Source organism: Passer montanus, unplaced genomic scaffold (genome assembly GCF_014805655.1).
Source record: "Passer montanus isolate IOZ18808 unplaced genomic scaffold, ASM1480565v1 scaffold2, whole genome shotgun sequence".
Classification (NCBI taxonomy): domain Eukaryota; kingdom Metazoa; phylum Chordata; class Aves; order Passeriformes; family Passeridae; genus Passer; species Passer montanus.
The window spans coordinates 3,274,243-3,380,921 of NW_024366591.1; the positions used below are offsets into that span (position 1 = coordinate 3,274,243).

At 40.1% G+C, this 106,679-nt stretch overlaps 2 protein-coding genes and 1 long non-coding RNA gene across 3 annotated transcripts; 1 reads left to right on the plus strand and 2 right to left on the minus strand.

The window, feature by feature from the left end:
* Positions 1 to 8,082: 8,082 nt before the first annotated feature.
* Positions 8,083 to 10,008, minus strand: KCNJ11 (potassium inwardly rectifying channel subfamily J member 11). The gene has a single exon (XM_039707420.1). It carries the CDS (start codon positions 9,946 to 9,948, stop codon positions 8,758 to 8,760), a length of 1,191 nt encoding a protein of 396 aa, XP_039563354.1. The 5' UTR covers positions 9,949 to 10,008; the 3' UTR covers positions 8,083 to 8,757.
* Positions 10,009 to 14,701: 4,693 nt separating this feature from the next.
* On the minus strand, positions 14,702 to 91,439 carry ABCC8 (ATP binding cassette subfamily C member 8). Its single transcript, XM_039707421.1, has 39 exons — positions 91,177 to 91,439; positions 89,753 to 89,894; positions 87,003 to 87,124; positions 81,078 to 81,244; positions 79,498 to 79,740; positions 78,468 to 78,656; positions 73,430 to 73,594; positions 71,330 to 71,485; positions 65,511 to 65,645; positions 64,351 to 64,513; positions 60,541 to 60,581; positions 60,098 to 60,243; positions 55,878 to 55,983; positions 55,546 to 55,656; positions 51,570 to 51,645; positions 51,375 to 51,480; positions 47,090 to 47,125; positions 45,564 to 45,599; positions 42,203 to 42,301; positions 41,320 to 41,404; positions 40,585 to 40,665; positions 38,401 to 38,538; positions 35,907 to 36,032; positions 35,115 to 35,214; positions 34,280 to 34,527; positions 33,555 to 33,715; positions 32,320 to 32,389; positions 31,494 to 31,651; positions 30,307 to 30,399; positions 26,191 to 26,293; positions 24,746 to 24,859; positions 23,999 to 24,119; positions 23,707 to 23,837; positions 23,070 to 23,148; positions 22,089 to 22,197; positions 20,385 to 20,488; positions 19,477 to 19,610; positions 18,110 to 18,172; positions 14,702 to 15,621 (listed from the first exon to the last, which is right to left on the minus strand). The coding sequence occupies exons 1-39, from the start codon at positions 91,370 to 91,372 to the stop codon at positions 15,484 to 15,486; spliced, it is 4,791 nt and encodes a 1,596-aa protein (XP_039563355.1). The 5' UTR covers positions 91,373 to 91,439; the 3' UTR covers positions 14,702 to 15,483.
* On the plus strand, positions 15,520 to 19,463 carry LOC120501317. Its single transcript, XR_005627258.1, has 3 exons — positions 15,520 to 15,648; positions 16,271 to 16,410; positions 18,673 to 19,463. It is a non-coding gene; the product is annotated as an uncharacterized LOC120501317 (long non-coding RNA).
* Positions 91,440 to 106,679: the final 15,240 nt, after the last annotated feature.

A 106,679-nucleotide genomic window follows, 5' to 3' on the forward strand; every position in this document is an offset into this window, starting at 1 on the left:
GTGTCCCAGCAGCCTTTTGCTGCAGCAGCTTTTAGAGAAAGACTTTCTCTCCCGTTTTAGCAAAGCCTTCTGGTGTCTGTGAGATGAGAAATTTCTACACAAACACAATCAACAGGACTGTGTGTCTTACACTTTCCACATCAAACTTTGTGCCTGATATAATCAAAAATGTTTAGGACAAGCCTGTCAACTCACTCTTGCAGGCAAACTGTATTATTTTATAATTATTTGTTACCTCTTAGAAGTTTGTTTAAATTTGGGTACTAGTTTTGCAAACACTCAAGCTTCTTTTACTGTAGCTGGATAAAGGAGTAAGGGACTCCACAAAGTTATTAAAGGTATTGAAGTCTTACCTAAAGGACGTCATGTCTTTAAAGTAATTTTGTCAGAAAATTGTGGAAATTTTCAAAATATTCTACCACCCCCTGCAGCAATGAATGAGCTGTAGCCACAAAGTAAAGTCTAAAAACAAACTAACAAAACTTTGCACCAACTCACTAAGGATCAAGAGAAACCTCTCAACAATTGCTGCTCAGTATTTTTCATTTATTCAAACTGTTTCAGGCAAATGAATGAAATGTGAGTGCCAGCACACCATTTTAGCCAGGCACTCTCTGAACCACGTCCAGACTTTTTTAAGCCAGTGAGATGACATCTGTTGAATTTAGCACACTTTGGAGCAGCTTCCCTGAGAGTCAATGTGAAAAGCAGCGAGCACTGGATACTCAGTAATGAGAGCAATATTACTGAAAAGGTTTGTGGACTGGTGTAAATTGGGAAATACTTTAAAATGTGAGACTGGGGATTTTTCTATGGACATACGAACTCCCTTGACAACAGGTCAGTGTAAGAACATTGCTATTGCAATTAGCTTCTTCTACAAAGCAGGCAGGAATTAAGTTAACAGGGCTGCTAATAAACTGCATCTACTAAACAGCAAATCAAGGGCACATGAAGTCTTCATAATTTTAGAACAGAACAAAACTGTAAAGGCCATTCTGATAATATCACCCCTGAGCATGATCCTCATCTCAGCAGGCAAACCCCTGGAACATAGGAGAAGTGAGAGGATTCAGCAGCTGCTTGGCCCTGTATTGGCTACAGAACTGCAGGTTGGGGACCAGCAACATGCACGTGGAATGGGAAGAAAGAGGCAGAATCTATATTATCCATCAGCACCACAAGCTCTCTCCAGGTTAATAGAATAGTTTTTAAACCAACGTTTTGTTGGTTTTTTTTTTTTTGAATAAGAAATTCAGCTGAAGGTAAGGATCTCTGGCAGTCCAGAGAGGTGCAGAGATAAAGAGAAGGGTTTTGAGCACACAAGTTTCACACCTGGCCTGCTCAAGGCCAAGTCCAAACAATGGGAACAAGGTAGCAGAGAGTCTTATATTTAGAGTTGTCTCTTCAAGTAATTATTTAACATTACAGGACACTGGTGAAAGTAGAAATTACAGTTTTAATAGTAAAACACAAACCACTCAGCCATAATGTGACACATTTATGGAGTGGCTTTGCTGCCAAAACATTTATTCGCTTCCCTCAGAAAAAAGAAAATAAACAATCCTGGTCCATCCAGCCAAGAAGCAGTTCCCACTTTGGAGATAAAGGTGCACTGCTGCACATCCAAAAGCTACTGTGGTGTGACACTCCAGTTCTGAGTGTGTGGAAGGAATAGAAAATGGGTGAGTTTAAATATCTGGTTTAAGGGACTATTCCCATTTGAGAAAAAAAAGATAGAAAATAAGGACTGGATAGGGATAGATCTGGTTTAATCTCCTATATAACTTACAAAAAGGAAATAGAGTGAAGAATGTAGGTTCAGATGTTTCTACTGAAGACAAGACTTTTGAGGAAACACAAATTTTAGAATTTGACTTAGCTCCACTTAGAAGAGAAAACAGATACTTCAGTGAACACAGAGCTCCACAGAGTAGAAATACTTGTAATACCATTGAAATACCTTGAGTGGTAGTATTGGAACTCAAGAGTTCTGACCACGTGTCACAGGGCTATGGCATGCTGGGGAACTTTTAATTCTATTTTTCCCCTTAAACAAGAGCACAACAGAAAGTGACACACTTTTCAGGCTCCATACAATAATGTGCAAAGACAGCAGGGAAAAAAGAGTAAATTAAATTAATAACAACTTTGGTGTAATTTAAAAAAGGAAACATGAAAGAACAACCTTTCAAACCAAATAATCAAAATCACTGTCAAAAAAAACCATTTAGCAAAGCAGGTGGCTTCTAAATGTAGAATAACCAGGCAACACTTGATAGAAAAAAAATCTGTGAGAAAGTAACAGCTACTTCCTACAAATTAACTTCTAAAGACAGATGCTGACTTTGGGAAAATATTTGTTTACTGCTTATTATTTAGATAAGAATTTGCCATAATTTTACACAAAGAAGCTGCTCTCTGTGCACTCTGTTCCACCAAAATCCATACAACTTTAAGAGCATCACTCTGATCTTCCTGCTCACCTCACTGCTTCTTTTCTCCACCTATCCCAAGAAAGAAACTTCACCTTGCTAATTTTAATTCTTCAGGTTGTAAAGCCAAAGTTGTTGGAACTAACAACTTTATTGAGCCCATGACTTTAGGCAGACACTCACCAGAAGACAGTGAGAACTTATGATCAAAGAAGAGTTTAGGCTGGAAAAGACTCAAGATCAGCAAGTCCAATTGTCAGCCCAGCACTGGCAACTCTAAACCAGGTCAGTCAGCAGCACATGCACACAGCTCTTAAACACTTCCCTGGGCAGCCTGTTCAAATGCCTGAGCACCCTGTCAGGGAAGAAGCTTTCCCTAATATCCAACCTAAACCACCCCTGGCACACCTTGAGCCCATTTGCTCTCGTCCTGTTCCTTGCTACTTGGGAAAAGACCAACACCATCACCTCACTACAACCACCTTTCATGCACATGGAAGACTGTGACATAAATATTCAACGAAGTCAAATGCCTTAGCAAAAAGGATTATAAAATCTGCACAAAGGCCATTCTCTCAAGCTTGAGAAAAGGAAAGAAAGCAAGATCTTTACTCACAAGGCAGAAGAACAAGTTCCCAGGGGATGCTGGAGCTGAGAAACATCACTGCTACAGCAAAGGCCCCCTCAAAGGCTATTTGAATCAGCTGCCCACCCCATTAACCTAATAGTGCCCAGCCCTAAGAGGGAAATCCTGGTGCTAATGAACTGCCTGGCAATCTTTCTTGGATTTGAAGGGCCAGGATTTAAAATGAGAGCTGGAGTTGAAGTTCATTGAAGTTAAGGGTTCCTGTTACTGGCACTGATGCTCACTGCCAATTTCAGTGCTTCAGCTCCACTCAGGAATAACATTATGGTGAATATAACAACAATAATGGTATTTACATCCTGTGCCTCCCCTCTCTTGGGCAGAGAGAAAAAGGCAAAACTTATGAGCAAGTATTGGGCTACTTGAATGAAGAAGGAACAGCTAGAGGAGGAAAAGGGAGGCAGCCCTACTCCCAGTGAGGCAAGGGAACAAGGAGGGGACAAGTTTCTGTGTGGGGCCACTGCCATGAGGCAACCCCTAGATTCCCCTGTTTTGATGGGATTGCCATTTAATGCTGCTCAGCCCTGCAGGGAGGGGGCTGGTTAGGAAACCTCACGGGGTGCTGTCATCTGCATTTCATCTCCTGAGTGAGGCAGGCACAAAGGTCAGCAGGGGCAAGTGGCAGAGAGGGGCTGCAGCTTCTGATTTTTGAAAATTCTGTTCAAACAGAACAGAATTTCACAGAGTCATTGCCCTGTGATAACTCATTAAAGTCATGCAATAAATTAAAGCAGGAGTGTAAGCCAGAAGAACATACAGCATATTCTGCAGGCACCCCGCAGTGCTCAGAGCAGGACGGAGCAGCATCTGCAGCCTCTCAAGAATGTCTTCTGCTCTTTTAATAGTTCTCCTTAGTGGGGTGTGGAGGTTTGTATCACGTATCTTTCTCCCCTTGCTGAATCAAAAATAGTGCACTGAGTCAGTGGTGACAGGCAGTCCCTGGCCACGCTGAGCACGTGTCCCCCAGCTCCCCCAGGCCTCCTCCCCACCTCCAGCAGCACTCCTGCTCCAGGAAGGGCTGCAGGCAGGAGAAAATCCCTCTCCCTGCCACAGCACGTGCTTCCAGCAGCTTGGCAGATGATGTCTGTGCATCCAAAAATACACTGAAATGGGTGGGAAGCTTTCTGCTGCCTTCCAGGATGCTTGGAGATGTCCACCTTGGAATGGGGCAGGTGGCCCTGGGTGAATGAAGTTCCACATGGAACATGACCTGCAAAGAGCACTAATCCTGCCCATTTTTAGTGAGAATGCCAGTATGACACTGAGCAGAGGGAGAGGGAAAAGGTGTAACCAGGGAGACTTAAATGCACTGATTTTGAACCTTAATCTCTTCTCCTGAACCCTATTCTGAAGAGATAAAACGCTTCCCCTTCCACTCAGACCCGCAAAATGAACAACAGGAAGCATAAACCCATAGTGGTTCACCAATATCCTGGTCCTAAGAATAGATATTTCCATGCTTTGTACAAGTAATCACTGTGAAAATTGCAAGCTGGGCAATTTCACAGAAGTTTTTGGGTTTTTATTGTCTATTTTGAGTTTGTATTTTATTCCCCAAAACATGCATGTGCTTTGTCCCAAATCAAAACAATCTGTGCTAGCACACCTACAGTAATTACCTTCAGGGGTGACTGAGGTACCAAGAGTGGAAAAGGAAGGAAAACATGGAGAAACAAACTCAGCTTTCCAAGAGCTGTTAATTACTCATTAGTTTGATATTATTAATTATTAATACATAACTAACCACAAGGTTCAGACCCCCACAAGCCCTCCTAGCACTGCTTCCAGCAGGGCTCTGCTGTGGCTCCTACCTTGCTCAACAAGCAGCAATATTTACCCACGGGGTTGAGCAATGCTGGTCATGCCAGTCTCCTTTTCAGGACAGCCTGAATTTTGACACTGACCCTGCTGCTAATCTGTGCTAGCATGGAGACCTTGGCATTCTTAAAGACTCTCTTTCCAGCCTCCTATATCTGCTTTTTAGGGCTCTAATGTCTAATCTCAGCATTGTCACACCTTTGCTGGTGCTTCAAAATAAAATTGTTTATTACTGCTTGCCATCGTCTTCACACTGTGTAACTTTTGGATTTTAAATGTATTTATTTTGTATCCCTGACTCTCTTTTCCCTCATAATGCCGTTTCTTCAGTTCACTGCTGGCTTGTATCTATTTTACAGGGACATGTCCCACCGAAGTACCCCTAATTTTGTATACATATGTTTGGATTTCATTAGGAAATGCCACATGAACTGAGATGCCCAGTGGCTCACCAGCAGTCACTACAAGTGTTTTAAAGCTGTGACATCCAAGTGTTCTGCAGTCTCCCTTTCTGATTAGGCAGCTCTGTGATCCTTCTCCCCATCCAAGCAGCTCCACAAATGAAAGCAGTGAACAGAGCGACCCTGGCAGCACAAACTGACAATGGTCTCCTGAAGCACACAAAAGGCAACTCCATGCACTCAGCTGGCTCTGCCACAGCCAAAACTCATCACTGGCCTTCCTGCTTGTATCCATGTCCACACCTGAGCCAGGGCAAGCCTCCAGCTTCCCTCACAGCCCTCTCTGTGCCGAGGACACGTGGGAGCCACAGCTCTCCTGGCTGCTCAGCAGGATCCAAACTGTGACACCACCTCCCAAAAAGAGACGTAGGCTGAGAAAGAAAGTTCAGAAGCCCACTCACTTCTGAGTTCAACCATGGGAAACACAGTGCTTGCTCACTGCTAAGAACGAGGACTTTTCTGTGTAAAAACGATGGCACTGACGCCTTCTTCAGAGCCTTCCCACGGAGAATGGGGGTGGGCAGCAGCAGGAGAACTCTAAGCACAATTTCAGATACCTGTGCTCCCAAATGCTCATAAATGACTAATTGAAAGGATTCCCAAAAAGAAGTAATATCCCTAGTGCAAAATAAATACGCTCATCCTTCCTTGCTCTGCCCCCAAAATGCTTCTGAATATTTGAAATGGTGAAGGAACAGAAGGATTTTATATGACAACAATCAAAATCACCAGCACTTTGATTCAAATAATTCACGATGGTGATTTTAGCAGCACAAATCCTGCCTTTCTCATAAAATTATGATCCTTTTTGGTTTGCAAGACTTCAGAAAAATTAGGCACATTTTTAAAAAATAAGTGACATAAAAGATGCTCCTGACAGCAGCCCAATGAACAGAAGCTGTTTCTTCCCATCCTTCCCCTCCCATCTCACAGGGAACAAAGAGAATTTTCCACCTCTCAGCTTCACAGATTTCCCCGGGGCAAAAAAAAGCTTGCATCAGTTCCTGAAAATAGTTGCACATATATGCTGCTGAAACTGCCTCACATTTAGGTCAGATCTTGAGAAGATCTGCAGCCAGAGCAGAAATGGTTTCATGAGAGAACCTTGAGGTGCACCTTACACATTGAAATAAGGCACTAGGGAGACTTATGGACAGGCCAAAGATTTCAAGTCACTGGAAAGCCAACTAATATTTTGTGTACGAATCTTGTGAGAGCAGAGCAGTGATTTTGTGGCAAGTGATAAAGAACAATGAACTTTCAAAGGAACAAAGGTGCCTGGGAAGGGCAGGGAGCTCTACTGTAAGTGCCCTCTGACAGGCAGTGGGAAACAGGGGCAGTAAAAAAAGGAAAGCCAGAAAATAATGTGACAAATCAACTCAGTCTTAGAGAAGAAATTTCATCATGTAAGGTGTTTAATCATGTCCTATTTAAAAAAAAAAAAACAGGGGGAGGGGTATGATTATAATATAAAATGTGCCCTTCCAAATTCTCTTTGCTGACTACTTGCTAATGCTAATTTTACTGTCATTTTGTTGTGAAATTCATTTCACATTTCCAGAGCTGTTCACAGAATAATATAGGTGTACTGGGGATTTGGAAACTGAGCTGGCATTTATTCCTGTAACTGGCAGTCTGGTAATGCTTCATAAAAGCAAAATACATAAACACCAAAAACATAACAAATGTTTTTTCATTTTAACCCAATACTTGATTTCACCCAAACGTTGATTGTTCTATTATAGATGCCTGAAAATATTCCACAGTCACTGTGGAAGTTTTCTTACCCTTTGAATGAGTTTGTCATACAGTTACAGTGCCAAGGCATCAGAAATTTGCCATATTATTGCCAACACAAACGATCTTAGTGTCTGTTATGAACTACAGAACACACAAGTCCTGATACTAGATCCTCCTTGAATAATTATTTTTAAAGTGAGTCGGCTCTCTCTGCACTGTGTAACCAGGCGTGGGATCAGCTCTGTGATGTTTCTTTAGGTTTTATTTGGACATTGTGTGTTTTTTTTACCTGGGTGGCAGTTTGCTCTGCAGCTAATGCTGGTGCCATGTCCTAATAACCCTGTGTAGAAATAAACTTGCTGCTGTTACCAGGAGCTCCAGAGTGGATTTGCAGGAGTGGGCGAAGGGGAATTGTTCCTGTTGTCACCGTGGGACCGAGAGAGTGAACATGGCTCCTTCATGTTTGCTGGCAAATGACAGCTCCTGGATCCAGCTAAAAACCAAGGCAGGCACCAGCTGCCAGGGAGGTCAGGATGAGATGGGAAGGGGAATTGCTTCCTCAGCAGCAGTAATGTTTTTGACACAGCATCCCAGAAGTGAGCATGCCGTCCTACGCACCCTTCCTTCCCCTAAGCACAAAAAACCTTTGTTTCTTTTACGAAAGGGAAAGGAGTAAAAGGTTTTCCCTACTGCATGCAGATATGTTTTCAGCATTCAGCACTGTCCTTTCATTCAAAATATGTACTTCTATTTTTATTCCCTGATTATCTAGCAGAATTCACCGTGACCCAAGGGAGAGGTTAATTCTTGTACTGAATATCCTACTGCCATGCGGCTTGGAGAGAGGGAATGTTGCTTCTCTTCATTTTGAAATTAAAATGCAGAATTTTCCTATTTCTCATTGATTTCAACTGTATATTATCTGTTACTCCTTTTAAAGGCAAAGTATTGCTTACTCTCAGAAATGTACAGTACAAAAAGGTATTCCTGAATGTTTTATTTTGGAAGTGTAAAGGCTTTTAAAATAAACAAAAGTAAATATTCAAATACATTTCATACTGCATGTGGTAGGAGTGGCTCCATACAACACAATATGGATGATGCAAATCCAGCAGTTAATTTCTTTGAGACAAACAGTATAATATAGAGACACTTCCAGATCTGGTCTTGTGTCATTGCCTGACCCTTTTTTTATCATTTAAATCCAGCCTACTTTATTAATTATTAATGTTTTATTTTGCTATATTGATTGTTCAAGTTAGGAAAAAAAACCACCAGTTAAAAACTACTGACTTGCGAACACTGCAAGACCCTAAAAAAACTGCAATCTCTGAGGATAAATATACATTTATTTCTTGAGAAAATGTGTCATTACCTGCAGTTGAATCAACGCAGAATGATCGTGCGATTAAATAAGTCTGAATTGAAATTTAAAGCTGCAGACCATGATTTTCCCTACTCCCAGTTCTGCTCGAAAATCTCTCACACCTTTAAAAAAATATAATTAGCTTTAGATTTCCCCACAATAAATAACACCAGAACATACCTTGTGCTACCAACCTGAATTTAAAAAAAAAGTAAGAGGCCACCTCAGTGTTTTGAGTTCATGAGATCTTTCAGACACAAAGCCCTAACAGAGTTTCCCGGTCAGAAGGCATCAGGAAGGCTCTTCGCTTATGGCAAACTTGGGCTTTAGCTTGACAGACCTCCTCCTTATTGTGCCTTTCGGGGACAGTGGCATGGTGTCCATAATGCTCTTGTCCTCCTCCAGCTGCCTGGCGGTGCACGAGGGGGTGGGCACTTTCACCGTGTTGCCAAATTTGGAGTAGTCCACCGAGTATCGCCCATCTTCCTCTGCCACGATGGGCACAAACCTTTGGCCCCAGAGGATTTCGTCCGCCAGGTAGGAGGTTCTGGCCTGGGTGGTGATGCCGGTGGTCTCCACCACCCCTTCCAAGATGACGATGATCTCCAGGTCCTCGTGGTGGTGAAGGTTCATGGGCGAGATGTCGTAGAGGGGGCTGTTCTTGTCTATCACGTGGTAGATGATGAGCGGGGAGACGAGGAAGATGCTGTTGCCCCCCACGGGGTTCTCCATCTGGATGTCGATCTGGTTGAGGGGCACCACCTCGCCCTCCAGGCTGGCGGTCTTCTTCACCACCTGCATGCGGATGGTGGCACTGATGATCATGCTCTTGCGGAGGTCGCCCACGCGCAGCATGAAGCAGAGCCGGCCCTCCCGCAGCGCAATGACCGCGTGCTTGCTGAAGATGAGGGTCTCGGCCCGGCGGTGGGCCTGCGACGTCTTCATGAAGATGCAGCCCAGCATGATGGCGTTGATCACCAGCCCCACGATGTTCTGCACGATCAGCACCAGGATGGCGGCCGGGCACTCCTCCGTCACCATGCGCCCCCCGAAGCCGATGGTCACCTGCACCTCGATGGAGAAGAGGAAGGCAGAGGTGAAGGAGTGGATGCTGGTCACGCAGGGCACGAAGGCGGCCGCGCCCTCCGCGGGGTCCCGCTGCAGCCGGGTGCTGTGGTCCAGGTCCCCGTGCGCGAAGGCGATGAGCCACCAGACCATGCCGAAGAGCAGCCAGCTGCACAGGAAGGACATGGTGAAGATGAGCAGCGTGTGCGGCCACTTGAGGTCCACCAGGGTGGTGAAGACATCCTGCAGGAAGCGCCCCTGCTCGCGGATGTTCTTATGGGCCACGTTGCAGGCGCCGTTCTTGCCCACGAAGCGCGCCCGCCTCTCCCGCGCGCGGTACCGGGCGTGATCCGGCACATCCTCGGCCAGCCGGGTCAGCACGTACTCCTCGGGGATGATGCCCTTCCTGGAGAGCATGGCTCCGCCGCGGGCAGCGGGGGCGGGCGGAGCGGCCGAGCGGCGCTGCGGGCTCCGCGCTGCCGCGGAGCGGAGCGGAGCCGCAGCCCCCGCCGCGCAGCCGGCCCCGGAGCGCTCCCCGCCGCGGCTGGGGGCGTTTCTGTGCCTTTTCACCCTCCTTTCTCTCTCTCTCTCTCTCTCTCTTTTTTTTTTTTTTAATTTCCCTCCGGAGGGAGGGTTTCGGGCCGCGGTTTGTATGTAAACATTTGATACAGGACGGATTTGCCGCCTGCCATTAAGAGGGGCTCCTCTGTGGGATGCCGTGGCCTCGTGTCGGGTGATTATTCCGTGAGATGGGGGCGGGGGGGAAAAGGGTACTGGCTAATTTTAAGAAAAGAATTTGTAATAACAGTAATGGTGACATTGCTAATAATAATAATAATAACAAAACAACAACAATAAAATAAAATAAAATAAAATAAAATAAAATAAAATAAAATAAAATAAAATAAAATAAAATAACATAAAATGAAAATCAGCAATAATAATAATAATTATTATTATTATTGTTATTATTATTATTATTATTTTAAAATGTATGTATATACTGAAATTCGCCTGCATGTCTTTCGGTAAGTAGGAGGAAAGCATTCATCTGATAAATCGCCAGGCAGTGGTAGGAAATTTGCTTGAATATGCTGAATCCAAAGATATAATGGCTAAACAGAGACCTGGAACTAAAGGGGCTCAATCCCACTGAAAATTTCGCCAGTAATTTAGAATAAACAAGATTTTTTGTTGGTTTTTTTTTTTTCCTTACTGCAGAGAGGAGACTGTGAAATGATGTGAGCTGTGGCTTCTCAGGAAAATGTCTACAGTACAAACAGCAGCAAAACTTGCAAAAAAAAAAAAAAAAAAAAATCTGGCCAGAAAAGGTTAACCACCAGTGACATGAGCTTCCACACAGGCATCAAAATCCTAGAAGAGGCAACAAAGGGAAGCAGGAAGCTAGAACCTGTTTGGGACACTGGGATGTCTGTGGGTATAAATACATACATGGGCATGCCTGTGAGGATGTGTCCTCCTGACAAGATGCATTATGTAAAAACATTCTGATGTGGCTTTGCTGCTGTATAAACAGCAATATTCTCATTGATGTGTTTATTTCCTCTGGTTTCAATTTTCTGTTTCTATTTCAGTTTAGACACCAACATTGTGGAGTTTTTACAGCATCCCAGGATATTCTGGATAAGAGCTTTTTCTTTAGTACCGATGGATTTGCGATTATTTATTTTTTAGTTGCATGACGTGTGTCCATGGACTTTCCCTTTAGTTTTGGCTCTAAGTGCTTTGGTACACACTGTAAACAGCTCTTGGCACTGATTCCCTGGGCAAGGCAATTGTCCAGTTGTTGTCTGGGAATCAGCCAGTTGGGGCTGAAAGTAACTTCCACCACCTACAGTTTAGACAGCCCACCTCGGGATTTTGGAGTAGCAGTTTGAAGCAATCACCCTGAGCTCTCTGAGCAGTTGTTAGAGGTCTTGTAATTAATTGTTTACTATTACTTTGGACTATTTGTCCTTTTTATGTATGAATAGTGGCATGTCCTTGCACACATTGATTCCTTTTGGAGAGGTCAGTTCCCCAGTCTGGTTCATCATTCTTGCTGCTTTGATAAATAAAGCTAGAATAGCAACAAGGTGCCCTGGCACGTGGCTGCCAGGCCACTGAGTTAGCCAAAGGTGGCTCAGCCCTTTCTGTAGTGGCTAAGCCCTTTCTCTCTAGCCCATTCTCTTCTACATGCCTTCATCTAATCACCTTGTAGACATTTTTGTGCCCTTGCTGTGCATGTCACCTGCACCTACATTTTAGTTTGTTAACTACATGATTTATATGACAATTAAATTTTTTTAAAAGTTTGGGTTTGGTTTTTTTTTTTTTAAAGCCCATTTTTCTTTCTAAACCCATGAAAAAGAAAACCCATGAAAAAGAAAACCCATAACCCAAAAGGATCAAGTAGGTTGAAGTCTTACTTGTCAGATGTGTAGTTCTGTATCTGATGGCAGGTCCTACTTCCAGAATTTTGCAGTGGCATAAACAGGCTGTACAACACCAGGCAACTCATGGGCAGCATTTTACACCCTTGCAGACACGGACACAGTGATTCCAGAGCCAATCCTGACTTTTGTGCCGTTTTTCCTGTCTCTTTTCTAAGCGTGGTCTTTATTCTGTACCTTTTCCTCCAGAGGGCAGTACCTCCATAAACGTGGAATAGATAAAAGCCTGTGTCACTCTAAAGGGTTTTAGAATGAATTTCTGCATGGCCTGGTGCTAGGAATGACCCAGGGTGGGATGATTTATGGGCAAACTCACCACGCTGCTTTTAGGAATCCTGAACTCTCTAGAGCAGTGCTTCCTTGTTTCCACTTCTGCAATGGGACTGTCATTTGCCACTTCTTTTTCTTGAGCACTTAGGGGCTTAGATGGGATAGCAAAGCCAGTGGCTTCTGCTGAAGAATTTCTAGAGCTGTCTTTGTGGATCAAGTGACAGATACTTAAAAGAAAAAAGTGACAGATCTTCTGAGTGAGCCAACATATTTGTGTTAAGAGCTGCTGAAAACAATTGGGCTCACAGGAATGAACAATCCCACTCTGTAGTATTGAATCATGAGGGGTAAGTTCTTCCACCCACAAAATAGGTTTTACACTTCAAAACTCCCCCCTCCATTTACTCTAATTTTAATGGCTATCAAACAAGATCTTATGATAACTGTCAAATTAAAATTTAGTTTTTGCCATGTTATTGCTTTGCCTTAGAAGCTGAGTAAAGCTTCAGAGGCTACACAGTGTTAGTCTGACAGAAATGAAGGCTTATAAATCACCTTGCAATATGAGTAAGTAGGCAGAAAAGAGATCAGAGCTGGTTATGCAAATCCCCAAGGGGAGGAATGAGCAGAGCTGGGAAGAGCATTGGTGAAACAGCCATGCTGTGTTTCCTGGGCACACTAAGACAAGGGAATAAACCCTATAAAGCTTTTGTATAGTGGAATCACTTATACAAAGCAACAAGATGGGCATCCTATCCCCTAACACCTTTAGGACTGAGACAAGTCCCATCCCTCAGGAAAACTGAAAGCCTGGCTTGGCTTGCGCTGTCTTGCAGCCATTGCAGTACAGCCCTTTGCTTAGTGATGCCTCCCTGCCACACAAACACATTTGTGAGCCTGGTTAACAGGGACTCCTGGGCTGCCCATCTCATGGCAATGAGGTCTATTGACCTGAATAATGTCAGTGAGCCTCACACCACAGAATAATGTTCTTGGGAACTGAGACTCTTAATCCTTTGGGAGTTAGGGGCAGGAACTCCCTGGCCCCACATAAACAAGACCAGCTGAAAGGTGCTGAGGAAATGTCCTCTCCCAGTGGCAGCCAAGAGCCTCCCTGTTCACAGATTCAGCAGTGTGGTGCCATTAAAAATTGGTAATTGTTGGACATGAATGAGCTCTCCCTACTCTCCTGCAATGCTACTTTGGGAATTACAAGCCCCATTTAAAATGGAAATGTGACATGTGCAGTTTTGATTTCTAATTTCTTACTGCTGCAGGATAAAGCACAGCCTCCTGTCCTTTCCTCCCTGCATTCTCTTCTGGGTGAGGCTGTCAGAAGCTTGTGGAATAGGAGCAAACCCAAATCTCAGGCACTTCATTAAAAGCACATGAAACCTCACTTCCCTGCATCTCTCCCTTGCCATTAGAATCTCTAAGAGCTTCCACAGAGGGCTGCAGAGCCTCTGCAGTGTGAGTTTGATGAGTCCTGCAGAGTGGTGCTGCCCTAAGCCTGTTCAGGATGAGATCCTGCTGTAGACCAGTAATGGGAAGGCAGGAGACAGCATGCCCAGGAGCTGTGGCACAAACCTGCTCTGTGCCCTTCTGCTTCCACTTTTCCTCTCTCAGCCCTAATGGAAGCCTGGTATTGCAGGGTGAAAACTCACCAATTATTCTGCAGCCATTCTTTCCTGGACACTGCCCAGCAAACAATTCCCTGGAGGAGGAGAAAGCTCCCAACTGCACTTTTTCTGTCTTGAAGGGTGGTAGGCAATGACAGAGCTCATGCCTTTCATCTGTATCACCACATCCTGACTTTCACCACTGCTCATTCTACACTCTTCTCTGGTGCCACTTACCTGCCCTCCATTACTGCCCAAGTGACAGCAGGGATGTGCTGCAAATACTCTGCTCTGGAACTGGTAACACAAACAGCAACAGCAGTTCTTCATGTTCCCTGGCTCTCTGCTGCAGTGCTAGAAGTAATGCCTTAAAATATCACATATCCCGTGAGAACACTGAGGTGTCTTCTTCTACAAAATAAAGCTTTTAAAAACAGCTTCCAAACTAATTCAGCAGGCTAAAGAGAGAAGAAAAAAAAACCCCAAAAAGATAAAGAGCTCTCCTAAGCACCAGAAATCCTTCAAATAGGGGAAGTAATGAAACAAAAATGGATGTAAAAGGCAAACTTGCTGTAAAAAATAAGTGAAAAACTCATTGTAGCCTTTATTGACATTCTAACCCTCCATTAATGAAAAAGTCCTGGAATGACTGTCACAGGGCAGAGATATGTAGCTGTCTGACTGAATTAGGATAATTTCAGTGGTTAAAATTTATCTTAAGTGTACAGAATCTATTGGTAAGGGTCACATTAAATCTAGAGACAGCACGACAGTGGGTGAAATATGTGAAACTAGGAGATGATGAGTCAAGCTCTCATGGCCCTGAGCTGCACTGAAAGGTTTAATGCTGTTTATTTACCAGACTTGGAGGGATAATTTCCAGATGAACTGGTACATCTGCACTGGTCTGGAAGCAGTGTACATTAAACTCTGATACTTTATCACAGCCTGCCTCCTCTCAGCTTCTTCACAGTTTGGGAGGGAGTCAGCCTCCATCCTGCTTGGAATCAGTGTAATAGTATTCAGTGGGCAGAAAGATGGAATCAGATTGTAATTTATTTCTAGACAGTATTAAAGGAGAGTCTAAGGCACAACTCAGGCACTATCAATAAACCACAGTATAAAAAATGCTTTATAGATTTTGTATTTAGATATTAAAGCTTTACAGAGTAATTTGATTAAAAGAGATACAAGCTTTTGAGAGATACCTTTGGTATATAATTTTTCCTTCTGCATTTAGTCAGTCATGAACATACGCACAGTAGGGCTATGACACATAAAAACAACATGTTAATAAATGATGGGGGGGGTTGAGAGTGACATAACTCCATGCTGGTTATGTTTGTTTGATGTGTATCCTGTAGTAGCTCACCCATGTGTTTTTTTTCAACTGTATTTCATGATTCTTTGGCAGCAAATAAAAAGAAAAGTAGTAGTACACCAAAAAGTAAAGTACACAGATAATTCATTAATACTTCAGATGGAAAAAAATGGCTCATTTTATTAAAAAAGGAATAGCTCAATTTATTATGAAATAATATTTATTTACAGGTATTTTACATTTTTAGAAAATAATAAAATTGTATTCTAAAATGCTTTATTTATTTTTATTACTTATCTGCTTGTACAAAAGAAGCAAAGACACTGTCTTCTTGTTCTAGCAGAACCTCAGGCTTGTCATATTCCAAAATAACCCCTCTCTTCATGACAATAACCAAATCTGAATTGAGGATTGTGTGCACACGGTGCTGAAAAGCAAACAAACAAAATGCCAGGTCAGTGTATCTCTCTATTCGATATATTCCAGGATAAGATAGGCTTCTACAAATTAATCTTCCTATGAAGTTCAAGTTTCATTAAGGCTACTTATCCTACTTTTCCCTCCTCATTTCTGTGTAAATACTGCAGATAAGTATACAGACCAAGAGCCAGGTGGAGACTCAAGTACCTAAAAAGCACACAGGGACATGAGTACGAGGAGTGCTACAAATTCCCTTTAGAATGTCCCCAGCCCAGAGTCCTGCTCCCAAGTGCAGCCAAAAGAAGGCAGCCAGGCAGAGTAGGAACTGGGCAGCTGAGTGTGGAGCTGCCTGTGGAAAGTTGGGAATTATCCCACTCCTGGATTGTATCTGGGTCTGGGGTGGTTCCTGGGCTTGGTGTAGTTTGTTTATTTAGAAAGCTGATCTAGTCAGTTTTACAAGACTTGGGCCATGTCTTCTTTTAAGCTTTCCCAATAATTTTGCATCCACATCCTTTGGAAAAGCGTTTTCCATGCTTCCTCCCCACTACATGAACAAGTACTCCCTCTTCTGTGTGCTCAGAGTTTGACCTGGTGCCCCTTGCCTGTGACTTTGCAGACCTCTCTCAATGTCCTTACATTGTCCTTCTTCCTCACAGAAGAGCCCCAGCCTGCCCAGCTGCTCCCTTCCAGGAGCAAATCCAACACCTCCAAAATCATCCTGTGCTTCTCAGCATTTTTCAGTTGTAATGTGTTGTTCTGGGCATAAAGGAGACACGAACTGCACACAATATTCAAGGTATGTGTGAACTATGGAGTTCAGCATTCTTGTTTCTAACCATCTTTTTATTTCCTTATCCATACCACATTTTTCTATCCTAACTCAAGTATTAACTAAATAAATAGCATGCATTGTTTCCATCTTTTTAAATAAAATACTTCAGTAATTTCCATAACCCCCTGTCAGATTCAATTTCCTTTGCTGCTGCTTTTAGCTTTTTTCCCCCTACCATTTATTTTTGGGTTTGGTTTTTTGCAATCCTCTACATATTGACAGAATTCCACTGTTTCATGTTAACTGTAACTGCATGGGATTTTTTTGGGATCTGCATCACTCCCACAGGGATATTTAATCTCAGAATATTATGGTTGCTGTTACACAGTTGCTCTTCATCCACAAGGTTCCTAATCAAGTTTTGGGCATCCTCAGTATCAAAACAACTGTTGTATTTCCTTCTCTGGCTTTCCTACCAAAATTTTCCTTAAAATAACCACTGATGGCATCTACAAATCTCATATATTCTGTAGTTTCTATGACATTTATTCAGTCCACAGACAGGGGACTGAAATATCAAATTCCAGTTGAATTTGCTGCCCTTGTCTGATCTCTTTCAGCGTAAAACAACCAGTGCTGCCACCCTGGCAGTTGTGAGTAACATAGAAGATAACAGAGAGCCAGTACTATAACTCCTACTATCCCTATTCTTCCTAAACAGAAATTAGGAATATATGGCTTTTTCTGGGAAAAACCCACCAAAACCAAGACAGAACAAAACCACAGCTGAAAATGAACAACACAAACAAAACAAACAAACAAACGACCAACAGACCCAAATAACCCAAACCAAAACAAACCCCCCAAAAAAGAGAAAAAAAACCCCACATCCCCAAAATTACTACCCATCCCACAAACCCCTGTGTTATGTTTCTACTACAGAATGTTTTGAATACAAACCCACCTGCTGTAAACCACATTTACAATTGGAAGTAAGCAAAAATATTCAAAGTAAGTTTATTCCAAGATGTTTGTTTGAACTGTGCAGTTTAAAACTCACTAAGAGTGAAAAAAGAATAATAAAGCTTTTTCAGCCTGTCCCCAAACAAAGTGAAAAAGATACAGCTGCAGAATATAGTGCAAATCTGAATTTTCATGCAGAGAAATCAGGAAATGTCATGGTTGTGATTCCTTTGCTTTTTTATAATGACACACTGGATGGACACCATAAGATAAATCAAGTCTTTTATTACATATTTTCTAGGTGAAAATAATTGATACTCAGAGATTCCTGAGCACAGATTTCTTGTGTTGAATTTTTAAATGTTAAGAAGCATACTGACTTAGTTTCTCCTCCCTGAAATGTGTATTTACTTGTCCTTAGTTAAATGATTACTTTAGCTTGATGAAATTTATGTTTTGCAGCAAAGTATATGGCATTTTAAATTAGCTTAAAATGGGAAACAAAAGATAGAGAGCATACTCTAATTATGTACCTTTACAGGTAATTTGACTTAGCATCATGCAACACATTTAACAAGCCACTCTTATGAATTTAAGTAAGAAATTTAAAATGGAAAAGAAAGCTTACATTTAAACACCATATAAAAAAAGAAAAAGATGACTGGCCTAATTAACACATTTATTAAGAATGAGAAGAAGAGACTAATGGGACATTTCAGATCCTGGTTAGCATTAGGATGGCAGCAGGGACTGTACTTACTGCTATTGTAACCACAGTCCGGTCAGCAAATGCAGTCATTACCACCTTCTGGAGAATGTTCTCCTAGGGAAGGAAGAACATTTGGTGCTTTTCAAACAACAGAAGTTGCATGATAGACACAGAGAAGATAAAGGCTTCAGTAAGTAACCACTGACTATTCCATGCTGTATTTATCATCCATTAAGGATATGAAAAATGAGCTACATGTCCAAACTAAGCCAGATCCTGGTCTCTCCTGCCATTGCCTCTGGGGTTCAGCAGACACCAGAGCTGTGCTCTGGCCCCAAATTCCTGCTGTCCTGGCCTTGGTTTGACACTGAGGAAATCCAAGGTGAATTTTGGGTGCTGCCAGGCTGCCCATGCTGGCGCCTCTGTGGCACGTCCTTCACCCCACTGCAAGGCCAGGAATGTTCCAGCACAATGGGAACATCTAACACCAAGGGGTGGCAGGGACACGCAAGGGACTGTGCTGTACCTGGCATATTTAACAGTGGAGATGATATTTAAGATGGCCTTAACATACATAGCTCTCACTCAACAAGTACTCATCCTTTGCTATTTAGGAGAGACTGTCTTTGCGTTCCAAACTGCCGGGAAGTGTCACGAGCACAGAGACCTTTGTTTGTTATTAGCTGCTCTTCAGAGAGGTATTTCAAAGGAGGAACTCTATCCTCAATGCATCAAAATTCAAAATGTGTTTTACCTGGGCTGTGTGCACTGTGGTTTCCTTGCTGAAGCTCAAACACTAACATTTTACTGAGCTAAAAATTGTAGCTGTTCTAACCAACCCCTCCAATTATGTTCTTTACTTACAGCAGAAAGAAAACTGAAATATTTCCTGTAACAGATGAAAAGAATGTACTATTTTATTTGGTTAAAACCCAGTCACTGCACTATTACTGAGTGCTTAAGCATCTGCCTAGAAATTCCAGGCAATTAATGCAATAATCCAGTATGTCTTTTCTGTATCTGTGTTTATTTCCTTGCCTCTACTTTCAAGTCTTCTAACTTCCCAACTTGTCCTGCCAGTCATGCTGGGAAAACTTGTCACTTGGCAATTCACCCTTCACTGACCATCCCAGCCAACCTTCCCCAGCTTTGTTTACTTTGTTACAGTGAAACCCCACTGCCAATTAAAATAACATGCTTCATTTTCCTAATGCAATCAGTCCTGAAATAACTATTCAATCCCTAGTAAAATGGTTTGAAAGCTCTCTAGATTTGTTAGCAGTGACTGACAACTACCTGGGCTTGTAAAAATGTCTGCAACTAAATATGGTGTAAGCATATTACAGAATAGACAGAATTGCTTTCTACCTTTTACTTCAAATATTAAGTAAAAGAAATCAGAAGCACTCCAAACTCACTGTTGCCATGTCAATAGATGCTGTGGCTTCATCCATGATGAAGATGCTGGTCTTCCTCACAAACGCCCTTGCCAAGCAGAACAGCTGCCTTTGGCCCTGGCTGAAGTTTTCACCCCCTTCTGTGACTATTGCATCTGGAAGTGATACAGCAAAATCAGAAAGGTCAGATCAGAATAGAGCACATGCTTGGAAAACAGAATCTCACTTTCAGTGTGAAGTGATATTTCCTAGGCTTACAGCTGCTGGTGACACATTTTTGCCTGCTTATTCCCAGTGTTCAACACAATCAGTACTTTTGTCTCACTATATTCTCTGTATCTGTTAGACATCAAAGCAGCTGAGGATGTTCAAGAGTGAGCTTCTCTGAAACGTGCAGTCGAGGACACTGCACCCCCAGTCAAACCAGCATCCATCATTTCTTTACCCTAGGGCTGTAAAACTTACCATTTTAAGGGGGTTTATTGGTGGTTTTTGTTTTTTTGTTAGGTGTTTGGTGGGGGTTTTTTGTTTTTTTTTTTCCTGCATGGCCAAATGATTCACACCTTGAAGCTTTAGAAATCTTCCTCCTTGGACATGACAATTGGAAAATACAAAAGAACATGTGCTACGTAACACCTGACTTGTTGGCAGCTTATTTAATTTAACAAGACCCATAAATCTCAATGCTTCATAACAAAGACATACTGAAATAAAACAATTTTACCATTGATTTGAAATGAAAGATGATTCTGCCCCCCAGGTAAAGGAGTTATGAAGATATTGGACATTTGTCTGCAGGCACTTTTTGTCACCTTCCACAAACTTTAAAAGCTCCTTCTTCATCAACTGCCCTTCTAATAAATAAGTGTGAAACAGGAAGGAAAATTATGAATGCTGGAAACAATATTCTCCAAAAGAAGTCTCATTACCCAGGCCCCCAGGCAGTGCCTTCACCACATGCTTGAGCTGTGCTATTTCCAGTGCTTCCCAGAGCATGCTGTCCGTGCACTTCTTCTCAGGGTCCAAGTTAAACCTGCAGTGTGGGTAATTCAAGAACATCAGTCAACAGAAACTGCTGCAATGGATTTCTTCTTTTAGTGTGCTTAGGAAAAAAACTTGCAGATAATCAGAATCATACACTGAAGGTCTGGGCCAGATTCTGATCTATCATTGGTATAAATCCACTGAATTTTCCAGACTTGGTCAATGTTTATGCCAATGTGATTAAGATGAAAATTTGACTGTCAGTTGAGCAGAAAGGGAAAAGCTTCCTATTTTGTATTCAAGAACATCAGTCAACAGAAACTGCTGCAATGGATTTCTTCTTTCAACTGTCAGTTGAGCAGAAAGGGAAAAGCTCCCTATTTTGTGGCTATCTTTATGGTTTTGGGATTTCTTTTGTTCTGTATAAACTAAATAAATCTCATGTTTTACTAGAAAAATCTGTGACTATATTCAGTCTAAATTAACATTCAATTTTAACATAGGCCAAAATTCTACCTTGCCTCCTTTTAAATACAATGTCTCTTTGTTCTTCACTGCTGCAGAAATGTTAACAGAATAATCAAGCTTCATGCTGCACTATGAAATTGAAGTCTTCACTACAATTCAAAAAATCTTGGATTTATGAACAGATGAATGTTATTTTAGCTTGCTGTGGCCTAGAAGTGACAGCAACAAATGTGAATCTCACATCATATTACATTAGCATGTAGAATGACAGTAAAAGATTTAATGGTGCATGACACTATTTTTATGTTTTACTCCTGCTGTATGAGTTGTGAAGGATTGATGCTGGCCTAAGTGCATTTTTAATAGATTGATTTACAAAACAAAGGCATACAATCACATAATCTTCTGATGTGAATGAACCATGGTCTGTTCAGGCTTGTCCTTAAGCATGTATTCTTTTCAGCAAACTCCAATCACTTATGTGGAAACTAAAACTGCAGGTGATTCTTCCTAAGGTAAACAACACAGACGCATTTGTTGAAAACGGTAACTTTTGGCCATTGTTTCAACTGCATAATCTGCTCAGAGAAGTAGGAGGAGAACACAAAAAACAAAAACAAAACAAACAAACAAAAAAAAAGAGAAAGAGCTAACCTATTTGGTGCCACAGATGAAATGGCTCAGAAGAAACACAGACAGAGGCTCCAGAATAAAATAGCCCAGTATCCCAGTAGTTCTCATGTTGCTCTTTTGCTTTCTCCCTGTCTACAGCAGTTTTTTAGTCTGCGTTTTTTACATCTCATATTTTATGGCAGACAGATGTAAAGAGATGTAGGAGAAAGAAGTTCCAAGAAATACTGGGGGGTTATGGGTATTTGATCAGCTAAACTTATTACTGGATCCTGGAGGAATAAACATTTGCTTTCCCTGCTTCCCAGGCATGGGATGTCTTCTGCCAACAGTGTTCTGTCCAGGCTCAGGCACAGGGAAAGGTTAGTCTGGCAGGGGCGAATTAAAGCACAGACAGAAGGCAGTGATCCTCCCTATTTCAGCTGAGGAGACTGGAATTGAGCAGCTTGGTATAAAAGTCATGATATAGTACAATTATAACATATAATTCATATTGTATGACATAGAAGCAATTACATGGTTTTTATTGATTGCTGGTGCTTAATACTTACCGGATTGTTCCACTGAATAAAATAGGATCTTGGAGGATGATTGACAGCCTGGATCTCAGTGTCTGCAAGGGCAGCTTTGCAATATCTATACCATCAATGATAATCCTCCCTATTCAAAAGAAAGGGGACAGTGTGTTTATTGTGCCACACAGCTGCTGGCAAAGACATGGCTCACTTCCAGGCTGAAAGGCAATACAGCAGGAACAGGCCTAGGATCACATAGCCCCTTCTTTACTAAAGAAACATGCTTTGACTAAAAAGCCAGCACAGCCTTCTTGAGACTAAGCTCAGCTGGAAAGCATACAGAGCGGACCTGAAGAACCTTCTGAATGATTAGATACACTGCTTAACTGCTTGGCCAGTATAGATCTGTCAAACAACAGCACCAGACATTACTTCAATCAGGGATTAATTACCAGGGGTAACAAGCCTTTCAGAAAGCCAAATTACTGTTGAGCACTATGAAATCTTATCTCTGAGTACGACTGTCTGTCTCTGCATAGGGGCTCTGGGTGATGTGGCTGGGAAACAGGCTGACATCTTTTTGAGATGCACCCTGTGAGGCATATGGACACGGCACACAGAGCAGGAAATATGGCAGGAAATTCCAGGGCAGCAGGCCAAGCTGCAACCCCCAAGTGCTGAGTTTTTTGGGCCTAGTGGATCCTATCTGTGCCTTGAGCACAGATTACCCTTGAACACCTTGCCCTTTATGCTTTGCTCCTACTGTTGTGATTTAACTGCACAAAAGGCTGTCATCTGTCACTCTTGGACTTTAGCTTCTATCAAGCAGAATTTTTATTGATCTGGCTTATAAATGGCACAGCTGTTAGGTGACAGATGATATCAGCTTTAAATAGGGCCAGAGAGTGTGTCCTGCAGATTAAAAAATCACACTTCAGAGCTGCTGCTATTAAGGAAAAGACTACCAAAGAACCTTCAGGAGCTAAGCTTGAGTGGCACACAAAAGTGTTATCTTACCCTCAAAGGTGTCAACCATTCTGAAAAATGCAAGAGAGAAGGAGGATTTTCCACTGCCTGTTCGGCCGCAGATCCCAATCTGTGACACAGCAAGCAGATGAACATCAGGCAATGAAAACACAGGAAATGGATAACATCTGTACTTGACACTTCAGATGAGAGGGTGGAGGAGCTGTTCTGATTCACAGGATCCTCTTCTCCTCCTGACAGATCAGTCACACTGAACCAGCCATTACAGAATTGCTGTGTTCACTTTTTGTCTTTTAGGGGTCTGAGCATTTAAGGATAAATTAAGTCAGCCCTATAACAGGTACAATAGGAGAATGGTAATGATAGTAATAAAGACAAGAGAGTCATATTACAAGGATGAAAAGTAGGTCTAGCACTGTAAGGGCTCTCTGTCACTTTTTTTGGCACTGTGTGCTGGCAGGAGGGCACTGGGATACTGAGGGGGGGGCGTGTTTGCCTCAATACACCAAGCTAAGAACCCCCCAGACTCCTTTCCTGTGCTCTACATTGTCTGAGAGAAAAAAATAATCTGCAATTCATTCATCAAAGCATTCTGTGCTATGTTTTAACTCTGATTTATGTGATGTGCTAGTCTGCAGAGCTCCTGAGAACCACTGCAGTTCTTTACCTTTTGTCCTGGTGAGATGTGGGCATTGACATGTTTTAGCACTGGCTTCAGGTTGCTGTCATATCGGACACTGAGGTTCTGGATTTGGATCTCCCCTCTGTCTGGCCAGTTCTGGGGAATCTGTGATGAAGCTGTACCACAGGCACAGGTGGGGAAAAAGCCCAACATCAACCCTCTTATAACAAATTAGTTGGTTCATTAGGTGATTTACAACATTTTTCATGGCAATACCCTGCAAAGTCATTAAAATTTCAGCAAGCTCTTTCTGCAAGCTGCACAAAACTGCACTTACAAAGAAGCCCTTCATAATTTTCAGCTTCTGTTTTGAGAAGGCCGTTGATTCTTTTCACTGCCCCCAGCTGGATCTCCATGTCAGCCAGGTTACGAACCATCCAATTCAGATAGTTAGACACCTGATGTAAAGCAAAGACATGACTGAATCCCAGATTTTTAGTAGTTTGCATCATTTGACCAGCATGCAGTTTATATTCCTACACAGGAACACCTCAGTAAGTGGAAGCTGTGAACACACTGGATGGTACAACACCAACAGGGAGGCAACAGTGACTAAAGGTTACATTTCCTAACTGCAGTGCACAGATACTTTGGTACTGTGGAGATCTGATCTACACCAACAGAAAAGAGGGTGGGGGAACAATAAAGACACATGAAAAGACATAATTTTGGTAACTCAACTTTGGACAATCTAGAATGACATACCAGGGCATAATTACAACTGAAACACTGAAAATGTATTCTTCACAATGCAAGACGATATAAAAAATTATGATGCAACTTGTTCATGTCTTGTTGACATATTTGAACTAACACCTTGATGAGATTTATCTCAAAGCTGAAGAAAGCATACACTCAAATATGTCAACCATCACATGTGAACTGAAGTAAACACATGGTTTCTGTGATGTTACAGTACCCACTATAGATGTACAGACACCTTCAATCTTCCTGTTCATCTTTGTGCCCTGAGGAATTACAAAAAAATGTTTGGGAGAGACAGAAAGGATCCTGAGATTCTTACCATAAGAGCATAGGTTAGTCCCAAGCCTACAAGTCCTGAAGTGATTTTATTATACAGGCAACTGGTAATAGAAGTGACAGCTGCTATGAGTACCACACATGCTCCAATGTACTCCTGAAGGAATATGAATAAGCTCCATCATTATAAGTCTACAAAGGATTAAAACGTTCTCATAACTTTGCACACCAAATAACAAACCCATTGCACAATTTTGAGACACAGGCAGAAACCCCATGGAACTCCATCCAGACTCTACCAGGAACCCAATCTCACTGCTTTCAGCAGGGCTGTGCTGGGGAAATCAACACAGATGCCTTAAGCATGTAATGGAAGTGGCTGAAGTCATGCAGCTGTGTTACCTGGGATAGGAGGGAAGTGCTCATGCATCCCATCTCTGTGGCTGATGGTGAACTGCTGGGAGGCTCTGCTTTTGCTGCTGAGTTACCATCCATAACTGTTCAAGCAACCCTTCTTGCACAGCACACACCTATTACCTTAAGGGTTTTTTTCTGCTTTAATTTAAATAATTTGATTTGACTTCCCACAGACAATTCTTTGAGTAAAATTGTGTAGCAGACTAGAAAACAAACTCTGTGGGAGGATAACTATCATTTGTCTGTGTTTGAACTGTTTAGTGATATAGGCATTGATCAGAATTGGGGTCTTAGGTGATCTAGCCCTGAATATATAATAGGATAATAATATTGTATTCAAGTCATACCCAATACCTGAACTAAATTAGCAAAAGGTACCAGTCAAGGAGTCCAAAATGAAGCCATAGAGTGTGACATGAAAAATGAATTAACATACATTTAGCACATCTAAAAAAACCCCATATTACTAGAACAGCATTAGCACACCTGCATTTAAAATTGTGATATAACCTTCCACTATATAAAATTCCTTGACTTGCTTCTTAGAGAATTATTTTTAATAAACCATTTCTCATGCTAGGCAACTTCACTAAGCAGAAAACAGGCCACTGAGTATCTTTGGTTCTTCAGATGACCCCAAAACAGACTCAAACTTATCTACATCCTTCTGCTCATTATAAGAGCTTCCAAGATATTGAAATGTTCCTAGGAAGGCACGAGGCAGAAGCTGCTGATACTGACTGACATGGTCCCACAATGACATGCTGGCTGGTGGCACAGCTCACCTAGCTCTGATCAGTCTTCACACACAGAGGAGCCAATGTGACCCATGAAAACTATTCCTGTCTTGGAAAAACAGCTGCAGGCTACAGGGAAAATTCATATCCCATTTAGCGTCCAGGATGGGTTGGGCATATACTCGTTACAGCCAGAGAGACATAGAGGGCAAAGGTATAGCTTTGAGATGAAGCTGGAAAACCATTGGATGCCTCCTCAGATTACTTGGAACAAAGCTAAAAATTTCTTGCGTATAAATAATAACAACAATAACAATGATAATAATGTACTTGCCATGCGAACTTCCAGCCAGCGATTGGCTGCTGTGAGGAAAAGGGAGGCAATGTTGTTGGAATCTGTGTATTCAAGAAGTTTTTGTCGGAATTTGGCTTCGTACCTAAATAAAGGAAACAAAAAGAAAGGAAGGAAACAGGAAAGCAAGAGGAAAGGAGAAAAAAACTGAGTCAGGCATTTGGGTCACAGAAAAATACAATGTAAAATTTAATTTCTGGGGTATGTGATTATGGACAGCTTGGCACAGGGTATAAATCAGCCTATCAATAGTTCAGAGTGACATAATTTGTAGTTTTGTATTAGACACAGGTAAAGTGTATTTGTGCAGTATCTTGAGAAGTAATTTATGGATATTATTGCATTGATTATTGTATTGAAATTCTGTGGGACTCCCAGATCCCACTGGGCATTTTATAAATGTATTTTATGACATGATAACTGAGAGCGAGAGAGAAATCTAAAACTAAAATACTTAAAATATGTATGAGAAAAACAATGCATGCATGTACTTGTGAAAAGAAGCATTAATGCTGCAGAATTCAGTTTTTCTCAATCATATAAGCTCAGGCTTAAACTTATATTACCATAGTGTCTAGAAATGGTAACAATTTCAAAAGTATAAACTCAAAGAACTTTCCATTATAGTAGCACCCATATTAAACAAATTATTTGTCCTTACTATTAAACAAATAGGGCACTTTGTAAAATGCAAGTCCAAGAACATGGCACAACAAAAAGTATTAGCTTGGAAAGAACTATTTCCCTTCCCTCAAGGAATTCACCAAAAGACACAAAACAGGATTAATCACAAATAAGCCTGTTTAGAGTTTGTTATAGTGAATTTGCACACACCCATCTGAATAGCTGGGCCAATGAAGTCTGCCATGAATTCAGCAGGTATGGGAGGTAATTCCCTGCTGGGGTCTAGGCAAGTGTGCAAGTCAGCCAGTCACCCTTTTAGCTGGGAATATTTAATTGCATAGCTATAAATTAAAATGATGTCAATAATCAAGTGGATCAACAATTACAGCTAATAATGCACAAGCCTGCCACAAAAATCTTTTCCAGGGTAGTGATATAAAGCTCAAAGGCCTGAAGATTTAGTTTAAGAACGCAAATCTTGCCTTTTCCCCCCTTTTATTACATGATGAAGTTTAATACACTAGATCTCCCCCTTTGAAACTTTACCTTATCCTTTAGCTGTTATGGCTGTGACAAGCAATGATTATTTATAAACTCAGCTCTCCTAATACTGATATAGAAGAATGCCTATGTATGAAGTAGAGAAGCTTTCAAATTCATTCACTGCAGCATACCTTAATCCTTCTTCTGAGCACAGTACTGACTCTACATAAAAAGTTTATGATTTTGAGGAAAAGAAATAATTCAGCTGCCCACAACTTAGCGATATGCTAAAACATAAGAAACATGTCTGCTGTGTGCAGTGGGGAATAATGGAATGGCTTGGTTTGGAAGGAACTTTTATGGATCATCTCATTCCAACCCCCTACCATGGGCAGGGACACCTGTCACCAGACCAGGTTGCTCAGAGCCCCATCCAACCTGGCCTCATCATTTTCAGGGACGGGGCATCCACAGCTTCTCTGGGCAGCCTGTGCCAGAGCCTCACCACCCTCACAATAATGGATTTTTTCCTAACATCTAATCTAAACCTGCTCTCTTTCAGTCTGAAGACATTCACCTTGTCCTGTCATTACATGCCCTTGTAAATAGTCTCTCTCATCTTTCTCACAGGTTCTCTTCAGGTACTGGAAGGCCACAATTAGGTCACCCCAAAGCCTTCTCTTTTCCAGGCTGAACAAACCCAGCTCTCAGCCTTTGCTCACAGGAGAGGTGCTCCACCCCTCTGATCATCTTGGTGGCCTCTCCTCTGGACTCACCCAGCAGGTCCCTGTCCTTCCTGTGCTGGGCCCCAGAGCTGATGCAGCTGCAGGTGGGCTCTGAGCAGAGCAGAGGGGCAGAATCCCCTCCCTGCCCTGCTGCCCACGGGGCTCTGGTGCAGCCCAGGCTGTGAGCATGTTGGTGTTGCACAGCAGAATGGCTGTTTCTAAATCAGGCATTAGTGTCACCGTGTCAGGGCCATGACCATGCTGCTTCTGCAACCAGTTCAGCCACATTTCACATCCCTATCTCCATACCATGAGGAATTGTGTGAGGCAGATATCTTCAGAGAATGTGAGCTATGCATCATGAGTCAGTCATGCACATGCACGTGGAACAGGGAAGCAAAGTTACCACAGCTGCTGGATTGATGCAAAAATATCAGTTTCTCTTCAGAAAGTGTCTCCAAATTACCAGGTTTTTAAGAATACTGCCATGTCTCTGCAGAATCCTTCACATTTACATTTTGTTGATTGTTTAACACAAATGCTATGTGAAGTATCAAAATAAACTATAAATCAGGCCAGGGCATCTGCTGAAGGCATTTTTGTAGGTGCAGCAGTAGCTGTTTTTCTGAACTCCCCTAGATTTTTTTTTTGTACATTTCTTTCCATATGCAATCTGAATAAATCCAGGATGGAGAGTAACCAAGGGTAAGGACACTTCAGGAACAACAGGCACCTCCTAACAGAATGAATTCCTGAGTCAGTGTTATTTTTAGGGATGCTCACGCTAGCAAGTCTGAACTCCACTCCTGCTAATATGTTAGGCAGCTGAAAAGCTACACAGCCCTAAAAATAACTGGGTTAGCAGCTGAGGCAGGAGGCTGGCAGACAGATGGAACACAGAACTCACTGAACACACATGGCTGGCTGGGTCAGAGACACCAGGATTTAAGAAATACTGCAGGATTTAAGAAAAAGGAGGCACCAAACACAATTCTTTGACAGAGGAATTAATTCCAAAGTGACAGGAAGAATCAAGAGGGAATGCTCTGACAGACTGAAAATATTACCTAGATAACATAGAATATTGCTTTCTGTATCAACACCAGAAAATATACAGCCATAATGCTTCAAAGATACTCTTGATCAAGTAAAAGGATAGAGGAATGAGAAAAGCAGAAATTAAATGAAAAATTGATTTTCCTGCAAATTGAACATGGACATAACTACAAACCATAGAACATCGTTGGCACTTAATGAATTAAATATTCAGTAACAGCAATTAATAGAAAACATTAAGCTGCTCTACCACTCTTGGGTAAGCTACCTTCAGTCCAAGAGAAACAAACTCTTAAATTTGTTATTCTTTCTTTGATCTATTTATAACCAATTTAAAATAGTTTGTGCATTACTTCTATTACAAAATTACAATTATAGGTTAGCAAGAACAAATAAACCCTACTGTTTTAAGGATAGAAGTATAACAGTAATAATTAACTGACAAAATATGTAGACACCATCTAGATGAGAATCTAGTGGAAAAGTTGACCGTGTTTGACTCAACTGGGAAAAGACAAGAATAGCCCTGGTTCAGGGAAAGCAGCTGGTAAGCTCAGCAGTGGTTTTTCATTGGTACCTCTGAGGTATCAGCATGACTGCCAGTTTTCTAACACACATACAGAACCCAGGCACGTTATCAGGTATTCCTGGGCTGCCCTCCTGGGAGCTTATGTGGATGGAAAAACAAACCAAAACAGGCAAGGAAATACTTTGTGCCCAGCTTGTGTACTTCCAAAATCAGTGTAAACACCCACACTTTCAGCTAGAAAACCTGAAAAACCATGCAGGGTGCTCCTGTAGCCTCTGAAGTCAGCAGCACACACAGCTTATCTGCCCAGGACGTGGAATAGATGAGTCTGTACCAAGTTGGTGCATATTAGTTCTGCCATGGAAACTGTCCAAGCCCATCGTCTGCCACACCACAGGCTGTGGTAATTGCAGGCTAATTTAGTTTCTTAAATCACATTTGCCCTGAAGTTCTTTTTTCAGGCTGCATGCAAGTGTCTGGACAGCAACCACAAGGCAGATGACCCACATGTGCTTGTTCTTTTTGCAGTGACTCCTCTACATACAAAATGCTTAAAATTCTTCAAAGTTTGACATCCCCCCTTGCCCATGTTGTGAGGGCTCTGGATTTTCCAGGCAGAACAGTTCAAGACGTAACATTACCTTACTTTTGAATATCTATGTTTCTTAAAAAAAACTATACCTGAAGGCTCGGATGGTGGTAAGACCTTCAACAGTCTCTGAAAAATGGGACAGTAATGGTAGCTGCGTGCTGTCATCCAGCTGCTGCAGGTCCCTGGAGAGGATTATGAAAAGATTTTGTAAAAAAATAGGTTTGTTGTGCAGTTACTCTCTTGAATCAGGCCCAGGGAGTGAAAAGGAATAGCATCACCAGAGTCATATACATAAGGTTCAGACAGATTGCAAAACATTGCTGCAGGGGAATGAATTCCCCAGCAGGATTTTTCTTTCAACATTTAACTAGCTGGAGTTCTGAATGGGTCTTTTCCCTTCACTGACTTCCCTCCTTTCTCCTACATTCCTTTTTCTTGCACTCAATTTTTTATTGATTTAAACACTATTCTGTCTCTGTACTGAATATCAATTTAATGGAATGCTGCAAATAGGAGCTCAAGTTAAGCAGAAGACAAAGTGCACCCCCAGATAACAGCACAACTACTGAGCCAACAGTATCTCAAAACTCAGTAAATGAGAGTCGGCACTCATTATGAAGTTGCATTTCTCAATGTCATATTTTTTCCTAATATCAGTAAAAGCACATGTAGGGTGAAATCTATTTAGTCTCAATTTCTTCCAGCAGGAAGTAAATTGGTTGCAGACTCCCTCTCAATCTGTGCATATATGAGGGGACGTGCATATTTTTGCATTGCTGCAAACATTTCACAAGAGGGAAGCTATCATCTTAGAAAGAATAAGGTCTCAGATACAAGTAAAATTTTTATATTTTTAAAAACTAGAAGGCACCCAGAACAGGAGAGGAGGCTCATGCACACTGGATCATTAATGGCTAGCAGTACCACATTTCTGTTTTCATCTGCACAGGCAGACTTCAGTTTCCCTGTCCATATTTTCTTGCATGCACCCAGCACACAGCCCTTGGGGAAGGACAGAACCCACTTGTTTGGGGGTTTTTTTGTGTCCTGTGAACTCCAAAAACCTTTGATCATGCACAAAGACCCTGCTCATGCAGAGTCTGCTTCATCGCAGAAGCTCTGCTCGAAGAGCTGCCAACAAAAGCGCTTGTGAAATGACACAGTGGATTTGTCCCACTTGCAGACAGTGCCACAGCCTTGCCAAATTTAAACACGAAGCTCCCCTGCGCTGCGGGAACTGTCCCCACTGCCAGGGTGGTGATGGCGGTGCCCTTACCGGGAGGCGACTCGGAAGTACTTCTGGATGAAGTAGCACATGATGGCCAGGGGCACCAGGGCGATGAGGAACATGGGTGTGACGTAGGAGATCACTGCAAGGGCAGACACACACAGCAAGGTGGAGCGGCTCAAGCACTCCAGGGTAGCTGGAATGTGCTGTGCAGAGAAGAAAAGAGCACACAGAATCTTACATAACAAGCTTAAAACACTACTTCCTTTTCCTTTCTCCTGCTTCCTCCAAAATCTTATCCCTTGTGTATTTTAAGCACTTTAAGCATACACTTAAATTCTGTTCTTGAATTTACTACTAGGTTTTGGGGACATCTGAAGGGATTTCTGTGGGGCAGCTTCACATCTGCATTGTGGAGCACAATCCTCATGTCAGAGGATTACAGATGGGATGCAGTAGATTTTAGCATCTGCATAAATCCTGGCAGTGCAGTCTGGGGTAAGTAATAGTAATTTGAATTTCAGTCACTTCTATTCTGGGCAGTAGCATTTGCTTTTTTCTCATTTCATTTCCTCAAATGAATGTGTTTACCCACTTACAAAAGAAGTAGATACTCTTTAATTTGGGGATATTGCTCTTGATCTTATTTTGCTTCCCTTTTCTATACAGGACATTTTAGCAAAATAAATGTTTTTTCAATGTTCATGTCAGATGAAGAACTCATACAGAACCAAGAAAATCATGATGCAAATGGATACAGTCAAAATTATAGTTCATCTGTAAGCTTCAGCTAGATAAATCTGTAATAAGTAAAACCCCACTTTTTAAGATTAGGATAAGATAACTTGAGAGCTCGAAAATATTTAAACAGTACCTGGTCGATGGTATTGCAGTCAGCTGAAAATCTGTTCAAAATACTTCCCAGAGGGGTTGTTTCAAAAAACCTAAAGTGGTACAAGGAATGGCAAAGTTTACAATACTGATATTAGAACTGATTTGTGTTATTATTTTGTCTTACCTAAGACAGTTACCGTATCACAGAAACAAGCAAATAAATTGACAGCCGTAGTAAAATTTCTCATTTTTCCCAGTACCTATGGCTTTCCAAATCAATGGAAATGTCTTGAATTTACAATCACAAGCATGAACCTACAACCACTTAGAACCCTACGACTGCAAGCATGTCCTCAGCTCCCTCTACTGCCTAAGCCACGGACATCACATGATTGTACTCAAAAAAATTCTTTCAGATTTTAATTTGAAGCCACCTCAATTCAGGAAAAATTCAAAAGAAGTTGAATTGCAAAGTTTTGCATCTTTCTGGGAACAGAAAACTGTAACAAAAACAACTACTATTGGAATAATATATAAAAAGATATTTGGATATGAAAAATACACACTTTATTATTGTTCTGCAGCTATTAGCTATTCCAGAACTCATGTGGAACCTGAAGTCTAATTTTATCCTGGAAAAAAAATCTAAAAAGAGTCTGAGGTTTTTCATGTATGCGATTTTTCCATGTTTTTTGGGTCAAATATAGTTGGCTTAAAAATAAGGTTTTTTTTCCCCTAGAGCTGCAAGTTGAATCAAGCTACACCTTTACTTTCAAACACAGGAAAAAACCTTATGGAGGACAACCAAGGCTTCTGCTGGAACAAAGTACACCCCAGTATACTCTAATGTTGCCTGTAATGACACTTGTCTAAGCTCATTACCTTTCCTAGACTTGCACAATCACTGCCTGACAGTAAATATTTCCAGTGATTAAGATGATGAAGCATGCTATGAATTATCTGTACCACATATTGATCAATAATTGTGTTTTCTCTGTAATTAAAATCTGCCAAGAGAAATTAAACATGCAAGGAAGCAAATCTCTGAAGTCACAGTCAGGCAGGAGGCATTTGACTTGTGTCTAGAAACTCAAGTGGCCTGGGTACCATTTTCAAAAACTACCCAGAAACTTGACACCTGGTAATTTTTCACCGATATCTTAAAAATATGCAATGTACAATAATTTCTTAGTAAAAACTGCACTTAAGAGACTGTCTTGAAGTAAAGAAGACAAAATTACTATAATAAAACTTCTATTACAATCAAAGAAATACCTCATTGGAGCCAAAATAATTTTATTTAGTAAAGAAGAGTGTAGCTTTTTGGTGACTTTCAAGCCAGTCCACTCCACTGCTATTGATGTGACAAGGCATAATACGATGCCAAGGCAGCAAAGAATGCTGAAACCTTTTGAATATGGAGAATGGTCAAATTCCTAAGAAACAAAGAGCAACACAAATATTCATTTTAAATTACATTTAAAATATTATTGTAAATACAGAAGCACAAAAGTGAAAAAATATGAGAGAATATCCTTTTTGTTTCCCAAATTAAACTGTCCGTGATTTTCACCCATCTTAAATCATAATTTATTATCCTTTGGAGAGGGAAGTGTTTGCATGAAAATGAGTGATAAATCAGAAATTTAAACTCAAGGAACACCATAAAAAGCCCAGGTTGCTGTGAGACAGCAACAGTGCAGGGAAAACAAAAAAGAACTCTGATATCAAAATTATTTTAGAAACCCAGGTTTGAAAATACAATACATCAATACACTATATATCAATATACAATAAATCTAGCAAAAGGAGAAGACCACACCAAACTTAACTGCATTTTACTGTGCTGTGTATGCAAAAATGCATTGAGCTTCAAAATCCTCTGGATGGTTCTTTTATAGAAAAATAGCACATTGCATACAAATCCTGGGGCAGAGAATGACAGCAGGAGAACACCCCCAGTGAAGTCATAAGAGGAAGGTGAACAAGGCAGTGCCTACCATGCACTGGGAGCAGTTTTTTGTCTCGGGCTCCATCTTGATAGAAATGGCATGCTCGGTCCAGAGCGCCAGGCAGTAGTCGATGGCCACCATCACCGTGTGCTTCAGCAGCTGGGACAGGAGCAGCAGGGGCAGCAGGAGGATCCCTGCTGCACTCAGGTACTTGCCACAGGCTCTCCAGGGCATCTTGGCTCTCTGGTGCAGCACTGAAGACAGGTTGTCTTCGTCATCACTCTCTGTTACTTCTTCTGCGAGGTGCAAGAGAAAGGACAGCCATGCTGACATACACATCCAAGGGACTGGCAAGTGGTAGCTACAAACCAGGTCTTCCTATCCAGAATAAAGGGTGGCTTTAAGGTCATAGCACCTGCTCAGAACTGCATGTATTAACCTGCTAAACTTAATAGTAAGGCACACTAAAAAGATGCAAAATCCCTCAGCACTTGGTGATCAATTTCTTCAACCATGTTTTTGCACTGGTTGGATAAAAATCAATTGCAATTTCTTTCCTTTGTAAAACTTTAAGCAAATATCTTTCGCTATTGACAGATGAAGTTCACCCAGCATACTGTTTAATACTATTCTTCATTCATTATTAAATCATATTTGCATATAAGAAAAACCCTCAGAAGTTTGGAGGAAGCAATGACTTGTGGATGCTTGCAACCACTCTGGTGCAGAGGTCAAAGCAACGGAAACAAGCACTCCTATAAATCACAACCCACATGAAAAACGTTTTGTTCTCTTGCCATTTTGAATGGTGTTAATTCATTCTAATATAATTTAAGTGTGAAACAGTAATGTGCTGGCAGTGGGCTCAAAGGGTGCCCTTTACCTTCATCCTCTTCATCATCTTTCAGCAATGCTTCCCGGGAATACATTGTCCTCCGGAGGTTTGTTCTTTCCAAGACAGGGTTTTCCTCAATAGTTGTTTCCTGAAAAAGGGACAACTCATGTGTTTTCAACCAGAGAATTAATACTAAAAAATTGCTACTTGTGATAAAACTGTTTCCACTCAATGAAAAATAGGAATAGGAATCTCACAGCAGGCAGCCATAAGTGATTGATTTTCTAGGTCTGTGTAAAACCAAAGGACATAAATTAAATATCTAACATTCATTTCAGCTTGTCAGTCCCAGCCCTCCTGGAATCTTAACTTGGACAGTTATCCCAAATTAGTAAGAAGTAAGATTAATATCTCATTCTTCTCGTGTTATAAGTATGAAAGACAAAACATCTTCATCATTTAGGGAACTGGATATAGGCATATCTGAAAAGCTTCCACCCAAGGCAATGGGTAAATTCAGGCATATCTATAAAACCAGCTGTCAGTATTAGCGAAGCTTTTCCTAGAATGGCCATATTTATATTCCTTAGGTGACAATATTGGCTAGGGTTTCCTACCAAGAATGGATTAGAACAGTATCAAGGAAATATGAGAATGTCCAGATGAAGGAATTTATCTCAAGAGATAAATAATAATAATATTGGTAACACCAATACTACAATCATATCAAGTTAGACATCACACACAGCATGTCAATTCTTGTTAAACCTTGCAAACTAAGGCAAAAAAAAAAAAGACAAAATTTTCTAGCATATATTGATTGCCCTGCCCATCAAAAACCTTCTCCAGCTCTTGGTCTTGTCGATTCATTAATGTCTTCCAGTGTTCAAAGAGCTCAGTCTCTGATTTCTGAATGTCCTTGAGTGTTCCTTCTCTCTGGATGTTACCATCTTTCATTGCAATTATCTAAAAAGTCAGAAACACAAGTGCTGAGATAAATAGCCAGGTATGTCTATTTATTTTAAAGCTATATTGCTGTGCTTTGGCAGGATTTTCTCTTTTCTTAAATAAATAATATTTCCACAAACAAATCTGTCTTACAAAAAGACAGTGACATTATCTCTTGGCTCCATCCCCTTCATTCAACATGCTGAAAATCCAGAAACTTCCTGCACTCCATGTTTTCAGAAAAGACTGCTTTTAAGAAAGAAGAATGGAATCCCTGTTGGCAGATCCATGCCTAAATACAAGTCATTAGCAAGATAAGATTTTAGAGTTCTCTTACCGCCTAAAAGGAAAAAAGCTTTTAGCAAGACATTGAGTGCAGGAGGTTTTGCCCTCATTCAGGCAATTAGATAGGAGCATGCTGGCTCCTTCTCTGATACCATGGACTGATAAGAAAGAGCTAGGCAATTTGAATCCCTAAAGCTTTAAAAGCATAAAATAATGGGCATAGTTTGGAAAAGAAAAATATCTATGCAAGACAAAGTCTGCAGGGAGCAGTTTCCAGTTTGTGTCAGTGTAACTATGTTGTACACACAATGGAACTACCACCACTCTGGGTCTGATTGGCACAACTGGAAAATGAGGCATGCACATTGCAAACACCCATAATTACAAAAGAGTTAATGCACTATTTATTTTTCTCTCTCCCTGGAAACTCAGAAATTTCTACAGGCAGGGAGTGGGGAAATAAACAATTTCATTTATTGCTAAGAATTTACTTTCAATTATTGCTGTGAATTTGCACCGGAGAGAAGGTAAAAATAAAGAAAACAAGGATCTTTTTGTGATCAATTTATTCAGGAAACCTTCAGCTGGGGTGGACCTTGAATTCTTCTGAGAGTTTTATTGAAAAGATTTAGGGGGACCATGGCATAAACATCAAACTATATTTTTATTTAAAATTTCTTAATAAAATAAATATTTCCTCTTTACTCCATTTGGATAAGAATTGCTAAGGATTAATGAAACCTACACTTAGGGAAAAAACATGAACTATTTTTTTAAATTATATTTTTTTAAATTATAAAGTTCATACAAATCGCTACTGTTTCAAACAGCGTATTTCATAAAAATATCACACATCTAGAAGATAATAAAACTAGAGCAATTTCTGTACATCTCCTAAAACACCAACATCTAAAAATGGGTCTTACATTCACAAAGAAAATTAAAACAAGTACACTGATGAACAGCCACAGTCTTCATATCCTTTAAAAAAATTGCAGATATATAACAATAAAAAAGAAAAAGTTTTTTGAGATGGACTCATAGGGAGGGGAAGAAGGCAGAAAATTCCAGTATCCCAAGAGAGACTAATTTGAAAACCAGGACTATGTTGAGAACAGTGGTAGCTCTAAAGGTAAACAAACAACTGAGGGACAAGGTCACAGCAGAGACCATAAATAACAATTGCTGCCCACAAAATCCCGATCAGAACAAGATGAATGCCTATCTGCAACTTTATACCAAGCCAGCATGAAGCTTGGGAAGCAGCTGCAATATGATTATTTCTTGAGCCCAGGAAACTGCTGCTATAGCCTGTGCAAGAGGTGAAAGAGAGAAGTCCTGCTAGGAGGTATAACTGCAGTCATCAATCACTATGGGCCAGGAGACCTGGGAGGCTGGAAAACTGCAGGAATAAGTGCAAGGCCAATGGGAACTAATGAATTAAAAAAAAAATACAAACCCCCAAAAATGTCATCTTTGACATTTCCAATTAAAAACTGGTATGGAAAGCATACCTCCTTTTTTTTTTTCCCCTTGAAAGTAGAAAATATAAAAAAGAAACCTAACAGAACAATCAAATACTACACATTTCTTAAAATCTTGCCCATACACAAAGGGCAAAGATGTTATTAATATACTAATATATACTAGTACTAACCACAGGGATACACTAGGTTTTTTCCTTATATTTCCATACCAGCTTGCATAAATGAACCTTTTCCTGTGACAGCACAAATTCCTAGTAACATCCCAGCAGAGGCAAAGGTGTTACTCAAACATTTCACTGTTTTGAGGTCAAAAAATTAGCCAAAATTTCCAATGTAACTAATGTTTTGGGATACTCAATATATTTTAAATGTAACCTGCTTTCACAAGAGTATTAAGTAGCAGCTCTACAAAAATCCCATGTATTTAGGTGTTCCAAGATGAGAATCTCAAAATTATGGCTCCTCTAACTGGCTGATTTTCAAAAGATCTTTATTGTATATCTTCTCACTGAACTATTACTTGGTGGAGATATGAAGTGAAAGCACTGTTTGCAACAAGACATGTTCCTGCCATGTTTTTTCCTGCACAGAAAAACTGAGAAGAGGTTCCTTACCCAGTCAGCGTGGGGCAAGTACTGCAGCTTGTGAGTCACCAGCACAATGGTCCGCTTGTCCTCCCGCAGCATCTTCAGGATCCCTTCTTGCATGAGATGATCACTCAGGTGGATATCCAGGGCAGAAAAAGGATCATCCTGTCATGAGGAAAAGGGGTCAGCTTTTGGAGCCAGAACTTGTGGGATCCAAGGAAACTGACAGGTTTTAATACCAGTAAAGCCAGGTAGATCAACACAGACACACAAATGAGGCCATCAGATCAAAATTGTGGAATGGTTTCCTTAATTTACAGAACACCAAAACGTGAACTGTGTTTTTGCAGAGAGCACGGAGTAACACCAGCTGTGTCAATTCTACAATTCTGTGGGGTTTCTTGGGACCTGCCCCTCTCTCCAGATAAGTTCATGGCCCACACATCTGGAGAGCACGGCTTATGTCAGGCTCCCATTGTGGTTCTGTGGCAGATATTGCATTACTGCTCCAGGGATAGAGACAATGAGCATACTTCTGACTCCACTGAACATCACTGCCTTCAGTTGTTTTTTGGTTTTGTTTGGTTTTTTTTCTTGTTGTTATTGTTGATTTTGTTTTTGTTTTTTTTCATAAATCAATACTCTATTAACAAAGAATCACCAAAAAAAATCACAAAAGAAGCATATTGATCATTTTGTCGACTCAGCTCAGATGTTTGATTTGAGACCTACATTATCTTATTGAATCAATCGATTATATGCAATTCATTTAGGCATAAATTAATCTGTACCATCTTTTGGGAAACTTGTTTACCTGATCTTATTTATATGGACTCACAAACCTTGTGATTTGATTTGTTATTTCTGCTTGCAATAGTGATACTTGCTGTAGGATTTACTTAGTGTTACTATTTCACACTATAATATTACACTAAACCCAGGCTTCATTAGAAATCAAAAATATCTGAAATTAGCAGTAAGATAAAGATGGCCACTTAGATTCTAATAAACCAGAGCATCACGACATAAAGCACCTAGGAAGTACTTTTGAAACACAGTAACTTCATGATCCAGAATTTTATCTCAAAACTGTGTGTGCACTGTGCTCGCTGAGCAAGGATGTTGTCAGCTCTGCTGCTGCACTCTTCTGACCTGGCACAGACCTAAACATCAGCCACATGACATTTGTGCTTGTGAGAGTGAAGTTTCACAGGTATTTCTTTACAAAACCAGCCTTAAAAGAACTGAGTGCTTGCTAATACTAACATATAGGATTCCTGGTTATTTTCTAAATATTAATACTGGAAATAAAGTTTATTTGTAGGTGCTTTTCCATTGTCAAACCATAAGAGAACCTGTTGTTATTAGGAGGTTATTGAGTGTGCTTCACAGAAGGACAAAAAGGGCCAAACCAAGTTACAGACCAGTAGTGGATCAGCTGATTTGGAGCACCTGACCCAACTACTCCTGCACTCTGATCTTTGCCTGGAAATGCCCTACATGTGAAGCAAGCACAGATTGATCAGCCTAATTACAGGGAAAGGTCTAAATAGCTTCCCTTTCTTTTAGGGATGACAGCTAATGTGCACAGCTTTTCTAATTCTACATGATTTATATCTCACTGTCATAACAGCTGGATTCAAACCTTCTAGAATTTGAGCTCAAGAAGGAAGTCCTAAATGGGAAAGCCAGCCAGCTCACTACGAGTGAGTGTGTAGGATGCATCTGTTTTCCCACCTGGGAAGGTGTTAGAACCTGCTGTCACTCTCTTTCCATAGCTGAAGATGGGACAGGATATACAACAGGCAGTTCAGGGTGCAAGAGCAGCTTAGTTTGTTGCAGAAAAGAAACATCCCAGGCATGAGGCAGCATTAATTTCAGTCCTGAGACAGCTTAGGAATTTCATGAACACAGATGAAACTATTACATTTCTAAGACCCCAAAATAGAAGCAAGGGTCAAATTGAACTTTTGCTTACTCAGCATACTGAGAGGATAAGCATCAGCATTTAAATGTGCAATACCTACCTGTCTGCAGCCTTTACAAAATGCTTCCTACCTGCAGGCTAGCTGACAAGAGATATAAAACACACAATGCACATTTGGCTGGGCTCAGCGAAACACAATGTTCAGCATGTGACCCATGAAATACTCCAAATGAAAAAGCAGCTCCTTCTTCTGCATGGAGCATAAACAGAAGGGCACCACTCACCAGAAACACAACATTTGTCTGCTGGTAAAGTGCTCGTGCCACGCTGATCCGCTGGCGCTGCCCTCCAGACAGATTAATACCCTGGAGATAAGCAGGAGAGAAACAATCAGACAGCGAAAACATCAACTGAATATTCATATTCCTTATTCTCACTGGATTATCCATCGAAGACTTTTCTGGGCAGAGAAACATGAGAAATTTTTCTGATGTGTGGGCCTGTAATATATCCTTGTGGTGTTTTAGGGGGAATTTTTGGGGTTCTTTTGTTTGTACCAGTGCCAGTATAAACTAGAGTAAATTGTTTACAAATCTCTGGCTTCTGCTTCCTTTCTCATCACTCCCTAATCTTCCCTGATATGATAAAGCCATTGATTAAATACCTTCCCTTCTATAAATCAAAGGGCTCTAAAAATATATCTATGTATTATTATTTATTTTCCTGTTACTTCTAAAGAAACCAAAAAATATCCTGTTAAGTCAGGATACCTGCAATATCAGCTGCAGAATAGTCAAACATTCTGATAGCAGCACATTTAAATCATTGCACCTCACATAAATGACAGTGTTTCCATGTTCACTGAGCAATGAGCTTTCAGACTAATGACCCAAACATACACTTAACTAAAAGATTACCTTTGTTGCCAAATAACCTGTAAGATTTTAAGAACCAACAAAATAATAAACCCCCCTCTATATATCTAAACCAAAAATAGAAGCCTGTAGCTGTTTACTGACCCTCTCTCCAATCTGGGTTTGGTCTCCGTGAGGCAGAATGTCAATATCAGGCTGGAGGGAACAAGCATCAATTACTGCTTTGTACCTGTGGAAACAAAAAGGCAACAAAATCCACACAAATACTGCTGGAGAAGCACATTTCCCACCTGCAGAGGAACAAAAATTAACCAGCTGGAAAAAATCACACAGTGGAAAACATATTTGTTAGTCACTAATTGTTCTAATGGGATCTCTTTCAATCACAGGCAAGTAAGTAATGTTTCTGCTCAGAAAAAGGATCTTATGTCAGCTTCCCAAATAAAAATGTTGAATAGTTAAACCTAGGAAAAATAAACATAACTTCTTTCAAGGTATATTGCTATTTTTAGCAGCTGTTTTTCACACCCAGGGCCTTTGTTTCTTGTTTCAATATCCAAGGATGACAGAAAATAAATGAGTGTAGGATGCAAACACATAATCAACCACTTCTTTTAAGGTGGGGGAATGGAATACCAGCAACTGATTTCTAAGTATTTTACAATGTCTGGTGGGCATTTATACTGAATAAAAAGGCAGCCCACTAATTATTTACAAACAGTATTCCCACTCCCAAGCAGGTGATGTCCTTCCAGGAGAGGCTAACTAGTCAATCATGTGAGAGAACACTGCACGCTAAACAAACATGGTCCTTGGAAATGGAAACATTTGTACACCTGAGTTCAAGTGAGACAAACCCTGTCCCTTGTGTCACCCAGGAAAAACGTGGTCCAGGGGGGAGATTGTCACCTTCAGGCAGGAGCAGAAGGTTTGTTCCTACAAGGAGATGGGGCCCCATGTGTGACCCACATGACCCCAATATTTATGGAAAAGGGGAGTAAAACACAACAGTGCTGGAACCTGTTACCTCTGCTTGTTAAAAGAGCTTTCAAATGTGATGTTCTCTTCCACTGTGGCATTGAGCAGCCAAGGCTTCTGGGATGCATAAGCTACTGCACCTCTTTTCCTGGGAAAAAAACAAACACAGGAATTCCCAGCTTACCAGTGTAATTGCTGCTTTTGGAAACCATTTTCTTGTAAATGAAGAAACCAGTAATTAGTCTTCAAAAAGGTCTTCCTTTCTTTAGGATAATCAATAGCTTTTCCATCAAGGAAATACATAAGATGATACATTTCCAACAGAATACTGGAATTGTTTATCCAAGTAAATTTCACTTTGTTCCCTCTTCTCCTATTGTGAGGTGGGATTTGGAGAGTCCAGCTCAATAAAGCTGCCTCTTGAGCACAGTGGATGGCAGGAGGAAAATTATCAGAGACTGAATCCCAGCTCTGTTTGGACAGATTAATAAAAAATTAAATGTGTAGCAGATCACTAGTTAGGCAGCACGTTTCAGGAGGAACATTCTAGCAAGATAAAGTGTTTCAAAAAGATCCAAACAACTCCACACATGCACAAAGGCAGTTCCCTCTGCCATTATTTTCCCCATTCTTAGAAGAGAACTAGAGTTAGAAAGTAAATGACTAAGTCTTTTCTTGCCTTTACAGGCATAGAAATGAGAACACAGACAAAAAAATATTTGCTGAATTTCCCCCAGTGAAATGGCCCTCATAATGGATGATCAGAAGGGACAATTTACCAGGTACAGTCAACAGGATCTTATTCACTATGCACACATTATTTATCAGAAATTATTATTATTATTTAAAAAGGAAAGGGCCTGCTAGGGAATTTGTGCTTTTGTTGTCTGTGGTGCTTTAAAGATCCCAGTAAGGCAGAGCTGGGAGAAAGGCAACATCTTTTATCAGAGGAACTGATACTTTTGGAAAACTCATTGGCATATCATCCTTTCTACAGAAAAGGTAGATAGAGGGATCATATGCCTAAAAGCATATTTGTTTTCTTCCTAGCTCTATCAGCTAATCCAATAAAAAGACAGGACCTCTCACACCCAAATGTGGCCTTTGTCTGCCAGACAGCCATTATGGCAGCCTATTTCTAGTTAGACCTGAAAGCAATTCAAACCATGACTTGAAAAAGTACATTTTATTTATCTTCATAAGTTAAGGTCACTTGCCCTACTCATTTTTTTTCAAAGCTTTTATCAAGCTTGTTTAGAAACCAAGATAGGATCCAATTTTTGTTGATGACCTGAAAGAACACACAATTCCACTATTCTGCTAACATGCTTCCAAGTTGAAATTTATGATGGTTCTCTAGAATTTCATTATGCTTTATGCATTTTCTTTACTGGAAAATGAAAGAGAAATAGCTAAACAAAAGAAAGAAAAAAGACAGAAAATATCCCCTAGGCAGCCCAGCCTGCAGCCCCAAAATCTAATTCAAAGAACATTCAGGTCTACCTCAAGAAAGCAGTACTTTTTCAATTTGTATGAAATTTTCATCTCAATAATTGAGAAAAAATTGCTCTGAGCATTTCAAGATGAAGATGTATTCCCTTCCTTTTCATTGCTTAAACTGTGAATTTTGCAGCTCATAATTCTCAATGTGATCAAAAAGTTACTGCTAGTTTTTGAAAAATATCAGCAAAGTTTTGAGGAAAAACTTTTACAACTTTGGCAGAAAGTGTTCTTTGGCTGAGTGAAGATATGGCTCCTGCCATAGAGAGAACCAGCACAATGTCTGGGAATACCACTCACATTTGGATTACATTCTGCTTTTAGGACATCAGTGAAAATTCATTACTGCAAGAACTTGGCAACAGGCCAAAACTGATTATGGACTGAGGATTTCATAAATTCTTCTAAATTAATCCTAATTGCAAACTGACACTAGGATGGCATATCAGGACTGATCATGTTTTGACATAAACAAAAAGCCTGCAAGTGCTTGCAAGCTTCTTTTTCACATATATGAAATCTATTGCATGTCTACATTGCTGCTTACAGTAGAGACAAACAAACAATTCTTACTGAAACTGTGAGAAACACATGGCTGAAAATCCAGAGAACAAAATATTCTGCAATGGAGCGTGCAAGTCTTGCTCTGAAAGTCTGCCTTGAATACCCATAAGGTTTCACAGTTTTAGGACTGAATGCAAACCAATGGTTTAGGACATACAGGCCTTTCAGGGATTATTCTGTGGGTGGAAGTGATTGCTTCCTGTCCCCAGACTGCATAAATAACCATGTGTTTCAGCAATGCAGTGTGTTTTTTTCCCCTCTGATAACACAACAGACTAACCACAGCCTCTTAATTATCACAGAGGTGCAGACAGAAAAATTCAGCTTTGCAATAAAGAGGGAAAACCTTCCCTGAGCTCCCTGGAGACTATGAACTTTGTCTAACACAGAATCAAACCTGTTTACTAATTATGAGTCAGATTAATTCTTCAGAAACAACACTGTCAAAAGGAACAACATTCACTTCTTTAGAGTATGGGTGACTGCGTACTGGAACAGATTGTCCAGAGAGGGTGTGGAGTCTCCCTCAGTGGAGAGACTCCAGAACCATCTGGACACAATCCTGTGCCATGTGCTCTGGGATGGCCCTGCTGGAGCAGGGAGGTTGGACCAGATGACCCCCTGTGGTCCCTTCCAACTTACTCTTTCAGTGATTCTGTTGTGAAGATTGTTTGCTTAAATTTATTAATTTATCTCTACTTCCACATTTAACTTTGTTAAGTACAGGACGCACAGTAGATCTTCAAGATCAAACACAACTAGTTAAGGGACACTCATATATGAATCTCAGTGCCCCAATAAACCTACAAAGTCAGATGCTGGCAATTTTTAAAAGGAAATAGATGCACTTAAAATGCAATGGAGTTAGGATTATGATGATGGAGGAAATAATATATTGCAAAGCCTTTCCTGTGTGTTTTGGGATTGCTGACTCCAGTTTTGTCTTGATTATTTTGCACAATTCATTAACTTCTACTACAGTCAACTCAAATTCAAATGCTCTTCAGATATGAGAGAAATGTGTACTATTGTGAATTATAACTTCAAATGCAAAAAAATATGCTTCTTGTATTTTCAGCCTGATTGAAAGTATTGGAGCATTCTGGTATTGCCAGTCCTGAGCATGCAGGAAGAAATCTTTCTGCCATTATTAAACTTTAAGGGTCACCTGTTTGTTTTGTTTTAGATCTTGCAGTAGCTGCATACAAAGATATCCTTTTGTTTTCTAAGGGGGAATATTCAACTCATTAGGTGCAGAGACTGCTGAACAATGTTCACCAAGTCACAGAATGGCTGAGGTTGGAAGAGACCTCTGGAGCTTCCCATTAGTTTTTAAAATGTTGTACCTGACTTCCGTGTCAACAGGAGATTCTTTCTCTGGGCTGTAGAAAACAAACACAAGGGTTTTTATAAAAAAATTATTTCAGACAATGTAAATAACACCACAAAGTAATATAACTATACTATAATATAAAAAACCAGCAAAATGACTGCATAACAGAAATAAAGCTCTTTTTATGTTAAAATTCTGTGCTATGTGATAGTGACCTAAAAAGGGTAGAGTTAAAGCTTCAGTTTGGAGAGGTGCTAAACAACCTTGTAGGAAGCCTTCAACACTTTTGAGTAAAACTCAAGACCTCAAAAGATTTTGACCCAAAATACTTTTCTGAGAACACCAAAGATGTTCTACAGGATGTTAGTGCAACAAAACCATCAGAGGTATTCTTACAGCACTTAACCAACCAGGATTCCCAGAACATATGATAATGCAGGTAACTGTTTCATCCAGTCTAACAGTCTTTCCTACATTTTAATATTCTTGCCATATCACTGTGCATGTTATCTCACTCTTCCCCATCCATTTCCATACCAGTTTCAAACATGAGACTGATTCTGACCACACTTCTCTTGTATCTTAATGGGTTCAAATGGTTTCCCTTCAACTTGGCCTAGAAACTTCAGTCTCTGAACACAGAAAGGACTGTAAGGTTTCAAAGTATCCTTTACCATGAGGCTTAGACATGAGGTACATGAAAGTTCCTCTTATACTACACACAGATGGGAGCAGCAGTTTTGCAGGACTCAGCCTGACAGTCAGAAATAAAGTATATTGGAGAGAAGAAGCAGGCAAATCTAAAGAAAAGGCAGGGGAATAGTTGGAGAATCAGAGAAACTAGAAAATATTTTGGTCTGTAAAAGCCACACAATTTAGCCTAAGTCAAGGTAAGGGAGGCCATATGACACTGCTGATTTCAACAACAAAGTTCTCACTGAGTCCAGCAGGAAGAAGATCATCACTTTTACAAGATTCATCATTCTGGAGATTTGTGCCCCAAAGACAGAAAGCTTTGTTCTTAGTTGATTTGTTAAATATTCCCAAAATCTGGGAGCTATGTGAATCAGGTAAAAATAATTTCTGTACCAACAGATGGACTAATCTTTTACTCTCCAGACTTCACTGTGTGAAGAATGGTAGGTGAGAAAATAAACTTATGACAGGATGTGAAAAAAAATGAAGAGAAGGGTAATGGGGAGAATTTGCTTTAATAAATGAGACCTTTAAAGACTTAATACCATGTTTCAAAGTGTAGCATAAACTGGTTCAGATCTTTAGAGAAAGATTTTCAAATACGTATCAGGATCCAATTTTCTAAATCTCCAAATGGCAATGCTTTCACAAAAGAAATTCAGGTCTTATTAAAATAACTTGCATAAATGCTTTCAAAAATTGTATCCTGAGATAATGCAGTTAAAATTTCACTGATTTTCAGAATTCTGACTCTATATCTTAAGCACAGTTTTTAGAAACCTTTGTTTTTTATTTCTGCAATCAATTTAGCAGGGAAACCAATAACTGCATATAATATCATACCTGAAATCTTCCCCCGTCTCACTGTCAGAAGTGCAGCTGCATCACAAATAGAAAGCAAAGATTGTTTACTTAAGTGAGCACAAGCAATCTGCCCCAGAAAGAAAAACTATTAAATTCCACTTAGTGCACAGGCTGCAAACATTACTTATCACAGGGCTGCAGTGCAGCATCTGTTCCTTCTACACAAACTGACTTGATTTCATCAGGTGAAAAGATTTGGTGACCCTTTTTCACCTTATAAACATTAATTTGACTCAAATAAAACGACCTCCACCCTGTCCTGGAGGTGCTAGCAGAACTGAGAAGTCCTGCTGTGACAAGAATGCAGTTTCATTATAAAAAGTTCATTTTCTGGGAAAACAAAATAATAATTTGTGATACAGGTTTTTTTGTTTGTTTTCTTTTTTTTTTCTTTTTTTTTCCCCCCCATGAGAGTAACTGCATTTTACAGCATGTAACAGGTTACTGTGAACCCCAAATGCCACCTTCAATTGCCACATACTGTGTCCTGTGCCAGCCCTATCCTTGGGGTGATGTGCTTGTGTAAATGCAGGCAGGTCCAAAGGACAGACAGGTTTTGGTTTTGCTATTTTTGAATGTACACAAAGATGTTCAGAGTTGTTTTGACAGGATGACTGGGCATACTTATTACTGATGCTAAATTCAGTTCCATTCAAAAGAGTGAAAAATCTGTGTGTCAAATGATGTAAACAAAATCAAGGAGGAATAAAGTCTTTGATGCTTTAAAGAGGACAGTCTCATTAACTTTGTGCCAACACAATATGCTTACAAATATCCCGGAGAGAAAACTATACCTGCAGATTAAAAAGTTGGTTTGAGACACTTCCATAAAATTTATGCATAATAAGCAATGACCATATCTAAATCAAATTACTGTACAATTTGAGAGCACCAGCCAGCCACCATTTACCCCAAAGGTCTGTGTACTGAACAAAGCTTTTCCACAGTAAACTCACACTCCATTGGTCTTTAGTGACCATGTGAACTCAGTGGTCCAGAATCCAAAAAAACAGGAGCCTGTTGCATATCATGAACTAGAAACCCATTATTTACAGGATCTAGTGATAGGCTGAAACAGAAAATACCTTTTCCAGCCCTTCCCTGCACAACACAAAGACCCTGAACCAATTGTAATAAATTCCCTGAGCTCTGTTTTGCTCTGTAGCAGGGAAACAATTATTCTCCATTTGAAGTTTTAGCTCAAATTTCTCAACCAACTTTTCCACACTTGTCCTATCCCTTCCTTCCCCCTTTTCCTGCATGTTCTTGGCAATTAAGGATGCTGAAATGCCAAAGTAACATATGTTTGATAATGAGGTCTAGATCTAATTTGTCAAGGTGTTTTAGATGTCTAATGATGCAAAGATGAGCCTACTGAGATTTTCAAGCCTTCAGATTTTGATTTCCCACTTAAATTAGGTAATTGCATGTTTCTGAAAACTCCAGTAAACATGTATTTTCAAAAACCAATTTACTTTGTAGGCATAAAAACAACTTTCATTTTTTTTAATTAGTTGAAACCAGTCAACTCCACACTAAGATGAAAATCTACTGTTAACAACCTTATATCTCTATTTTCCTTCACATTATAAGGACTCAAGATTCACATGCAAGAATGTATGTCCTGTTTAAAACAAATTACATAATTATGTTTGAGGAACACATTTATTTGAGCAACATTAGGTCAGTTTTCTGGTATTATTTACTCCAACGAGACTTGAATTGGGACTATTAAAAGTGAGATACTGCCCAGAAGAAATTAGTATGGCATACACTCTAATTATTTAGTCAATAGCAGGTCAAATCATTACCATTTACCACCTGTACAGAAGGTAAATAATGATTCCTCTATTTTTGTTAAATCTCTAACCATATTAGAAAATATTTATACTGAGATGCTCGCAGGCTGCTTTGGACAAGAGGCATTAATCTGAGCTGAATCTTCTGGACACACATTGTAACATAACAAAAATATCACAAATGAGCCACGGCTCACTTCTGATAATCTCCCTCTTAGCCCAGGAATAAACTACATTACTTTTTAAGGGTTTGAAAGAATTTTTGTAGGAAACAAGAAGAATAATACACGGTTAGTCCTGTTTTATTCATAAAGCATGGAGGCAATGAGTAGGGAAATAACTTGTTATCCATTAGATCAAGGGAAGGGCCAGGAACAGCACCCAGATTTCCTGAGCACTGAGCGACATGTCAGCAGGATACATCCTTCATCTTCATAGCTATGACCTTGAAGGAAGGGAAGGGGAAGGAAATTTGGATGAACTAATTCAGGTCTATTCTGTAACATGAATGAGTGAAGCCAAGCATTCCCAAAGAAAGAGCTCTAACAAGGAACAGAAGTGATTCTGGTGACACTTTTGATTGCCTGAGCTGGGGCTATGAGCCCTGATGATTACTTGATAAGACTACTCTCCTTGAACCTGGGATAAGGTTGCATGTTCCCAGTCAGGCATTAGTATTTTCTTATCAAATTAAGGGAGCTTTCATCTGATAGCTTTACAACACAGGTGTGCAGCCCACACTGGCTGCATCCATCACTCTGAATAGACCAGTGCACACGGCAGCAGCTCTGAAAGATGAGACAACACCTAATCTGTCCCAGTGCAGCCAGCACTTTCAGTGCTCAGATTGTTTCAGCCACTAGTCCCTTTCTACATATCTGACAGATAGCACAGCAAATGTGATAACAACTGAATTGCACCCTGTGATACTTTGGCACATATAGAAGACATGCAAATGTTTTGACCTTTCCACTGTTGTGAAGAACATACTTCTAAACAAGGGCTATTTAAAAACACAGCACAGTTTCTGATCAGAAACATCATGTCATCTGTTTTAGTTCAGCATCAGACATTCAAATTACACTTCTTAATCATGTTATGCCATCTATAAAAAATTACAGCCTTGCTGAAATGAAATTAGTTCACCTAATAAGGCTGCAGAGATTGTGTGGTTCCTCACTACAGCCTGATTTTCTGCTTATGGAAGGATATTCTCATGGACAGATCACCACATTCTGGAACTTTAGCTGCTGTGCTTGTTTCCCCTCACTAGCTAAAAGGGTCATCTTCTTATGTTTCATTTTCCCAACCTGTAAAGTAGACAACCTTCCTTCCTCATACTGTTGCTATTAAAGCACGTGCAATTCTCAGTAGTGTGACTGGCTTACACATGAAGGCTGAATATAAATCATATCTCTTGACAAACACCCAAGGAATTTAGAGAACTCTTCCACAAAACTGCTGCAGAATTCAGTGCATAACAATGACCCTCTGTCCATCAGAGTGTGTGGATTTGATTTATAGGTAGCCTGGCTCTCCTTCATTCCAAATCAATTGGAAATAAAATTAATTGTTTCTCTAGGTACTTCTGCAATTTGTTGAGCTTCACCTACAAATAATCATAGCCCAAAGGGCAAAGCGCAGTCTGTATTGGTAGGAAGTCTGGTACTGTGAAATAAACAGGCCAAAAATGTTCACACACATTGATCAAACTGCGTATTAGAGATGGCAGGAATTTACCAGAAACCATATACAGGAGCTGCAATATATTTTACCATCTGTCACCTCACCTGAAGGTCAAGAGAAAAAGTCCCAACAGAAGCTGCTGGAGTTCAGAACAATTTTTTTTCCCTCCCTTCAAGGCCAATACCAAGTTAGACACGAGTGGAATCTCAAAGTGGCTATCAGAGGCCAGGTGCTGTGTGCCCTTGGGGAAGGAGGGAAGGACATGGCTGACTCACTCCTGTCAGATCAGGCAGGATGCACTGGGGATGACTCTGAGGTCACTGCCACTGGAAAGACACTCTTCAAATTCTCAGGCATTAGCCTGGTGCTGGGATAGAGCACACATCTGAGCCGGGCACTGCTCCCAGTGAGCCAGAACCTCTTCAGAGCTCCATGCAAAGACACCAGCTCAGGCCTGAAAGTGCAAACACCATCCTGTTGCTGCACAACACCTCAAGCTCATTAATTCTAATTCCAAATTAGTTACAGTTTCACTCAGATTATGTTCCTGGAGTGCAGCATGCACAAGAATGGTTGTCCTTTCCTATGAATGGAATAGGCAGCTTGTTTCACCCTGGCTGGGGATTCTTTCAGATTTTAGGATAAGGTTTTTATCTTCACTGGGTATCTAGAAAATCCCCAACTCCACAAGTTGCCAGGAGAGATTTTGGGCTTTTTCTGCATTGCCACTCTAGTCAAGCTGAATTTTTAAATTAGAAATTTACATTAAATGCCCCTACCTGGTCCAGGATATGTTCCCAGAGATCTTCTGCATCTCACCAAGTATGGCCAGCAAGAGAGATGACTTACCACAGCCCACCTGTCCTACAATCATTGTTAGCTGACCTGTGAGGATGGAAGGTAGACATAGGTTATGATTTACCAAATAACTATGGAAAAATGTCTTATTCTGTTTATCTGATGTAATTTTGTACCTTGAGGGATTCGGATATCAATATTGGACAATGCTGGAGGACCTTCAGGTGTCCAAGTGAAAAATCCATTTGTGATCTATAACAATATGGAGAAATAAGATAAACAGAAGCCCAGATTTAGATCTCACTTCCCAACCCCTTCCAACATCAGAGACACGTCTTTTTTCAGAGACACTGAGCACAGGAACAGAGCCTTTGCTCAACACAGGAAATGGATTCCTTGAGGGATTCGGATATCAATATTGGACAATGCTGGAGGACCTTCAGGTGTCCAAGTGAAAAATCCATTTGTGATCTATAACAATATGGAGAAATAAGATAAACAGAAGCCCAGATTTAGAGCTCACTTCCCACCCCCCCGAACATCAGAGACACGTCTTTTTTCATTACACTGAGCACAGGAACAGAGTTAGCCTTTGCCCAACACAGGAAATGGATCTTTAAGTGACTGACTTTGTAAAGGACTGTACTTTGATGGGCAGAAACCTCTGAACTCAAACAAGCACTATTAGACTATTAGAAAATTATTGAGAATTCATAAGGGCAAGAAAAGTTGCCATTTACAGTTTCTCTTGTTCTGTTGTCTGTAAGGTGGGTACATGTAATAAGTGAAATTATTATTGTAACACAATTAAATTACATCCAGGCCCAGTTTGCTCTCTGCAGAGCCCTGAATGTCACTTGAGACACAGTGCAGCTTTCACAGCAATTGCACCACCCAAATTCCAAGCAGACCTGCAGAACCTTCCATGAAATTAGATGTTGCTGCCCATTACAGCATTTTCCTTTGTATTTCTGACATGATTCTCAGATAATCTAATAATACAGAAATATTTTCATTGAAAAAGACTAAAACCAGGAAACAAAGCCTGTTCAGACTTTCCATGGAGATTTCCATGGATACTACGACAAACAAGGAAAGGGAGACAATTTTAAAAGGCCTACATTTATACAGGACCCTCTCCTCTCACTTCTTCAGAGCCACTAAAGCCTCCCAAGCCTTTCAGCTATGCAAGGTACAACAATTTTTCATCTAAGAAGCATGGAAGGGGACACTTTTATCACACACTTGAGAAAAGTTGATACTCCTATCTTGAGCAAAAGTGAGTGTGGTGTTCCTCCCTCTGGATTGCCAAAGGCTGCCAGAGGATCCTCTCTCAGCTAATTTCTCTTCCTGGACAATGAGCTGCAGACAGACAGTACCTGCACAAATTCTCTGACCTAGGGCTGCTGGAGACAGTGGTGTCAATAGATGGAGCCAAAAATTATCCCTGGGCCTGGCTTTCCATTCAAGCCTTACAGAGGTCACTGCACTGGCCTCTCCTTTGTGACATTGTTGTCACTCCACGCAGTCTTTTGTTTCAACATTGCCCCCAAAACACTCTTTCAAATATTCCTCTTATGTTCCTAGAAGTCTGTTCAAGAAGGATCCTGCACCAATTCAGCATGTATAAAAAAAACCCCTGAAAGCATTACCAGTTGTCCTACTTGATCCCATGAAACTGAATTATTCATCCTCTTTTGCTGGAAATGCAAATGTATTAGCAGGCTCCCTAAATAAACAGCTTCATCACTATAACAACCATCAGGATTTTTATTACTTCTGGCCATTTCCACAACAAATCAAGAGCATCAGTCCTCAAAGTGGGTAATTGTAATTTTTTTTTCTTCAGACAAGTTAGGTCTTTGGGAGTTAGTTTTTAATTTCATCTGGGGAAAGGAATTCCATTAGGAATTCCAAAACAGGGAGGGAAGACCCATGATGCCATTATTTTGGGAATATCTAGAACAAATTATTTTTGATTTTCTTCATCCTATTATTCTATACACACACTGGAACTGGAAGAAAGAGTCTGGAATACATAAAAGGTTGGGTCAGATGATCTTTTGAGGTTCCTTCTAACCTTGGCTGTTCTGAGTTAAAATTTTTGCACCTGAGAACAGGGCTAATGACTTAAACACTTGAAGTAGCAAATGGCTGGGTGAAATCTAGAGGAATAATTGCAACTAATCACAAGCTAGATATTAGTAGTTAATTCTTAAAAAGGAAGACAGATACAGGAAAGGTGGAGGTTAATCTCTGACAAGTGCACAAGTGTCTGACAGTAAGCCCAGATTTAGATCTCACTTCCCAACCCCTTCCAACATCAGAGACACGTCTTTTTTCAGAGACACTGAGCACAGGAACAGAGCCTTTGCTCAACACAGGAAATGGATTTTTAAGTGACTGACTTTGTAAAGGACTGTACTTTGATGGGCAGAAACCTCTGAACTCAAACAAGCACTATTAGACTATTAGAAAATTATTGAGAATTCATAAGGGCAAGAAAAGTTGCCATTTACAGTTTCTCTTGTTCTGTTGTCTGTAAGGTGGGTACATGTAATAAGTGAAATTATTATAACACAATTAAATTACATCCAGGCCCAGTTTGCTCTCTGCAGAGCCCTGAATGTCACTTGAGACACAGTGCAGCTTTCACAGCAATTGCACCACCCAAATTCCAAGCAGACCTGCAGAACCTTCCATGAAATTAGATGTTGCTGCCCATTACAGCATTTTCCTTTGTATTTCTGACATGATTCTCAGATAATCTAATAATACAGAAATATTTTCATTGAAAAAGACTAAAACCAGGAAACAAAGCCTGTTCAGACTTTCCATGGAGATTTCCATGGATACTACGACAAACAAGGAAAGGGAGACAATTTTAAAAGGCCTACATTTATACAGGACCCTCTCCTCTCACTTCTTCAGAGCCACTAAAGCCTCCCAAGCCTTTCAGCTATGCAAGGTACAACAATTTTTCATCTAAGAAGCATGGAAGGGGACACTTTTATCACACACTTGAGAAAAGTTGATACTCCTATCTTGAGCAAAAGTGAGTGTGGTGTTCCTCCCTCTGGATTGCCAAAGGCTGCCAGAGGATCCTCTCTCAGCTAATTTTCCTTCCTGGACAATGAGCTGCAGACAGACAGTACCTGCACAAATTCCCTGACCTAGGGCTGCTGGAGACAGTGGTGTCAATAGATGGAGCCAAAAATTATCCCTGGGCCTGGCTTTCCATTCAAGCCTTACAGAGGTCACTGCACTGGCCTCTCCTTTGTGACATTGTTGTCACTCCACGCAGTCTTTTGACCCAACATTGCCCCCAAAACACTCTTTCCTCTTACGTTCCTAGAAGTCTGTTCAAGAAGGATCCTGCACCAATTCAGCATGTATAAAAAAAACCCCTGAAAGCATTACCAGTTGTCCTACTTGATCCCATGAAACTGAATTATTCATCCTCTTTTGCTGGAAATGCAAATGTATTAGCAGGCTCCCTAAATAAACAGCTTCATCACTATAACAACCATCAGGATTTTTATTACTTCTGGCCATTTCCACAACAAATCAAGAGCATCAGTCCTCAAAGTGGGTAATTGTAATTTTTTTTTCTTCAGACAAGTTAGGTCTTTGGGAGTTAGTTTTTAATTTCATCTGGGGAAAGGAATTCCATTAGGAATTCCAAAACAGGGAGGGAAGACCCATGATGCCATTATTTTGGGAATATCTAGAACAAATTATTTTTTATTTTCTTCATCCTATTATTCTATACACACACTGGAACTGGAAGAAAGAGTCTGGAATACATAAAAGGTTGGGTCAGATGATCTTTTGAGGTTCCTTCTAACCTTGGCTGTTCTGAGTTAAAATTTTTGCACCTGAGAACAGGGCTAATGACTTAAACACTTGAAATAGCAAATGGCTGGGTGAAATCTAGAGGAATAATTGCAACTAATCACAAGCTTGATATTAGTAGTTAATTCTTAAAAAGGCAGACAGATACAGGAAAGGTGGAGGTTAATCTCTGACAAGTGCACAAGTGTCTGACAGTTCACAGCAAATGCTGGGTTTTAAACTTGAAACTGCCATGAGAACACAAAAATTACTATTAGTGAGCTAATATAAGTGTTATTAGAGTGACCTTCATATCACCTTTACACAAAAATCATCTGCTTCTGTGATGTTAATGGGTCTTCTCATGTGAGAGCTGTAATTGTTCCAGTCCTCCCTGGCAGGCCTCTTGCGGTTCACAACCTTGAGTGGCTGTGCAAAATCAGAGAGACAGAAATAAGCACTAATGGGTGGCAGCATCAGCAAAATGTCCCAAACTCTAGCAACCATCATGTGAATGACACAGTTCAGGGTATTAAAAGAGAGGTTTTGCAATTGCAAGAAATAATCAGTAGGAAATGGAGAAGTGAAAAATTTATTCTGGGTACAAATGACTGCAGCCACTTCACCAGCAATGAGACAGCTTTACTCACCACTGCTTGGTACTTGCTCTGATTATCTGCACTTCTTAGCTCTGAAGATTTATCATGCTCTTCTCCAATTTCTTCACTTGACAGGAATTCACTCAATTTCTGCACACTGAAAGGGAAAAAACCCACAATGACACCCCAACCTTTGAAGCAAAACTTTTGTTCAGTGCAATGTTTGTTACAGAGCATCCCTTCTTGTACTTCAGCTGCTGTGTGCTGCACAGTTTGTTTGCTCTTGTTTTGTTACAGGTGTATGAAAACATGCAATGGGAAGTTACTCAAGGAAGCTTTCAAAACCTGTCCTATTGCCCATTAACAGTGATATTTTAACAGCTTGTGCAGATGTTCCTCAAGTTGTGCCTCTCCTGGCACCACCAGAGAGATCTCACACAAAGGTTTTTTCAGGCATTTGGTGGGACACAGAAGAGCTGCAACAGGGGCTTGTTTTGAAGCCACCCACCCAAGCAGAATTGTTGTCATTTATGCTGATCAAGCTTGGCCCAGTCAGTCCTACTGAACAGTTTTATAAAAGCTGTACTCCATGAGCCAAATTCTACCAGCTATGGTGAAATATGATGTGCATAAGGTAACTAGATAAAGGAATATACCATAACAGAATAGTATTCAACAGATGGGATATAAAAGGAATCCTGACAGCCAGCAATGAAGATGAAGACATACAATTTTCACTAGCTGCTTCAAGATTCAATTAGCTAAGAGATAATGTGCCTTTATTAAGACATTTAACAGATCAGGGCATCAATTTTATCTCTGTACCTGACTTTATAAAATGTATGTCTAATCTACTCACAGGAACAGCAAATGAAATTAGTGAAAGAATTGGATTGAATCATGAACTCAACATCAAAGGAGCTCAATTAGCTGGAAATAAGTCTTGAAAATTATGAAGTGCCAGAAGGCCTAAAAATAAATTTATGGACAAGAGCGGAAAAAAGTTGATTTCAGTGTTTAGCCTTAGGCTTACTGGAGAGATAGAGGAAAAACAATGCCACTGAAGCATTGTGGTATGTGGTAATGTGTTAAGATGCCAATCTTATAAAATAAGAATTCACCTGCCAAGATTTCTTTTGCATTTCACTACCAAGGATTTCTTCTTTTGACAGAGACTTAGTTTCTTCTAAGAACCTTGTGAGATTCCCCCACTGATGCCAAAACATTGTTTGGTCCAGGCATTGCAGCACTGCCTGAGGCAAATTCCCTGCACAGCTAACCCTTGGCCTGCAAGCAGAGATCAAAGTCACCTTGGGACTCCCTAGGAGAGAACTGGTTCTAGAGTTTTTCTGTCAACCTGCCTGATTGCTAATGGCAGCTGGGGACTGAGATCAATGGACCTCTTAGTGGATTCAGTGGAGAGAATTTAGCTAGAGCAGGTTCTACAATCTAAACAAAAAGGGGGAGAATAACTATTTGGGATGTGCCGAGAGGAATAATAATTAATTCGGGATAATTTTTGATCCCTTAATGGGAAGGTCTTTTATCTCAAAGGAAGTGATTAGAAGCTCATTGCTAGAGATCTTAATATCTATTTGCACAAAGCACTAGAAAACAGGGCTAGGAATCTTACCCTTTTTGTTCAGTGAGCCAAACATTTAAAAGAAAATTTCAAATGTCTTTCAATGGACTAAATGATGGTTTAGATGCTGCCTATATGGATTTGATATGCAGCTGCACCTATATTATCAGCATGAAAATTACATTGATATTTGAGAAATTGCTGTGAAGATAGAAGGAACAGACAGAGAAGTCCCCCGTGTATCTGCTCCAGGGTCTAGAGAGGTAAGAAGAGAAGACAGCAAACATTCTCAGAGCATGCATATCCAAACAAGAGTATGTCTCTATTAAGCCATCCAACAATTGATTTTATTTTCTACTTGTGTATCCAGGTGTTTGTATACTCTGCAAACCCCTGTCCAATGCTCTGCATAATTCTGGAATTACTCCTCCTGAGGCAATTATTGAAGAAACACAGTAGAGCTGTGGGAAAATCTTGTGTTAAGAGGCAACAGCTCTTACTTAGGATGCCAGACTGTCCCGAACTCTTAAAGAACAGAAAAAGGACGTCCTTGCAGAGCTCTTGCTGACAGCACAATTTGAGTATTCCAATATCTCCAGAGGGGAACTTATTTTTAAGCCACAGAAAGGACATATTGATTAAAACACAGTTATTTGCACAGCTGACTGGAAAGATGGTTTGATATTAAACCCAGTAGGAGACATAATACCACTCTTGCTGCTTAACCTTTGCTGATTGAAAATGGTACATTGCACTTTTTGTCCCTGAAGACTCACATTGAAGAAATGCATCCATTGCCTCCTCAGTTTTAGTTTTCAGTGGCAGAAACGCCCCACCAAAGCACCACTGTACAAAGAGGTATCAGATTTGTCACCTTCCTAAAGTCTTTGGACAGTGCCTTTCTCAGAAGCAGACACCCAAGCCCATAGCTTGGAACATTTTTAGGGGTCCTACATGGAACAGAAGCTTTAAATCCGTCAGTCACACAGTAGTTCTGAGTGTGTCTGTCCATGGGGATGCTTTGCAATTGGGCAATGTGTAACAATTAAAGATACTGACAAGGTTATTGATCAATATTATCGTCCTTGATAGCAATAGGCATCAAAGACTGCAGCCAGCACTAACAGAGCAGGGTTTGTGGAGTGCCTGGGAGGAAAAGCAGTAATACTCTCTCTTACTGTCCTTTACATGCTGGTTTCACTTCACTGCTGGATCATCTTCTGCACCACTTAGTCCCTTTCTGTCACTCCAGGAGAAGCTGTCTTTGCACACATGCTAAAATCAGTTACACTATCTCAGCCTAAAAGATCTGAAATAAAATTTGCCAAGTTAGGTCACCTTTGCCTGAGCAGCTACTTATAAGCAGGAAGCTGTAACAGTAGGACACAGTTGCAGCAAGCAAACAATAACTGTGCTCAATTGGTGCAAACTCAACAGTCTGCTTTTTAACATTTGCTAAACTATTTCAGCAACCACATCTTTGTATGGCTTGAAAATATTTGGCAAATGCTTCTAAAATATTATTCTGAAGGGTGAGGCACTCTAGAGAAGGCAGCATCACCAGCACTATGAGCAATGCACTCTGGAACACTACCTGGGTGATACAGACAGCCAGCAAGGATGAGGTCAGCTTTGTTACAGAGCTTGATTCTTGTCTGCACCACAAATGGCAGGGCAACAACCTGCCAACAACAAGATATCTCCAGAATAACCATGAAGGACTCCCAGCTAGCAACACTTAATACTTGGCTGATACTAATAGCTCTCAAGTTGTTCCTGCGGCATTAGCAGGCACAATTCATTTGCAAAGAAATCCTTAGACAAGCCAAAATAAATGCCTGCTGGTCAGTGTCAGTGTGGGCTCCCAGGCACTTTGCTGGCTGTAATCTTTGCATGACAATTTGCCATGGCTCTAGGGACTACCACAGTGGCTGCAAAACACTTCCTGCCAGCTGCTGATGCTCTCAGATTTCACACTTCTTAGGAGAGAGGACACAGCTGTGACTTTGCACTGTCAGGGAATTTTCAAACACTGAAGGCAATCTCAGCCTTGTGATGCAGTCTCCCATCTCCAAAGCAACACAAAGACAATTAAGCAAGGGCTGGTGGCCAGTATCAGTCCCATAGCTTAAATAAACTTGTCAGACAGCTTCACTGGAGGTCAAAGTTGTCCTAATAAAGAAGGAAGCCCAAACTCTGTTTCCCCTATCACTTAGGTAGAGTTATGCTGCTTATGAAAAAGCATGAGGAGGTTTTTCCACTAATCTGTTGATACTCAAAATCTCCAGTGAAACAGCAATTCTACTGGCTGTTATTTGGTCAGCTTTTGAACACTCAAACTAATGTGTTCATCAGAAAGTAAAAATTCATCAAGGCTGGATTTCATCAAGACATCTAGTCATTAACTTACTGTGACTTTTAGAAGTGATTTTTAAGGTTTTTTGTTTGCTTGTTTCAGTCTAACTCTACCCCAGCAGGCAAAACCAAGAGATACATGCTGCAACATGTCCTTCTGTGATTACCTTTATCTCTTCTACATGCTTGACGGAGGAGAAAGCAAGTTGGGAAGCAGTTTACAAGAACAGATAAATAATTACCATGCTATTTCTAAACTTGAAATTGTCAAACGAGCAATGGACACATTCTCAGAAACGGGGTAGGTGGTAGATATTAATTTTACAGTTCTCACCTTACTAATGCTTTGACAGTGGATCTAACCACACTTGAGAGCAGGAACAAAGGAGACACAAGGATATGAAACAAGGAGAGGGAGGCAAATGCCACTGACGGGGAGAAGTCAGCCTTTCTTGTCAGATGAGCATGGACAACAAACGTCTACAAAGAGACAAACATCACCGTCAGTGCTTTGCCATAAAGAAGGAAACAGACTTCATATTTCACAAGCATTTCATTTACAGAACCTGAATTCATATTCTCTTATCAGTCTGGGGGAGTGCTGCACACTCTGGCTGCTTCCAGTCCCAGAAGGCAAGCAAGCATTTTCCATTCCCTCCCAGAGGCAGTGCAAATGTGCAGCAGGTTTGCATCCTGTTCTGCTCCTTCCCCAATTCCACATCACTTACACTTGAAAATGCAGTCATAATTAACACTATTTACAAAGTCCATACTTACTATAAGCACAGCTGCAATTGGTATTGCTGCATTCATAAAGACTGTGAAGGAAAACACATAGGAACATTTAGAAACAATTTTCATTCAGACATGCTAAATGCTAAAATGCTACTAGCACTGCTTTGCAATTTCTATGCTCATGTCCTGTATGTCTGTTCCCTCTACCACAACCTGAAGATATTATTTAATCACCACCTTTTTATTTTGACCTTCAATCAACTTTATTTCATATAAGTAAACTACATAGAGAAAGAATATAGACTCTAGACTAAAAGAGATCTCGGGTATCAGTACAGGTGTAACAGGAAAAGGCTAGACACTTTTTTTGTGTTTAAAATGTACTTGTCCTTTTCTTCTCTCAGATATAACCACGTTCAAACAGTAAAAGCTCTCTCCAGTTACTTAATCGAAAATGAACTGTCATTGACTCCTCTGGTCGACTGATTTGTCATCCTTTTCTTGGCATAAACCCCTGAAGGACTCTGTATAGTGTCAGACATTTCTCTCGCCTACGTTTAAATGAGCTTTAATGAATTCTCTAACATATTCCTGAATTCTATGCTCACGCTTATATAAAATAGTCAAGTTATTAAACATATCTCTAATTCATTGTCAGAAAGGAGAATTTAAAAATAGAAGTATGTTAGAGTGTGTAATCACAAATTAAAAACTTCAGCTTTGAAAGACTAACATGCACTAAAGTCTAGAAATGCACAGTTTACACCTCACCCCCAGAAAAAAAAAAAAAACCCAATGTATTTTTCTGATTAAAATGTTCTTTCTGTGTTGGAACACAAAGCAGCCTCTCATGTCTCTTTAATGGTTCTACTTCCTGACCAGTTTCCACACTTTGTATCAACTCAAGATAGTTACAAGCACAGAAGTTGTAAGGAAGGGAAGCTTGCTGCCTGCATCTCTGTCCTCCTGAATGCCATTAAATCCTTGCCTTTGCAATGTGCCTTTGAGACTGCTGCAGTACATGGGTTTGCTTTTAGGGACAAATCTGATGAGAGAATCTAGCAAAGCTGATCAGCTTCTCAGAGATGGATCTTGCTCTACTCCTGTCCCCAGTACAAGATCATACCTGTCAAACAGGAAGCTGGATGGAATAAATATCCTGTAGGGTTGGCAAAGCTTGCTGCAGTTAAGACATAATCAGCTTCTCAGAGATGGATCTTGCTCTACTCCTGTCCCCAGTACAAGATCATACCTGTCAAACAGAAGCTGGATGGAATAAATGTCCTGTAGAGTTGGCAAAGCTTGCTGCAGTTAAGACATCTAAACTACTTGGTGACTCCCAAGAAGCTGAGCTGAATTATGAGCTATTATATGAGATCACCAATACATACAAGGACTTCAAACTTCTTTCAACCAAACAAATATGAGCCATTGGAATTTGGGGGTTGTGTTCCTTTTTTTAAAATATTTTTTCCCAACTATGTGAGTGTCCAGAATAATAAGATGTTTTCTAAAATAACTGTATTTTGCAGCTAAGACTTTATGTTTAATTAGTTTTAGTCAAAAGGACTTTGTTACTGGGAAAAGGTGGATTAATAACTGAGAAAAATGTTCAGTTGGTCTGGATATTTTAGTAACAGTAACCATTGGTTTTTTTTATTTTCCTGTAAGAAAGTCTGGAGTTATTTTGCTTCTGATAGATTAGGCAAAAAATTATAGAAGTAGGAAAATGATTCCTTCCTTTCTCTGTCTTTCCTGAATTTCAGTGTACATTAAATTCCATAAAGATGTCACCCAACTGTGATTCTGGTGGGGGCCTTTCATTAAAAGACAGGAAGAGGTAATTTCTACAGTAGCTCTTTTAGCATACATGAACAATTCCATATACATATAGCCTGGATCCTGGCACAGGGGTGAGGCACACCAGATCCAGTTTCCATGTGGTCTTGGAATGGAATTTTCTTGTAGTCTAGCCAACACTGCCCTGAAATTCGTAGGTATATTTTCTGCAATCCAATGCAAATCTATTCCTTATGAATAAAATAGCTCCAACCCATTCTTTATTTCTGTTTAATAGCTATGTGCACTTAGTGTTCCAGAGTCTATTCAACACTCTGTTAAAAGAACTATATATAAAAATCTCTTTCTGATTAGTGCTCTAGCCTTAGTGTTCTGTCTGCCTTTCTCTAGATCACAAATACAAAAAATTGCAGTCCTCTAATGCCTTTTAATTTTTTTCCCAAATAAATTAAATAATGTGTTCACTACAATATTAGCCAATGTGTTTTGGGCTGATTATGCCTCTCATTCTAATTATATTTAAGGTAAAAGAGCAAATTCCCCTGTATTTATTATATTCCCTTTTTAGTCTGCAGAAGTACAAGTTTGCAAAGACAAGTGTAATTTCTACTAAAGTCTGAAGGTGTAAGGAACTCCTAGGCTGAAACTTTAAGAACCTTTATAAGCCAAAATTATAATCACCATCAACATAAAGCTGCACTGCTTTACCCAACTGAGAAGTTATCTTTTGTATCCTGCCCATACCTAAATATCAAATATAACATAAAATAAGAATGCAACTGCAAACTTGGAATATTTCAAGAAGCATCAGTAAATATTTAAAGTTTTTCTAATAAAACAGATTCTTATGTCATTGCATCACAGAACAATCAGTACCCCTGGGATGAATACACCTTTTCCTAGCTGTTGCAAATCACTCTGTGAGGATTTAAAATACAGTAAGCCCTCACAGCCCTACAGCTGAACCCTTGGCCCTGACTATAAATAGATTTTAATGCCACATGAAGCACTGCAGGCAAAGGGAACCATCTATGTTGATCTGGGAGTAAGACAGAGTTTCTGGTCTCACAGTCCGCAGCTAAATTCTGTTTTATGTCAAAACAGAAACTCCTCTCCAAGCACACAGTTCTTAGGATTGCCAGAGAGACATTCTGGTCTCAGAAGACAAGGAATATCTCAATTTAATGTCAGTTAAATTCAGTGGGATCATGATCTTTCTCTTAGAGTACATTACCTATGTGATCCTAAGAACTAGGCCTCCTTATTATCCCAGGAGATATTTGTACAGGTACCTAGTAGTGCTCAAAAGCTTCTTGATAAAATTTTCCATTTCATTAATATCTCACAGATTATATATTCTTCAGTGCGACTCTACTAATTATTTCTAAAATATTACCATAGCAATTATATAGGTATTGTATATAATCTCCTCAAACACAGAGTTCAATTTGCTGTAGGTCTTTTTAAAAACACAATAAAGTCTTAAAGCAGCTTGAAAAATAACAGGAGAGGAAAGAATCTGGATACTGAATGATGAAATTGCCAGAATGCTCATATTTTTCTTTCCAAGATATAGAAATGGTTTTAATAATCACTTATTTTAACAAGAAATCCAAGTTTTGAGTAAGAACATGTAAATATTGTCTGTTGGAGCTTCACTGCAAAGACAATGGCGGTCACATGTTATTTGTATGCTCTGAATTGTGCAAAATGCAGAAAAAAAGCCTCAACAAATAAATTTCAACATCAGCTTCCTCTTGAATGCTGTGTTCTAGAAGAGAATATCATCTGTAAAACATTTGCCCCTTGAAAGCTTTAGCCCAGAAAATGTAAATTCTTTGCAGCACTCATTTTTTCTTTTAGGCATATTTCCCGTACAAGCAAAGTTCTACTGAATTAAATGCGGGGTCTGACTAGATGGAAAGTGAGAAGTACAGATCAGAGCCTAAAGCAACTGAAATAATCTCAACAGAGAAATGGTAAACTCATTAGTAGCTAATAATTCAGTAGCACTTAGCTGAGCAGTGGATTACTGTGAAGGAACAGACTTACTGGATATGGAGGTGTAAAGGGCAAAAGACTTGAGGCTAGTCATTTCTTTTTGCCTGGTTTCCTCCACGCTGCTGTGAAATATGTGCTCCCAAGCATAGAGTTTCAGGAGCTTAATGCCCCGCAGCATCTCATTTGTCTTCTTCAGTCTCTCATTGGAGTACTCCTGCAACATTTACACACACATTTACCTGAAGAGTACAAAAACAACTAATAAAAACTAACTACCTGATGAGTACAATAAAGCATAACGATGACACAAAAATTACAAGCAGCCCCCTTGCACAGTGCAGACATTTCCATCACAAACAGCACTGCTCCCATCTGCAGGAATTTCTAGGTGACACTGACTGTATGATTGGATGCTGCAAGAATGAATGCTGTCCATGTTTCTGGAAGGGTGCCTACTGTTGATGGGAAGGGATTCCTCTACACACAGGAAGATGCACAAATAACTCTGATCGCTACCCATGATCTGTGGTGGAAGAGATTTCAGCAAGCTCTGGCTCCATTACAAGTTCCTGTGGCTTCCTTGGCAGTGCAACAGTTGTTGAAAGGGGGAAAAAGGTTCAGAACAGCTGGGCATGGGAATGCCAATGAAGCAAGGTAACATTTTCAGCAGTGATGCAGGTGGTTCAAATTATAGACAAGCCAAATGAGGGATCAAGGAACAGCTTGTGACTTAGCAGACCTCTAAGCTCCTCAGCTGAGCCACCCACTCAGTGGGAGTTAGGACTGCATGGAGCTTGTTTAAATAAATCTGTTTGATAGATTTCCACATCTGGGGTCTGAGTTTGGACACAGCATCCCTACTTCCTTTCCCCTTGGACAGCTTGCCCTGCACAACTCATTTATTTGTGCACTGCCCAGAGCTACTTCAGTCAATGACTATTGATCATTTGTGTTTTTAAGTTAGAAGGTTTTAAAGGTTTTTTGCTCTTAGGGAACCATATTTGCTGAAAAATATAAACCTAAAAACATATGTATTTACTGCTTACACTTAAAATCTCACACTCTTGAACATGGCATTCTTGAACACTATGAAATGTTTGAGAAGCAATTCTGGATCAACATCCATGGTTAGCCTTGTCATTCCAAGCACAGACCAATGCATAATTGCCAGATATGATATTTAGATCACCAGTTAGTTTGAAGACACTCACCAATGTGCTTCGCTGGGCCTGGGAGAGTTTTGTTGCTACAAAGTACTGAACAGGTGCAAGGACTATGATTACTGCTGCTCCAATTAAGGCACTGATTCCAAGAAGGTAGTAGAGCAGAAGAATTCCTACAATTATCTGTTGGGATAAAAGAAGGTGAGGGAAAGATCTTGGCTTCACTTGGAGTATGCACCACAAAGACCAATTTCAGGGTAAGGGACAATGCTCAACCAACAGCAGCTGCAGTTAGAGCCACCCCAAATGTCACAAGCTCAGCAATGCTGGCACAGCCAATGTCATCAGTCAGGGCTTCTCTCAGGGACCCAGACACCCACCCAGTGCTGTGCTCCTCAGCCTGGCCATTCTCTATATTTCTGTTTCTGTATTTCTTCCCATTGTGCACAGTAAAAGGAAGTTGTACAGGTTTGTGTATCTTCCATAATTTAACTCTCAAAACTATTTAAAAGAACTTTATTTAAAAATAAATAGATTTTAGAAAAACACCTTTAAATAAATTTTAATTTAAAAATGCTTCCAAACACACTGTACTACTGAGAACACTCACTTCAGATAATCTCTGACATGAACTGGCAAGGACCTCCCTTAAGGATCTACAGTGCCAGACAGACAATTACTTTTGAAAAAGAGTTAGAGAAACAGTGTAAAAAAAGCCAACTTTGTCTTTGGATAAGTAAGAATCTAGAAGAAAGCCACAGTCTGGATGGAGAGGCTTTCTGTAAGCAGCTCAATAAACACAAACAATATATACAAGCTACCAAAGTTAATTATCACTATTGTAATGACTGACTCCTGAACAATCTGCAACATTGACAATATAAGTATTTAAAAGTGTAAACTGATAAATCAATCAGAAGACACAGGGATAGAAAGTCAATTTCATACATCATTTCCTTTAATTAAAAAAACCCAATAACTGGAAGTTTCCTTAATGTGTTATCTACTACTCTTGATATGTTTGTACACTCTCAGAACCTTCACAGAAACTGTCTTCTATAATTTCAAAGCTCAATAGTCATATGCCTATTTCCACACATTTATAGGAATTAGCTGTTTACATGAAAAAAAGGAATTTGTAGTTTCCACATTTCTATCAATTTAAAGCACAGAGAGAAAAAATACTTTTTTTCTTCTTAGGAACCCTCGGATGCCTCTGCACAGCTGAACTAAACTAAAACATGACTCTCAAAATGAGCCACAGTATTGAGTAAGAAATTATGCACTGACATGAAAGTAAAATCCCATTGTATAAGCACCACAAATCTAGTAAGAGGCAAGGTTAAATTGCAAATTAAAAAAATCTTTCAGTGATGAGTAAGCGAGCAATCTGCTTCCATCTGAAGTCAGGAAATTAATGAGTGTCTGAAGTCAAACAAAACACACAAGGCCTCTGCCTGTCAGAGCTCTCCTCCATAACACAAAATGGTCTTTACAGAGCAAGATTTTCACTCCCAACTGCTTCATCAGGGGCAGATGCTGTGGTACTCAAAATACAGGAAAGCACTGAACAGTGAGAAGGCACTGCAGAACCCTGACTCCCTGCTTCCCTCACTACTGGTTGATTGTCAAGGACATTATGGGACCACCTGGCTCTGAAAAGAGAGCATGAGCTCCCATAGACAAGGAGAAAGCTATCCCAGCTGGATCCTGAAGATAAGATCCTCACAGCTGCTTTTCCAACCCTTATTCTAACTACTGAGAGGGTCAGTCTTTGCAATAAAAATCCTATGTTTCCAACAGGTTAAAAATTATCCCATTTTCACCTTTTTTATAATGTGATAACATAGACAAACTTTTGAAAAACGTTCAGCACGTATGGAAAAAGAAAAGTGAAGAACTGTATCTGAAAAGAGCTGAAATCTTATTGAACATAATTCTATATCACATCACAAAGTGCAGAGCCAAGAATAAAGAGTACACAGAAAACATCTGAGCTCTGGGGGACACTATCTGGCAGATGGGAGGGCTCTCACCAATATTCCTGAGAAGGCAAAAATCATATTTAAAAAAAAAAAGTCTATGTAATGAAACATTGCTTCTCTTTCAACAAAATCCCAAAGCTCTTCTCTGCCAGAGATAAATATCAGGAGTGAAAAGCTTGCCAATAGCTCTGGTTGTTTTGTCTTGATTATTTAATGAAGGATGGCAAATACTTGCAGCCAGAAACTGCTTTGTGGGCAGTTCTGAAAGAGACAAATGTCCTTTCATTACAAGTGTAAGCTGTCCCCACCAATGATATGAGCCAGAGATATGAGGATACAGGATTTTTTAATAATCACAATGAAATCAAACAAGTGTGTTTATCAAATGGAGGCATGGGGAGATGGCCTTCATAAGGCCTCATTTTGCTCCCAGGGTTTGAGCCAAACCTACTGAGGGCATCTTTCAACTGACTGGCATCCCTGGGCCTCTTCTCATGGATTCCAGTAGCATTCAAACAGTAGCTTAAGGCAATGATAAAGCTCCCATTGACTCCAGTCAGAGCAAAGATGGGGCTCAAATTATCTGGACTGTATAGAAAGCCTAACTTGTCATGAATGGCTATTATAAAATCTACAGCAGATGCTGAAATGTTGATTGCTAGCCTAAGAGCTACAAAACAATTAAAAACCTGTTTTAAATAATAACGGAGTTTGTGCAGTGTAGTATTAGCCATCTTTCAAGGAGCCAGTAATTGTTTTCACTGCCTCATGAAACAAGGTACTGAATGAATGCTATGGAAAACTCCTGAAGAAGCCTTTGTGGCCAATGTGATCCACTGATTTTGGCAGGAAGTGCACCACCCATAAAACAGGAGCATGCTCCAGCACTGATCGTCCTCATCTGGAGAGGAGGAGGAGCATCACAGCAGGAATTCTAATGCAAACATGATTTTATTTTCTGCAGACTGTTCCACTGATTTTGGCAGGAAGTGCACCACCCATAAAACAGGAGCATGCTCTAGCACTGATCATCCTCATCTGGAGAGGAGGAGCCTCACAGCAGGAATTCTAATGCAAATATAATTTTATTTTCTGCAGACTGTCAGGAAGTCTCTGAGTCTGTGACTTCTGGCCCATTAGAGCAAAATGTTGTTACAGAATATGCGATGGAATTGGACTAATTCTCAGTTGCACTAAAGCACTCTCTATGCTGAGCTGCCAGAGAGGTCTCGGAAAATAAGTGTACATGAAACTGATAGCTTGTACATCATTTCTCTATAATAATTGATACCCTAGACATTATCATTAAGGGGGTGGACTCTTCTTAACCCTCCACAGCTTTTTCAGCAATATCATTTTAGCAAATTACAACCACTGGCTTCTTACTGTGCTTCCCATAAAAGGAATGAAAATACCCTGACATCCAAATTATTATCAACAAACTGCCAATATGTAACCATATCTAATATAATATTTCCTCTCAATTTATTTTCATTATAAGTATCCTCTTTTTTGCAATTAGACATCAATATTAGGACATATTCCTTGATAAATTTTTTCCTCCCCACTTTAAAATAATCTGGTTCCCATTTTTCCTCCCCCACTCATAATTTCAGGGAGACCATGCCAAAAAATAAGTCAAGTTGCTTTCTGAAAAATTCCAGATAACTACTATATGCATCACCCTCCCTTAATTCTAGAAAGCAAAATGTTTTAAACTGTAGATCAGAAAAACTAGTCCATATCTCTTGTGCAGGAGTAACTGTTGGAACAAAAAAATGCATTTGTACCGTATGAATGCAACCACACTGCGACCTAAATATGGCCACAATCACCTTAAATCTCAATATTTTAACAGGCACTGTTTTATACATCTCACACATGTAGAAACACAGTTAAAAGAAGCCACCAGCCAGAAAACTGCTGATTGTTTATATTTTAATATGCTCACTATCCTGATTTGAGGCTTTGCACAAGAGAAGAGTTTTGTCAGAGATTCAGACAGATTACTTCTTCCTCCACACCCTACTGCAGTCTCAGAAGCAATTTACCCCCACTACCAGAGATACTGTCTGTGGTAATACAGCAGGTTTCAAACATGTGGCCAAAGGGTAAAGATTCAGGGTATTTCAGGAGGACACTTGCTGATTTTTCAGAGAATGAAAAGACTGAGACTATACAAGAGGACAGAAGATGAATTCAAAGACTCACTGTAACTGACAATAAAAAAGGACCTGCATTGCCCCCCACCAGGCATTTTTCTCAGTGAGATGGAAAAAAATTCAGGGCAAATAGCTAAATCAGGTGCTTTTCTTTTTACCCCAGATTAGGAAGTTAATTTGGTTTATCACATAATCAGATTATTTGAAGACCTAATTTTAAGGGAGTTGCTCATCTGATCTGTAGCAGCTTGACAAAATCCTCCTGTATTCAACAGGAACAATTACAAAATCCACTCAATTTAGTAAATATCTTTATTGTCAGAAAAAGTCCTGATGGCCAGCAGTCTAACACCTCACTCTTTGAAAGACATTCATACAGTTTACCCAATTATCTGAATGGCTGGCTTTGCTTTCCCACTCCCAACTTTTCAAGGTCATTTTCTTACATGCTTACCATCTTACAGAAGAAAATCACTTGTATAAGATGCTGATGGACAAAAACTCCTAAGCAGCACCCCTAAAACCACATTATAAACTGCCTGGAAATAGAATCTGCCAGGTTGGTGTCTATATACAGTCTCATGAAAACCATTTAATTTTTGGGCAAGGGAAAGCAACCCAAAATGCAAAGCTGCTGGATAGATTACTTGCAGGTTTCTGACTTACACACCAGCAAAATCAGCCTCTGTGTGGTGCTGGAACCAGACTGCCTTTGTGACATGAACACAATGAAGAGTTTATAATGTTTTTGAAATTAAATTATATGTCTAGAAAATACCAAATTCGCCAATTTTGTGACATGAACACAATGAAGAGTTTATAATGTTTTTGAAATTAAATGTCTAGAAAATACCAAATTCGCCAAGAAGTGAATTTAAACTCTACTGCCTCTTCTGTTTGCATTTACTGCTAGCACTGAACAACAAAAAGCACACCCAACAGAAGTGCACCAAGTAGCTGGAAGAAAGCAGAAAGACTTGCAGGGCACTGAGTATCAGATGAAACTTCATGCTTTACTGTCAGCTTTTTCATGAAATTCTTACATAGAAGTGTAGTGGGAATAGAATGCAAGTGGGAAGGAGACTGAAGGGATAAGACTGCTGTTTAGATACAGGAGGCCAAAGACACCAGAGGATAAAGCAGCAAAACCATTTTGCATAACAAATAAAAAAATAGCCTCAAAAACAGTGACAAACTGTGGAATTTGTCTAAGACACCAGAGGATAAAGCAGCAAAACCATTTTGCATAACAAATAACAAAAAAATAGCCTCCAAAACAGTGACAAACTGTGGAATTTGTCATCCAAAAAGCAGCAGTAGTTTCAAGGCATGTCCAAAGGATCATCTCTATGTAATCATATTTATGCTACTTTTCTTGCTTCTGCTGGGATTCAGAAGACAAACGATTGCAATATCTTCCAGTTAACTTGCCTGATGTAATAAATGAATGCACTGCAACCTGCTGCACCCTATAAATTCTTGTTACAAATGCAAAGCATTTTTGGCAGCAGCCAAGATCCTAATACAATCAAAAATACCTAAAGTCCAGTCACAGATGTGGAATTTATTACAGACAATATCTCTAGATATGAATAGTTTGACATTTTATTTCAAGTTGTTCTTTAACTTCTTTAACATCCCCACTTTCATACAACTTGCATGCAATGAACCACTACAGACTGATGTGCATTAAGAACAACAGCACATTTAATCACCTTACCTGTACTGGCATAGCCCAAAGGTTAGGGCAGAGGAAGAAGAACCACATCAGCTGATTTGTGTCTATGGCAACCAGGTTACAGATCTGGCCTGCTGTCATCTCCCCCATAGACATGTTAGAAGTTGAAAGCTGCATAATTTTATTGTATATTTTTGTCTGGAAGAGAGATCAAAAGTACTAGCATACAGAAATAAAATGAGACTTCTAGCTCCATCTAAACCCCAGGCCCAGCATATTGAGGGCAGACAATATTTCCAGTAACTTGAGTGAAGAGAATAAAGTTTGGCCTTTCAAGTTATTTCTTAAAATTTAAAGCTACTGATTTTCACTGACACAAAGCAAAGTGCTGTTACCTGCATTTTGGTTGTCTAAGTACTCATTTTTTCATCCCTGTGCATCAATAGGAGAATGAAACCTTTACTGCCCAAAAATGCTAAAGAACCACATTAGCAACTTCATAGTTAATCAAACTAATGTGGTTCTTGGGCATTTTTGGTCAGTGAAGGTTTCACTGTCCTATTGATTTACACCTCCAGCATCTCCACAGAGTGCCCTTCTTATAACTAACACTAAGATATTATTATATTCAATATATAATCCTTAATGTATTACAATCCTTGGTATTTTTTTCTGGCAATTGACTGAAGTCCCATCCAACCTCAGCACAATGTTCCTGGCTGAGAACATTGCTACATTTTGCTTAGAGAACTCAGTTCCATTACACAGTTTAATTCACAGACAGTGAATGTCTCAGGTACAATTCTGTACCGAATTAAACAGTTGACTCAGTGCAGAATCAAGCACCAGGTATAAAAATAACATAGTACAGAATAATAAAAGCACACTTTTACCAGCTAATTTCATAAAAATCAGATAGGACACTGAACAGTGGCAGATTTACACACAGGAGGAGAGAAAAGATTTAAAGAAAAAAACATAGGAAAAAAGTATAAAAATATTGGCAGGGAGACTGCCATTAACACTGATCTGCTGCTTAAAGTGCTGACTAAAAATTTTCCAATTTGAATAGTCCAACTGGCATTATCTGAACCTCTATTATCCAGAACAGTGAATACAAATCTTTTCTTAAACAGAATTTATTTAGCACTCTTTTCCAACTATTCCCTTATTGCACTTGCTTTGGTCCCTTGTATTTTTCAACCACTCAACCACTTGCAGGTCAGGTCTTGCAGTTAATACAAGTCATGCTATCTTCTTTTTCTTTTTTTTTTTTTTTTTTTGCTTTTGGGTCAAATTTCTATTCCTGCAGAATTTTTCTACTTCGCTCTAGTCAGGCAAAACCAATGGATGGAAACCAGAAGTCTGTCAGCTGACAAGTGCTTCCAAGTGTAAGATCAAAAGAGAATTAACCAATTAGGCTGCTACTGAAAGCATCCATCCATCATGGAGACTCCCCACAGGATCCATGCAGCTCAGGGGATAAATAGTGTAACTTACTAGTTACACTAAGCCTGCTGTCACAGGGTAGGTTTCAGTCAGTGCCTCTGGCAATCCCACACTGTAATCTTACACCAAATTCTCTCATTTCCAGGCACAGAGCTTTGTATGCTACATCAAACTTTGATCTATAGTTGTCAGCTATACAGAGACCCCATTTTTGCAATCTGACTCATGTTCAGTGCTTACAGACTCCACTGTGCCTGGTAGATTTTGTGGCATAATCCATAGAACAGAACACTACTCATGCCTATCCTTCTGTCCAAAATATATTTACAAAGACATTTTAAAGATCTTTTATTTGCATGGGATGTGATTTTACCAAAAAATGCCTTTGAGATGGGAGAGGTGCAGTTCACACCTAAATTACTTCAAAAGTTACATTCAATTTTACTACCAGCAAACTTTTGCTTGAAGGTAAGAAGAAATACAGCATTGGATATTAAAAATAAATATTTATATAAAACCATCAAAATAAGATGCAAAGGAAACAACTCAAGGCTAACACAATTTCTAACAGCAATGGTACATTCAATATATTACAGGAGAGAAGCGTTTTATAATCTAACAACTATATAATTTATATTTACAACTACACGTTTATGAGGGTGTGAAAAGGTTAATTAGTGATTTGTTGGGTACCTGTATTGCACCTCTCAAGTTGATTCCTGTTTCAATAGCAACATAGTATGATGCTTGCAGAAACGTCCTTTGCAATAGAAGGGCAAAAAATAAGAGCACAGCCAAAACATAAGCATTGGAGAGGAACTCTTGCGATGAAATAAAGAAAACACCAAGAATTTTAGTCTGTAAAAAGAAAGAAAGTTAGAAATCAGGTGCAATGGTAATTTACATAATTAATAGCCAGAGATAATCACAGTTTATTACTTTGAAAGTACTCCCAACCTTGTCTGAAATCTCACAGTTTAATCACTTCAAAGAAACAGTCTCATAACATGCCAACTCAGTAAGCTTCACTTAAATGCAAAATGATGTTTATAGGATTTCTGATATCCTTCCAAGACTCTAGGACACTCCATATGGTAATTTATTAAAAAATGCACACTGCCCATCATCAGAGAGGAACAGTTAACATCCTTTGGGAAAAATTACTCTCATTATTTAACACCTCAGGTTACTGAACACTAAAAATGACCTTCAGAACTTGTAAAAAACTCAAAACTCCTGGAACCATGCAAGTTATTTTTGCCTGCAGCACCTTGTTCACTTTTATACATGGTCATTACCTTTTACCAAGCTCATGAGCTCACCAAAGTGCATTTTGAAGCATGTCTACAGCTCAATGGAAAAGCAGTGCATTTATTTCACATTATATTTAACAAGTTGACATCTTTGGTGCCACAACAAGTTGAGAGACTGGTTCACCATGAAAAGCCTTCCATAATTAAGATGTCTCCATCTTCCTCCTTCTCCTTCAAAACACTGATTGCTGGATTTGGCTTCCATTAAAGGCAAAATTAAGAAGATGACTCCTATTTCCTTCCAGAGGGCTTCTTGCCATTTACACTCCTGCTGTATCCCTTGCTCAGCACATTTTTTCTTGCCTACATAGCTTCTTTGCTGCTGAACTTTTCACAACTTCTATAACACTTAATCAGCTATATTTCACAAACTCTCAATGTCTGTACATTTTATTAGATCTGATCTGCACCTTGCAGTTAACTTCATAAAAACCCCATATGGCAAGTTCATACAGAGGCAAAATTTAGGTTTTTAAGCTGTTCTTTTGGCTGAGCCAGCTGGAAAAGGAAAAAGCTTCTCCCTCCTCTTATTTACACCCTGGTTGCTCCAACCTGCATGCTTCTATTGCTTACTGTGCACTAGCTGGGGAGCTAACAGGATTTCTTCCTGAGCCAATTCAAATCATTGAGATAAGAAAATCAGCCCAGGAAAAAAATAATAGGCCAAATGAACCAAAAAAGTCCCAAATCAGTGCCAGAGATAAAAAGCAAAGAAGAAAAGAGGAGCAGAGGTGACAAAGAATGTAAAAGGAGGAAGATTTTAAAATCTGTATTAAGTGCAAAACTGAACAACTACAGTACATGTCAGCAATTACAGTACATGTCAGCACAAAGCATGTGCAGTTCAGATAAAGTGACATTTAACTGCTATTTTACCTATTTGCACCCTGAAGGGATTTTAAAGCCCTAATTTATTACTTATGCAATAGCAATTCCAATAGGCTTCAGCAGTATTTTATACTACAAATAGTCCATAGTACACTAAAAATGAGTTTCTCTTAAAGATTATTTACAGTCTTACAACTTCAGGCTTTCAATGATGTCCTCTATACACATCTGGCCAGTACTGCTAATCTCTGCAGCTCATACCACTTTTTACTGTATGTAAAAGAACATTATTTTTTTTTTCCCAGAACTATGTTTGACAAATCATGCTTGTCTAGCAATGAGATTCTGGTGCAGCACTGACTCCCATCAAAACAATCTAACAGACAAGGAGGGAAAGTGAGATGAACAGTCTCATCCTTCCTTCTAATACTCCCTTGAGAGAAAACAAGGACAAACATACGTACATAAACATCACACACTTGCTGATAGCAAGATGTTTGCCAAGCCTCAGATGCATTATCAGGCCATTATGGCTTACTGAGCATACCAGTATTTAAAGCTACAATAGGTTCTACACACACTTGTCATCCTGCAGGAAACACAGAAATAACTGAACACTTCCTGAACTTTTCACATATAAGGCAAATAACCTTGTTTGAGAAGTTGACAGAAATAATTAGATGTTTTATTTTCAGAAAAGGCTTTGGGAATATTCAGTGTCCCACCTTCCTGACAACTTCAGGGTAACACCAGTTCTTAAAAGTTGCTCTGACCTGCAAAAGGCTGAGCAAAAAGCTGCTATTTAAATTCATAAAGACTGTAGACTCACACAATCTTAGTGTCAATACTGGACTTTTTGCTACACTGGGTCTTATGACTGCTAGAACCTTTTAAATAATGAGTTTGCTGCATCTCTGAATGTGTTATGTCAGCAGCTACTCCTACTGGAACTGCTAATCCTAACGTTTCAATGTGGAAGATGCTACCAGCAAATGATAAAGGTTATCATTCTGTCAGTCTCTTCTTCAGTGTGAAATGATTAACACTCAGAGAAATCCGTGTCACAGGAATGTTCTGGGGTGGCCATAAATATTGACACTGGAGTTATAAATAAACGTGAAGAGCATGACAGAATTTAAGACACTGTTGTGCTCTGACTAACTGCAGCACTAACTTGAGCAGTTAATGCTGCCTGTGACACCCATGTGATCTGAGTTACAGCTCCATGGTGGATTGTATCTGTCACAAAGGACATGAGAAATAGGACAATCATTCTATCTCTTAGCCTTCAGTTTCACAAAGAGAATTTCTCTTTGAAAGATAGGGTTGACTCATTACAACATCTCAATTGAAATATTTAAGATGTAGCTGGGTAAGAGATGGGTAAAAGACACCCTCCATTGTACTCACAATTTATATAGCTTATCTGATTCTGTCCCACTGTGTGGCAACTCTTCCCAGCACCCTCAAACTCAGCAGCACATCAAGCACAAACACTGTTTCCCCCCACTTATCATCACTTCCATGTGACATCATTTTAGAAAGCTTGTTTCTCACACCTGTGAGGCTCACAGGGGCAAACTATAAGGCAAGGTTTTCCTCTTTTGACTCACTACAAGCAAGGATATAGCATTCCTACAAGTAGAGCTGGTCTATTTCTTTTCAAAACAGACCAAGTTGGCTAGGTATGTGAATATACATGGGAGCCCTCCTGAACAGCCCAGTCTGCTTCCAGATAGTTTGAACAGAAACTCTTCATTAGAAAGATATTTCATCTCATCCAGCAAAAACAATTTTCAAACTTAAATGTAGTTAGACCCTTACCAGAAAAAAAACCTCAAACAATGTCAAAACATAAGGAAAACATAAACAAAGCTAAAATACACCCTTAAGTGTCACTTGTGGACTACAGACCATCAGTGAATATTGCTGTTAGGTGATCCCAAATTGGTGTCAATGACAACAGTGAGGTCACTGCTCAGCTAGTGAGTGAGGATTCTAGGCTCGTGAAGCTCTGCTTAGGGCCTATCAGGACCAGACCTGAACTTTTTCTTTTTCACAGAGAAGCAGTAGCTGACAATTTTAGAGGAAAATTAAATAGGACAATCCGCAAATTATATCAAATCACAATTTCAGCTGAAACAGTGTCCCAAACAAATTATTGAAAAGCAGAGCTCAAGAGCTTCCACAGCACTTTGCTGGAACATAGTACTATAGTCTTAATTTTCTCATTTCCTGCTTTGACTGGTTTCATTGAACCCACTCTCTGTAATAAAGTTTCCAAATATTAGGATAAGGGTTGCAAAATGGACAAACAGTTAATTTTAGCCTGAGGCCTTTGTTAAATGTTCTGCACTGCAGCTGATGGACTTCAATATTTACAGTGGACCTAATCCAAAGTGTACTTAAATGGATGGGTATATTTCCATTAGTGTCAAAATACTTTAGAAATAGCCTTGTATCAGACACTAAGTGAGCTGCAGAAATAAACTGATCTATCCCGTAGAAATCCAGCCTCAGTGACCTCACCTTGTAATGAAAAGATGCTTCCTGAGTTACATTTTTATTTTTAGTTAATCAAGAAATATGTCTGCTTCCTCTCGGAGAGCATTCATTTAAACAGCATCCTTTAAAAATATGTTTCAGTTGATCTTTCAAAACTAACCTCCCCAAAGGCACTAGAGGGAATGCTTGGTCACAGTTAATTACTTGGCATTTTATGATGATGACAAAACTCTGCTTTAATCCTCTTAGACATCCCTCATTTTTTGCAATGAAAAGCCAAGCCTATTAAAAAAACACTTTTCCTTTCTGGAAAGCACTCGGTCACATACTTGATTGACTCTCTACTCAAGACCACCTAAATTCCTTATGATATTGATGGGATTCTGGGTATGCTTTACTGTTTTCCTGAACAAAATGAGGTTATTTTCCAGAATGCAAGGCTGACTAGATGCACGGCTCACATATTTTGCCCCCAAAAGAATTACAGAATGGATCAGGTTGTAAGGGACCACTGAAGGTCACTTAGTCCAACCACCCATCTCAAGCAGAGTCATCCCTGAGCACATGGCACAGGATTGCATCCCAATTGGTCTTGAATATCTCCGGGGAGGTAGACTGCACAACCTCTCTGGGCAACCTGTTCCAGTGCTCAGTCACCCACACTGTAAAGAAGTTTTTCCTCATGTTCAGGTGGAACTTCCTGTGCATCATTTCTCGCCCATGGCCTCTTGTCCTATTGCTTGGCAGCACCAAGCAGAGTCTGGCTCCATCCTCTTGAGACTCTCCCTTTGGATATTTGTAAAAATTGATGAGGTCCCCTCCCAGTCACTTCTTCTCGAGGCTGAACAAGTCCAGCTCCCTCAGCGTGCCTTGCAAGAGATGGTCCAGTCCCTCACTCACCTTTGTTGCCCTGCACTGGACACCCTCCATCCCAAGACAAAAGTGGGTATCAGGCACTACATTCACACTGGCACCGCCAGCACTCCCAAACACAGCACAGAGTCGCTTTCCTTACTGAGGACAAACAATACAGAGCCACAACATCCCTTTTTGACTCCTCTCTTTTGCTGACATTTTGACAGTACCTGTGGGCGGATGGTGTTATTTCCTTTTCCAACGTTGTGAACAATCCCAGAGATGCAGAGCGGCCCGGCAAATCCAAGCAAGTCAGCCAGAATACGGAATGTGCTGCTCAGAAGTAAGGGTCTTCCAAAAGCACAGCAGAGAGCACGCCAAATGGATCTGGATCCTTGGGGAGATGATGATCTTTTGTTCTGCTCAGAATTAAATTAAAATTAGTAAGAATTATGTTATACATTAACCTCAGGTCTGATAAATCATTAGTATTTTATCGCTGCTTTAATTCATTGACAATCATTTGTAGTCTCTCAGGTAGAAAGCAAAGGAACTACAACTATTGTTTCTTTTTGTAGAGTCAGAACAAAGCAATAATTTGCACTTTCCTCCACAAGGGGAACCATTATTTCTTTCCTACCTTTAATAGGGATCAAGTAAGTGTGTTGTTTGTGGCCTTTTAAGAAAGGAAAAAAAGAGGGAGGGAAGTGACAGGTTTTTGTTCTCTGGTGAACACAGAGACTGGAAGCATACACTTTTTAGGCAGGATGCAAACAAGTTCTCTTAAAACCCCGTACACACTCAGCTCCCACTGAGGAGTGAAAATTAATTTCAGCCGAGGTAGTCTCAGCCTTGAACTCTTCTATGGGCAAACTGTAACTGAAATAACATGGGAAAAAAAATAGCCCTGCAAGGCCTAATTAATACAGACTGTGTAATTGAATGTTTCCAGGGTCTTATTAGGAGGAATAATGGTGTTCAGTGAACACAGTCCATGATTACTTTCCACATCAAAATAGAGGCTGTACACATTTTACACACATTAAACCAGTAATGTGTTTGACATGCATGTTTGATTAGAGAAATGTCACTATTTGTACGAGGTACAACTGAAGATGTGTTCTCTTGGTATATGGACTGCTATACCAATGAATACTTCATTTGCATCATATCTTTGTTTATATCTCTGTGTGCCATGCTTATATGATAAAAAGTAATGAAAAACACAAGTAAACAAACATAATTCCATGCTTTGCATACCTTCTGTGCTTCAAAGGCCTCATTAAGGCGAATGTAATTGGTCAGAGCTCTCATAGCAATGGGAAGCTTGCCTATGGTTTTCAAGTCTATTGGTTTTTTATGGGCAGTCTTGATGAAAGTATTCATCCACCAGTATGTTCCTTTGGATAACAGATTCACAAAGGGCTGCAAGAATCTCACACCAAGATCCTGGAGATCCTCAGGAGGTTTAACTTCTTTAGGAGTTTTGAAGAAAACATACCTCTGAAATCCAGAAAAATGCCAGCACAGTAATGGGGAATACATAGAAAATAAAAGTGCACAAAGAATAGAGAAGGACATTGCAGATAATCAGTGAATCAGTCTTGGTTTCTTAAAAGACATTCAAGTACAACCAGTACAGCAATCCAGTTTCCTCAGGTACTGAGGATAATCAGAGGCATCCAATCTAGAAATAAGTAATTCTTATCATTCACTATGACTCTGCTTATGGTGCAAAAATTGCGTACTTGCAGGGAAAAAAACCCAAACCACCATAGAGAATCAGAATCATCATGGTTGGGAGACCTTCAAGATCACCCAGTACAACCACCAAGCCAGAACCTCCCTAATCACCCCTACACCATATCTCCAGACACCTCTGGAACACATCCAGATGTGGTGACTCCACCACCTCCCTGGGCAACTTATTTCAGTGCCTGCCCCCTGTTTCAGTAAAAAGTTTTTCTAATAACTAATCTGAACCTCCATGGTGCAACTTAAGACCATCTCCTCTTGTCCTTTCCCTTGATACATCTCAGAAGAGACTGACCCCCTCAATTATTTAAATAGGACAGACCCATAATTGCTTTGAGTTCCAGACAGCACAACATGGGACACAGGAACTAAGGCAGAGCCCTGAGGTTATCACTAGGATTTATCTCCCACACCATACTACTTCACATTTGTTAGCTCAGAACATGGAGCTACTGCTGCTGCAGCAAAAAAAAAAATAAAAAAATTCATGGGAATATTTCTTTCCCTCCTAAATTTAATTTGTGTGCACATTTGGTGAGTGCCAGCTGAAGGGAACTTTGGAATGTATGTATCCAGCAGTCTCCAAAGCCTCAGTTTAGATTATGACTGCAGACACTGCAGAGGAAAAAAAAAATATAGCTGGGAGGAACCCTAGTAGCCCAAATAAATCACTTATTGTGATTGTCTCCTGGAAAATGAGATATGCTATTTGTGTGTCTAAGATATTCTCTGATAGAGCAGACAATTCCTTTCTACCAGTCTTCTCTTGCATCAGAAATACTTGGCTCTCATGACTGAAACAGAATAATTTAAAATTTGACAGCAAACTCAAACAGATGAAATTGATCTTAAATTATCAACAACAGAGTCTGGCATTTTTTGAAATTACACATTCATCTGGCCTAGTAAAATAGTATTAACCCTTGACAGTCAAATAGATTTCTATTTCTAACTGGATTTTTCTTTCTCCTTTAGTAATGCATTTCACACCAAGTACCTAGAAAAGGGATTAAAAAAAAAATACCAATAACCCAAAAAATAACCAATAAAAACCACAGAAGGAGACTGCTAGCATAGTTACTTACCCTCACCCTGATGACATTGATTTCTACAGCTAGTAGCATTCCATAAAGAACAACCAAGAGTCCTGTGAGGCAAAATCGAAGCTGAGAAAATCCAACCCCATTATCACAGAACTTCACAAATTTGATGGTTTTAGTTATGAAAGCTAAAGTCCAGTAGAACAGCAATGCTGTAGAGAAAAAAAAAAAAAACCCAAACAAATTAACCAGCTCCATAGTTGCAAAAATATACAATGGCATTATAAAATATAATTAAAGAAGAATTCTACAAAATATATAAAACCAGAGAGTGGCCTTTCTCATGTCAAACAGAACCCTAATGTAATTCCAAAAGCATTAAAATACTGTTAGTTCTAAATGCCTTTTCTATTAGATTTAGTGATATCTCAAAAGTCCCACAAACTGAAGTCTGATGAAGGAAATTTCATCTGCTGTAAACCTGTGTCCACATCATCAGCTCAAGGGAGGGTGCTGCTCCAAAAGTGAAGGTACCTGTGACTAATGTTCCTCAGATTTGGTTAATGCTACAAGACTGCTATGAATGTGGCTTGAAGGAAAATTCCCTACAAATCTCTGGGATGTGTCAGGAACAGATATTAAAATACGTTGTCCAAACTCCTGCTGCACTGTCATTCAACACAAATTCCATTTACGTAATTCACAATGTAGATAAAACAGTCACATCAAGGAAGGATATTCTGGCACCCATGGACTACAACTTCCACTTTTCAGTGTTCTATGAAACCTGCTGTCTCAAGGTGACCATGCTACCATCAGCTACAGCTAAATAATCCATGGAATAAGCTCTGGTGGCTTGGAAGCACTCTCCATACCATTCACCACACCATAAGTCAGCTTCTGTTCCCTGTTCTTAAGGAAATGCCTCCCAGGGTTATATTCCTTTAAATAAACCTTTCATTGCTGCTGTATCTGCCATGGTGCAACAGATGGAATGAGCTCTAACTGCCAAGAAAAGCCTGGATGTGCTTTCCAAGTGTCTTGCCGGAACACCACAGAAAGACTTCAACCAAGGCATTAGCAACTCTAAGTCTAGCTTAAATATGGATAATCATCAGGAAGTTGCATAAATTCCAAAGAATTGGTGGTGTTCCAGCTACACTGAGGCACCAGAAAGCTCTCTGGAGATGTACTCTGGGGCTACCCTTCCAAGCAAAGCTAAATTCAATGCAGAGAATCCATGTGGAATTTGGGACTGCCAGTCCTGCTTCTACAGAAATCAAGTTAAAACCTCTCCTTTTAATGAGGACAGTGAATGGAACAGTACAGGAACACTGTGCATTAGGACATTTGCCAAGGAAGCCTCTCTTCCCCTAAAATTAAGAGGCCAGCTCATAAGAGGAAAACACTGAATGGTCAGGTATTTGCACAATGCACTTCAGTGGCCAATATGGTTGCAGAGAGGGTTTAAAAGATACACTTACCAAATTTCTCTTGTAAAACTTCAGCTTTTTTATGTGAGGCTTCCTACCATCTTCCCAATTTAAATTGCTTCTCATCCTTTTTCAGACTGCTTCCTCCCTTTGAGGCACTATCCCTCCTTATTCTCACTACTTCTGACTATAAAGTCTTCATCCAAGAATTACATTCCATGTTGTTCTACTCTTAACCACTTTTATCTGTTAAACCTTGTTTTGTTTCATTCTTCCACCAATAGGCTGAGAACACATCCCTCTTGGAATAAAAGGGACTTAAACATTGTACACTGAAAAATCCACTAGTGGAGGACTTCCAAAAAATAACCAAGCCAACAGGTGTTTATGTATGTCTTGGAATTATAAATAAGAACTAGCAGAGACATTCTCCTATTTAGGGTTTAAATAAGGGTCTATATGACCTTTTATTATTATTATTGTTATAATGTTAATTTATCTTTTATCTAAGAAGTATTATAAAGTGCCAAACACAACATTCTCAGGTCACACTTCCTTAGAAGCATTTGAATTTACTTAGCTTGTCACTTTTGAATACAAGTATATCTAATCTGATCTGGACAATGCTCACAGGCCACTCAAGGCTCCTTGGAAAACACACTTGTGGCTCTGTTCTTTATAGATGATGTTTTTATCATCTGGCTGCTAAGTACATTTTGGCTGAGAGTTTTTAGAAATTATCTCTGAGAACTTAAATTGGAACTGCAAAGTGATCAGACCACAGAGGCATTTACTGGATTGCTTTAGATGTATTGTACATGCCTAAATGACCTTGCTTTTTCCTGGGCCATGTAAGACACCTCAACCCACACCACCGGGGTGTAGATTCTCACCTGGGCCACACCTCTGAAAAATAAGGCAATGTGCAACTCAAATTCTTCTCCACTTTTATTGAATTAAGCCAAATCCAAAAAGCCACATATTTAACTGGATGGGATTTCTTAATTAACCTGTGCCTGTTTGGAGAGAAATATTTTTGTACTAAGAAATAAGCAATATTTTTATGCAAGAAGTTCCATTTTAGAGAATAAACCAATTCCAAGGGAAACAACTACAGTGCAAAGGGACAAAAATTTTGAATCAAAAAAATAGATCCCTGTCTAGTAGTAGTAAGTTGTAGGTACACAATCTGTAGTAATTCAAAGTGGTGCTGCAGCAAGCATCATCCCCTATGGGCTACAGCTGTGCAGGGCAGGTGGATAATATTGAAGGTAATGAGCCATGGAGTGCCCAGGTGCACTGGCCACTCACAAAAAGGTAGAGAGGACACACAGGTGCAATGCATGAACATGAGGGGTATAAAAGGTGGGGCTGAAGAACAAGAAAGAGCAGATGCTTGCAGCCTTCTGAAGTGATGTGATTCTGTATGGGTTGAAGCTTTCTGAAATTGTATGGTGACACTATGTGTATCGTGGCCATCTCAACTGTGACATATGCTGTGGCATATACTGCAACAGAAAGGCAGTCATATAATTAAGATTAGTTTAAAAAAAAGGACAATTCTCTAAAATGAAAAAATTCATGTGATCCCACACTACCACCCATTTCAGATTAACATCTCAAAGTCCTGTTGTTATTTCATAATTTTCTCCAACTATTAATTTTTGAGTTTTATTTATCTTTAAAATAAAGAAACAAACTTAAAAAGTAGTGGAATCAGATGCTAGCATTGTGTATTTTAAACATCAAGAAAGCAGCAGATTTTCCAATCCAGTACAAAAACTATTCTAAAATGAGTCCTGCTTAACTGTACAAATGTTATGCAACCATGTGGTGCAAATAGCATCAAAACTGGCATTATTATGAGAGTATCCTGGTAAACAGCACTACATGGGAACAGCTACATTTGTTGAATTATAATTACAGGCCCAAATCATACAGAAAAAGAACACACTGAGACCAGATCAAGGTGTTCCAATACTTGGGTCACTCAACCACATTCACAAACTCAATCAGTAGCTTCAGTGAATAAATATGCCAAAACTTGTCAACATTTTTTGATAAGAAATACTAAGAATTTCTACTTCAAAATAGCCATGTGCCTGGGCTAAAGCTGAAAGGCAGGGTCAGGATCAGCAGAGGAACTCTGAGTCCTCCTTTTGCATACCCAAGGAAACACACTAATCCCCACATCTGTCATGGTATCTGCCTCTTACTTGTTTATGAAGAGCTACAAATGGATTTGGTTTCTTTAAGGTACAGAGTGAAAAGCGTCTTTAAGAAACAACACATCTCAGAACTTCATGGGATTGGAAAATTTCACCCTGTTCAGAATTAATAATCAGACCTTTAAGGCTCCACTGCACTGCCTCAGTGAAAGTTCCCCTGCTGGGTTTAAAGAGTTTTTGGATAAGGCTCTGTTAGTCTTTGTTATAAACAGATACCAACTCTTTGCAGCTGTGAGCATTCATCCTGCAGCTGAGGCAGATGATGCTCTACAGTTTGCTGGAAATCCATGAATGCTCAGAAGCAGCAAGATGTCACATCAGCTCTTCTACTTTGCTTTGCAACATTAGATCCCTTCTACGCAAGCCCGGTTTTCCACACACCCAGCAAAAAGCTTATCACCAACTTTAGCTTTCCCTCCTGGTTCTCATTTACCTCATAAAATGAGGCTCCAAAGCAAAGCTGCTTCATGGCCACACTGCACTCTAGTGGGTTGACAGGTGAGTAAAGGTATAATTTAACTATCCATACTGGGTTTATTTGTATGAAGTGCTCATTGCCTCGTCCCAGATGTCAATACAGAATAGTTGCAACTAAGACTGAAAGATAATTAACAATCCTTACAGTTTGTGCAGTTAAGAACAAAGGACAGAGACTTTCAGAAATGTCTGTCTTAGGACAAATAAAAGAAAAACAAAAAGAAAAAATAAAAATCAAAGACAATCAGCTTGGGAAGAGTTTGGACTAAAATTAAAATCAGACAAACTAAGTGGGAAAGGCTGTGATAGTCTAGTTTTCTTTATTGCTTAAGAGCTATTAAGACCAGATTTTCTGAGGGAGTATATTCCTTGGAAATTCTTGCAAAATTAAAATTCATCCATAATAGTTAAGTAAGTGTTGGTATTCGTTGGTACAACTTTTTAGTATTCAAGTATTGTCCAGAGTTTATCCAGCATCAGCACTCTAAACACTGAGAAACATTATCATAAAAAAGAAATCTCTACTGAGCAGGAGTTATGCAAAAATGGGTAATCAACTACCAGCTGTAACTTTGCTACCCTTCTCAAAGACTTAACAGCAGGAATGTGGCTGTGCCACTAAATTATTTAACATTGCATTATACATCTGAAATAACAACAAAAAGCCCAAACAACAAAACAACCTAAAAAACAAAACCACAAAAATCACTGCTAGCTTTACAGGCAACTGCAACAGGCTAGCAATGCTTCCTGAGGCATAATGCCTTCCTGTGAGAAAGAATTAAAAATACTCTGTTGACTTATTTAAAAAGCAACTAAGTGACCTCACCTGTTCTTAAAGATAAAAAAAGGTCCTACTTAAAATAAAGGTACAGGAAGAAGAGCAGTCCCAAATGAGAAGACATAAAGGTTGCTAACCCTGGATAGAAATCTAAGTCTTTGGAGAGGAATTTTTTTTCAGGGGTTACAGCCTATTTCTGCAGAACAGGACTCTCACTTATCCCAACACGTAGATCAAAATAATCTTCAATATTTAAAAGCTTTCTCAAATCTAGTTATTACTGACTTTTCCCCACCTGACAAAAACTGGAACAAAACTTTGATACACACAGCTACAATGGCACAAGAAAAACTTTAGCATGGTCTATTGATACAGAAATCCAGCTCAAACAAAATTTGATGAGCCAGAACCAAAGCCGTAACAGGATGTGACATGTGACTAAGCAGGTAGACATCCCCAGCCTGCAGTCTACTTAAACAGATGAGAACACAGAACAACTGCATGACCAACAGCAGCAGTGGATTTTCTATAGCTACAGTTTATTCACAATCTTGCAAAATACAGAGTAGACTAGGTAGCTCTCATTCATAGCATTTTCCATTCAAAAGGCCTAAAGCAGTTTTCAAAGGGAGTTTTAGGAACACGAAGCAAGAGCAAGCAGGCAGAGTAATATATTCACAACTAAAAGTCAGGGATGTCATTCCTTAGCTCCTTGCATATTTCAACAGACCATGCACACAAAGATTTCTTCACTCTTACATCATGTTTCCACACAACAGGCTGACACAGGGGTTTGGATTCAGAGTTAACAATTCCCCATGCTACTTTTCCCACAAAAGCAGTTTTTCCTAGAGAAGTCTTTGGCTCATTGAATCCCTGAGAACATTACATAGACTACTATTAGAAGTTAAAAACATTAAAAAATAATGAAATATTTGAGCATACATAGAGGGGTAACTGTGGTTATAGAAGACTGCAGTGACCTGTCACCAAGGAAAAAGACACAGAGCACCACAGCCACACTTCCAGGTGCATAGATTTTGAAACATACCTATTAGGAGTTTGGGGAAATTGGATGTTTCAATATTGTGGTAATAGACAACTGAAGTGATGGCTGCCAGGAATGCCATTCCAGCCGGCATGTACAGGTGTAAGTGGCGGGATTCAGAAACCCTTCAAAACAAAGAAAATCTGTTAAAGTCAAACCTCTCAGCTATTTAAATGTTTCCCTTTTAATTCATGAACTGTACCTTGCTATGATGTAAGATTTTCTAGAATGAGTTATGGATGCAAACCCCTACAAGTTTTAATTGAATTTTTGCTCCTAAATCACATAGTTGGATTTCAAATTCCTCCCCTGTGCTGAAAATGAAAGGTGGGTACTCCTATTTCTTACTGAAATCAATTGGAACATTGTTCAAATTAGGACAGGCAGCTCATCTCCAAAATGAGAAAAGTTAATTTAAGCTAAACTAGTTTGGGAGCTGTCCATCAAAATATGCAGATAAGACCAACTGACAACACAGTTCAAGATTTTCTACAGAAGCATTTTGTGAAAGCGTTTCATTTTTTTCAGTTTAAAAGAAGGAACAGCACCACAGCACAGGATTCACTTACAGTGAGGTCTGTCTTCAGTGACTGCAAGCCAACAAAAAAACCCCCTATAACAGAATCATACACTCTTATGTTTTGTCCTATAAAGCAAAACCGTGCTGACGCTTTGCTTCAGGTAGCAGCAGAAATACAGCCTTTTGGGAATATTGGAATTGTTGGGCAATGTTGTTGGTTTGTACAGTGTTCAATAGAAATAGGTTTTCTCCCCCTCTTTCTTCCTACTCATTTTATCTTCCTTCCCTCTCCCCTTTTCTTTCTTTCACAAAAAGAATTTAATGCCCTATGCTATCAAGGGCTACAATTTCCTCTGTCTCCCAGCCAGCTTCACCAGAAGGAGGAACCAAGATGACTTCAGGACACAAACATTTAGGGAAATTCACACCATGTCCTCTGAATGGATTTCTTATTGCTGCATCAAACACTACTTTTGTGGAGTTTGGAGAGACAAGAAAAGCCGTGCTGGGAGGGAGATGAAATATCATCACAGGACACCACAGTTCAGAGAACAGAACATTCCAAATGTCTAGCAGAACCATAGGAGCTCAGGACAACCATTTCTCCTGCATCTCTGCTCTAGAAAGGAGAGCCTTCCCTCAATGATGATTGTGGACTCTGCACAGCTGGCTGGAGCCATGCTTACAGCCAGTCATGAGCACTAAATTCCTCTTACTGACAATACCTGGATGTCAATACAGCAAAATGAGAAAGGATCCTCTGAAATGCCTAGTAATGCCAAGAGGTTTTGTACACCAGGGCTGAATTCTCAGCAAGGACAAAAAAAAACCAACAAGAACAGATTTCTTCAGACAGCCTAAGCTTCAGTAGGTAACACTGCAGCAGTGGGAGGCTTTTTAAAATCTATTTATTTCACAGTTGCTGGAATTCCCCTATATAACTGTACCTCCAATAGGCTGCTTCTATTGCTGAAATGCCAAAGCCTTTAGCACCCAGTTGCTGCCAAAAGGACTCACCAGCATGATCCATTTTGGTTCTTAGAAAGCTGATGAGTCTCAAAACTCTCTTCTATTCACTGGAGCCCTCGCCAGCCTGCTGAGTGCTCGGGAAGCACGACTGTGGGTTGGCACTCCCCCAGCAGAGCTCCAAGCTTTGATTCTCATCAGGTGACACCTATTACTTAACAGCAGTGTTCTGAGTCAAGTTAAATAGCAAATAAACATAATCAGAGGCACTGCTAATGAGAAAAATAAAAGAGAAAACTCAAAGCAGGAGATTTTGCTCTGAGCATCCCACACCCTGATAACTGAATAAGCAAGAGAAAAATTCCTTAAAAAAAACCCTGTCAGCGAGAAACATCCTATTTATGTATGTTTAAGAGAAGTTAAAATAATAATGATGATATAATTTTCTATGCCAGAAGTCTGCAGTGCATTTCACACTGGTTGGTGGATACTTGTTATATAGATGGCTAATCAGGGAGGCTTTTTTCTATTTAATAAGGAGCTTCCATTTCATGATCCTTGGGTTCAAACTCATAATGGTTATGAAAAATCATGCCTCTCTCCATAGGAAGAGATCATATTCATTGTTATATAATTAGCTTTTTTCATAATAAATCACTCTCCTGTATTACTTGTTTCACTTGGAATACTTTTTTTTTCCCACAGATTTCTGTGTAGTGACATCCTAAGCTGAATAATAGATCATAGCTCATGCTCACATAATATGAGCTGCTCTGTTCCAGCTAACATGGAAGATATAGTGCACAATAATCAGAAGAAACTCTGTGGGGTGTGACTTAAGGCCCAGCAGATTAATTCCTCTTATTTAGATGAAAAGAACTCAGTTTGGAGGTGAATGGTGTGACCTACTGTGCACATGGGAGTTCCTCCTAAGTAACGACTGTGGGACTGGGTCCTTGGACATAAAACATAACACGAAAATGTCACCATCTGCTTGAATCATTAGGATTTATCTATGATTACTCTTTGGAAAGATAGTGTCATTAAGCTGAACTAAAAATGATTAAGGTCAATTGTGCCTGTGTACATCACTTGGCAAGGTCTGTGGAATTTCTGATACAAGGTTGGTAGGTTAATCACTAAGAAAACAGATTATATGTTCATAACCACAAGGAATATGGTTTAGATGAGAACTTAGGCAGGAAATATCTACCCTGAAACCTTTAAACTGCTCAGTGCTACCAGGAGAAGGCAGACAAACACTTACCCATCAGACACTATACCCTCTGCAATTTCACACACCAGCACAAACAAGAGGATAAAAGTCAGTATCCAGCGTAAATTGTGGCCAGGAAAATGAAGCCATGTGCTATGATGTATATGTACTTTGGAACTCTGACTTCCCCATCCTAAAAGAGAAAAGAGAATTACAAAGAGCTTTCTTAACAAGAGTGACACTCAAAGTTCCTGCATAGAAAACACCCCAAACCATATATGTAACAACCTTGCATACCAACATTGACACAGCTGTGTTGTTAAACACACATGCATTTGAATATTATCAGAACTGTGCTCTCACTGTCTTACTTCATATAGAATAAAATCAATAATTTAGACAGGACACAGCCTTAAGTTCCTATACTTCTAGCAACTTACTATCAAGTAATTACATGCACTAAACATTTTTCAAATCTATTTGCAGCTTAAATGAACAACAAATTAACGTTCCAACAAATAGACACAAACACTCTAATAAATGCACTGCTTCTTTTCCCTTTAATTCTTTTAAAAAGTTAAAAAAAAAAAACAAAACAGAACAAACGGATAAGGTGTGAAGCTTTATCTTGCTAAAAATTAGCAATACTGAGAGATTCCAGATAAACGCAGAGAACCCTAAGCAGCTGACCCCGTTTTCACAGTCGTGCTGCCTGCTATTTTCCCATCCCCAGGAGCGAGTGTTATCCCAGCCCGTGCCGTGGCTCTCCGCGGGCCGGTCCAGGCTTTGGACGAGGGTATCCGGAGCAGTGACAGCCCCGTGCGCTGAACCACCGGGCCACCTGCCGGCCCCGCCGGGCTTGTGACACCAAATCGCAGCCGCCTCAGGTACCGCAGGAGCCACCGCCGCGGGGCAGGACCTGTAATGAGGGGTGGGGGCTGCCAGGCGGCTGTGACCCCGCAGAAATTGCTGGGAGTAATATTTCATAACGCAACACTTACTTGTCAGGTTTCCTGGGCTTTAACAGCATATTTATTTCTGCTCCTTGCCCTTTGCCGGCGGGGCAAAGCCTGCGGTCTCTCAAAGCCAGCATCACCCGTTCCTGCCCTGCCTGCGCAAGGGGTTTCACCCGCGGGGAGCCCCGGGGGCTGCCCCGACGCACGGGGACGGCCCCGCTGCCGGGCGGACAGCGGCGGTGCGGGGGCTGCCAGGGGAGAGGCGGCCGCCGGAGCATCCCGCAGCTCGCACCGCATCCCAACAGCGGCACGGGGGCAGCGCCAGGCCGGGGACACGGCAAGGGGAGGCCAGGCGGGCGGGGGAAACGCGGCACACGCGCGGGGGAGGGAAACCCACGGCCAGACAAAGCCGGGCGGGGGACACGGCAAGGCAACACGGGCGGTAGAGAGGCAGACGGAAATGGGGGCAAACAGGAGAGGCACAGGCGGACAGGGGAAGGGCGAGCCGCAGGCACCCACCGATGAAGAGGATGGGGAAGGTGATGAAGAGCAAGAAGACGTGCGGCACCACGTTGAGCGCATCCACGAAGCAGCCGTTGTTGAGCACGCCGTGGTCCACGTTGTAGGCGGTGGAGTTGCCCTCGTCGCCGCAGAACGCCAGGGCCATGGCGGGACCCTGCGCGCAGCCGGGCGCCGCCTCCGCCTCCGCGCACATCAGGCGGGGCCGGCGCGGCCGCGGCTCTGCCCGCACCTGCCGGGAGCGGCGGCGGCCCCGGCCGCGGCCCCGGCCCCGTCCGCCCGCCCCGGCGCTGCCCCGCCCCGCCCCGCCCCCGAACGGCCCCGAGCGGGGCGCTGCGGGAGCGCTCGGCGGGGCCGTCCCTCCCCTGACGCGGCTGGCACCGATGCGAACGCGCCGTGACAGCGCTCGGTACCCCAGAGCACCAGAGCTGTGTTCAGGGCTCTCGGGGCTCGGTATTGAGTGCTGAATGCATCGTTAATATGACAGAACATTAAATATCTAACACTAAATTAGTGATGACAGGAATTACAGATTAAGGAAAGTGTGTTTTTTCAACCTTGTCAGCTTTTGCTTTTTTCTCGACTATGCTAAAGATATTATTAGATTAAGTCACGTATTCAGCCGTACCCTCCTCCCAAAGGAGACTTCAACATTATATCCTGAACAGCTGTTGTGTTCGTGCCTTACCTTTTTTTATCCCTAAAATGAGTTAAACCCTGTTTTTTCCCCTCCACCAAGACTGCCTCAGTCTCTGAGAATCAGATAATTAATTTGAGTGGGCTCCAAATCACTCCCTAAGCATTTTTATGTACACCAAAATAATCTACAAATCAAACTTTCCAACCCTTTTTTTTTCTTGAGTAGAATTTAGGCTCAGCTGAGCCAAAGCCAAACAAAATCTCTGATCAAATACCTCTCTTCTGGGGGATGCCACTGGAAAGTAAAATGCGATGTGCATCAGAAATCTGCACCTGGCACACACTTCCTAGCACTGGCTGAATCCATGTCCAAGATTCAAATATCTCTGGTGTGTAGCTGTGAAATACTCAACAAAAAGAGTCCATATATCCAAGGCTTCACTCTTCAAAATGCAAAAGCCAAAAGTTGGCTAACTGCCTCTAAGGGAAATGAACCCATAAATGAAATATTTCCTTCTTCCTTCAACATAACATTCAATTTCTAGGACAGACAGCTTCACTAATAGACCTGAAAATTACTTTTGTCATACTACTTTTATTGATCTTGCTGTTGGACAGGAACAAAGAAAAAGCAATTCTCTGCATGGAACGTTATTTCCTATATATGGTCTTTTGGAGCTACAGCAGTGTGGTTAAGAATAAAAATTAAAAGACAAACCCCAAGCCAAATCCTGTGTATATGTATTCTCAAATGTGAAAGTTACACCCACGCTGGAAAGACTATAATTATTTTAAGTTTTGGATAGAATCCAACATTCATTTGAGCTTCTGGTCAAGCTCAGCTCTGTTACCCTAATCATTATTTAATAAACAGTATGAGCAGTTTACATGCAGATAATTTAGAAGTCATTTATATTTTAGCGTTTCCTCAGTCCCCAAGTGACACAACATCTCTGTGTTACCCATGAACAAAGAGCAACAATGAACTCTTGGCAGTTTACACTCTGCAGGCTGAAATCATGGTTAAGATTTGAGAAAGAAATAACCATGGCCAGAGAATTGAACACAGAAATTGAAGCTTGCCAACATCTCTGAAGGAATCCAAGAACTGAGCTCACATGCCCAATCTCTGCATGTTTTCTGAACCTACATGGTGCCAATCACAACATTTTCAAAAATGTCTATCTCAAACAAGAAAGGTCAGGAAACTCCACGGTTTTGAATTTGAAATTTATCTTTCCAATGATTTTCAGACACAGCCTAGATTGCATAGTTAATGTGGTGGTTTAAGAATAATGTTCTCAGTTCATTGTTCTCCTACAAGAGATCTGTCACAGAGCAAAAGTTGAGTCAGAAATGTGTTGGCACCCTGAACAGAGAGATGGTGGATTAAATGAGGAATTAATGACTTAATGAAATACAAAAAAACCCCCAGACTGACAGAAATCAAAACAGTTGGTGAAATGAAATTGGCAAGGTGAGCATTCACAGCAATAAACAGGGACACACACAGACACCCAAACTCTTTCAAAGACTTTCATTTCCAATAACAATGTTCCAGTTTTGTCCCTACTGTTACAATGAAATCAAGTGAGTAATCTGAACAAATACTGGTCTTGCTTACTAAAGCATTAAATAACAATCTCTTTTTCACTCACAAATAGTAAAAAAGCCATTTTGTGCCTTCACAAAATAATGCTAAGACATAGTTTGATCCTTTTCTTAGAAAAGGCTTAGATGTGATTGTAGTGTCAAAGGAAAAACTTTCTTACCCAGACTATCTCTGCTGGTCCTGTGGGCTTTGAGCAGGTCACAGAGGAATAGTTTCTCTCTCAAAGCTGTAATTTCATGAAGCTTTGTGAAAGCAAAATTCCTTTTCAAAGTACAGAAAAGGCAAAGAAAATATGAAACCAACAGGTAGACAGCCATGAGCCATGTTTATCTGCATGTTGCAAATGCAACCTGATTTTCCACTAATTTTCCACTGATTTTCTTATTTCTCAAGAAGTCAGTTTCCTACTTCGTTATTTCAGTGTATCTAGTAGAAATGAGACATCAAGTTAGATGCTGGCATCCACTAGCACATTCAGTAGGTGACTGGAAATATTTTGAAAGCATTTTGATTATGTAAAATTGATTTCCAGAGAGACAAGGGCAATATTTTTAACTTTCATTTCCAATAACAATGTTCCAGTTTTGTCCCTACTGTTACAATGAAATCAAGTGAGTAATCTGAACAAATACTGGTCTTGCTTACTAAAGCATTAAATAACAATCTCTTTTTCACTCACAAATAGTAAAAAAGCCATTTTGTGCCTTCACAAAATAATGCTAAGACATAGTTTGATCCTTTTCTTAGAAAAGGCTTAGATGTGATTGTAGTGTCAAAGGAAAAACTTTCTTACCCAGACTATCTCTGCTGGTCCTGTGGGCTTTGAGCAGGTCACAGAGGAATAGTTTCTCTCTCAAAGCTGTAATTTCATGAAGCTTTGTGAAAGCAAAATTCCTTTTCAAAGTACAGAAAAGGCAAAGAAAATATGAAACCAACAGGCAGACAGCCATGAGCCATGTTTATCTGCATGTTGCAAATGCAACCTGATTTTCCACTAAAGTCTCTTTACTTCTTATTTCTCAAGAAGTCAGTTTCCTACTTCGTTATTTCAGTGTATCTAGTAGAAATGAGACATCAAGTTAGATGCTGGCATCCACTAGCACATTCAGTAGGTGACTGGAAATATTTTGAAAGCATTTTGATTATGTAAAATTGATTTCCAGAGAGACAAGGGCAATATTTTTAACTCAAGGAGAAAGTACTTTTTATGCTTGCCTTGGAATTTGTCTACATTTGGTTTTATAGAAAAGCACTGATGTCACCATCATATTTTCTGGAAAAATCCATTCGCCATTCTCTCTTGGGAAGCTGAAAAGCCTCAGAGAAGAAAGGAAAACAATAATTATCTCATTTGCTTCTCCTGTGTTTTGCTGCTTTGGAATGTGGTTTGGAGATTGTTTATCCAATAGGTGATTGTTTCATTGGTTTCATGTGAATTATTTTGACTTATTGGCCAGTGATGGCCAAGCTGTTTTGGACTCTGGAGGGAGTCACGAGTTCTTCTTTAGTATCTTTCTAGCCTTCTGTCTGCATCCTTTCTGTATTCTTTAGTATAGTTTAGTATAGTATTCTTTAATATAATATAGATCATAAAATAATTAATTAGCCTTCTAAGAACGTGGAGTCAGATTCATAATTTCCTTCCAACGTTGGGGCAACCCACAAATACAAGACACTGACACGTCACAATTCAGTTGTTTTTAACAGATATGCATTTATGTGGGAGCTTTCATTTTTTCTTTCCTATCTTTGTCATTTGTATCGCTCCCCTTATTCAGCTGCTTCACATTGACCTGTCTTTTTCATCAGTGAAGTGCTCTCTTCCTAAAAATCATGGTTTGCTTCTGTAGATCACTCTGCAGCTTTGTGCTTTTGTTTGCATCTAGAAATGCAGATAGAAAAAACCCCAAAGTTTTGAAAGTTCTGAACAGCCACAGCCCATGTTTAAAGCTGTGATAGTTAGGTATATAAATTTAGGCATCATGCAGGAAAATTTCCCTTTCCTATGTATTTTAAAGTCAATAATGAGTAATGAGACCAATATAAATAGGAAATCTTAGAAAAAATGTTAACAAAGCAAATTCTCATTGTGATTTAGAATTAGCTAAACAATATGCAGTAAACTATGATTTCTGGTTCCTATTTAATTCTGCTCTTGGAAGAAGAGAGGAAAAGCAATATACATGTGTGGGAGGAAGCCACCAATCCCTTTCTGAAACATGTTGGGTAAGGCTGAGGAAAAAATTGGGAGAAAATCACCTCCAGAGAAAGGTGTTATTTTATTCTTGTGGAACAAATAACTCCATTCTATCATTTCATAGACGACATCTTTTAACAAAAAAAACAAAAACAAAAACAAAAAAACCACAAAAAAACAAACAAACAAAAAAAAACAAAAAAAAAAAAAAAAAAAAATCAAAACAAAACAAAACAAAAAACAAACAAACAAACAAAAACAAACAAACAAAAAAAAACAAACACAAAAAAACCCCACCTTTGAAAAATAGTCTAAGGTGTTGATATTAAAATTCATACAATAAGCATAATCATAGAGTCCTAGTAATGGAAGGGAAGAGATAATCCAGTTCTAGCTCCCTTGCTATGAGCAGGGACACCTTTCACCAGACCAGCCAGACCAGGTTGTCCAAAGGTCCATCCACAGCTGGTCTGGCCAGAGATGGGGCATTCACAGCTTCTCTGGGCAACCTGTGCCAGTGCCTCACCATCCTCATGGTGAAGAATTTCTTCTTGATAGCTAAATTAAACCTTCCCTCTTTCAGTTTAATAATAGTGCAGAGATTCACAGAAATAGCTGGTTTTTTCTCTAAATAAACCTTATTAATTTTTAATTACTATCCCTCATTAAAAATGAAGAAAGAACTTATGAGTAAGCAGATCTATCTTTGAGTGGGACTTTTTTTTGGGCAATCATCCTCAAGCAAACACTCAGACAAGTGTTTTAGATTGGAGCAGCTTATATTTAAGTGTGTTCAGACATCTTGTGGCTTCAGCCACATCAATGACCTCTATAATTAAGTCATTTTATGAAGCACATTGTCCAACATCCAATATAACATTCAGCCAATTAATCTCGCCTTGAACTAACTCCTCAGTTTAACAGTAGCTTCCTGGTTCAATAAAGCCAGAGCAGTGCTGACCTGGCACCTGAAACCAGGCAAAAATCTCACTTTTCTGTTCATTCACTCTCCTTTGCAGTGTTAAACCAATACTGAAGCATTTGGGGCTACCTGGCACAACTCAGGACAAATCACCCGAAGGGCTGCAGGCTATTTGCCTTACCAGCCTGACCTAAGGATATTCCTGGTGCTCCCCTGCCCTCCTCAGTTACCAGGATTCTCCACAACAGCAACAACAATGCCAAAGAACTTTCTATTCACTCCTGACTATCCTTGTGCACACATGAACTTTTACAATCTGTGCATGATCTCACTGATCACCTCACACCTTAGTTTCATCTCCAGTACCTAAATGGTTAATGTGTTGAGTACTCCCTGTGTAGTACTTGTAGTACAAGTGTTGTGTTTTCCTCAGGGGAATGAGCTGAGTGCTGTGAACTAACCCGCGCCAATAAACAACTCGCGTGCTGGCTCCAGCGTGGTATTCTTCAGCAAATATTGTTTTAGTTACTGGTTCAGTTCAGCCCTGTTGTGATGCTTGCCTTGAATATGGGTTTTTGTATATAAAAGATTATTCTGCCTGTTTATACTAAAAAAATTACACACACTAACAAATAACCATAACAAATATCCAGAATTAATTTCCAAAAGGTAACAGGGCTAAAAGTCACTGACTTTTCTTGGAACCCTTTCAAAAACCACAAATTAGACTGAAAAGCAAGATTTGAATTGTTTCTTGAAGATTATTAGAAACAAACCAAAGATATCATCTCTCCTTCTCAGAATATAAAGCAGTTTTCTGCTTAGGCATAGAGAGCTTTAATTGATTTGTTTATTGACCACCAGGGATTGTTCCAGGCTACCCTCAAATTCTCCATTGGGTAAAACTGACACAACAATTAGAGAAAAACAAAGCTATCAGTTCAGACTTAGCTTTGGAATATGTTTATCTTGTGCTGCTATTTGACAAAATTATGCAGAAAATTAACAAAAAGGGTGCTGTACTTTAATGAAGTTTTACACTTCAGAATTTTCTTCTATTTCTTTTTAATAGGTTGCAACATAGCATTTATTCTAGCTCTTAAAATAATAACAAAAAATCATATTATGGATTCATAAAAAAACCCAAAATGTGAGTATGCTCAAAAGGTTTGTTCCTGTATAGCAAATACTGCTAATTCCCTGTTGCAATTTATCACATACCTAATTAATTTTAAAAGGCCTATTTCAGGAGACATTTCTCTTGAGTTCAGCCCACGTGCAGACTACTTTTGGGATTTTCAGAGGCTCAAGGGAGTTAAAACAATCAATACCCATAAAAATAGGAAGAAAATTAATTTAATAGATTAGTAATTGAACTTACAGCCAGTAGTATTTTTTCCTTTTTCCTATTTTCATGATGATTTGAACCTGAAGCTCATTATCTCTTGTAGTAGTACAGTGTTGGTTTTTTGTACAGTAAAGTGCTGAACCTGGATTTTTAGGAGTGAAGCACTGCAGGAAATTAAATTGTCTATAACACTTTTACCTGGCCACAGTAATTCCTGAATATCCTCACTTAGGGCAGATGTCCACAGCCTCAGCCCTCAAACCAGCCAGAGATGCTCTGCTCTGGATAACTATTCTTTATACAGTCAGTACTTAAGAGGAATCGAGTAGCTTTTGTAAAAAGGCAAAAAGTAAGAGATAGCTGTACAACTCCCTCCAGTATTGAAATTTGGCGTTATTTTTTGCTCTCTGTAGCAAGAAAAAAATATTTTTTAACATAGTCTATATATTTGCATAGGAAAGTTAAAGATTTGTAACAATAAATAAGACTGAGTACCAAACCTTCAAAAATCCCCTTAAGCTGGGCAAAATAACACCGAGTCAAGAGGGCTAAAACTATGTATAAGTTTGGATCACATTTAATTAGTATTTTTGGCCAAAGAAAAGGGGGAAAATTCCAAACTCCTCCTCTAAGGGAGCAAATGCAAATAACAGAAAATAACACCATGGCAGTCACGTTAGCACACAGGAAACAGGCTTTGCTGAGGCAGGCCAGGCTTCCAGCCTCTGGACAGCAAATAGGTTGTCCTTAGGATTCAGGGTCATGGAGTGTCTCAGCTGTCCATGCAAATGCCACAGGTCCTTCACACTATGCCTCATAGAGGAGTCACCTCACGGGCTGATCGCGCCCTGGTATTTTGAACATACTCCACTCTTACGACTTGAATTCCTTAGGTGGTTGAAGTAATGGGTGAGTAGGAGTAGTGGATATTCAGATTAGCTTCAATGTGTGCATTAAGAAGTTGCCTTTATATAGAGCAAATAATAGAAAGAAGAGCTTTGTGCCATCATATGGCACAAATGGGACAACAAGGGGGTCAGACAGGGGTTCATGAAAGGCCGGTCCTGCTTGACCAACCTGATCTCCTTGTATGACAAAAACCTGCTTAGCAGATGAGGGAAAGGCTGTCAATGTTTCCTATCTGGACTTTAGGAAGGATTTTGACACCACTTCCTACAGCATTTTCCTGGAGAAACTGGCTTCCCATGGAGTGGGCAGGTGTACTCTTCAATGGGTAAGAAACTGTCTGGACGGCTGAGCCCATAGACTGGGAGTGAATGGATTCCATCCAGCTGGCAGCCAGTGCCAGTGGTGTTCCCCAGGGCTCGGTGTTGGGCCCAGTCCTGTTCAAAATCTTTATCAATTTTCTGGATGAGGGGATGGAGGGCACTCCCAGTCAGTGAGCAGACACACCAGGCTGATCTGTGGAGGCCTGTAGGACTGCTAGAGAACTTCCTGGGGCTATGCCCTGGAAGGATGTCCCCCACACTTTAACCTCTCCCATGGACTTCCCTGACATGCTGTCAATCAACCCCAGTGCCCCTCCCCTGCTGTCCTATTGGCTGTTCAACCACCTGTTAGCCATATATGGTCAAAGTTCTAGCAGTTTCTTGTACCCTCATTGGTCTGTACCAGTGTCTGTTTACCCTTGTGTTTCCCTATTGGTCACTGCAATCCTTTCTCACTCACACCTTCAGGTGATTGGCTGTTGCTGTTGGCTCCGCCCCTTGTACCAGTATATAATCTTGGAACCTCTCCCTCGCTTTGTCTTTAGTATTGGACTCTTTGAGTGTGTAAGTGAGATAAACTACCACTGGGATCCTATACAAAGACTCTTCCTGCCTCTGCCTTCCTAGATAACCAGCTGCTGTACTGTGAGCTGGTTTTGCTCTGTGCTTGGTGGAGCGCTCTCCTTGTGGGGACATTTTGGGAAGGTTGCAGCAACCTACCATCTGCCTGGAACAGGGACCTGTTCTGCAGTGTCCCTGAAAAGCGTCTCCATTGACTGGTATGTGCCAAAATGGTGCTGGCCCTGTGAGGGGACTTGCCCTTTTGACTGAATTTCCGGTGACTCCTGCCACCCAAAATGGCGCCAACCCCATGAGGGGATCCGCCATTTTGAGCCTTTCTTTGCCAAGTTTTTCCACTTTTTCACATCAAAATAGTGCATGTGATCCTCCTCCTGTGCAACTGCCTGAAAAGAGCTTGTAGCCAGGTAGGGGTTGATCTCCCACTAACAAGTAATAGGATGATAGAAAAAAGCCGAAAGTTGTACCAGAGAAAGTTTAGAGTGGATATTAGGAAACATTTCTTCACCCAAAGGATTGTTCAGGCTCTGGACCTGACTCAGGGAAGTGATTGAGTCTGCATGCCTGGAGTTATTTAAAAACCTTTGGGATGTGGCACTTAAGGACATAGTTTAGTGGACGACTTAGCAGTGCTGGGTTAAGGGTTGGACTTGATGACCTGAGAGATCTTTTCCAAACTAGCGATTCTGTGATTTTGCTTTTATTCCTATGTGGGATTATTCTCTCTCTGAAAACAAGAATACTTAGAAGTGGAACAGTGTTCAAGACATACCAGGAATCTGATGCTGAGTGGCACTTACATGCACTATTATGATACAAGTGGTAGCAAAAAATTCTATGTACACACATCAGTGCAGGATGTAAAGCAGGTGCTGATCTTTATATAAGAGCTGCTCTGAAGAAAGTATGAGCTATTGGTAGGAATATGATGTGCCTATTATGAAAAATCATATAATTAAAGAAAAAAAATCTACACTGTTGTGGTGACAAAAAAAAAAGTTGGAAAAGTTCCTTGTGTTTCTGATAATGGTTATAAAGAGGATAATTCCTTTTTCCTTCAGAAGTAGTTTTCCCCTCAGTGCATGTGTTAATTTTTCCTGACTGGCGATATCACAAGGCTGAAGATAATGTTTTGTATTGCAAATCTTCTCTTAAAAGAGAAGTCATATTCTTTTGTTGTAGATTAAAAAAAAAAATTCTCAAAGCTGAATGTTTTCATAACAGCATATGTTGCACTGAGTCTGTAGCATTAGATATGAAAACAATGCTGACTAGGGGGTACAGCAGTCGATTTGTAGGTGCAAAAACTGTAAACACAGCTGTGATTGATAGAGCTGAAATCCTGCTGAGGATATAATGAGAATTGACCAGTAACAGGAATGAACACTGTGTCAGGTTGTATAGTTTTTTGAATAAATAGCCCAGTTTGAGATCAGTTTGTAAAACATAGTAAATAGAAATGCCTTTCATTACAGTAATTAGCTTATGGAGAGTTTGCAGAGTCTCTTTGGGTAGAGGCTCATCCTAAAACAGCCTCAGGTAGTTCTCAGCCTGTCATGGGTCCCAGTAGGTACCTGGGCAGCCATGTGCTGGCACAAACCCCCTTGGCTGCCCACCTGACGCTACAAGGGGATGTGTCAGAACCATCTATGGAGGGCACAATTCCCACACTCTGATCTCCCCTCCCACATGGAATTATTCCCAATTCTCTCTTTCTCTCACGGCTGTAGGTAGCCTTTCTCAGCATGCTTTTCCCAGGCTATATTCGTCTCCTGTGATAAGGCAGCAATATGAGCCAGTGGAAACGTTCTGCACGTCTGCATTTTGGCAGCCCACATGTGCAGGGCGATGTCAAGTGCTGAGGCTCAGCCATGGAGGTTTCTCACGTGCAGCTCTCAGCTGTCTGTTTTTCATCTGCAGTGTAACAGCAACACAGTGGAGAAAAGAGGAACCACATCCAGCTGGAGAGCACTGACAAGGGATGATTCTCCCGTGTGCCAGGGACAAATCCTCAGGACATGCTCGCAGTAACTGGGCAGAAGAAGTAAGATTGCTTGTTACATATTTCCAGTCCTGGAACTGGCCATGGCTTCTTTAAGAAACTGAACTTAAGTTCTGAATTGACGGTTCTTTTTAGCACATCATAGAAAAGCACTTGCCATTTCCCCATTTGCTTGTAGTTTGGGCAGTGAAGGCTCAAGATACAAAGAATAAGATAAGGAAAGGACCATGCTACAAGTAGATAAAAGCTCCTCTCTTTTCCACAGCTGGCTATAGTGATCACTGCCCTGTAGTTAAGAGACCACATCATTATTATGAATACATGAGATATACTCAGTTGCTATCTACTTCTTAGGAAATGGTCATGTCCCTTGTATAAAAGTCACTTGCATTGTCCTGCTGCAAAGAAGGGGTAAATATTTTGTCCCTTTGTGTAATTTATAAATCTACCCACTTTCCCCCATCTATTTATTATGGTATTTTAAACATCTGTTTAAACAAGTGCACATGGGTTTAAATACACCATTAGAAAAGGCAATAGCAGTTAACTTTATCCTTGAGAAGTTATACTATTCCTGATGTTCTTCAACGGCATAATAGAAAAAGAACAAACATCTGCATCTGTTTGTCTGGCTAGAGGCAAAGAAGTGTGAATATTGTCACAGCTGACAAACAAACACAGTTTTCCTGCAGCAATACAATATGGGACAAATCATTGAACTTAACGGCAACTTAATACACACAATTAACTTTTCCCTGTGAATCATCCAACCACAAAATATGTTCACCACCTCTGTTTCAATCAGCCCTATGAGTGTTAACAGAAGTTTGTTGCAATCAAACTCTCCAAGAAGAAAAACATTATTTATATGTTGGCACCCACCTGTAAATTCTGAAATGACTGATGAGAAATTTATACATTAGTTGGAGAAAAGACTTGTGTGTTCTTTCAGTCTGGATTCTTGCTATGCATGTCACTCCTCTGCATTTAGATGGAGCTGCCTGATTTCTACTGAGGAAGAGTATGTAATTTCTTCTCTCCTAGCAGTATAATAACATTCAGAGATCTGCTTCACCACAGTTCTTCGTGAATAATCGAAAGGGGAACATGCATTTCTCGTTCTTTTCCTCTACCCTTCCTTGAGGTTGGAATTGCTGCTAATTAAAATGTGTTAATGGGCGTCTCCACTCAGAAATTCCACATTTTATACGGGGGGTGGGGGGAGAATAACAAAAATACTGATATTTGTAAACTTATAATCTACTTAGTTTCAAAGGATAACCCTGAAAACCTGTTTCACCATGTCAGGGAAATAATTTTTACAAGATTTCTGTCAAAGTTTAATTTTCTCTTGAGTGTTTCTAAAAATGTTTTATATGTAGTGTTCTTTGCTTTCTGTTAAGTGGCATTTATCCTCAAGAGCCTCAGGCTGTTACCAACGTGAACATGGGGTCTCAGTGCTAAAGCAGCCAGAACTGCTTAGAGGAAAGGCAGAGAAAAGAGAACAACATTTCAGAAGTAGTTTGAAACTCTCTTGATTTTACGTGCATGTGTTTGGCTTTGTATAAAGAATAACCATTAGCAGCTTTCCCTCTCGCATCCTTACTGTTTAGAACAGTCCTTGTCCTCAAAAAGGCTGTCTGATTTCTATCCTGCCCAGTTTATGTTGGGGAGTCTCAGTCTCCTTCTCTACTCTCCAAACTCTACTCTAAGCACCATATAAACAAACTCTGTTAGAGCAATTGAGGACTAATGAGTTTTACTGATGTTTGGAAGAGAAATGGTGAGAAAAGATAAGATGAGGACAAGTCAAGAAAATGGGCAGTGGGAGCTGGTGGGAGGAATAGCTTTGAAGATTATTTGAGCAAATGAGGAGGAACTAGAATTCAGTATGAATACTAGAACTTTAGCATTAACAACTTTCCATACTAAGCATGTCCAGGACTAAGGCATCAGTTTCCTTCAGATTTTGACTTCAGGCCTCCATCCAGCAAAATCCAGCCTGAGTAGGATTATTGAACTCAACCAATGTCAATGGGATTGGCTCACATGCTTAAATTTAAGCATGTACTTAAATGCTTTGCTTGTTCCAATCTATGATTGCTTTCTAAGTGGCAAACATCTATTAAGCACAGTGCAGGTGGTCAAGGGATACCCATTGCAAATCACGCAGCAGGTTTTGTCCTGCAGAGAGCTGCTTTGTGATTCACACCAGACTCCATGTTTTTCCATGTGTGAATCACAAAGCAGCTCTCTGCAGGACATCAGACTCCATGTTTTTCCATGCAGACAATCATTCTGAGTTTAACAACAGCCTTTCAGACTCACATATCCAAGAGCTGCCAGTCTGCAACTTATTTATTCAAAATTAAGTCCTTAAAACTTCCTTCCAGTGGCTTTTATGTTAATCATTGATATTATGATATGCATCCATCATCACAATTTGGACAGCTGTAAGCCATCATCTCCTGAAACTTCACATTTCAAAAACTTCCCTTCTAGAAAACAGAAATTTTATAGATCACTTTTCCTATGTATGTCTTCACTTCCTCTTTTATTCTAGATTATTTCATTAGAGACCAAAAGGAGCCCAAGTTACCTTGTAAATACAAGTAGACCCCACTTTTATTCTAGATTATTTCATTAGAGACCAAAAGGAGCCCGTTACCTTGTTGTAAATACAAGTAGACCCCGAATTTCACCGAAGTGTTGTGCTATTATCTGTGTCCTACAATAACACATCAGATGTGGATGTAGTAGTAGAGGAAGAAGTATTCCAGCAGAGACAAACCTTTGGATGCCTTCCCTAGGAAGAAGGAAAGCAAGCATACTAGTCAGTGTCCTTAAAAAAAGTTTGCATGACTTGTGAACGGCCCACCTGGAGCCACCTCAGAGCTCAAGCCTGCAGAAAAACAATTTTGAAATCTGTTCCAGAAATTTCCATCAGTCATAAAAGCAGAAACCTTGTGAGATCAAGGACAATGGCAAAGGATGAAATTGGCAGACAGCAAAAAAACAGTGAAGGTCAAACTCAGTATGAGGATCAAGCACTTACTAGCTTATCATCACTTGACTACAAGAGACCCATCTGATTTATAATCCTAAGCATCACATCCTTACATTTAAGACACTGGCTTTTCTACACTAGACCTGGTCTTTAGATGGTGTAAAGGTGTCTGTTCATATCAACAGAGATGCCAGGGGGATATTTCTGTGGTGAAAGATGGCTAAGAATTCCACAGCAGCTGACCACACTTTATCAGGGTCAACATACAGCTGAAGCAACCAGGAGGATGTTGATCAACTATTGCATATCAAGCTCCTTACAATCAAATAGGCATCCTTTGAGACATAGCCATGATTTTTCACACTTTTGGTTTTTTATTTTTGGTGAGAGGGATTGTAAGAAATTACATATATTCAGAAGTTATGTCTCATATTTGTGAAGTGCTGAGATTATTTATACATATGTGCTCCTCAGATTAAGTTGATTAAAAAAACCCCTTGCTCCCTTGCTAGTGTATGTATATGCATATACCCCTCCTTATGTTGCACATTTGTTTGTGAATAGAGCATTTTTTTAAAAACCCTATTTTCTCTGAAATGTATCCACAATTTCTAAAAGATGCCATGGCCACATAATAAATAGTAGCTAAATTACAAATTAGCAGAATGGCAGTAATAAATAGATCAAAGACCTCCCTGTGCTAATATCCATATGAGGAATAAACCATGGTATTTCCTATCCTGTAATGCATGCCATGGTTCTGATCCATAGGCCTCGCATTTTTTGCCTGCATACAGGCACGCACAGCTCACAGAGCAATGTGAGAGTCACAAGTCTCTAGTGTAATTCATGCTCCAGTTCAGCAGCTGTGGGGGGTTTGCTGAAGACAACGTGGCCAAGAAATTCCTGAGAGAATAAGAATGGTTGTTAACAGTTCTGAGAAAGTCTTCCTCTGGGTTATTATCCCATAGAGAGAGATAGTGCGGTTTGGCGGTCTTAAGCAAACAAACAGCTCTGAGAAACTACACATATTCCCTCTGAGATTACAGCAAATGAAAAACAAAAAACCATCCTCTCTTAAAAGTGGTTTGAAGCATTCGTGATACTGTCAGTGAAGTACTTGGACTTCTTCCTGCTTTGTGCATCAGGTCACAGTTTCCATACTCCCAAAGGAAACAGCCTTGGCTGAGCAAAAGAAAGTCCCATTTACTCTTACTGTTATCTTTTCAAAGCTGGCCTTGTTGAACAGCGATGAGGCACAAGCACATCTAATAACTGAAAACCACCAAAGAACAATGCAGTAGCATCTCAAAATGGGCACTCCTTTTTAAATTACTTACACCTGGGACACTGCTCACACACATTAAAGTAACGGAAGGAAAAGTTGCCTGAAAAATGTATTTTCTTGTACCATTTTCCAATCCCTTGAGCTAGCTGGCAAATGAAAGATGGATGGGATGCATTTCTAGGGCACTGAAAATCAGAAATAGAGTAAAAAACTACCTGGCCAATGGCTTAAGACAGTTTTAAGATTTCAGAAGTGACAGGCTCCTTTCTCCTGACACTACCTACTTACATTGCCTAAAGCAACACAGGTTAAACTCTCAAAGCAACAGTTTCTTAATATACCTGGAGTACTGAGCAGGAACTATTTCCTCAACTACCTCTCATGCATTTTAAGCTGTATCCAAGCAAATCAAGTTAACAGGGTAGATGGGGAGAAGAAACATAGTTCTGTGACTAAGAAGCAAGGCTACAATTCAACTGCTGGTACTCCCACAGATTTCCCAGCTCAGTCTTCTGTGCTCCTTCTGTCTCTGAAAAAATAACAGCAGTAGAAATAGTTCTAATATCTAACCTCTAATTTTTTTGTGTTATGTTTCTTAGTGTGCTGAGACAGCATTTAGCACAATCAAGTACTGAAGTTTTTTTACTGGTGCATAAGTGTGGCTCTATATTTGCTGGTAC

Bases quoted from the DNA above. Each gene is read 5' to 3' on its own strand.
- ABCC8 (XM_039707421.1), bottom strand. From the start codon at position 91,372: ATGTGCGCGGAGGCGGAGGCGGCGCCCGGCTGCGCGCAGGGTCCCGCC. The intron at 65,646-71,329 runs GTAAGGTGATTA...TTATCCCAACAG, and splicing joins TTTGGGCTATGCCAGTACAG to ATAATTGTAGGAATTCTTCT. The intron at 55,657-55,877 runs GTGAGTAAAGCT...GATTTTGCACAG, and splicing joins AGAGCAAGTACCAAGCAGTG to CCACTCAAGGTTGTGAACCG.
- KCNJ11 (XM_039707420.1), bottom strand. From the start codon at position 9,948: ATGCTCTCCAGGAAGGGCATCATCCCCGAGGAGTACGTGCTGACCCGG.